This window comes from Oryctolagus cuniculus, chromosome 12, assembly GCF_964237555.1.
Source record: "Oryctolagus cuniculus chromosome 12, mOryCun1.1, whole genome shotgun sequence".
NCBI lineage: Eukaryota > Metazoa > Chordata > Mammalia > Lagomorpha > Leporidae > Oryctolagus > Oryctolagus cuniculus.
Genome location: NC_091443.1, coordinates 51,695,719 through 51,833,210, shown reverse-complemented (window position 1 = coordinate 51,833,210; position 137,492 = coordinate 51,695,719). Strand labels below are relative to the sequence as shown.

At 48.6% G+C, this 137,492-nt stretch overlaps 5 protein-coding genes and 2 pseudogenes across 22 annotated transcripts in view; 3 read left to right on the top strand and 4 right to left on the bottom strand.

The window, feature by feature from the left end:
• Positions 1-26,213: 26,213 nt before the first annotated feature.
• RNF212B (ring finger protein 212B) lies at positions 26,214-72,245 on the top strand. 3 transcript variants are annotated; one of them, XM_051822665.2, is made up of 15 exons: positions 26,214-26,471; positions 29,731-29,831; positions 32,720-32,772; positions 33,329-33,403; positions 55,003-55,118; positions 56,053-56,113; positions 56,830-56,858; positions 61,052-61,098; positions 61,292-61,334; positions 61,481-61,541; positions 61,929-61,974; positions 67,337-67,376; positions 68,006-68,103; positions 69,050-69,111; positions 70,880-72,245. In XM_051822665.2, exons 2-15 carry the CDS (start codon positions 29,732-29,734, stop codon positions 70,928-70,930), a joined length of 882 nt encoding a protein of 293 aa, XP_051678625.2. In that variant the 5' UTR covers positions 26,214-26,471; position 29,731; the 3' UTR covers positions 70,931-72,245. The 3 variants fall into 3 exon arrangements, with proteins under 3 accessions (XP_051678625.2, XP_051678628.2, XP_017203693.2); XM_017348204.3 differs by having other exon boundaries at positions 26,215-26,471; positions 70,865-72,245; XM_051822668.2 differs by lacking the exons at positions 56,053-56,113; positions 56,830-56,858 and having other exon boundaries at positions 70,865-72,245.
• Positions 28,533-28,976, bottom strand: LOC100339018 (large ribosomal subunit protein uL15-like; annotated as a pseudogene).
• Positions 71,783-87,624, bottom strand: HOMEZ (homeobox and leucine zipper encoding). Of its 3 annotated transcripts, none has more exons than XM_017348202.3 (2): positions 87,479-87,624; positions 71,783-74,503 (listed from the first exon to the last, which is right to left on the bottom strand). In XM_017348202.3, exons 1-2 carry the CDS (start codon positions 87,501-87,503, stop codon positions 72,888-72,890), a joined length of 1,641 nt encoding a protein of 546 aa, XP_017203691.1. In that variant the 5' UTR covers positions 87,504-87,624; the 3' UTR covers positions 71,783-72,887. The 3 variants fall into 3 exon arrangements, with proteins under 3 accessions (XP_017203691.1, XP_017203692.2, XP_002718124.3); XM_017348203.3 differs by having other exon boundaries at positions 87,389-87,538; XM_002718078.5 differs by lacking the exon at positions 87,479-87,624 and adding an exon at positions 82,124-82,357.
• LOC127483860 (5S ribosomal RNA) lies at positions 75,105-75,223 on the top strand (annotated as a pseudogene).
• Positions 87,625-89,321: 1,697 nt separating the features above from the next.
• Positions 89,322-95,725, bottom strand: PPP1R3E (protein phosphatase 1 regulatory subunit 3E). 8 transcript variants are annotated; one of them, XM_070053880.1, is made up of 5 exons: positions 94,931-95,725; positions 94,198-94,662; positions 92,423-92,566; positions 89,709-90,592; positions 89,322-89,617 (listed from the first exon to the last, which is right to left on the bottom strand). In XM_070053880.1, exons 1-2 carry the CDS (start codon positions 95,345-95,347, stop codon positions 94,240-94,242), a joined length of 840 nt encoding a protein of 279 aa, XP_069909981.1. In that variant the 5' UTR covers positions 95,348-95,725; the 3' UTR covers positions 89,322-89,617; positions 89,709-90,592; positions 92,423-92,566; positions 94,198-94,239. The 8 variants fall into 8 exon arrangements, with proteins under 8 accessions (XP_069909981.1, XP_069909983.1, XP_069909978.1 ...); XM_070053882.1 differs by having other exon boundaries at positions 89,709-90,054; XM_070053877.1 differs by having other exon boundaries at positions 92,423-93,098; positions 94,144-94,662; positions 94,931-95,722.
• A 4,701-nt stretch (positions 95,726-100,426) lies between these two features.
• On the top strand, positions 100,427-120,796 carry LOC100345355 (polyadenylate-binding protein 2). 6 transcript variants are annotated; one of them, XM_070053876.1, is made up of 7 exons: positions 113,504-115,312; positions 116,218-116,332; positions 117,010-117,077; positions 117,381-117,487; positions 118,614-118,701; positions 118,789-118,940; positions 119,880-120,796. In XM_070053876.1, the coding sequence occupies exons 2-7, from the start codon at positions 116,251-116,253 to the stop codon at positions 119,917-119,919; spliced, it is 537 nt and encodes a 178-aa protein (XP_069909977.1). In that variant the 5' UTR covers positions 113,504-115,312; positions 116,218-116,250; the 3' UTR covers positions 119,920-120,796. The 6 variants fall into 6 exon arrangements, with proteins under 6 accessions (XP_008267599.1, XP_051678622.1, XP_069909977.1 ...); XM_070053874.1 differs by lacking the exon at positions 113,504-115,312 and adding an exon at positions 115,368-115,386; XM_008269611.3 differs by lacking the exon at positions 113,504-115,312 and adding an exon at positions 115,398-115,868.
• A 12,026-nt stretch (positions 120,797-132,822) lies between these two features.
• Positions 132,823-137,492, bottom strand: part of SLC22A17 (solute carrier family 22 member 17) — a 5,573-nt gene continuing 903 nt past the window's right edge. Inside the window, exons 3-9 of one of the 2 annotated variants that reach the window (XM_070053872.1) lie at positions 135,651-135,805; positions 134,908-135,073; positions 134,631-134,776; positions 134,358-134,463; positions 134,006-134,223; positions 133,591-133,702; positions 132,823-133,442 (exon numbers count right to left, since the gene is read on the bottom strand). In XM_070053872.1, the coding sequence (XP_069909973.1) occupies positions 133,154-133,442; positions 133,591-133,702; positions 134,006-134,223; positions 134,358-134,463; positions 134,631-134,776; positions 134,908-135,073; positions 135,651-135,805 (1,192 nt within the window). In that variant the 3' untranslated portion in view covers positions 132,823-133,153. Of the gene's footprint in view, positions 133,443-133,590; positions 133,703-134,005; positions 134,224-134,357; positions 134,464-134,630; positions 134,777-134,907; positions 135,074-135,650; positions 135,806-137,492 lie in introns of those variants that run through there. The other variant, XM_051822672.2, reaches the window with a different exon arrangement.

Sequence of the window (137,492 nt, the reverse complement as noted above, 5' to 3'; positions counted from 1 at the left end):
TTTTCCATCACAACACCCCAGCCCTTGCCCGCATCTGATCATCTGCTCTGTACCATCCGCTCTGTACCTCAGCTATATATACACCTCCCTTTTACAATAAAGTGAGACCCTGCTTCAACTGGGCTCCACATCACGCCTGATTGTCCCCCGGGTTTGGGGAAGGCTGAATGGCCGGTTGCGCACTTCCCCTCCTCGGTCAAGGCACGCTGCGGGCAGCCTGCCTAATTCTCCAGTGGCGAGGAACAGTCACCGCAGCAGACGCGTGGAATGCCACTAGCAGTCAGCATGTAGGGCTGGGGCTTTGGAGGGTACAAGAGAAAAGGTGCAAGGACATCCACCCTTTTCAAGTTTTTTGGGAAGCTCAGAAGAATCTCCACGTGGGGAGAAGCCAATGGAAGGAATTAAGAAAAATGGGAGAGGTTCATGGAGTGTAACTGTGAGCCATGAAGAGTAGGAAGAAAACTAAACCACCAGGAGCTAGTGGCAGCTTCGTTGTTCACAGCTGTTACCCAGGGCTGGTTGACATATTAAAAAAAAAAAAAAAAAAGATTCAGATCCTGATTCCGCAATTTACTATAAAAGTCAGCATTTGAAAAGCAGGCGGGGGAATTATCAGCACCTCCCTGATCGCGAAGCAGCCTTGCTGACGTTAAGAGATGACTAACTTAGACCATATTGTTACCTGCTTCCCTTCCCTGGAGAAACTGCCAGAAAGAAGTTAGGTCTATCATTGATTGTACTTTGGGAACAAAACAAAACAAAAAAAAACAGCGCGAAGTAATATATCGGACAACAGTATGAATCTAAAATGAAGTTATTTTGAATCTTATCACATATGCAAAATGACTTTGTTTTCAAGTGAGTCTCAAAAGTAAAGTTTCCCAAACTGGCCACTAGCTACAGGGGTTTGGCCTTGCTTTTTGGAAAATGTCCCAAAAGATTGTGCGTTGTAAGAGTTAAATAGTTAATTCCTTAAAAAATGAGGTTGTTTGAGCTTTTGTAGCAAAGGCTATTTCAAATGGGCAAAGTCCATTCCCCAGGCTTTTCTTCAGTCTGTCCCTTGATAACTCAGCAAGTATTAAGAGGTTTCAAAGGTTGGAATTTCAATCCCTTCTCTTCTCCTACCAGCTCAACATACAGCAAATTGAAAGCCTCAGCAGAAAAAAGAAAAGAAGGCAGTGTATAAAGGGTTTTCAGCCAGGCAGGGAATATATAGCACAAAACTCCACGGGAGGGGCTGAGTCATGGGAAATGAGAAATGTTTGAACTGCCTCTGGCCTTTCCTGGCAACCTTAGGAAATACGGAGGGAAAATTTGATGGATTTCATTTTTCAGCAAATCCGATTTGCAGACTTTTGTTCAGATTTCAACATCAAAGGGGAAAACAAATAATCTTTCCGCTTCTCAAACGTGAGTTCTTTCATGAGTGTTTAGTTCTCATTTAAATGATGCAGACTTAATAGGGTATAAAACATGAAAGTGATTAATTTGAGCTCTCTTGCCAAAACCAGCACCAACTGACAACATGGTAAGCCTTAGCGCCCTCCGTTTATGAGTTAGGAAGCTAAGGGGGGTTATGGGATCACACACGTTCTTGGGCTACACTGGTACTAAGTTTGCCAAACTGGAAAGGAAGTGCGGTTGAAGATTAGTATTTCTATGTTTTAGCACTTGGAATTCACAACTGATTTATGACTATTAATGACGCAATGTAAAAGCAAGAAGGGCTCTCTCCTCCTTCCAAGAGCCATTCATACAAAGTCTGGGATCTTTTTGTGATAAAAATCCTAAGTGTGTCAAAATTCTATGGGCTTATTGACCATCAGAGAGAAAGAAAAATCTTGATGCAATATGTTGAAGGAAATCTGCAAAAAATAATTACCTGAAGTCTATTAAATTTTGAGCACTGAATTTTTTAATTCATTATTCTACATTGGCCTTTAATATTTTATTTACCCTCTACATTTAAATATGGCTTTACAGTCTACAAGCTGGCTGGTGAACAATATCTTGATTTTTTTCCCTCCTCATTAAGTATCTTGTATAGATAAGGCAGTTATTTTTAAAGACTTAAAAAATTAAGCTGAGACTCACAGATGTGTCTTACCTGAGGTCAAAGACCAGACACTTAAACTATTCATGAGCAAGTAAGATAATGGTTTACACTGGAGCAGCTTGTCCCTGCCTCAAATTCTCTCGCCCAAGGAAACAAAACTTTCCATCAGGGCCATGCCTATGTAGTCTCCAAGCGGTGTCAAAACTGCCTTTTAGAGACCCACCTTGGGGCCAGCTCATAATATCTGTTCGTTGAGACCCATAACACCTAATTTAGGCCCCACCATCTGTCATCCCTTCACACCATCCTCAGCTTGGCTATCTCCCCAGTACTTAGTCAACTCTGTTTTCAACTTCTCAGTGATATTTTACATGCTTCAGATGGGAAGCAACTGGTCCCTTTAACCAGGGAAAGGGTAGGTAGAAGGGTCATTTCTTACAAATATCGTATTTGGACTTTGGAAGGCTGTGCATGGCTGACACCTACTGCACAGAGATGGAAATGGCACGCGAGTGCTACTTGGGATAGACAAGAACACTCTGACGTTCCAGTATTCTCTTTGGAAACATTAGGTTAAAAATGCCTGTTGGGCATGGAAGTTTGGCACAGTGGTTAAGATAATGCCTGGGACACCTGTATGCCATATCAGAATGCCTGGGTTCACATCCCAGCTCTGCTTCCCACTAGTGCCCTGCTGTTGCTGCTGGGAGACAGCAGATGATGACCCAAGTACCGGGGTCCCTGTCGCCCTTGTGGGAGACCAGGACTGGGTTCGCTGGCTCCCACCTTCAGCCTGGCCCAGTTCTGGCTGTTGCAGGCATTTGGGGGGTGAACCAGCAGATGCAAGATTTCTCTATCTCTGATCTTTCAAATACAATGAAAATGAATAAAGATGAAAAAAGAAAAGAAGTGTCTGTGAACACGGAGGAATAGAGCACGAAGCTGATCCCCTGCATTCCTGATTCATTTTTTCTGGATCCAACGGACAGTACATTATTGTTGCTGTTTGCGGCAGAGTGGTGAAGTCCGAGTTTACTTAGAAAGAACCCACATCTTTCCCTGGAGTCATCTCAGTGCACATGGTCTCACCCTGCTCTTCTCATACCTACATGCCCAAAGTCAGAAGGAAACCTTTCTTTTAAGTTAAAGTCAACTTTCTTCCCAGAGTCCCAGTGCCTATGGAGGCCTCCTGAGCCAGCGATTTTAGGGATCCTTTATTTCATTTAAAAATGGAAAGCAGATGAAAATGAATGAGAAAAGAGAAAGGAAATAATAAAGAAAAGGTCAAACAAAATAGGTCAGAAAAAAAAAAAAACAAAGATGAAATGAGGAGACTGAATCAATAAGCCCTTTTTAGGGTATGCTCTGCTTGCCTTTGGATATAGCCAGAAGTTCAAAGGAAGTTGTGTCTTCTAGGGTTTCTATGGTCCTGAGAATCTGGATGGCACAGTCCTTGTTTTGTTATGATGGTGAATTAATTCATGCTCTTTTGGAGGCAATGATGAATCCTTATTCTGACACTAGAGACACACATTCCAGCAGATTACTCCTCTGTCTGCTGCACTTGGCTGGATTCCGTGGAGCCAGCCCTGTACTAGTGGGAAAGAGCCACGCCCTGTGGCGGCTGTGCCTTTCACTCCTCTGCTGGGCCCAATCTGTCCTGGGGCCTTACTATTCTAGGAACTTAGGTGACTCCTGTTCTGAGCAGATGAATATGGATTATTTCCCATGTCCTAATTATTTTCATATGTTTACCAAAGATGAGGGTGTGTATCTTTTAAGATCTGGAAGATAAGTTCCTGGAATGCAGAGACCTGCCTGTTCACTGCTGTAACGTTAGTTCCTGAGTGAGTGCCCGGCACTCAATAAATAAAATTGAATGAATCAATGAATACCTGGTGATGTACACTAATGCATAATAAATAAATAAAATAATTACTGTGGATAGGGGCTGGGTTGTATAAAGAGAAGGAACACACAATCAAGGCTTTTTTTTTTCTTTAAAGTTTATTTATGTATTTGAAAAGCAGAGCAAGTGAGAGAGATATCGATTTTCTATTTGCTGGTTCACTCCCCAAATGCCTACAACAGCCAGGATTGGACCAGGCCAAAGCCAGGAGTCCAGAACTTCACCTGGGTCTCTCACACGAGTGACAGGGACCCAACTACTTGAGTCATCATCTGCTGCTCCAGTAGAGATTTAAAAACTGATGATGCAGAGAGTTACTGAGAGAGGAAGAATCCAGGGGCAAAGTGTGTGTTAGCAGGAAGATGGATCAGAAGCAGAGGTGACACTCGGTCCCAGGCACTACAGGCTGCAGGTGTCCAAAACAGCAGCTTAACCTGCTGCGGCCCAATAGCTGCTCCACAATTCAGGGTTGTTTTTTTTAAAGATTTATTTATTTATTTACCTGCTACACCACAACAATGGCCCCACACAATTCAGGTTTTGACTTAATAGATTATTTCATGTAGCGTCCAGACCTCAAAGAGACCCTCAATACTACTCAGAAATCCTACCACACACTTGCAGTCAACTGAGTTTTCCGTTTATCTTCAAACCAGGACCACTTCTCAAAGCATCACTTCCAGCTGATGTCCTCATGGGAAGACAGGAACAGTCAGAACTTCTGCTGAGTGCCCCACCCATTTAAGCCTGTCAATCTGCCTGTGGCTTTACCCATGTATGCCTTCCCTCTCCTTGAAAAGGTTCAGTCTGTGCTCCTGTTTCTCCCCCCGCTGTACTCTGGTTTCCCTGTCCTATCTCCCTGCTCAGGGACTTTGCCCCTGGATTCTTCCTCTCTCAGTAACTCTCTGCATCATTAGTTTTTAAATCTCTACTGGATTACTCCTATCAGCATACAAACGTGCTATCATAGCGCCCATCAAAGAAATGAAACAACACAACTTCCTTGCCTCCACACTCCTTTCCAGCTACCACCCAATTTCTCTGCTCCCGTTCCCACTTCCTCACCTCTGTTCATGCTGGAATCTACCACACCAAAGTGTTGCCATCGCTAAGCAGAAATCCTTCTTGTTGAGGCCACCAAATAGCCCCCCAGGGTCCAATCTGGCGATCATTTCTCTGAAGCCTGTTTCTAGTTCATGTCTCGAGGGCACCCCCTTGTCCCGGCTTTCCTCCGCCTCTCTGGCCTCTTCTCAGGTTCCCAGCTTTATTCTTTCTTCTTCCTAACTTCTCTATTCTATTCTATTCTATTCTATTCTTTTTTTTTTTTTTTTTTTTTTTTGACAGGCAGAGTGGACAGTGAGAGAGAGAGAGACAGAGAGAAAGGTCTTCCTTTGCCGTTGGTTCACCCTCCAATGGCCGCCGCGGCCGGCGCACCGCGCTGATCCGATGGCAGGAGCCAGGAGCCAGGTGCTTTTCCTGGTCTCCCATGGGGTGCAGGGCCCAAGCACCTGGGCCATCCTCCACTGCACTCCCTGGCCACAGCAGAGAGCTGGCCTGGAAGAGGGGCAACCGGGACAGAATCCGGCGCCCCGACCGGGACTAGAACCCGGTGTGCCGGCGCCGCTAGGCGGAGGATTAGCCTAGTGAGCCGCGGCGCCGGCCTCTATTCTATTCTATTCTATTCTATTCTATTCTATTCTATTCTATTCTATTCTCTATTCTATTCTCAACTAGCCTCATAGCTCTCAGTAGCATCTATATGCTGTTATTTCCCAAATGCATAAATCCAGCCCTCATCTCTCCAGTGAACTCTAGAGGTAGCTATCTGGCTAGCTGGTGTCTCTGAATGTTTAATATGCAACCCAAATTTAGTATATGCTCCTAACCTCCAGACCCCAGCTTCTCCCCGTATTTCTCTTGCTAGTAAACGGCACTAGTTGGTCAGTTCCAATGTCTTGAAATCAACCTTGACTTACCTTTATCTCACATACCCACGTCTGGTTCATAAGGCGATCCCATTAACTGTAGCTTTAAATCATATCTAAAAGTCAATCACTTCTTACCATCTCCACTGCCACCACCCTGGTTCATCACCATCTCACCATCAGTTACCACCTGAACCATTCCAATGGTCTCTTAATCGGTCTCCCTGTTAGTTGCCACACTTTCCTCCTACACATGTTCTCCTATAACATGTGTAGCTTCCAGAATGATCTTTCAAAGTCAAATCAGGAAATCAGGTCATGTCACTTCCTTACTCAAAACCCTCTAATGGCTGCCCATCACACCTAACTAGAATTGAATCTGAAGTCTTCTTTCTTTGTCATGACCCCTGGTGACCCCTTTATATTCTTTTCTTCTTCCTTTCACTTAGTCCTCCAATCTCAAAGGCCTCCTTACCATTCCCTGGACAGTGAGCTCTGCCTCAAGGCTTAGCACTGGCTGAAGCCTCAGTTAGTGCGTGGCTCCTGAAGACAGTCACTGGGGGAGTGCCTTGTTCTCTCAGTCATGCACACCCATCCTCACAGGGGACTTCTCTGACTATCCCAGAGAAAACCCATCTTGCACCTCATTCTTATAATAATACCTATCATTACCTAGCATCAGTTCTTGTTTGCTTCCTTGGTGTTCCTTGTGGGTCTCTCCTAGAAGTGTCTCTTAAAATTGTCAAAGGGCAAAATTACAACAGTTCACTTTAATGATCTCAATTGGCTTTAGTTTTGACTCTACAATTGGGTAATACTTTGTTCCATAAAGTAGAAGTGTTCCAATGAACCACACAGAGGAGGCTGGTTTTATAGATATAAAAGGGCTAAGAAAGCAGGAACAAAAACTAAAGGTGGTGCTTGCTTTGGCAGTGTGTGCAGAAGTGGGACACTTGAGATTCGCATGGCTCCTACGCAAGGTGACCCACAAATCTGTGAAGTGTTAAACACATGCACACACATTTTAAAGCAGAATGGTCATTTCAAGGTTACTTTTCTCATGAGAGGAAGACAGACAGAACAATTGGAAAATAACTGATTGACTACTTCTTTGTGTAAGGATTAAAGCTGAGGGACCTTCATTTTACCAAGTGAATTGGGGAATTTAGCTGTTATCTCTCCAATCCTGATTTCTCACAAGGCCAGATAAATAAACAACTTAGTTTCAGCTTGAAACTTTACAGTGACTGTCTCCATTCTGAGTTTTAGCCAGGTCTGTTGGGATGTCATGGAAGAATTTGATCACAACGACCTCCTGTAATTTGTATTTAATAAAAAGTAAACTCCAGATTGTTGAGGTTGTTTGTTTTTAGTTAAAGAATTTTTTTTTTTTTTTTTTTTTTTTTTGGAGAGGCGATTGCTGTTTTATTAGGGAGATCACAGGACAGGAGGCCAGGGCTCTCAACGCCACCTTTGAAGTGGGGAGAAGGAGGGTATGTACTGGCTAAGAAGGGGCTTGAGTCCATCACAGCTCCCATCCCCCAGGGCAGAAGAGGGTGGGTCTCCTTGGCATTCCCTGCCTCCAGCTGTCTCCCAGGCCAGTCAGGGCAGGGGGTCTCAGAACCAACAACCAGGGCTCAGGCCCCAGCCACTGCCTCTTAGTTAAAGAATATTTATCTCTTAAAGACATATGCCAATGTTTGCGGGTGAAATAATCTGACATCCTGAGTTTGTTTCAAAATAATGTGCGGGGAGAAAGGAAGGAGGCAGAGATTACCAGTGAAAGGCTGACTGTGCTTATATTATTTAGGTTGGGTGATGGGTAATAGAAGAATACTATCTTCTCTACTTTCGTGGATGTTTAAATTTTTTCATAATAACAAATAAAATGTTAGCTAGGAAGGTGGACAGTGGTTTATGTGTGTGAGAGGGACCCGAAGAAAAATACCAAATTCCTGCCATTGAATAAGGAAAGACACGGAGCAGCAGACCTCGGAAGCAGCCAGCTTTTACAGTCAAATGTGACAGGGTCCCAACCTCCCTTGGGGACTCCTCAGGGGAATCTTTCCAGCCCTGCTCTAGGGGGATATTAGGTCCAGAGACACATGCTGATAAAGCCCCAGGAGGAATTTTACAAATTCCACACCTGGAAAGCCCTCATCCCAGCAATATCCCAGAAAAGGCAGGAAGAAGGAGAAACACTGGCATCATATATCCATAAAAATTCCAGTCTTAGTGCAGAGCCTGGGCCCTCAGTTCTTTGCAGAGTTGTCTACCTGGCCAGCAGGTAGATTCCCTTATTAAACATCACCACCTTGCTCACTGTCTATCTTTGTCTCATGTCTGAAATTCTTTCCCTATGGGAAGATAAGGACCCCTATTCCAGTCGCCTCTAGTAACAAAAACATTTGCGTGTTTTTTCAGCACTATCTCCATAATGCCTAGAACAGTCTTGGCATATTGAAGGCATCCAATAAATACTTATTTATTCAATATTCATTATATATTGAACCAACTGGGAGGGTAAAGGTATAACTTTTAAAATAAACACCTTTATTTATTTATAAGATTTATTTGCTTATTTGAAAGGCAGAGTTACAGAGAGAGGTCTTCCATCCGCTGGTTCACTCCCCAAATGACTGCAATGGCAGGAGCTGGGCCGATCTGAAACCAGGAACCTGCAGCTTCTTCCAGGTCTCCCACATGGGTGCAGGGGCCCAAATACTTGGGCCATCTTCTGCTGCTTTCCCAGGCACATTTGCAGAGAGCTGGATTGGAGGTGGAGCAGCTGGGACTTGAACCAGTGCCCATATGTGATGCCAGCACTACAGGTGGCGGCTTTATTTTCTATGTAAGGCCACCACAAAACACACCAAATACTGGAGTTAAGGGAAAGGGTTTATTGATGAGGGAAATCTGATAGGCTGAAGGGAAGGAAAGAAGTGGGTGGGAGGGGGGAGTTGAGAGAGAGAGAGAGATCAAGGAGCAGGGAAGTAGGAACAGGGAATCCTGTTAGGGTGGGGGTGGAGCTGACACCTGTGGTAGGGCCATTTGGTCACCTGGCTTCTAGCAATGGCGGTGGGGGTCAGGGCCTAGGAGGGTGTCTAGGGCAAAGATCGCGCCGTGGATAAGACCATGCCATTTTACTAATACTCTATGCCACAGCACCGGCCCCAAATAAATAAATCTTTAAAACAAAAAAAAAAAGATACAGCAATAGAGATAGGGGAAGACAGAGAAAGAGATTTACCAACTGCTGGTTCACTCTCCAACTGGGGCTGGGCCAGGCCAAAACCACAGGAATCAGGAACTCCATCCATAACATGGGCCCCACTATCTTGTTTTAAAAAGCTTTAAGGAGGTGGGCAGGTGTTATGACACAGTGTATAAAGCTGTCCTTTGGGTGGCAGCAGGATGTCTGCGATCAGGTCCTGCCTCCCCTTCCAATCCAGTTTCCTGCTAATGTGTGTGGGAAGCAGCGGATGGTGACTCAAATAGTTGGGTTCCTGTAACCCACATGGGAGACCGTGGTAGAGTTTTGGGGTCCTGGTTCGAGCCTTGCCCAGCCCTGGCTGTCGTAGGCATTTGGGGAGTGACCCAGCAGACAGAAGATCTCTTTCTGTCTCTCTCTGTAGCTCTGCCTTGAAAATAAAAATAAAAGTGACTACTTAAACATTTTAAAAGCAGATTTGGAAAGGCTTTAAAATGAACTAAATATCTTGGTTAAATAATCACAGTAGTCAGGTCGGCATCATTAGTGCACTGGGTTAAGCTGCCACTCGGTACACAGCATCCCACATTGGAAAACCAGTTCAAGTCCCGGCGTCTCTGCTTCCCATCTTCTCGGCTTCCTGTCTGGCATTCTTGTTAATGTATCCTGGAAGCAGTATGCCCAAGTATTTGGGTTCCTGGCACTCAGGTGGGAGACCTGGATGGAGTTCCTGGATCCTGGTTCTGAAATGGCTTAGCCTTGGATGTTGTGAGTATTTGGGGAGTGACCCAGAGAATGAAAGATCTCTCTCCTCTCTCTCTCTCTCTCTCTCTCTCTCTGTGTGTGTGTGTGTGTGTGTGTGATTCTCTCCCTGCCTCTTCTCACTCTGCCTTTCAAATATAAACATTTAAAAAAAAGAGAGAGAGAGCATACTTGCAATCAGAAAATAATAACAGCAATGGAAATCATGAAACAACTAGAAGTTAACTGACAATGAAAGTACTGCACCTAAAACCCTGTGAGGTGCAGCTAGAGTAGTTATTCTGAGGTAAAAGTAAAGCCATACGTGCACTTGTTTAGGAAACATGAAAGATTTCAATGAATAAAGTAGGCCATCAGAGAAACCGACTGGAATTACAAGTGCTTGCTCCCCACCCATCTTCCCCATGTCTCCTTATCCACCCTAAGCTTTTAATCTCCTTTATTCCTAACACTTGCCACTGCTGGTGTAGAGCCAATTGTTCTGTGACTATCTCCCTTCACTGTAATCTCATTTCTATTCAGTGATCCAATGTAGTACAAATTCTCCCCTACCCTGTACAAGAGTCCCAGGAACTCAGTACCGTCTTCTGCCACTGCCTAGATCCCACAGCTTAAACGCCGAATCCCGCACCGGCAGCACCAAGGCCCTCCCAGTGCTCTTCAGGGAGAGGCAGTGCCCGTGGAAGGGACCAACACTGACTGAGCAACCACCACCTGCCAGACACTTGGGCTTTAATCCCATTTCACCTCCCAGGCAACCCTTCGAGGCAAGCGTTGTTTCCTTTTTACAAATAAAGAAATTGGGTCTGGGAGGCTGCGACTTGCCAAGGACACAACTGCAAAGCCATCATTTGATATAATTTGATTCTAGATTTTAACTGACTTCACTGCATTTGCTCTTTTCACTGTATCTTGAGAGCTCTTCTTCTTTTTTTTTAAGATGTACTTATTTATTTGAAAGGCTGAGCAACAGAGAAAGAGAGGGAGGGGCAGAGATCTTCCATCTGCAGATTCACTCCCCAAATGTCCAAGACCAGGAGCCAGGAATTCCATCCAGATCTCCCAGAATGACAGGAGTACAAGAACTTGGGCCATCTTCTACTGCCTTCCCAGGCACATTAGAAGGACTGCTAGATCAAAAGCAGAGTAGCTAGGATCGAAGCAGCACTCTGAATGGGATGTCAGTGTTGCAAGCTACATCTTAACCTGCTGTGCCACAATGCCAACCCAACCGTGAGAGGTTGTTGTTTCTTTTCTTTTTATGATTTTCTCATTTATTTGAAATGCAGAGTTACAGATAGAGATAGGGAGAAGCAGAGAGAGAGAGAGAGAGAGAGAGAGAGAGAGAGAGAGGGAGAGGGAGAGAGAGAGCCTTCCATCCCCTGGTTCATCCCTGCAATGGCCAGTACTGAGCCAGGCTGAAGCCAGGAGTTTCTTCTGGGCTTCCCACATGGGTGCAGGGACTCAAGCACTTGGGCCATCCTCTGCTGCTTTCCCAGGTACATTAACAAGGAGCTGGATCAGAAGTGGAGCTGCTGGGCCTCGAATCGGCACCCATATGGGATACTGGCACTGCAGATGGTGGCTTAACCTGCTGTGCTACAGTGCCAGCCCCTCTCAAATAAATTTTAAAAAAATCAAATCTGTGAATGACTGAATATGGGGCATGAAAGTGGTGACATGTGGTGAACAGTTGGATACATGGATCTGTAGCCTAAAAGAAAGATCTTGGTTAAAAATGAAGATGTAAGTGCTGTGGCACACAAATTAGATTAAGAATACAGGATCCAGGGGCCAGTGCTGTGGTATAGTGGGGTAAAGCCACCACCTGCAGTGTGGCATCCCATATGGGTGCCGGTTTGTGTCCCAGCTACTCCACTTCCAATCCAGCTCTATGCTATGGCCTGGGAAAGCAGTATAAGATGGCCCAAGCCTGTGGGCCCTGCACCCGTGTGGGAGACCCAGAAGAAGCTCCCGGCTCCTGGCTTCAGATTGGCACAGCTTCAGCTGTTGTGGCCGACTGGGGAGTGAACCAGCGGATGGAAGACCTCTCTCTCTCTGCCTCTCCTTCTCTACCTTCTCTATGTAATTCTGACTTTCAAGTACATAAATAATTTTTTTTTTTTTTTTTTGCCAGGCAGAGTTAGACAGTGAGAGAGACAGAGAGAAAGGTCTTCCTTCCATTGGTTCACTCCCCTAATGGCCGCTATGGCCGGCGCTGAGCCGATCCGAAGCCAGGAGCTGGGTACTTCCGCCCAGTCTCCCATGCGGGTACAGGGACCCAAGTACTTGGGCCATCCTCCGCTGCCCTCCTGGGCCACAGCAGGGAGCTGGACTAGAAGAGGAGCCACGGGGACTAGTACCCGGTGCCCCAACTGGGACTAGAACCCGGGGTGCCGGCGCCGCAGGTGGAGGATTAGCCTAGTGAGCCACGGCACTGGCGAATAAATAAATCTTAAAAAAAAAAAAAAAAAGAGGATACAGGATCCAGCCCAGAGCTCTGGACATACCAGTCATTGGGTTCAAACTCAAACTCCTAGGGCAGGCATTTTGTGCAGCAGCTAACACATTCACATTCTGTACTGGAGTTGCTGGATTTGAGTCTCACCTTAGATTCTGACCCAGTATTCCTGCCAGTGCACACCCTGGGAGGTAGTAAGTGATGGTCCAAGTACTTGGGTCCCTGTCACCCACAAGGAAGACCCCAATTAAGTTCCAGGCTCCTGCTTTTTGGCACAGACCAGCCCTAGCCCCAGCCCCAGCTGTTGTAGGCATCTGGGAAATGTGCCTTTCAGATTAATAAGCATAAATACATAAAATATTTGAAACAGAACGAAGCAAACAAGCAAGCAAAGAAACCCCACAAAACTCCTCTCAGCCCCTCGGACACAGCTATTCTACATTCTGGGTCTCCATTTGTCAGCTGTGGCCACAGCATCACACTCTCCATCACCTGGGCCCCAGATCTTCACCTTTTTTTCTTCCATCTCTTCCGTTTTCAGCCCCATGTGCAAGTGGTCACCAAGTCCTGCTGGTGCTATCTCTGAAAACTGTCTCACAGCTGTCTTCCTCCTATGCCACTGCTGCTGGCTTGTTCCACAATGACTCAAATCCCTCCCTAGGGCTGGTGCTGTGGCTCACTTGGTTAATCCTCCGCCTGCGGCGCCAGCATCCATATGGGCACCAGGTTCTAGTCCCGGTTGCCCCTCTTCCAGTCCAGCTCTCTGCTGTGACCTGGGAAGGCAGTGAAGGATGGCCCAAGTCCTTGGGCTCCTGCACCCGCATGGGAGACCAGGAAGACGCACCTGGCTCCTGGTTTCAGATTGGCGCAGCGCCGGCTGTAGCAGCCATTTTGGGGGTGAACCAAGACCAGGTCTGTCTGTCTCTCTAACTCTGCCTGTCAAAAAAAAAAAAAAAAAAAAAATCCCTCCCATCTGCAGTGGCCACTCCTCACTGTCTGTGACCTCCTTCCTTTCATTCTCTTCCCAGTTATGTCTTACAAAACGTGAGGTTGATCATGTTCAGTCCTGCTCAAAAGCTTCTGATGGCTCGCATTGCCCAGAACAGTGCAAAGTCCCTGAGGTTGGCTGAGTAAGCGTCCTAATCACTCTCGAAAACTATACCTAGCATGGAGAAAGTGCTGGATAATTTCTCAGGTACGCCTTCTCCTATGGTACCCTCTGGTGGAAACTTCATGTAATGGCCCATCTTCATTTTACCCACAAAAGTCCCTGAGTTTTGAATTCTAATGGCTGGAGGGAGGCACTTTCCAAGAGAAAATAAAAACGAAAGTCTAACCCTGTATAGGCGCTTCCATCCACCTCTGCAGTGTTGTCCCTTGCATCTTCTTCCCCCTCACCCCCTCCCGAGGGCCTGCTCACACTGCCCTCGGCCACACTGGACCACTCTGTGCGTTCCCACAGTAACGCCATTGCGGATGTGTCCCTCTGCCTGGGAGGCGGTTGCCTCTACCTCAGCAGCTTGACATTTTCACATCATTTCAGCGTCATTCTAATTCTGTTCCTTCGGGAAACCTGCCCCTGTGAACCCAGTCTCCCTTTTCTCTGTGCTGTCAGAGCCTCTGTATCTTCCCAGGGGAGCCTTCCCTGATGCTGTCTTCTAGAAAGTACTCAACAATACTGTACAGTTAGATATTTGTTTGTTAGATAAAAAACAAATTCTGTCTCTCCCACTGCACTTGAAGCGCCTCGAAGGCAACAGCCCTGGTACCATGCACAGCTGGGACAAAACACAGAAACGCAACAGCATCTGTGGACTGGGCGATGTGATGATTCTGAAGTGATCACACGTTCTGCTTTGCAGTCTGTGCAATAGCATAAACATTCAGACCTCCCATGAGATCGGGGCCTTTTGAAGGGATAGATGATGATTCTTTTTTTTTTCTTTTTCTTTTTTTTTCTTTTTTTTTTTTATTTTTTGACAGGCAGAGTGGACAGTGAGAGAGAGAGAGACAGAGAGAAAGGTCTTCCTTTGCCGTTGGTTCACCCTCCAATGGCCGCCGCGGCCGGCGCACCGCGCTGATCCGAAGGCAGGATGCTTCTCCTGGTCTCCCATGGGGTGCAGGGTCCAAGCACTTGGGCCATCCTCCACTGCACTCCCTGGCCACAGCAGAGAGCTGGCCTGGAAGAGGGGCAACCGGGACAGAATCCGGCGCCCAGACCAGGACTAGAACCCGGTGTGCCGGCGCCGCAAGGCAGAGGATTAGCCTAGTGAGCCGCGGTGCCGGCCAAGATGATGATTCTTACGTGTTTTTACACCACTGCCATCCTCAATTAGCTCAATGCCTTGGATATAATGGGAGCCTTGATAAAACTGCCTCACTGGAGCCCCAGAAGAGTGCAAACCTCACAAGTGCCAGGACTCTTTTTTGTCATCTTCTTTGCTATATCCCCTGTGGTTAGAACAGTGCTTGGTCCATGACAATTGCTCAGGATGTATTTGTTGAATGAATAACAATCGTTGGTTGCTGAATGTTTCTTCTATGGCACCTAGTGGTGGAGACTTTAAATAACCATCAATCTTCTTCATTCATATGCTTACATTTCTCTTATTGAGACATAGTCCTGTTTGGTGTGCTCAAGTGGGTTTGAAAGTAGGGCAAGAGTCTCCCTGATAATTTCTCTTTCTATTCCATCATTCACCAAATATTTACTGAACACCTGCTGTGTTATCAGACACTATGAAAAGCCTGGTAATCCCAAAACAAAAATGTAGTTCCAGTCTGGTTAGGGTGAATTAGGTGAACACTACAGCTTGGTGGCACAACAGCTATGATGGAGACAGACAGAGAATACTCTGGGAGCACCCAGTCAGAAAAGGAAGCTGGAGAAAGTGCTTCCCGAGCTGAGTCTGGAATGACAAATGAAGTTGATAGGAAGAATACACCAAACAAAGGAGACCACTTGCAAAAAAGGCATACATGAGAGAGCACATGAATTAAATTCAACGTGACTGGGGTTAGCATTGTGCCACAGTGTTGGTTAAGCCACCACTTAAGATGCCTGACCCCCTAGCAGAGTGTCTGAGTTCCAGTCCTGCCTCCACTTCCAATTTAGCTTCTTGCCAATGCACACTATGGGAAGCAGCAGATGATGGCTTAAGTACTTGGATCCCTGGCACTCATGTGGTGTTCTGGGCTCCTGGCTTCAGTCTGGTCCAGACCTGGCTGGTGCAGGCATTTGGGGGAGTAAACCAGCATATGGAATCTCTTTCTTTGCTTTTTAAATAAATAAACTAAAACAAACAAAAAACAAAAAACAAACAAACAAACAAAAACAAAGAGGTCGATATGACTGAAGTCACAGTGCCTTTGTCCAAATGCTGATAGATGCAAAAGAGAAATGTTGGGGACACTGTTGTGGTGTAGCGGACTCTTTTTTTGTCATCTTCTTTGCTATATCCCTTGTGGTTAGAACAGTGCTTGGTCCATGACAATTGCTGAGGATGTATTTGTTGAATGAATTATTGGTGTACCACCTATGACACTGGCATGCCATATGAGCACTGGTTTTGAGTCCTGGCTGCTCCACTTCCGATCTAGCTCCCTGCTAATGCTCCTGGGAAAGCAGTGGAAGATGGCCCAAGTGCTTGGGTCCCTTGCACATGTGGGAAACCTGGATGAAGCTCCTGGCTCCTGGCTTTGGCTTGGCCCAGCCCTGGTCATTGTGGCTATTTGGGTAGTGAACCAGTGAACAGAAGATCTCTGTCTCTCCCTCTTCTTTAAAAAAAAAAAGAAAGTGAGGTTAGAAATATTTTAATATGGCCGGCGCCGCGGCTCAATAGGCTAATCCTCCGCCTAGCGGCGCCGGCACACCGGGTTCTAGTCCCGGTCGGGGCGCCGGATTCTGTCCCGGTTGCCCCTCTTCCAGGCCAGCCCTCTGCTGTGGCCAGGGAGTGCAGTGGAGGATGGCCCAGGTGCTTGGGCCCTGCACCCCATGGGAGACCAGGAAAAGCACCTGGCTCCTGGCTCCTGCCATCGGATCAGCGCGGTGCGCCGGCTGCAGCGCGCCGGCCGCGGCGGCCATTGGAGGGTGAACCAACGGCAAAGGAAGACCTTTCTCTCTGTCTCTCTCTCTCACTGTCCACTCTGCCTGTCAAAAAAATAAAAAAAAAAATAAAAAAAAAATATCTAAAAAAAAAAAAAAGAAATATTTTAATATGTTCCAGGGCTGGCATTGGAGTGTAGTAAATTAAGACTCTGCCTATGGGGCCGGCACCATGGCTCACCTAGTTAATCCTCCGCCTTCGGCGCCGGCATCCCATATGGATGCCGGGTTCTAGTCCTGGTTGCTCCTCTTTCAGTCCAGCTCTCTGCTGTGGCCTGAGAAGGCAGTGGAGGATGGCCCAAGTGCTTGGGCCCCTGCACCCACATAGCAGACCAGGAGGAAGCACCTGGCTCCTGGCTTTGGATTGGTGTAGCTCCGGCCATAGCGGCCATTTGGGGGGTGAACCAACGGAAGGAAGACCTTTCTCTCTGTCTCTCTCTCTCTCACTGTCTAACTCTGTCAAATTAAAAAAAAAAAAGACTCTGCCTGTGGCACAGCAACCCTTATGGGCATCAGTTTGTGTCCTGGCTGCTCCTCTTCTGATCCAGCCCTCTGCTAACAATCTGGGAAAGCAGAAGAAAATGGCCCAAGCACCCATATGGCAGACCTGGTTCCTGGCTTCGGATGGGCCCAACTCCAGCCACTGTGGCTATTGAGGGAATGAACCAGTGAATGGAAGACCTCTTTCTCTCTGTCTGTAACTCTGCCTATCAAATAAATAAATTCATCTTAAAAAAAAAATAAGTTGAGCCGGCACCACAGCTCACAAGGCTAATCCTCCACCTTGCGGTGTTGGCACACCGGGTTCTAGTCCTGGTCAGGGCGCCGGATTCTGTCCCAGTTGCCCCTCTTCCAGGCCAGCTCTCTGCTGTGGCCAGGGAGTGCAGTGGAGGATGGCCCAAGTACTTGGGCCCTGCACCCCATGGGAGACCAGGATAAGTGCCTGGCTCCTGCCTTCGGATCAGCGCGGTGCGCCGGCCGCGGCAGCCATTGGAGGGTGAATCAACGGCAAAGGAAGACCTTTCTCTCTGTCTCTCTCTCACTGTCCACTCTGCCTGTCAAAAAAATAAAAAATAAATAAATAAATAAAAATTAAAAAAAAAAATAAGTTGAGTCTTCCTAAGAACAAGATATGCTTTCTACTTACTTGACTTTTATCTTTCAGTAATATTTAAATTTTTCTTCATATACATTTGTATATTTTTTTGTTTAAGTATTTTATCTTCTTTGTTGACACTTTAAGAGTCTTCTTGGGCCAGTGCTGTGGTGCAGCGGGTTAAAGCCCTGGCCTGCAGTGCCAGCATCCCATACAGGTGCCAGTTCAAGTCCCAGCTGCTACATTTCTTATCCAGCTCCACACTAATGTGCCTGGGAAAGCAGTGGGAGATGTTCCAAGTACACCTGCGTGGGAAACCCAGTAGAAGCTCTTGGCTCCTGGCTTCGGATTGGCTCAGCTCTGGACGTTGTGGCCATTTGGGGAGTGAACCAGCGGATGGAAGACCTCTCTCTCTGTGTGTCTCTACCTCTATCTGTAACTCTTTCAAATAAATAAAATAAAATACTAAAAAAATCTTTCCCATTATATCTTCTGATCATTATTTGACTATGGAAAGTTTACTGTATTTGTTAATTTTATAACCTGTTATTATACTAAATTTTATTATTTACAGCTTTTCATTGGTTCTCTTGGTTTATTTTCAGATTTATATCACTGTCTGCTAAAAGAGATGTTATTATCTCATCCCTTTGTATTAATATTCTAATACCACATTAAGTGGTACTAGCACACTTCTCTCACTCCTGATTGTAGCTAGAACTCCTCTGCCTTTCCTCATTAAAAAAAAAAAATGCAGGGCCAGTGCTGAGGAGCAGCAGTTAAAACCACTACCTGCGGTGCCAGTATTGTCGCTCCCCCTCTTCGTGGAGGAACGACACAGGACCCTGCACTGTTCTTTCGTCTGCTCGGCCCTTCCCGGGTTTGCTGCTGGTTCTTCCCGGGTTGGCTGCTGTCCCTCCACCTCCGTGGAGGGGCGGGACCCCCTGCTACTTTCCCCACTTCCGCTGGGGAGCGGCACACCACCAGCCGGCTCTCTCGGGGGCTGCTCAGATGTTATCCGAATGTTCCCCCTTAGATGTTCCTGGTGCATGTTGTCTCTCTCCTCCTTTATAGTCCTCTTCCACCAATCCCAACTCTGCTACCCACACGCCGAGCACGCTGCTCTCCTCCAATCAGGAGCAGCTCCTGCAGCTTGTCAAGTTGGTGAGAGGCAGCTGTGTAGAAGCTGTTTCCTCCTCTCCCAGCGCCATATTGTGGGAGAGCAGATGCATAGAATAAGTCTTAATTCCAGTAACTTAGTCTAGTCCGAGTTGCTCCCCACAAGTATCTTATATGGGTGAAGTTCGAGTCCCAGCTCCTCCCCTTCTGATCCAGCTCCCTGCTAATGCACCTGGGACAGGAGTGGAAGATGGCCCATGTAGTTGGGTCCCTGCACCCACAAGGAGATCCAGAAGAAGCTCCTGGCTCCTGCCTTTGGATCAGCCCAGCTTCAGCCATCATGGCCATTGGATCATTTGGGAAATATTGGTTTACTGAGTCATTGACACATGTTTCATACAATACTAGATACACACTTCACCATACAATATTTAAAACTTGGTTTTGTTAATATCATTGCTTGTCTTGTCAGATAAATATTCTGAGTGTTGGGAACTGTGGCATCACGTTCATCTCTTTACAGAAGAACTCAGCCCACACCCTAGAATGCAGACCTTTGGGAAAGGGGGAAGTGCTCTGTGAAACAAGCTGCAGTGCAAGGGCAGATCCTAGGAAGGGGGCAGAACTGCCAGTTCCAACCAAAGAAACAGGTTAATTAATGATGGACAGCTGAAGGAGATGGGTGGGGAAAAGGAGTCAAAGGCCTGGCAACCTGGGGATCCTGCAACCCTGAGAGCAGCACCTCCTGGGGCAAAGGTAAACTCCCCAAAGACAGATCTGTTAGGGTTTCCCCTTCCCTCCTGCAGCAGGATGTTTATCTAGTAGGGGAGTTTTAGAAGGTGAAACAGGAAAGGAAAGACAAAAAAAGGGATAATGAAAATTTCAGTTTTTGCAGTAACAGCTATTTGTCCACTGCACACACCACTGTATTATGCAAATCAACCTTTTGGAAAATTTAGACAAAGTTTCCTCCATGAGATGAAAAGCTTTTTGGCTCTCCAGTCTTTGATAAAAGGCGTGATCCTTGCATGTACTGTAGAGAATACTGCCACGAGCTGGATTTCCAAGTCCCGAGTTGCTAATGCTCTGTAATCCAGATAGGGTTCAACTGTCCATCTCACACACGAATAATCCAAGAACTTCTTACACTAACCTATATTTTTATTATTTTTTAAAGATCTATTTATTTATTTGAATGGCAGAGTTATACAGAGAAGCAGAGGCAGAGAGAGACAGAGAGAGGTCTTTCATCTGCTAGTTCACTCTCCAGACAGCTGCAACAGCCGGAGTTGCACCAATCTGAGGCCAGGAGCTTCCTCTGGGTCTCCCACATGGGTTCAGGGGCCCAAGGACTTGGGCCATCTTCTACTGCTTTTCCAGGCCATAGCATTGAGCTGAATTGGAAGTGGAGCAGCTGGGACTCAAACTGGCGCCCATATGGGATGCTGGAACCACAGGCAATGGCTCTACCTGCTACACCACAGTGGGCAGCCCCACAGGACTACAAATTGAAAGGCAGAGTTACAGAGAGACAAGGGCAAAGAGAGAGGTCTTCCATCTGCTGGTTCACTTCCCAAATGGCCACATGGTTGGAACCGGGTCAATCTGAAGCCAGGAGCTTCATCCAGGTCTCCCACTTAGGTGCAGGGGCCCAAGGACTTGGGCCATCCTCCATTGCCCTCCAGACCACAACCGAGAGCTAGATTGGAAATGGAGCAGCCAGGGCCTGAACTGGTGACCATACAGGATGCCAGCACTGCAAGTGGCAGCCTCACCCACCACACCACAGCGCCGGCCCCATAATTTATATATTTTTAATTGGCTGCATATATTTATATGTATTATAAGATTTCTTTTTTTAATAAATTTTTTAAAGATTTATTTACTTATTTGAAAGTCAGAGTTACACAGAGAGAGGAGAGGCAGAGAGAGAGAGAGAGAGAGAGAGAGGTCTTCCATCTGATGGTTCACTTCCCAGATTGTACTATAAGATTCTAAGAAGCATTACATAATAAATAGACACTGTAAAAAGATCCATGTTGGAGAGCTGGTTTCAGTCTTGATTGTCCCATTTCCAATCTGGCTCCTGCTGATGATCTTGGGACAGCAGCAGACGATGGTCCAACTACTGGGGTCTCTGCCACCTACATGGAGACTTAAATGGAGTTCCAGGCTTCTGGCTCTGTCTGGCCCAGCCCTGGCTGTTGCAGCCACTTTGAAAATGAACCAAAGGATGGAAACGCTCTTGCTCTCTGTGTGTACATGTGCGTGTATGTGTCTCCCTCTCTCTCTGTTACTCTTTCAAATAAAGAAATCTTAGAACAACAACAACAACACAACAAATTATGGCTATTCAGACAGGCATCTGGTAGACATTTTCTTAAAAATAAACAAAATGATGGGGCCGGCGCTGTGGCGTAGTGGGTAAAGTCCCTGCCTGCAGTGCTGGAATCCCATACAGGTGCTGGTTCGAGTCCCAGCTGCTCCTCTTCTAATCCAGCTCTCTGCTATGGCCTGCGAAAGCAGTGGAAGATGGCCCAAGTCCTTGGGGCCCTGCATCCTTGTGGGAGACCCGGAAGAAGCTCCTGGCTCCTGGCTTTGGAGCAGCTCAGCTCTGGCTGTTGTGGTCATCTGGGGAGTGATGACCTCCCCAGAGAGAGATGGAAGGCCTCTCTCTCCCTCTCTCTCTCTCTGCCTGTCTGTAACTTTGATTTTCAAATAAATAAATAACTCTTTAAAAAAATAAACAAAGTGAGCCTATCATTTCAAGGAAAACAAGTGACGATATTTGTGGCTAATGACAAAATTCAAGCTTTCCAGTGAAAATCAGAATTCTGGAAAGCTTGTGTCTGTGACTGCGAGCTTCACAGCTTCCCAATGCTCAAAATATTTATCTGATGAGACAGCAGTGATATTAACAAAACCATTTTTTTTTTTTTGACTGGCAGAGTGGACAGTGAGAGAGACAGAGAGAAAGTTTTTCCTTTACCGTTGGTTCACCCTCCAATGGCCACCGCGGCCGGCGCGCTGCAGCCAGCGCACTGCACTGATATCCTGGTCTTCCATGGGGTGCAGGACCCAAGTACTTGGGCCATCCTCCACTGCACTCCCTGGCCACAGCAGAGAGCTGGCCTGGAAGAGGGGCAACCGGGACAGAATCCGGCGCCCCGACCGGGATTAGAAGCTGGTGTGCGGGCGCCGCAAGGCGGAGGATTAACCTAGTGAGCTGTGGCACCGGCAACAAAACCAATTTTTAAATATTGTATATTGAAGAGGCCGGCGCCGTGGCTCAACAGGCTAATCCTCCGCTTAGTGGCGCCAGCACACTGGGTTCTAGTCCCGGTCGGGGCGCCAGATTCTTTCCCAGTTGCCCCTCTTCCAGGCCAGCTCTCTGCTGTGGCCAGGGAGTGCAGGGGAGGATGGTCCAAGTGCTTGGACCCTGCACCCCATGGGAGACCAGGAGAAGCACCTGGCTCCTGCCTTCGGATCAGCGCGGTGCACCGGCCGCAGCGCAGCGGCCACGGTGGCCATTGGAGGGTGAACCAATGGCAAAAGGAAGACCTTTCTCTCTGTCTCTCTCTCTCACAGTCCACCCTGCCTGTCAAAAAAAAAAAAAAAATATATATATATATATATATAGTATGGTGAAGTGTATATCTAACATTGCATGAAACAAATGTCAACGACTCAGTGAACCAATATTTCCCAAATGACCAATCTGGTTTAAATGTGAATGATGTTACACAAATCACATGTGGGTAAAGGATCCATTTAAAGTGCAAGCTAGCCCAGTGGATTTAATTTAATATAATAGTATAAAAATTCATTGATATGTCTTCAGATCACATATTGCAATTACCTCTTATTGAACTCCCATATCCTGAATTCTAGCATAGTCTCAAAGAAAAATGTTCACAATTATTTGAAAAGGCCATTAAAATAGCACTCTTTTCCAACGACATATTTAGGTAAGTCCAGATCTCCCTTATACACTTCAATCAAAAGAGCACATGGCAACAGTGTTAAGCAGAAGCAAATATGCAACTCCACCTGCTTTTTACTAAACTAGGTAGTAAAATATTACAAAATTGGAAAGACAATGCCACTCTTCTCACCACCCCCTTTTATTTATTTAAACTTTTTTTTTTTTTTTTTTTTTTTTTTGACAGGCAGAGTGGACAGTGAGAGAGAGAGACAGAGAGAAAGGTCTTCCTTTGCCGTTGGTTCACCCTCCAATGGCCGCCGCGGCCGGCGCGCTGCGGCTGGCGCACCGCGCTGATCCGATGGCAGGAGCCAGGAGCCAGGTACTTTTCCTGGTCTCCCATGGGGTGCAGGGCCCAAGCACCTGGGCCATCCTCCACTGCACTCCCGGGCCACAGCAGAGGGCTGGCCTGGAAGAGGGGCAACCGGGACAGAATCCGACGCCCCGACCGGGACTAGAACCCGGTGTGCCGGCGCCGCTAGGCGGAGGATTAGCCTAGTGAGCCGCGGCGCCGGCCTATTTATTTAAACTTTTATTTAATAAATATAAATTTCCAAAGTACAACTTTTGGATTATAGAGGCTTTTTCCTCCCATAACCTCCCTCCCACCCACAACCATCCCATCTCCTACTCCCTCTTCCATCCCATTCACATCAAGAGTCATTTTCAATTATCTTTACATACAGAAGATCAATTTAGTATATACTAAGTAAAGATTTCAACAGTTTGCACCCACACAGAAACACAAAGTATAAAGTACTGTTTGAGTACTAGTTATGCCATTAATTCACATAGTACAACATATTAAGGACAGAGATCCTACACGGGGAGTAAGTGCACAGTGACTCCTTTTGTTGACACTCTTGTTTATGGCGTCAGTAATCTCCCTAGGCTCTTGTCATGAATTGCCAAGGCTACAGAAGCCTTTTGAATTCGCCAACTCCAATCTTATTTAGACAAGGTCATAGTTAAAGTGGAAGTTCTCTCCTCCCTTCAGAGAAAGGTACCTCCTTCTTTGATGGCCTGTTCTTTCCACTGGGATCTCACTCTCAGAGATCTTTCATTTAGTTTTTTTTGTGTGTGTGTGTGTGTGTGCCACAGTGTCTTGGCTTTCCATTCCTGAAATACTCTCATGGGCTTTTTTTTTTTTTTTTTTTTGACAGGCAGAGTGGACAGTGAGAGAGAGAGACAGAGAGAAAGGTCTTCCTTTTGCTGTTGGTTCACCCTCCAATGGCCGCTGCAGCCAGCACACCGCGCTGATCTGAAGGCAGGAGCCAGGTGCTTCTCCCGGTCTCCCATGCGGGTGCAGGGCCCAAGGACTTGGGCCATCCTCCCCTGCACTCCCTGGCCACAGCAGAGAGCTGGCCTGGAAGAGGGGCAACTGGGAAAGAATCCGGCGCCCCGACCAGGACTAGAACCCGGTGTGCTGGCGCCGCTAGGTGGAGGATTAGCCTAGTGAGCCGCAGCACCGGCTTCTCATGGGCTTTTTAGCCAGATCTGAATGCCTTAAGGGCTGATTCTGAGGCCAGAGTGCTATTTAGGACATCTGCCATTCTATGAGTCTGCTGTGTATCCCACTTCCCATGTTGGATTGTTCTCTCCTTTTTAATTGTATCAATTAGTATTAGTAGACACTAGTCTTGTTTATGTGATCCCTTTGACTCTTAATCCTATCATTATGATCAATTATGAAGTGAAACTGATCACTTTGACTAGTGAGATGGCACTGGTACATGCCACCTTGATGGGATTGAATTGGAATCCCCTGGCACGTTTCTAACTCTACCATTAGGGTTAAGTCTGATTGAGCATGTGCCAAACTGTACATTTTTAAAAGACTGATTTATTTATTTGAAAGTCAGCGTTACACAGAGAGGGAAGGAGAGGCAGAGAGAGAGAGAGGTCTTCCATCCATTGGTTCACTCCCCAGATGGCCGTAATGGCTGGAGCTGCACCCATTCGAAGCCAGGAGGCAGGAGCTTCCTCTGGATCTACCATGTGGGTGTAGGGGAGACTTGGCCATCTTCTACTGCTTTCCCAGGCCATAGCAGAGGGTTGGATTGGAAGTGGAGCAGCCAGGACTTGAACCGGCACCCATACGAATGCCAGCACTACAGGTCGCGGCCTTACCCGTTATGCCACAACACTGGCCCCACTACACTCCTTTTTATTTGCTCTAATGGCTTTCGTCATTAGTCATGGCAATTTTGTTCTCTTTTCCTATACTGTTACCCACAGCAAAGATGTTGAAGATGTCACTGTCATCAATATGAAAAGGGTAGTGAGTGTTGTGATGCAGTGGGTTACGCTGTGTCTTGGGACACCCACGGTCCATAATAGACAGTCTAGTTCAAGTCCTAGCTTCTCCCCTTCCAACTAATGCACCCAGGAAGGCAGCACATGATGGGTCTCCGCACATGCTGAGAGTCATTAGAGGAAGCAGACACCCTGAACACAGTCTTCCCCAGTATCCTTGTATGATTTCCTTACTCTTTGTCAGACCCAGAGAGGACACTTAGTTTTCATGAAAACTTCTCTCTTGTACTCTACTTGGACCTTGGACCTGCCTGACTCATTCACCACCATGAAGCACCAGCGCTTCGTAACAGAACAGATAACAGCATCATCAAATCTATGTCTAGGCTGGCGCCGCGGCTCACTAGGCTAATCCTCCACCTAGCGGCGCCGGCACACCGGGTTCTAGTCCCGGTCAGGGCGCCGGATTCTGTCCTGGTTGCCCCTCTTCCAGGCCAGCTCTCTGCTATGGCCAGGGAGTGCAGTGGAGGATGGCCCAGGTGCTTGGGCCCTGCACCCCATGGGAGACCAGGAAAAGCACCTGGCTCCTGGCTCCTGCCATCGGATCAGCGTGGTGTGCCGGCTGCGGCGGCCATTGGAGGGTGAACCAACGGCAAAGGAAGACCTTTCTCTCTGTCTCTCTCTCTCACTGTCCACTCTGCCTGTCAAAAAAAAAAAAAAAAAAAAAAAAAAAAAAAACCATTAAAAAAAAAAAATCTATGTCTAGTCACCTGTTGTCAGAAACCATGTTTAGGGGCTGGCGTAGTGGGTTAAGCCACTGCTTGCCACAAGCTGGTTGGTGTCCCTGCTGCTCCACTTTTAATCCAGCTCTCTGCTAATGTGCCTGGGAAGGCAGCAGAAGACGTTTGGGGCCCTGCCACCCACTCGGGAGATCTGCATGAAACTCCTTAGCTACTGGCTTCTGCCTGGCCCAGCCCTGGCGGTTATGGCCACACAGGGAGTGAACCAGCGGATGGAAGCTCGCTTTCTCTCTCTCCCTCTCTAACTCTGCCTTTCAACTAATAAATCTTAAAAAAAGAAAGAAAGAAACCACGTTGGTGGGAATCGTTGCAGCCTGATTCTCAGTAAAAGCGACACAGCTTGAGGTGGTTCAGTTATGTGATAATAATGATCGGGTCCCCTGATTACCCGCAAGATTTTTTTTCCCTTTTTTTTTATTCACTTTTCCGAGACTGCACACACTTAAGGGCAGGTGGTGCCAAGATCAATGACAATTATGGGGCCTTAGATACGGTTCTTATGTATAAGTAAGGAAAACACACTAACCTCCAAAGCCACCTTCCGTCCAACTAGTTGTCTCCAACTTCAAATAATACAAACTTTCCCAGGGGTGTAATAACCTTCCCGGCTTCTCTCCCGCCCATAACACGTTGTCGGCCCCGTCCCACGCTTGCGCACGCGCACATACGCACGCCTTAGACCCCGCCCACTCCGCGCGCACGCTGCTGCCGGACACACCCAGTCTCCTCTCTTCCTGGTTCCGGGCTGGCTACTTATTTCCCGCCATTTCCAGCTCTTCGTGAGTAGAGGTGGGTGATTTCCGTAAGATCTGAGGTCTTCTGAATCAAAGCGACCTAGCGGGTAGGAAAGGGAGCTGAAAAAAGAATCTCTGGGAAATTTGAGATAGCTGAACTCGCACCACCCCCAAAAAACGGGAAAATTTTGCTTTCGGGGAGTCGGCTTATCCTGTTAATTGGCCGCCTTATATGGGATTCACCTGTCCAGCCTATTTGATTGAATTGCTGATGCTGCCCTCAGCAAACCAGGGCATTAGATAGGGGAGCCTCTTAAGTAGTTCTTTAAGCAACAGATCAAAATCTGCAGCTCGTGGCACTATGGAATGCCCTTGCATTGGGCTGCTTGTGCAGTAAGTTTTCAACGTAAATCTTGGCTAACTTGACAAAATTGTTAAACTGTGGTGCAAATCAGTTCCCATTCATTTAGCACTTAGTTCTTAAACCACTTAATATTTTTTTAAGGGAGAAGATATGGGAAAAAAGCCCCTTCTGTTTTAATTATTTTTTCAATTTAATTTTAAAGGACATCAAGCAAATAAATATTATATTCTTTTTTATACTATATTATATTCTTAAATAGCATATTCGGTAAGTTAAACATGATTTAATTAAGCATAAACTAAATTTTATGTATTTTTGATATGTCAATTTAAAAAAATTCAACAAAGTCACATTTACTTTGTATTTAACAAATTATATTAAATTGATATTGACAAAAGATGCAGGATATATGGTTACCATGGATAACACAAAGGCCATTTCACATGGAAACAAGAACTTTGCACAGAGAAATCAAGAGACTTGGTTTCCAGTCCCAGAGTAACCACTAACTAAGGGGTGGAACTTCGGACAACTTATTTAATTTCAGTGAACATTAGATACATCTTTGGGAAAATAGTAGAACTGAACAAAACATTATGTGATTTTTCCAAGCCCCTTCCATATCTATGATTCTGAGTTCCTGTAGAGTATCATGGAAAGTATACATGACTACTATCACCAACCCTGTTTTCTTTGGATAAAATGTGTCCCAAGTGGCTAATAAGTGATCTATATCTGGTTAAGAAATGAGGGGCCAGCATTGTGGCAAGCTGCCACTGCAATCCTGGCATCCCATCTGGGTGCTAGTTTGAGTCCTGGCTGCTCCCTGCTAACAAGTGTAGGAAAGTGGTGGAAGATGGCCCAAGTGCTTGGGCCCTTGCCAGCCATGTGGAAGACCTGGATGAAGTGCCTGGGTATCGGCCTGGCCCAACCCTAGAGGTTGTGGCTATCTGAGGAATGAAAATGATGAAAGAGCTCTCTGTCTTTCCCTCTTTCTCTGTAACTCTGCCTTTCAAATAAACAAACAAAAATAAATGTATATTTTAAAGATTTATTTATCTTTATTTGAAAGTCAGTTATAGTGGCTGGTGCCGTAGCTCACTTGGTTAATCCTCCGCCTGTGGCGCTGGCATCCCCTATGGGTGCCGGGTTCTAGTCCCGGCTGCCCCTCTTCCAGTCCAGATCTCTGCTGTGGCCTGGGAAGGCAGTGGAGGATGGCCCAGGTGCTTGGGCCTTGCACCCGCATGGGAGACCAGGAAGAAGCACCTGGCTCCTGGCTTTGGATCAGCGCAGCACCAGCCATGGCAGCCATTTGGGGGGTGAACCAACGGAAGGAAGACCTTTCTGTCTCTCTCTCTAACTCTGCCTGTCCAAAAAAAAAAAAAAAAAATTATAAAAAAGAGAGGCAGAGAGAGAGATCTTCCATCTGCTGCTTCCCGCCCCCCCCCCCCCAAATGGCCACAACAGCCAGAGCTGGGCCGATCCAGAACCAGGAGCTTCTTCCAGATCTCCCACATAGGTACAGGAGCCCAAACACTTGGGCCATCTTCTACTGCTTTCCCAGGCCATAGCAGAGAGCTGGATCAGAAGTGGAGCAACTGAGTCTCAAATTGGTGCCCATATGGTACCACATTGCAGGCGGTGGCTTTATCTGCTACACCACAGCGCCAGCCCATAAATATTTTTTTTAAAGAAATGAATGGTTCATTTTTTTTAAAAAGCATTTGCTAGCATTTAATGAACCATGTGGCTTCAAGCTACTAGAACACAGGCTTCCCCATGCCTTTAATCTTCTCCTTGGCTCTTCTGCTGAAGGATTTGGCCTTCACGATGACAGTCTGCTTTGGGAGTTTTCCCTTTCCCAGAACTTTGTAATAGCCCGACTGCACCACATCAATGATGGGAGCAGCTCCAGTCTTGTTCTTGGCAGCATTTACCGGTGTCTGCTCACTGACCAACGTCCACAACTTATCAAGGTTGACAGTTGGGCAGAAGTCTGCTTCTCTTTAAGTGGTAATGCCTCATACCAGCTTTCCCGAAGTAACCTGGCTGATGTTTATCAAAGTTGATCCTGTGGTGATGCATGTCGCCAGCATTACCTCGGCCTCTTGGGTGCTTCTGGTGTTTGCAGATGCGGCCATGGCCGTGGCTCATGTGGCTGCACAGTTTCTGTGTCTTCCTCAGTCTGGATGGCATATTGGCTGCCGAAACGAAAGAGCTGTTTTCATTTTTGAAGATTTTTTTTCTAATTAGAAGCTAGTGCATGAATTAATCTAGAGAAGATGGACAACAGACAAAGTATAAAGGAAAAACACACACAGATCCTCATCACTCAGGTCACTGGCCTTTTTAAAATTTTTTTTTACATTTTCTATATTACATATATATATATATAAATGGTATAACATAGTCTGCAGATTTTTTTTCTTTTTTTTCTTTTTTTGACAGGCAGAGTGGACAGTGAGAGAGAGAGAGACAGAGAGAAAGAGAAAGGTCTTCCTTTGCCGTTGGTTCACCCTCCAGTGGCTGCTGCGGCTGGCGTACCGCGCTGATCCGAAGCCAGGAGCCAGGTGCTTCTCCTGGTCTCCCATGGGGTGCAGGGCCCAAGCACTTGGGCCATCCTCCACTGCACTACTGGGCCACAGCAGAGAGCTGGCCTGGAAGAGGGGCAACCGGAACAGAATCCAGTGCCCCAACCGAGACTAGAACCCGGTGTGCTGGCGCCGCAGGTGGAGGATTAGCCTATTGAGCTGCGGTGCCAGCCTAGTCTGCAGATTTTTTTCCCCCACTTTATGGATATATGGATTTGTTACAGTCAGTTGGAATACCTACAATTATACATCCTAATGCATTATCAGAAGCTAGGCAAACATTGTTATCTAGATTTTGGAACAGCTGTAATTATATTATAGCCCAGATTATTCTTACTCTTTCTCTTTATCTGCTCTAGAATGGATTGGTTTCATTGCAACCAGTGTTTCCGAAAAGATGGGGCACATTTCTTTGTCACCAGCTGTGGCCATATTTTCTGTAAAACGTGTGTGACTCTGGGTGAGTGGCTTAACTATTTTAAAATTCAGGCAAAAATGTTTTTAGCCTAGATATAATGATTACCCATTTCTTTGTGTGACTTAAGATAAAAATAAGCCAGTAGGCCAATGGTGGTCTGTATACTTTGAGACTTGATTTTGGAAATTGGAGGAATCCATTAATAAATAATGGTGCTAAATGATTTAACAGATCTGTTACTTGAACAACAAAAGATATTAGTCAATGTTTTGAAGACTGTAGCCTGGAAAACCACAAGGAATCAAGATTGATCAGAGTAAAAAAGGAATAATAGATAGGAATTGGGGAAAATTTGGTTGATATCAGCCATTTGAAGAGAAGTGGTATGGCCTATAAAATCAATTTGGTTAGAAATGATGATGCCTTTGCAGTTTATTTTATTTATTTATTTATTTATTGACAGGCAGAGTGGACAGTGAGAGAGAGAGACAGAAAGAAAGGTCTTCCTTTGCCTTTGGTTCATCCTCCAATGGCTGCCGCGGCCGGCGCACTGCGGCCAGCGTACCACGCTGATCTGATGGCAGGAGCCAGGTACTTATCCTGGTCTCCCATGCGGGTGCAGGGCACAAGCACTTGGGCCATCCTCCACTGCACTCCCTGGCCACAACAGAGAGCTGGCCTGGAAGGGGGGCAACTGGGACAGAATCCGGTGCCCCAACCGGGACTGGAACCCAGTGTGCCAGTGCCACAAGGCGGAGGATTAGCCTGTTGAGCCGTAGCGCTGGCCTTGCCTTTGCAGTTTAAAAAGCATTTTCCCTTGTACTAATTTTACATACTCCTCACCACAATCCCAGATGGTAATTATTAGTAGGACCATTTTAGAAATGAAGAGACTGATCCAAAGAGAATAGGTGATTTTACCAGCTGCTTTTTGCTTTTTTTTTTAAACATGCCCGCCCTCCCTCCCTCCCTTGACCAGCTTCTTTTTTTTTTTGACAGGCAGAGTGGACAGTGTGAAAGAGAGACAGAGAGAAAGGTCTTCCTTTACCGTTGGTTCACCCTCCAATGGCCGCTGTGGCCGGCATGCTGCAACTGGCGCACCGCGCTGATCTGAAGCCAGGAGCCAGGTGCTTCTGGTCTCCCATGGGGTGCAGGGCCCAAGCACTTGGGCCATCCTCCCCTGCACTCCCTGGCCACAGCAGAGAGCTGGCCTGGAAGAGGGGCAACCAGGACAGAATCCGGCACCCTGACCAGGACTAGAACCCCGTGTGCCAGCGCCGCAGGCGGAGGATTAGCCTAGTGAGCCGGGGTGCCGGCCTGGACCAGCTTCTTACAGTTAGTAAATCTTAGAAGACAGTGTTGATTTCAAGGTTGATTGTTTTTCTTTAATGCAGATATAGTTAGAAGATATGTAAATGCCCAGAAGAGTGATTTAAAGTAGAGTGCTTTTAATCTCAGTAGGGTTTTGAATAATAAACTGGAGTTTACCAAGTGAATATGGCAAGTAAGATCATTCTAGTTTAAGAGAACTTGTGTGTAAAGATATATTATATTGGGCCGGTGCTGAGGCTGGCAGTGTGGTGTGGCAGGTAAAGCTGCCGCCTGCAGTGCCAGCATCCCATATGTGCACCAGTTATGGTCCTGGCTGCTCTACTTCTGATCCAGCTCTCTGCTATGGCCTGGGAAAACAGTGGAGGATGGCCCAAGTCTTTGGGCCCCTGCACCCACATGGGAGACCCAAAGGAAGCTCCTAGCTCCTGGCTTAGGATCCGCGCTGTTGCGGCCAATTGGGGAGTGAACCAGCGAATGGAAGACCTCTCTCTCTTTGCCTCTCCGTCTCTCTCTGTGTAACTCTGACTTTCAAATAAATAAAATAAATCTTTAAAAAAAAGATATATTACATCGTAAAAACCACAGTGTCAGTCTTTTTTTTTTTTTTTTAAACTAAACATAACTGGAATTGTTGGGTATAAAAATAAGGTAAGAAATGACTGGAGAAAGGCAGTGCTAGGTGATAGAAATCTCTATGCATCAGGCTAATGAACCTGAATTTTAGTCTGTAGGTGATAGACAGCTGTAGTGGTTTTGTTTTTTCTTAAATAAACCTGATATGTACTTGCTAGCTCATGTGGGAACAGTGGAAGGCAGAGTGGGAAAAAGCTGTGGTCTCCAAGGAAAGGACAGTGAGGTTAGGTAGTCTCGGGAGAAGCTTTTTTGTTCATGTAAGTCTCATGACCCTTTTAAATTGTCTGCTCGTGTAACAAAGCTGTTTACTCTGGTAGCAGCAGCTCCGTTTGGAGTGGTTTGTCTCTGTGAAGCATATGCCACTTTTGATGTTTTCTACTGACATGGCATTTATCTTAGTGACCAGCACCACTACTAAAATTTCACTTTGCAAGGAAAGAGCAAGAACTTTAATTTTTGCTTCTTTCAGGTTGAGTTAATTGGAGAATGAGAGTAGGAGAACTTCAAAGCGAAATCTAGGACCACTAGCAGTGACAACAGGGCAGGAGTGACTGGGAGATTGTTACAGTTCCCATTGTGGGCCTGCTGTCTGGAAGACAAGCTAAAAAAAGAGTAACTTAAAATTACGATCACTGATACCCTTATGAATGCACCCTAGGACTCCTGCTGAGGGTTAGAAGAGTCCCTTCTGTCCCACAGAAGAAAGCTGGGAATTTAAAATAGAGAAGGAGATGAGCGGAGGGATGGTGAGAAAGCCTTACTCCTGCTTTGACATCCTGGTCTGGAAATACTGATTAGAGAACAGAGCTTAAGTTGATGTTCTTTTATAGCATTAGTGACATTCTAAACTCAGGAAGAATCCTGTGTTTCTCACCTTGGTAGCTTGCTTGAGTGATATCATGTACTGTAGGAAAATCTAATCTTATCTCTGTGAAAACCAAACTTTTTTCCCCTTTTTCTTCTAGAAAAATGTGCTGTTTGTGGAACTGCCTGCAAGCATCTAGCTCTTTCTGATAATGTAAGTTTTTCTCTCCCTGTCACAAACCATCACATCCCAATAGTGATCTGTAGAAAGTACACACAAAGTACAGATTATCATTTTTTAAAAGATTTATTTATTTTACTTGAAAGTCAGAGTTACATAGAGAGGAGAGGCAGAGAGAGAGAGCGAGGTCTTCCATCCGATGTCTCACTCCCCAATTGGCCGCAACAGCTGGAGCTGCACCAATCTGAAGCCAGGAGCCAGGAGCCTCCTCTGGGTCTCCCACACGGATGCAGGGGCCCAAGGACCTGCGCCATCCTCCACTGCTTTCCCAGGCCACAGCAGAGAGCCAGACAGGAAGTGGAGCAGCCGGGACTAGTACCGGTGCCTGTATGGGATGCCAGCGCTGCAGGCCAGGGCATCAACCTGCTGAGCCACAGCGCTGACCCCCAGATTATCATTTTTTAAAAAAAGAAATTTGCAGATAGAAGTTGTAAAAAGATAAAATTATTACTTTATTTCCTTCAAGGATCAGTGTTTAATTTCGTTCCATTGTGGATATGCTCAACTGTGTGTTTTACTGTCTTCATAGCTGAAACCTCAGGAGAAAATGTTCTTCAGAAGCCCTGTGGAGACCGCTTTGCAGTATTTTAATCACATCTCTCAGGTATGAGAAAGAAAAAATGATTCTCCAGGGAAATTCTGATTGCATTTATTCCTTTGTCAAAAGTTCTGTTTAGACTGTATTTTTTAAAAAGATTTATTTATTTATTTGAGAGGTAGAGTTACAGAGATAGAGAGGGAGAGATGCAGAGAGAACGCTTCCATCCTCTGGTTCATTCCCCAAATGGCCACAACATTCAGAGCTGGACCAGTCCAAAGCCAGGAGCCAGGAGCCAGGAACCAGGAACCAGGAGCCAGGAAGTTCCTCTGAGTCTCACATGGGAGCAAGGACCCAAGCACCTGGGCCATCTTCCTTTGCTTTCCCAAGCGCATGAAAAGAGAGCTGGATTGGAAGAGGAGCAGCCAGGACTCGAACTGGCACCTAAATGGGATGCCAGCACTGAAAGCTGTGGCTTTATCCACTAAGCCACAGCACCGGCCCCTCCACTAAGATTATTTTATCACCTCATGGAGTTCCTATCTTGGCATGTTTCTTGAAACTTTATTATACTGTTCCCTTTCTGTACTCCTACTTCCTTTTTTAAGTGTGTATTTATTATTTTTATTTTTTGAAGGCAGAGCAACAGGCAGAGAGAGGAAGAGAGAGAGGAGCTGGTCTGCGGGTTCACTCCCCACGTGTCTGCAACAGCCAGGACTGGGCCAGGTCAAAGCCAGGAGCTAGGAACTCCATCAGGGTCTCCCTTGTGGGTGGCAGGGGCTCAAGCATTTGAGCCATCATCTGCTGCCTCCCAGGGTGTAGATTAGCAGAAACCTGAATCAGAAGTGGAGGCAGGACTCAATCCCAGGCACTCCAGTATGGGTTGTGAGTGTCCTAAGCAGTGTCTTAATCCATGACACCACAAAGCCTGCCCCTGTGTTCTTCTTGTTCTTAGAAAAACATGCCTTTCTTAAATGTGAAGATTATGTTTAGTTATTTTCTGCTTGGAGACAGAAGATTTAATTTTTCTTCATTGTCTTACCCCTTAGTTCTGGCTCTGGAGGTAGATCAAGGGGAATTAAGGCTTTGGCTGCATCCCGTCTTTAGCTGTCTGTTCAGGTCATCATATTTGAGATACTATGTTTAATATTATGAGGAGATAAAAAGCAGCTGGGACTCAAGGAGTAATGTAAGCAAGGTCACATGAACAAGAGAAAGACCAGACCTTTGGTTAATACCTAAGCCCAGGGTTAATGATCACTGGAGAAATTATACGTAGTCTGAATCCTAACCTGCCTAATCATGGGGCCAATTACACATGGTCAAATAATCAAGATAAAATAAATGGAAAGGGTCAGTTAATCATCACTTTAGTAGAGGGCCAGTTTGATGAAGTCAGCAAAGTCTGAAAATGTGTTTTCCCAATCTGTGAAGGTAAATAACAGATCCAAATAATACCTCAATTGCTTCATTCAGGCGTCTGCTCCAAACTTCCTGAGACAAACCTTTACTGCTTCTCCTATCTCAAATAGTAACCCACCATTCTCTGCTCATTGGCCTGCCTTATTTTTCATCATGGATCATATCTCTAACATTCAAATATTTGTTTATCATCTTGACTCCTACACTGGCATATAAGCTCCATGAAGACAGATGTGGATGGCTTTGTCTGTTGTTCTTTTTGAGTAATTCTTTTTTAAATTATTTATTTATTTTCACTTTATTTGAAAGGCAGAGAGATGGACAGAGAGGTCTTCTATCCACTGGCTCACTCTCCAAATGTCCACAACATCAGGGGCTGAGCCAGGCTGAAGCTAGGAGCCTGGAACTCAGTCTGGGTCTTCCACATGGCTGGCAGCGACCCAGCTACTTGAGCCATTATATGCTGCCTCCCGGGATGTGCATCAGCAGGAAGCTGGCTGAGGGCTCGAAGCAGGCACTCTGAGGGGCCGACATTATATAGCACAGTAGGTTAAGCCACTGCTTGAGATGCCAGCATCCTGTATCGGAATGCCAGTATGAGTACCGCTACTCAGCTTCCAATTTAGCTTGCTCTAATGCTCCTGGGAGGTAGCAGAAGATGGCTCAAGAACTTGAGCTCCTGCCAGGCATGTGGGAGATCAGATGGAGTTTCTGCCTGCTGGCTTTGGCCTGGCCCAGAACTAGCTGGCTGTTATGGCCATTTGAAGAGTGAACCAGTGGACAGAAGATATCTATCTTTCCCTCTGTCTCTCATCTATTTCCCTCTCTGTGTCACTCTACGTTTCAAATAAATAAATAAATAAATCCTAAAAAAAAAAAAAAAGTGGTATTGAACAGACACTCATATGGAATACAGGCATCCCAAATAGCAACTTAACTGTTGTACCACACACACCCCTATAGATAGTTCTTGATATGTAGTGGACACTCAAAGCATTGTTGAATGAATGAATGAATGGAGAGTCACTCTAAGTATCTATTTGTGCTCTAACTAGTCCTCATCCTTAATCTCTGTAATGACCTGACAGAGGCATTTTTATTCTGTATTTTATGTCAACAGTTGATCAAGCTGCTCACATCTACATAGTTTTTTTTTAAGATTTATTTATATATTTGAAAGGCAGAGTTAAAGAGAGTCAGTGGCAGAGAGAGAGGGAGAGAGGAGGGAGGGAGGGGTCTTCATTTGCTGGTCCACTCCCCAAATGGCAATGGCAAGAGCTGGGCTGATCTGAAGCCTGGAGCTTCTTCTAGATCTCCCACACAGGTTCAGGGGCCAAGAACTTGGGCCATCGTCTGCAGTTTTCCCAGGCCATAGCAGAGAGCTGGATCAGAAGCGGAGCAGCCGGGATGCGAACTGGCATGCTTATGGGGATGCTGGTGGAGGCCTTACCCTCTACGCCACAGCACTGGCCCCCTATGTTTTTTTTTTTTTTAAGATTTATTTATTTATTTATTTGAAAGTCAGAGTTACACAGAGAGAGGAGAGGCAGAGAGAGAGAGAGAGAAGTCTTCTATCTGATGGTTCACTCCCCAATTGGCCATAACAGCTGGAGCTGCGCTGATCTGAAGCCGGGAGCCAGTAGCTTCCTCAAGGTCTCCCATGTGGGTGCAGGGGCCCAAGTACTTGGGCCATCTTCCACTGCTTTCCCAGGCTACAGCAGAGAGCTGGATCGGAAGTGGAACAGCTGGGCCTAGAACCGGTGCCCATATGGGATGCTGCAGGCCAGGGCGTTAACCCGCTGTACCACAGCACTGCCCCCCGCCCCCTACAGTTTTTTTATAAGGAGTTGGAGAGTTCCATTTGGACTTACTTTCTTCTATTCCTGGGTTATATAGACTGCATCCACACCCACTACTAATCATCTTTCAAATGTATGGCAGTAATTGTTAATTCTTTGGTAATAGCCTTCCCTGATTCCCATAGGCAGAGTTTTGCTTTGCTCTTTGTACTCCTATCCCATGTTGCTTTTAACTGCAAAATACCTAACTCTGGAAAACTGATTTATTTTATTGTTCATATGGCTGTTTCTCTCACTGAGCCAGGAACCTTTCAAAAGCAGGTATCACCGGTGCCGCGGCTCACTAGGCTAATCCTCCGCCTGTGGTGCTGGCACACCGGGTTCTAGTCCCGGTCGGGGCGCCGGATTCTGTCCCGGTTGCCCCTCTTCCAGGCCAGCTCTCTGCTGTGGCCCGGGAGTGCAGTGGAGGATGGCCCAAGTGCTTGGGCCCGGCACCCCATGGGAGACCAGGCAAAGCACCTGGCTCCTGGCTTCGGATCAGCACGGTGCGCCAGCCGCAGCAGCCATTGGAGGGTGAACCAACGGCAAAGGAAGACCTTTCTCTCTGTCTCTCTCTCTCACTGTCCACTCTGCCTGTCAAAAAAAAAAAAAAAAAAAAGCCATCCAATGTCTAATTGGATATCTGGCTCAAATTAGGTATATAAGAAATGTTTGTTAAGTGAATGGCTGCATGTTAAGACTGGCTAAGAGGGAAGGTTTTCAGTGTAAGATCAGAAAAAAAAAAAAAAAAAAAAAAAAAAGAAAACCTTGATTATAAGGGTGCTAGTGGTTGTGGTAAGGAGTTTAGACTTCTTCCAAGGGCAGTGAAGCACTGTTGAAGAGTCTCACACAGGAAATAGCATTATCTGGTATTTGATTTTATAGGAGAATCTGGCTGCTGTGTGGAGAATGAACCATAGAGAGATTAAGAGAAGAAGCAAACCGGCGCCGCGGCTCGCTAGGCTAACCCTCCGCCTTGCAACGCTGGCACACCGGGTTCTAGTCCTGGTCGGGGCGCCAGATTCTGTCCCGGTTGCCCCTCTTCCAGGCCAGCTCTCTGCTATGGCCCAGGAAGGCAGTGGAGGATGGCCCAGGTGCTTGGACCCTGCACCCCATGGGAGACCAGGAGAAGCACCTGGCTCCTGGCTTCGGATCAGTGCGGTGCGCCGGCCGCATTGTGCCAGCCGCAGCGGCCATCGGAGGGTGAACCAATGGCAAAAGAAGACCTTTCTCTCTGTCTCTCTCTCTCTCTCTCTCTCTCTCTCTCACTGTCCACTCTGCCTGTCAAAAAAAAAAAAAAAAAAAAAAAAAAAGGAAGGAAGAAAGAAAAGAAGCAGAGAGCACAGTTAGGAGGCCATGGGAAAAATCTAAGCAGGATTGCCCTGGTTAAAATGGTGGCAGTAGAAATGGAGCGAGGTGGTTAAATCTGAGAGATGTTTTTCCAGGAAGAACTAGTAGCACTTTCTTTTGATTTGGATGTGGGAGATGAGAAAAAGAGAGAACTCAAGGAAGAGCCCTGGCTTTTTGTCTTGAACAACTGAGTAGAATGATTACATCCTTTACCAAGCAAGACTAGGAAGACTGTTTTGAGGGCAAATAAAATTTTGAATGTGCTGGGTTTTGGACGCCTGTTGGAGATCCAGGTGGGGAGGTCATGAAGGCAGACAGATTTACCATTCTGGAGCTCAGGGCATAGGTCAAGATTTGAGGTATAAGTGTGGAATTTGTCAGGCTATAGATAGTGTTTAAAGCCTTGTGAGTAGGTGATATCACAATATCTAGCAATTAGGTGGGGGGAAGAGAAGTTAGCAAAGAGCTGCAATCAGTGGGATAAAAGCAAAGAGAGTGGTGCTATCACAGAAGCGAGAAAGGACAATGTTTCAGAAGGAAGAACTAATCAGCGAGGTCAAACCCTGCTGAGAGTGAAGCAAGATGAGGACAAAGCAAGGTTCATTGGATTTGGCAACAGGAGGGTTGTTGCTGACCTGGAATTAGCAACGTGAGCATTGTTGCTGACCCTCAGGAGAGCACATTGAGTAAAATCTCAGAGAGGAACCTACATTGGAGTGCACTGGTGGGTATTTTTCTACACTTGATCTAATTTTTTATTTTTTATTTTTTTTTGTTTGAAAGAGCAACACAGAGAGAGGAGAGGCAGAGAGAGAGAGAGAGAGAGAGAGAGATCCTCCATCCGCTGGTTCACTCCCCAATTGGCTGCAACGGCAGGAGCTGCACCGATCTGAAGCCAGGAGCCAGGTGCTTCCTCTGGGTCTCCCACACAGGTGCAGGGGCCCAAGGACTTGGTCCATCTTCTACAGCTTTCCCAGACCATAGCAGAGAGCTGGATTGGAAGTGGAGCTGCTGGGACTAGAACCGGCGCTCACATGGGATGCCAGCACTTCAGGCCAGGGCTTTAACCTGCTGCGCCACAGCACCAGCCCCCTTGGTCTAATTCTTGACCTAAGATTTTCTTTTCTTTTTCTTTTTCTTTTCTTTTCTTTTCTTTTTCTTTTCTTTTCTTTTCTTTTTTTTTTTTTTTTTTTTTTTTTTTTTTTTTTTTTTTTTTGGACAGGCAGAGTAGACAGTGAGAGAGAGAGACAGAGAGAAAGGTTTTCCTTTACCGTTGGTTCACCCTCCAATGGCTGCTGCGGCTGGGACACCGCGCTGATCTGAAGCCAGGAGCCAGGTGCTTCTCCTGGTCTCCCATGGGGTGCAGGGCCCAAGCACCTGGGCCATCCTCCTCTGCACTCCCTGGCCACAGCAGAGAGCTGGCCTGGAAGAGGGGCAACCAGGACAGAATCCGGCGCCCCGACTGGGACTAGAACCCCGTGTGCTGGCGCCGCAGGCAGAGGATTAGCCTATTGAGCTGTGGCGCCAGCCGACCTAAGATTTTCTATAACCCTCTGCAGTCTGGCTTCAGACTGGCTCACTATAACTGCTCTTGCGAAGGACATCAATACCATTCCTGTTATCAAATCCAATGGATAATTTGTTTTGTTTTGTTTTGTTTTTAATATTTATTTATTTGAGAGGTAGAGTTACAGATGGAAAGAGAGACCTTCCATCCAATGGTTCACTCCCCAGGTGAACCATCTAATGGTTCACTCCCCAGGTGACTGCAATGGCTGGAGCTGGGCTGATCCAAAGGCAGGAACCAAGAACTTCATTTGGGTCTCCCACATAAGTACAGAGGCCCATGCACTGAGCCATCTTCTACAGCTTTCCCAGGCTATGGTCTGGGAAAGCAGTAGAGGACGGCTCAAGTCCTTGGGCTCCTGCACCTGCATGGGAGACCCTGAAGATGCTCCTGGCTCCTGGCTTTGGATAGGTATAGCTCCAGCTGTTGTGGCCATCTGGAGAGTGAACCAGCAGATGGAAGATCTCTCTCTCTCTTTCTCTGCCTCTGCCTTTCTGTAACTCTGCCTTTCAAATAAAATAAATAAATGTTAAAAAAATAAAAATAGAAGAAGAGGAACAGCTGGGATGCAAACTGATACCCATATGGGATGCCAGTGCAGCAAGTAGAGGCCTAGTCCACTACACCACAGCACCAGCCCTGATAATTTGTTTTTTGTTCTTATCATATTTGGTCTCTCAGGAACATTCCACTGTCTTGTCCTTGAAACCTTCTTTCTTTGGCTATCATAATCAACTTCAGTTTTCTTCTTGGCTCCTCTTCCTCTGTCCATCTCTTAAGTATTTACGTTTCTCAGAGTTTTATTCTGATTGCTTGTCTTTTTTCTTTTTTTAAGATTTATTTATTTGAAAGGCAGAGTTACAGAGAGGCAGATGTGAGGGGGCGGGGAGAGAGGTCTTCGTCTTCCATCTGCTGGTTTGCTGCCCAGATGGCCACAGCTGCACCGATCTGAATCCAGGAGCCAGGAGCTTCTCTGGGGTCTCCCACATAGGTGCAGGGGCCCAAGGACTTAGGCCATCTTCCACTGCTTTCCCAGGCCATAGCAGAGAGCTGGATTGGAAGTGGAACAGCTGGGACTTGAACTGGTGCCCATATAGGGTGCTGCCACTGCAGGCAGCGTTGTACCCGCTACACTTACAGGACTGGCCCCCCTGCTTGCTTTTCTTACTTTGTATACCTTCATGCATAGTCTCATCTACCCCTGTAGCTTTGGTTATCATTAACATGGATGACTTCCATCTCTTATTTCCAGTAACATCTCAGCTTACACGTGACCTCAGAGGAGCCTTCTCTAACCACTGTATCTAAGTTAAGTGTCCCTTTTATTCTCTGTCAAGAGAGGGAGAGGGAGAGGAAGAGTTAGTTCCCCCATCTGCTATTTTACTGCCCAGATGCCTACGATCTACTTATCTCATGTGGGTGGCAGAAACCCAACTACTTGAGCCATCATCTGCTGTTTCCCAGCGTGCACGTTAGCAGGAGGCTGGAACATGAGCAGAGGCAGGACTTGAACTGAGGCACTCTGATACGGGATGTAGGTGCCCAAACCACATCTTAACCAGCTAGGCCAGACATTTTCTCAATAAATACTTTTTGAAAAAATTAGTAAAATAATCCTCCCTACCGAGGTTTTCCATCAATGCATATAAAATTTTATAAAGTGGCAACTGGAATAGAAATCTCAAAACCAAATCTGTCTGCCAGTTTGTAATTTGACTTTTTTGAACTAGTTGTAATTCTCTCATATGTAATATGAAGTAGTGACACTCATCCTACTTCTTGTAAAGATCTACTGAAGTAATGTTAGTGAAACCATTCTGAAAGCTATATTTTATTAAAGAGTAATGTGGAAAACTTTTATATGAAAGATCATGTAAAAAGAAGCATGTAGTTTTTAAATTGGAAAGTATACAATACCTCATCTACTTTTAAAAAAATGGATTTATTGAAATACACGTTATTTTTGAAGTTTATTTATGGGGCCAGTGTTGTAGAATAGTGGATAAAGCTGCCCCTTGCAATGCTGGCATCCGTATATGGATGCCGGTCTGTGTCCCAGCTACTTCACTTCTGATCCGGCTCTCTGACTAATGGCCTGGGAAAAGCAATGGGAGATGGCCCAAGTGTTTGGGGCCCTGCCACCCACATGGGAGAACCTAGAAGAAGCTCCTGGGCTTCCGGCTTTGGCCACCCAATCCTGGGTGTTGTGGCCATCTAGAGAATGAACCAGTGGAACTCTGTGTCTCTCCCTCTCTCTGTAAGTCTGACTTTCAAACAAATAAATCTTTTTAAAAAAAGTATACTTTTTTTTTTTTTAATTTGAAAGGCAAAGGGACAGAGAGCAAGAGAGAAAGACAAACAGATATCCATCTTCCGTTTGCTAGGTCACTCCACAAATGCCTACAACAGCCAGAGCTGGGCCAGGCTGAAGCCAGGAGCCTGGAACACCATCAGGGTCTCCCACATGGGTGACAGGAACTCAAGTACTTGAGCCATCCTCTGCTGCCTCCCAGAGTACATGGTGCACATGAACAGAAAGCTGAAGCAGGACTTAATCCCAGGCACTCCAGTGTGTGTGTATGTCTGAAGCAGCATCTTTACTCACTGTGCCGCAATGCTTGTCCCTTAAAATGCACTTTACATACAATAAAAGACAACCTCTTGGGGCTGGCATTGTAATGTAGTGGGTAAAGCCTGCAGTGCTGGCATCACTTATGGGTGCAGGTTAAGTCCTGGTTGCTCCATTTCTGATCCAGCTCTCTGCTATGGCCTGGGAAAACAGTGGAAGATGGCCCAAGTCCATGGGCCACTGCACCTGCATGGGAGACCCAGAAGAGGCTCCTGGCTCCTGGCTTCAGATCAGCGCAGCTCCAGCCTTTGCGGCTATTTGGGGAGTAAAACAGTAGATGGAAGACCTCTCACTCTCTCTCTTTCTCTCTCTGCCTCTGCCTCTCTGCCTTGCAAATAAATAAATCTTCAAAAAATGAAAAAGAATTTGGAGGGGCCAGCACTGGGGCATAGCGGGTCAAGCCGCTGACTGCAGTGCTGGCATCCCACATGGACACTGGTTCAAGTCCCAGCTGCTCCACTTCTGATCCAGCTCTCTGTTATGGCCTGAGAAAGCAGTGGAACATGGCCCAATTGCTTGGGCCCCTGCACCCACGTGGGAGACCCGGAAGAAGCTCCTGGCTCCTGGCTTCAGATGGGCCCAGCTCTGGCTATTGCGGCCATTTGGGGAGTGAACCAGTGAATAGAAGACCTCTCTCTGTGTTTCTCGCTCTGCCTCTCTCTAACTCTGCCTTGCAAATAAATAAATAAATCTTAAAATAAATAAATACATAAAAATAAAAATTCGTGTTTAAAAAAATTGAACAACCAAGATAGTGAATGATGCCTTTTAAAAAGTTTTTTTTTTTAATTTATTTATTTGAAATACAGAGTGATAGAGGAAGAGATAGAGAAAGGTCTTTCATTTATTAGATCACTCCCCAACTGCTGCAACACCTAGGCTTGAGCCAGGCTGTAGCCAGGAGCCAGGAAGCTGGATTGGAAACAGAGGAGTCAGGACTAGAACCTACCACTCCAATATGAGATGTCGGCATTCTTTTTTTTTTTTTTTTTTTTTTTTTGACAGGCAGAGTGGACAGTGAGAGAGAGAGACAGAGAGAAAGGTCTTCCTTTTGCCGTTGGTTCACCCTCCAATGGCCGCCGGGGCCGGCGCACCGCGCTGATCCGATGGCAGGAGCCAGGATCCAGGTGCTTTTCCTGGTCTCCCATGGGGTGCAGGGCCCAAGCACCTGGGCCATCCTCCACTGCACTCCCTGGCCATAGCAGAGAGCTGGCCTGGAAGAGGGGCAACCGGGACAGAATCCGGCGCCCCGACCGGGACTAGAACCCGGTGTGCCGGCGCCGCAAGGTGGAGGATTAGCCTATTGAGCCACGGCGCCGGCCTGTGATGTCGGCATTCTAAGCAACATCTCACCTGGAACACCCAAAACTTACCCCTTAGTCCTCCTATTGCCTTTTAAAAAATTATTTTTTTAAAAAATATTTATTTTAATTGAAAGAGTTAACAGAGAGAAGGAGAGGCAGAGAGAGAGACAGAGACAGAGACAGAGAGAGGTCTTCATTCCGCTGGCTCACTCCCCAGTTGGCTGCAACGGCCAGAGCTGCGCTGACCAAAAGCCAGGAGCCAGGAGCCTCTTCTGGATCTCCTATGTGGGTGCAGGGGCCCAAGAACTTGGGCCACCTTCTACTGCTTTCGTAGGCCATAGCAGAGAGCTGGATAGGAAGTGGAGCAGCTGGGACTCAAACCAGCGCCCATATGGGATGCTGGCACTGTTGGTGACAGTTTTACCCGCTATGCCACAACATCTGCTCTGCCTTTTTTTTTTTTTTTTAAAGATTTATTTATTTATTTGAAAGAGCTGCAGAGAGAGAGAGAGAGAGGGAGAGAATTCTTTCATCCCTTGGTTCACTCCCTAAAAGACCTCAGTGACCAGGGCTGGGCCAGGCCAAAGCCCAGACCCTAGAGCTTCATCCAGGTCTCATGTTTGGCAGGGGCCCAGGCATTTGGGCCATCTTCCACTGCCTTCCCAGGTGCATCCATGGGGAACTGGCACTCAAAACCAGCACCCATATGGGATCCTGGTGCCCCAAGCGGCAGCCCGACCCACTGTGCCACAATGCTGGCCCCTAAAAACAACTTTTTCAAAACCCCTGGGTTGGGCCAGCATTGTAGTTAAGTTGCTGCTTGCAGCACTGGCATCCCTTTCAAGACCTGCTGCTCTGCTTCCAATCCAGTCCCCTGCTAATGCACCTGGGAAGGTAGCAGGAGATGTCCCAAGTGCTTGGGCCCCTGCTGCTCATGTAGAAGACCTGGATGGAGTTCCTGACTTCTGGATTCAGCCTAAGCCAGTCTTGGCTGTTGTAGCCATTTGGGGAGTGAGCCAGCTTATGAAAGATCTGTGTGTGTGTCTCTATCTCTGCCTTTCTAGAAAATAAATAAATAAATCTTTGGGGGGGGGGAACCACCTTCGATAGTTTCCCGTCACTAGGTTTCAGACTTCCTCAGGGTGACACATAGTCCCGTTTTAATGGTCTAGTTCTTCCTGACCTCACAAGCCTCAGCTACAACAGCTACCTCGTATCCCATGTACCAACACAAGTTATTAAGTGGGTTATTTATTACCTAACCTATTAGACAGATTTAAATCCTTTCAGTTCTTTTACAGACCATATAGGTTATTCTTTATTTTTAAAAAAACATCATTTATTTGAAAGGCAGAGGCACAGAAAGAGAGAGTACAAGAGAGAAAGAGTGGGCCTCCATCTGCTGGTTCACTCCCCAAGTGGCTGCAGTGGCTGGGGCAGGTCCAGGCCCAAGCCAGGACGCTGGAACTCCCTCCAGGTCTCCCACGTGAGCAGCAGGTCTCTCCTGCCATACTGTCATGAGCCACCATAGTACAGACCCCTTACTGTGGATCTTGGCATTTCTAGTTCCTGTGCCTGATACAAAATGATCAGTAAACACTTACAAAGTGAAAGAATGAATAATGCTTAAGCTATTTATTATGTCCTTTGCCCCTTGTGAGGTATTTTCTGATACCAACCAGTTCTCTTGACACCAGATAGGTGTCCAACAGTTTAATTCAATTCTGATACTCAACCCCTAGAGTTATCCTCAAATCCTACAGGTTTAAGGGTTCAATCCCACAAACTGCTCCCATTTTGGATGCCATTCCTAAATAAGGTACCAAGGCAATCCACATTCCAGGCCAGCTGACCACAGATTCAGGAGTTCCTGTGCCTCTCCCCCAGCTTTGGTAATTAGTTAGGATGACTAACTAATCATCAGAACTCAAGGAAGCACTTTAGTTACAATACTGGTTTATTATAAAGAATACAACAGCTTGGGAACAGCCAGGTGGAAGAGGTGCATAGGGCAGGCTATTGGGGGAGGGCACCTGCCATCCATACCCACTCCAGGGACACCTCCCTCCCAGCCCCTGACGTGTTCACCAGTTTAGAAACTTTCCAAACTCCTTTGTTTGGTGGGCATGATAAATTAAATAATTGGCAGTTGGTGACTGAACTTGATGTGGAAGGGAAAGAGAAATTGGAACTGAAAGTTCCAAACCTCTACTCAGTGGGTGATTTCTCTGGCTAGCCCCCATCTTGAAGCCCTCTAGAAGCCCACCAAAAAACACAAACTCAGGAGTGGTAGAAGGGGCTTGTTCTCCTCAGGGGGCTGTCTACATTCACATATGTATGTGAACTCTATCTATCAATCTCTCTCTTTTTTAAAGACTTATTTATTTATTTATTTGAGAGGCAGAGAGAGAGAGAGAAAGGTCTTCCATTTGCTGTTTTGCTCCCCAAATGGCTGCAGTGCCTGGAGCTGGACTGATCCAAAGCGAAGAGCCAGGAGCTTCTTTTGGGACTCCCACATGGGTCCAGGGGCCCAAACACCTGGGCCATCTTCCACTGCTTTCTCAGGCCATAGCAGAGAGCTGGATTGGACATGGAGCAGTCGGGCCGTGAACTGGCGTCCATATGGGATGCCAGCACTGTAGGCGGCAGCTTTACCTGCTATACCACAGTGCTGCTCCCCCTCCATCTCTTTAAATAAATTCTCCCATTCTTGCATTTTATCTATGTCTGTGCTTTGAATTCTTATGTCACGTAGAGGCAAGAATTTTGTTTGAGTTCATCTGGGGACACCGTTCTCCCCACAAGATGGGCAGAGCCAGGACTTGAATCCAGGCACTCAGTGTGGGATGAGGGCATCCCAAGCTAACATTTTATCTACTGCACCAAATGCCTGCCACTTAAATTTCTGTTAAAAATGTTTCTTATAATTTTTTAAATTATTTTTGGGAAAAAAGTATAGATTTGTTCATAGTCTGGATTTCTTTAAAAAGAATTATTTATTTATTTATTTATTTGAAAGGCAGAGTTAGAGAGAGAGAAAATCTTCATTCATTGGTTCACATCCCAAATGGCCGCAACAGCCAGGGCTGGGCCAATCTGAAGCCAGGAGCCAGGGGCTTCTTCTGGGTCTCCCACATGGATGCAGGGGCCTAGGCATTTGGGCCATCCTCTGCTGCCTTCCCAGGCACATTACAGGGAGCCATATAGAAGCGGAGCCACTGGTTCTCGAACCAGCGCTCATATGGGATACTGGTGCTGCAGGCGGTGGCTTTACTTGAGGCACCACAGTGCTGGCCCCCATAGTGTCGGTTTGGCTCGTTACACCTTTGGAGTCATTTAATATGCTCCTCTGTCCTCTACTTCCCATAAATTGGTAGGTAGATTTAAGCTTAATCATCATCATTTGGGGGCCGGCCCCGTGGCTGACTTGGCTAATCCTCCGCCTGCGGCACTGGCACCCCAGGTTCTAGTCCCAGTGGGGTACCAGATTCTGTCCTAGTTGCTCCTCTTCCAGTCCAGCTCTCTGCTGTGGCCCGGGAAGGCAGTGGAGGATGGCCCAAGTTCTTGGGTCCCTGCACCCACATGGGAGACCGGGAGGAAGCACCTGGCTCCTGGCTTCGGATCAGCGCAGTGCCGGCCATGGTGGCCATTTTGGGGGTAAACCAGTGAAAGGAAGACCTTTCTCTCTGTCTCTCACTGTCTGACTCTGCCTGTCAAATAAAAATAAATAAATAAAAATAAAAATCATCATCATTTGATGACTTAGGGGAAGGTGGGGCAGTACTACTTCATAGCAGTGTTTATTCTACCAAGAGTATATGTAATGGTCCGTTTTTCATTTTATGTGCTGGTAGCCATTGATGAACTTTGCAGAGCTCCATGAATTCATTTAGAAGTTGCAAATTTCTGATACTCTAATTCTGTAAATTTTTTTTACTTTTTAAGAGTTGGAATACTTCTAAATAGAAATTTTTCTTTTATTAAACAATAGAGCTATAGTTTAAAACCTGTAGATATTGTGGAATGAAGGAATCAGTTTCACAAAAGATGGGTGAGTCAGACTAATAAGTTTAAGTATCATAAGGAGATGTGGAATTTATCAAAATCTTTCAAGTAAGTTTCTTTTTTGAAAAATTATTTATTGGGACTGACGCTGTGACATAGCAGGTAAAGCTGCCGCCTGCAGTGCCAGCATCCCATATGGGCACTGGTTTGAGTCCCAGCTGTTCCACTTCCTATCCAGCTCTCTGCTATGGCCTGGGAAGGCAGCAGAAGATGGCCCAAGCCCTTGGGCCTCTGCACCCATGCGGGAGACATGGAAGAAGCTCTTGGCTCCTGGCTTCAGATCAGCTCAGCTCTGACTGTTGTGGCCAATTGTGGGGTGAGCCAGTGGAATGAAGACCTCTCTCTGTCTGTCTGTCTCTGTCTGTCTGTCTCTCTCTCTCTCTCTGTAACTCTGACTTTCAAATAAACAAATCTTTTAAAAATTATTTATTTGTTCAAAAGGCAGAGTGACACAGAGAGGAAAAGATCTTGTATCTGTTGGCTCACAGTTAATGCTAGACCAGCCTGAAGCCCAGGGCCAGGTGCTCTATCTGGATCTCCCAGGTGGGTGGCAGGTACGCAAGCACTTGGGCCATGACCCACCACTTTCCCAGACACATGAGCAGAAAGCTGGATCAGAAGCAGAGCAGCTAGGACTTGAACCAACACTCTGATATGGGATACTGTCATTACAAATGGTAGCTTAACCCATCATGCCACAACACTGGCTAAAGTAAATTTCTAAAATGTAGTGACTCCTTTACAAATATTCAAAACTTTTAAATTGTATGTAAAAATAAATTTTAAACTAAATAAAACTATGACATTTAAAAAATAAAAATTAGAGAAGCCATTTAGTACAAAAAGGATAAGTGTAATATTTCCAAAGCATGTATTATTTTTATTTATTTATTTCTAGCTTTTATTTATTTGAAAAGCAGAGAGACAAAATTAGAGACAGAGAGAAAGGGAGATTCTGCTAGAGAAAGATCTTTATCCAGCAGTTCACTCCCCAGATGCCTGTAATAGCCAGGACTGAGCCAGGCCAGAACCAAGAGCTAGAAACTCAATCCAGCTTTCCCTGCAAGGGTGGTAGGGACCCAAGTACGTGAGCCATCACCTGCTGCCTGCCAGGGTATATTAGCAGGAAGCTAGAATCAAAAGCAGAACTGGGACTTGAACCCTGGTACACTGATATCGGATATGGGCATCCTAAGCAGTGTCTTAACCACTGTTCCAAACTCCTGCCCTCATATTTTACTTTTATAAACAGACAAAAACCTTGTGTGTGTGTGTGTGGTTTGTTTGTTTGTTTTTTGACAGGCAGAGTTAGTGAGAGAGAGAGAGAGAGACAGAGAGAAAGGTCTTCCTTTTTCCATTGGTTCACCCCCAAAATGGCTGCTACGGCCGGCGCTGCGCTGATCCGAAGCCAGGAGCCAGGTGCTTCCTCCTGGTCTCCCATGCGGCCGCAGGGCCCAAGGACTTGGGCCATCCTCCTCTGCACTCCCGGGCCACAGCAGAGAGCTGGACTGGAAGAGGAGCAACCAGGACTAGAACCTGGGATGCCGGCGCCGCAGGCAGAGGATTAGCCCAATGAGCCATGGCGGCGACCTCCTTTTGTGTTTTTTTTAAAGATTTATTTATTTTTATTTGTAAGGCAGAGTTACAGAGAGGCAAAGAGAGAGAGGGAGAGGTCAAGAGGTCTTCCATCCGCTGGTTCATTTCCAAGATGGCCGCAGCAGCTGGAGCTGAGCTGATCTGAAGCAAAGAGCCAGGAGCTTCTTCTGGGTCTCCCATGAGGGTGCAGGGTCCCAAGGATTTGAGCCATCCTTGGTTGCTTTTCTAGCCCATAGCAGAGAGATGGACAGGAAGTGGAGCAGCAGGGATTTGAACCAGTACCCATATGGGATGCCAGCACTGCAGGCGGCGGCCTTGCCCGCTATGCCACAGTGCTGGCCCCAGCCTTTTGTTTTTAAAAACCCGTGTTGGACCAAAATGTCTTAGGTAGCTTTGGTTTGAATGTGGTTGATCCCCCGAAAGGTTCATGTGTGTGAGGCTTGATCCTCAGTGTGGCAGTGTTGAGGTGGTAGAACCTTGAGGTGGGACTTAATGCAAGATAATTAAGTCTTTGGGGGTGCTGCGCCCAGAAGGGATTGGTGTAGTTCTCCTGGGTCCCCAGTTAATTCCTGTGATTGTGGGTTGTTCTGAAAACAGCAAGCCTGACTCAGATTGTTCTGGCTTTGCCCTGTGATCCCCCCTCACATGTGCTCTCACCCGGATGCCACCCGCCATGGGATTTGGCCAAGGGGGCTTCACCAGAGGACTTTCAGCCTCCAAACCTGTGAGCTGCAAAAATCTCTTTAAGTACCCACTTCAGGTATTTCATTTGAGCAACAGGAAATGAACTGAGGCATAGGGTTCATCGTAGTAACCTTCTGAGTTCTCCCTTGGCTCCCAATACTTTGCCTTTCTCAGTATCTTTCATGGATTTCTTCAACTTCTTTTTAGACCTAATTCAGAACTGAAGTTTTAAAATACTTCAGTAAGTATGTTCTATGTGTTAAATAAAATTTATAGGAGGCCATTGGTTTGGGCTAAGGTCCTGCACTAGGCCCAACAGAGCAATCCAAAATGGTTTTTTTTTTTTTCATATTGAAATTCTATGCCACTAAGCTGTTTATCTGATCTTCCAAGAAATCAGGAGAGATATTCACCAAATCCCTAAACAGACCACTGGTAGGGGACATGATAAGGAGGTCTCCTGTGTTTTAACCTTTACTAGGAAAGTAACTTTGAAATGACTGATTTGCCTTTTGTTCTTTTTTTCTTCTTTCTTTCACCTTTTTCTGCCTATAAAACCAACTTCCTCAGCTCATATCATCAGAACATTCATTCTGTGTTTTAGAACGCAATACTGCCTGATTCTAGAACCACAAATACAGTACCTCATAAAGAATACTTTTGGAGACCCTCCCCCAGTGAATTTCTGAAACTGTGGATGGTATCAAACCCAATATATTGTTTTCTCCTATAATACATGCCTTTGATAAAGTTTATAAATGAAGCACAGAGAGAGTAGCAACATATTAGCTGCAGAACTAGCACAACTTTCTTTTACTTGTTCACAATCTCATGGAAGATTCTTTTTGTTTTTCAGTAGCTCTTAGCAACCTCAACATTTGATTCATTTTCTTTCCTTCTTGAGAGCTTCTACCTCTTCACTCAAAGGAAGCACTTACAGCTTCTCGTTGGCACATCTGAATTGCCAGCACCTCTGCACTTGCACTTTGGGGCCATCATTAAGTAAATAAGGGTTTCTCAAACGTGGCACGAGGGTGTGGGGTTGTGGTACAGTGGGTTAAGTGGCTGCACACAATGCTCAAATACCTTATGAGAGTGGGGTTCCAACCCAGCTTCCGTCTAACATGCCTGGGAAGGCAGCGGGTGATGGCCCAAGTGCTTGGGCCCCTGCTACTCATGTAGATGACCTATGGAGTTCCTGGCTCCTGGCATTAGGCTGCCAGCCCTGGCTGTTGTAGGCTGCAGATGCAAGATCTCTCCCTCTCTCTGTTCCCTGCCTTTCAAATAAATAAATCTTAAAAATAAAATAAACTCGGCCGGCGCCGCTGCTCAATAGGCTAATCCTCTGCCTTGCGGCGCCGGCACACCGGGTTCTTGTCCCAATCAGGGCGCCGGATTCTTTCCTGGTTGCCCCTCTTCCAGGCCAGCTCTCTGCTGTGGCCCGGGAAGGCAGTGGAGGATGGTCCAAGTACTTGGGCCCTGCACCCCATGGGAGACCAGGAGAAGCACCTGACTCCTGCCTTCGGATCAGCGCAGTGCGCCGGCCGCAGCGCGCCAGCCGTGGCAGCCATTGGAGGGTGAACCAACGGCAAAAGGAAGACCTTTCTCTCTCTCTCTCTCTCACTATCCACTCTGCCTGTCAAAAAATAAAATAAATAAATAAATAAATAATAAACCCACAGCACTATAGTATTGCAACAGTCAATCTGAAAATATTTTCATGCTGCTGTTGAATATGGGTGCCTGAAACTGTGGAGAAGTCAAACTGTGGATAAGGTGCTTAGGGGAGATGAGGGGGTGGGGAACCACTGTTCATAGTCAGTTAAGATTTTAAGTCTGTTGTAATTTTGTCTCTTGGCACATACACTCAATTCTGAAATGAATAGGACTCCAAAACCTAAAGATGACAATATTCTTATCTGGCCCTGGTGTGAAGATAAAGGAAGAGAATCTGGACCTAGCAATAGGTGGTTTCATATAGTGTTCCAATACAGTAAACACTATTTAACATGTTACATTGTCAAGATGATATTCAGTGTTATCAACAGAACAGCTTTTATCGTCTACTCTGAGTTGTTGTATTAAAATAATTACTCCCTCTTAAAAATGCAAGTGAGCAAAACTTATCTTTTATTTTTCTTTGGGAAAATATCAGTCAATCTTTTCCTGATGCTGAAGGATTTTAATGATTGCTAACTATTGGGATATTTTTCAAATACTGAGGTGCATTAATGAGTTAAGTTTTAGAACCTTCTCCAATGGACTTATTCGAAATAGATTAAACCTCTGAACCCTCACATCAGATAGAAATCATTTGTTCCCCTCTAACACATTTTGATGGTTCTTTTTTTTTTTTTAAAGATTTATTTATTTATTTGAAAGTCAAAGTTACACTGAGAGAGGAGAGGCAGAGAGAGAGAGAGAGAGAGAGAGGTCTTCCATCCAATGGTTCACTCCCCAAGTGGCCGCAGTGGCTGGAGCTATGCCGATCCGAAGCCAGGAACCAGGAGCTTCTTCCGGGTCTCCCACGTTGGTGCAGGGGCCCAAGGACTTGGGCCATCTTCTGCTGCTTTCCCAGGTCATAGCAGAGAGCTGGACAGGAAGTGGAGCAGCCGAGTCTCAAACCGGCGCCCATATGGGATGCGGGCGCTTCAGGCCAGGGCATTAACCCACTGTGCCACAGTGCTGGCCCTGGTGGTTATTTTCTAGATTGGTCTTTCTTATTTTAGGGGTGGTCAGATCTGAAGTTTGAGTTTCAGTGTTTTGGGGTGTGGGCAAAGTAGGCCTGATTAGGGTTAGTTGAAAGTGCCACCACTAGTCCAGTTTCCCTGGAGTTCCACAGTGGGCTCTGATCTGTGTGCACATGACCTTTGGGAGGTGTTACTAGTCTTGGGGAGAACTTGGGCTATCTTTTCTTTTAAGATGTATTTATTTATTTTAAAGCCAGGGTAACGGAGAAAGAGAGATATAGAGATCTTCCATGTGCTGGTTCACTTCCTAAATGGCCATAATAGCAGGACTGGGCCAGGTTGAAGCCAGCAGCCAGGAACTCCATCCAGGTCTCCAATATGGGTATCAAGAATTGAAGTACTTGGGCCATCATCCACTACTTCCCAGGCACATTAGCAGGGAGTAGTTAGTGGAGTAGCTGGGACTTAAACAGATACTCCAGTATGGGATATAGGCATCCCAAGTGACAGTTTAACCTGCTACGACACTGTGTCCATCCTAGAACTTGTTATCTGATAGTAAACACGTGGATCCCAAGGGTAGGATTAGGATGTTTGGGATACTGTGTCTTGGCTGTTAATCTGTTTGTAGTATCTATTGTTCCCCAACACTGCCCCCTACCTGGGATTCTGAGTGACTTTTTCTGTTTTTTTGACTGTTCAAATTTTCTAAAATAAACATGTTTCATTTTTATTAAAAATAGCTTTTTCTTGGAAAAATAGACTACAATAAATTGTTTATATAGAATTAATTTAATTTGCTTTTAAGTAGAAATGAAAGTGCCTAAAGAATATATACATTCGTAAGTACATTTGATAGTGGGGCAAAAGCAACTTATAAATTAGATGAGAACCAAAAAATTACAAAAAGGATACTGAGATCTAGGGAAGGATCCCAGTCAAAAGGTTTACAGGGTAAGCAGGGAGGAAACAGATGAGACACAAATACTGCTGTGCGCTCAGAAGTGGAGCCTGACAAAGCTAAAATACTTTCTAAATATTAACTTTGGTCGTGCTCAGCAATTTCATGATAGTCACGTTAGTGTGGCGATTGGTAAAGTGACAGGAAAGATAAAATTATGTGCCCATGCCCACAATAAAATTCAGGAATAGGTCATTTCTGTCTGTACCTCTTTGTCCTTTACTGTAGAAGCACAAGTCACCTGAGAGAAAGTAAATTGGTCACCTGTGTTCTGTAATAGCCAGGAATGTGGAAGCTGGGTCCATGAATAGACAAATTAACCAATTCTGAGCTTGAAAGATAGGTTTTTTTGGGTATCACTCTTCTTGCTCAGGATGCAAGAGTGTATGTTTAAAGGGCTGCTCGAAAGAAGGAGGCACCTTTCTCTGAAGGCAGGAAGGAGCCTCCACTGTGATATGGCCTTGACTAAACATGTTCAGAGTTGGTGAACTCAAGGGGCTTTCATAGCCTCGACAGCTCATGGCAAGAGCCTCAGGTGATTACTGACGTCATAAATAAGAGTGTCAGTTGTTAAATCAACAACGGGAGTCACTGGGCACCTGCTCCCCATGTAGGATCTCTGTCCTTAATGTGTTTTACTATGAGAGTAAAAGATAACACTACTAGTCGAACAATACTCTATACCTTGTGCGGTTGTGTGAGTGCAGTCTGTTGAAATCTTTGCTTAGTATATACTAAGTTGATCTTCTGTATATAAAGATAATTGAAAATGAAACTCGATGAAGGGTGGGATGAGGGAGGGAGTGGGAGATTGGAGGGCTGCGGGAGGGAGGGAGGTTGGGGGGAGAACCACAACAATGCAAAAGTTGCACTTTGTAAATTCACATTTATTAAATTTAAAAAATGGAAAAAATTAAAATAAAATAAATAAAGGGCTGCTCTGTAACATCAGGATACTCTCATTCACGTACTAGAAAACCTTGGGGTGGGCGTTTGGGCTAGCAGTTAAGATGCCTGCATCCCATATCAGAGTGCTGGGGTTCGGTGTCTGGCTCTAGCTCCTGACTCCCACTTCCTGCTCACACAGACCCTGGGAAGCAGTGGTGATGGCTCAGGTAATTGGATCTTTGCCAACCACGTGGGAGACCTGCATCAAGTGTCTTCCCATTCCTAGCTGTTGTGGCCATTTGGGAAATGAACCAACGGATAGGAGATCTTTATCTCTCCATGTCTCTGCCTCTCAAATAAATAAGTAAGGTATTAGAAAGCCAGTGTCCTGGAAATGAAAAGCTTCCACTTGTCTTGGTTCTGAGCGCTCTAGTGTCGGGGAGTCATGATTTAGGCCAGAGGTTCCAGAAGAAAACGAACAGTGATAAATCACAGCAAGGCTGATAGCATCCTGGTGGGAGTGTGTGAGAGAGGAGCCATATCATATGCCAAAGCCACAGCAACTCAGGGGAGCTGTTCCTGTTCATGGATTGCCCTTTGTTTCAAAAAGTGAGAGGAAAGGAAAAAGGAATTGTGGGGATGTTTGTCAAAGGATTTTTTTTCCTTAATAGGTGTGGAGTTTCCAGAAGAAACAAACAGATCTCCTCATCGCCTTTCAAAAGCATAGAATCACGAAGTTGGAAGCAGCCATGCAAGAAGCACAGCAAACAATGGCCAGCCAGGACAAGTGGGTGACCCATCACACTCCCGGAGGCTTTATTTTTCCTTTTAGAGAATCTATAGCCCTTATTTCCTTGTGGTTACAGAGTCTGAAAACCACTCCATTTTGGTTTCCTTTTTCCTCCTTCCGGAGGCCCCCCCACTTCCTAGCTGTCCTCTTATTTTCCTGCATCTAAAGCTGCTGCTACAGAGAAATCGGAGGTAACTAACTTACAGTGATAGCACTGAAAATGTTACCTCTGGGAGGGTGTTCTGCAGATTTTAAGCTAAAAAAGATGAGCTTCTTGATGGAAATTTGTAGGCATCAGCAGGCCAGGGGTAGGTGTGCAAAGGAAAGGAAATGCTGTGTAAATGTCGTGAAGTCATACAAACTTGTGACGTCATACTTATTTTGTCCACTTGATTGTTCTCACCATCAAAGCCTTACCATTGTCTTCCTGAGTCACCTCATTCTTTTTTTTTTTTTTAAGATTTTTATTTATTTGTTTGACAGAGTTACAGACAGTGAGAGAGACAGAGAGAAAGGTCTTCCTTCCGTTGGTTCACTGCCCAAATGGCTGCCACGGCCGGAGCTGCGCCGATCCGAAGCCAGGAGGCAGGTGCTTCCTCCTGGTCTCCCATGCGGGTGCAGGGCCCAAGCACTTGGGCCATCCTCCACTGCCTTCCCGGGCCACAGCAGAGAGCTAGACTGGAAGAGGAGTAACCAGGACAGAATCTGGTGCCCCAACCAGGACTAGAACCCGGTGCCCATATGGGATGCTGGCGCCGCAGGCAGAGGATTAACCTAGTGAGCCATGGCTCCGGCCCCAAGTCACCTCATTCTTGATAGAAATACCTTGCATAACTGGCAATATCCTTCAGTCAGCATTAAGTAGGGGGTGATAATAATTTTTTTTTGTCCCCTGATCTCTTGGAGCTGATTGTTGACATCTTTTGCCTAGAGAGCTGTCTATGTTAAAAAAGGAGAATGGAGAGCTGAAGAAATATCTGGCCCTTCTAAAGGTGAATGCAACAGAGTTTCCTTACTATTCTTTTCTCTCCTACTGTTCCCATCTACAAAAAAGTTCATGGGAAAATGGAATTAAAAGAGAATATGCATTTTCTGTGAACTTTTTGAAGACCCCCTCATATGTGGCTGACTATGGAGTAGTGTTTACTTACCATTTTCACATCATGGCACACACAGAAACTGACATTTGTGCAAGCACGCAGTGTCAACGCACGGGGCCATAGAAGACTGGAGGGTTGAGAGGATCAGTGCGTAGCACCCTTTTAACCCATCCTCAAACCTCAGCGAGTCCTGACATGCCATCTGGGAGGGTCTCTGATACAAGAGATGTCTCTTGCAATTTAAAATTTCTTTTCAGAGAGCCCCAAAACCTCTAGGACCTTCTTCTCTCTCACATCCTATTTCCTACTGATCCCACTCCTGAAACTATTCTAGCACATTGTGATTGTGTCATTTTTCTTTCTCTCCCCAGAGACATGTATTAGTGGTCTGCGTGATTCCTGATGGGTTCTTATGAAGAGGAACTAAATTTTTATTCCCTGAAACTAATAATTTCCAAAGGAAACACTGCATTTTTTTCTTCTCCTACTGGGAATCTCAGCAACCACAACTAGGGGGCACTACAGCTTAGTGATCTAACAAGTAAGACAGCTCCATTGTTAGGAGCCTTGATCTGCAGCCTCCTTTACTCCCATTTTTTTACCTACAGGAATCTCCAAGTCGGTACCAAGGAAGCAGGTTAGTTTTAACAGCTGCCACACTAGCTTCTCAGCCCCTTGAATTTATCTCTTTTTTTTCTTCAGTTCTTAAAAAAAGAGTTATTTTATTTATTTGAAAGAGTTACAGAGAGGAGAGGGAGAGAGACAGAGATGTTTCATCCACTGGTTCACTCCTCAAATGGCTGCAATGCCAGGGCTAGGCCAGACTGAAACCAGGAGCCAGGAGCTTCTTCTTGGTCTCCCATGTGAGTACAGGGTCCCAAGCACTTGGGCCGCCCTCCACTGCTTTCTCAGGTGCATTAGCAGGGAGCTGAATCAGAAGTGGAGCAGCCAGGACTTGAACTGATACCCATATGGGATGCCAGCATTGCAGTTGGCAGCTTTACCTGCTAGACTACAATGCCAGCCCCTTCTTTTTATTTTTTAAAAAAGATTTACTTATTTGACAGGCAGAGTTACAGAGAGAGGAGAGACATACAGAGAGATCTTCTGTCTGCTGGTTCATTCCCCAAATGGCCACAACTGGGACAGGGCCAAGCCAAAACCAGGAGCCAGGATCTCCATCCAGGTCTCCATGTGGGTTCAGGGACCCAAGTAGTTTGGCCATCCTCTACCACTTTCCCAGGCATATTAGCAGGGAACTGATTCAGAATTGGAGGAGCCAGGACTCAAATTGGTGCCCATTGGGATGCCGGCATCACAAGTAGCAGCATAACCCATGAACCACAATGCTGGCCTTTGTTCTTTCTCTTTTAAAAAAAATTATTTATTTTCATTTTATTTGAAAGACAGAGAGAGATACAGAGAGCAAATGAAGAGAGACAGACAGAAACAGGGAGAGGGAGGCATCTTCCATCTGCTGGTTCAAACCCCAATGATTACAACAGCTTGGGCTGGGCCAGGCCAAAACCTAGAGCCAGTTTGGGTCTCCCACCTGAATGGCAGGGACCCAAGTACTTGAGCCGTCATCTACTGCCTCCTTGAGTATGCGTTAGTGAGAAGCTGGATTCAGAAGCTGAGCCGGTTCTTGAACCAAGGTACTTTGACGTAGGATGAAGGCAACCCGGCTGGGGTCTTAACCACTGTGTCAAATGCCCACCCATCTGTTTCTCTCTCTCTCTCCCTCTCTCCCCTACCCTTTTAAAAATATACTCTGGGACCAGCACTGTGGCACAGCAGATTAAGCCTGCAGTGCTGGCATCCAATATGGGTGTACATTTGAGTCCTGGCTATTCCACTTCAAATCCAGCTCCCTGCTGATGTGCTTTGGAAAGCAGCGGAAGATGGCCCAAGGCCTTGGGTCCCTGCACCCACGTAGGAGACCCAGAGGAAGCTCCTGGCTCCTGACTTCGGATCAGCTCCGCTCCAATCTTTGCAGCCATTTAGGGAGTGAACCAGCGGATGGAAGACCGCTCTTTCTCTCTCTGTAATTCTGACTTTCAAATAAATAAAATAAATCTCTAAAGATTTACTTCTTTGAAAGGCAGAGTGATGGAGGGAGAGGGGGAGACAAAGAAGAGAGAACTCTGCCATCTCCTGGTTAACTCCCCAAATGCCTGCAACAGCCAAGGCTGTGTCGGCTGAAATCAGGAGCCAGGAGCTCCCTCTGGGTCTCCCACATGGCTAGCAGGAACCCAAGTACTTGAGCCATCATCCAGTGCTTCCCGGGTGTATTAGCAGGAAGCTGGATAAGAAGCGCCAAGAACCCAGGACTTGAACAAGGCACTCTGATATGGGATATGGGCATCCTAAGTGGTAGCTTAACCTGCTGAACCACGACACCCCCGCCCCATTCTTTCTTGACTCTTGGTTCTGTGAGCTTTGAGATAGAAAACAATGGTGGATGGATTTATACTTCTCTGAGAATTATTTGCTGAGAAGTGCTGAAGTGAAATCTTGATTTTGCTGCTCACTCTTGAATGTCATTTTATGAAAGCCTACTCGTCCTTCACAATTCAACTCACATCATTTTCTCTGCAAAGCATGTGTAAGTGCCTGCTATTGAACAGATACTGTGTTAGGTGCTAGGTGTACAGCATCAGTCTTTTCTAATCAGTGATAACAGTTGTGCCCTGCCAACTGTTAACTCTTTTTAATATCAGTCCTGCATTGGTGGAATAAAAAAGATACGGCATGGCGGGTGTTATGCACAGTGGGTCAAGCTGCTGCTGGGGATGCCCATGTTCTGTACTGGAGTACCTGGGATATAGTCCTGCTCCCATTCCAGACACAGCTTCCCACTAACAGGCCTGGGAGGCAGCAGCTGGTGGCTCAAACACTTGGGTCCCTACTACCCAACTGGGAGAACTGGATGAAGTTCTGGGCTCCTGGCTTTGGCCTGGCCCAGCCCTAGCTATTATGGACATTTGAGTGAACCAGCAGATGGAAGATCTCACTCTTTCCCACTCTGCCTTTCAAATAAATGAAAATAAATGATTTTTAAAATTTTTTTAAAGAAAGCCGGCGCCGTGGCTCAATAGGCTAATCCTCCACCTTGCGGCGCCGGCACACCGGGTTCTAGTCCCGGTCGGGGCGCCGGATTCTGTCCCGGTTGCCCCTCTTCCAGGCCAGCTCTCTGCTATGGCCAGGGAGTGCAGTGGAGGATGGCCCAGGTGCTTGGGCCCTGCACCCCATGGGAGACCAGGAAAAGCACCTGGATCCTGGCTCCTGCCATCGGATCAGCGCGGTGCGCCGGCTGCAGCGGCGGCCATTGGAGGGTGAACCAATGGCAAAGGAAGACCTTTCTCTCTGTCTCTCTCTCTCACTGTCCACTCTGCCTGTCAAAAAAAAAAAAAAAAAATATATATATATATATATATATATATATATATAAAAAGGATGTATGTATTTATACGAGAGTGACAGACAGGAAGGGACACAGAGAGAAATAGATCTTCCATATGCTGGTTCACTCCCCAAATGGCGTAACCACTGAGGTTAGTCTGGGTTGAAGTCAGGAGCCTGGAACTCCCTCTGGGTCCTCCACATGGGTGGTGGGGACTCAAACACTTGGGCCATCTTCCACTGCTTTCCCAGGTGCATTAGCAGGAAACTGGATTGGAAGCAGAGCAGCCAGGACTTGAACCCCATGGGATGCTGGTATTGCAAGTGGTGGCTTAACTTTATGCTGTACCACAATACTGGTCCTGAGAGGAACTTTATTCTAATTCTTTTTTTTTTTTTAAGATTTTATTTCATTTATTTGAAAGGCAGAGTTACAGAGACAAATATCTTCCATCCACTGGTTCACTACCCAAATGGCTGCAATGGGCAGGACTGGGGCAGATTAAAGCCAAGAGCAGGAGCCTCTTCCAGGTCTCCCATATGGGGACTTGGGTCATCCTCCGTTGCTTTCCCAGGCACATTAGCAGGGAGCTGGGTCAGAAGTGGAGCAGCTGGGACTTGAACCAGAACCTGTGTGGGATGTGGGCACTGCAGGTGGCGGTCTCTCTAATTCTTATTCTAAACCTCATTGTTTGTAATCTTGGGATACAGGACAAATAGACACTGAATGAATGCTTGTAGATGGAAGGATGAGAGGATGGAGGGATGAGTGAATAGATGGGCAGATGTAAAGTTGAGAGCCCTCGGTATGGCACTGACGGAGAGAATGGAGGAGTACTTCAAAGCTGTCATGGGGCTGGGCATTATAATACAGCAGGTCAAGCTGCTACAGGTTAAGCCACCACCTGAGATACCTACATCCCAAATCAGAGTGCCGGTTCAAGTCCTGGCTACTCTGCTTCTGATCCAGCTTCCTGTTCGTGCACCTGAGAGGCAACAGATGATGGCTCAAGTACTTGTGTTCCTGCCTCCCACATGGGAGACCTGGATGGAGTTCCTGACTCCTGACTTCAGCCTTGTCCAGCCCTGGCTATTTGTGACTTTTGGAAAGTGAACCAGCAGATGGAAGAGCCCTTTCTTCTCTGTCTCTCCCTCTTTCTCTGTCACTCTGCCTTCCAAATAAAGTAAGTCTTTAAAAAGAATGACCTCTATTATGGACAGCAGAATAGACCAGGTTTCATTTAGGGAGTTGGGGAGCAAAGGGGTCTCCTTTGGAAACGCTGCCTCCATGTGAAGTGATGCCTAGAATTCATGAGATTTGTGCTCAGAGAAGCCATTATTCCTGTAAATGGTGTTCTGATTGGTGCTCAGAAGTGGTACTTCTGCTCAGAGATTGGAATGCCTGACTCACGCTCCCTCTCCTTACAGGTTGACCACACCCCGACCAGTGGGCATTACTTCCCCGACACAGTCAGGTAGGGAACCGTGGGTAGATGTCCTTTCCCCGCATGGAGGATGCTCTCTTCTTGTAGATCATAACGCGCCCCTCCTAGTATTACGTGTGACGCGGAAACACCATACAACCAGATAACGAGTGCCAACCGAATGGCGAGGCTAGGAGGACACCCCATTGATGGCAGGTTTTGTCTGCACCCCATTGTCTTTCAGTGACTCCTCGGCCCAGTTGCCATCATAGTAGCCAAGTGGTCAGGTGAGTAGAAAGCCTCCACAGAAGCCTTAGAACTATCGGCAGAGGTTGGAGTACGAGAGAGAGCTGTAGGAGCGACTCAGACCGGGGCTGAGACCAGGTCCACGTAAGTGGCTAACGGCAGTTTGTTTTTGTCTCACCTTACATAGTCGATCTTCCTCAGTGGAGTCCATCCCTTACAGAGTGGCTGACTTTGGTAGCATAGGACAAGTAAGTACTAGTCACCTTTTCTGTCCAGCCTGAGGGTTCTGTGCTGAACGAAAGCAAAATTTAAGTCAAGACTCTGAAGTTTATATTGGTTTGGGCATAAATCATCTGAGGCCGTGCCAGACCCAGTTTGTCTTCTGGCAGTGGAGACCTGCTGCATATGCTGACAGAGCCTGGGTCGGGGAAGAAGGAGTGGGTTTGTTAAAGGGCTGAATTAACAGTGACAGTCCTGTTCGTTGTGGGAGTAGTAAAGCATGGATCCTTCTTAGACGAGGCTGCCCTCTGCGGGAGAACAGTGTATGCTTTAATGTGTAGGTGGAGAGAAGTAGCAGGGATTAGGGAGGCCAGAGAACCAGGGTGTCTTTATTGATATCTCTGTTTGTCCATCAGGGCAGAGGCCTGCAGGGAAGGAGCACTCCCAGAGACTCTTACACTGGTGAGTGGGGGAAGAGGCGGCAGAAGTCACCATGCTCTGCGGGGCCAGTGGGTTGGTTTCTAATGCATAATATAATGCTTTTGCACTTTGGTTTTTTTCTAGATAGTGATTCCAGGTATCCAGACATATATTACAAGTCTGCTGCTTTTCTATTTAAAGATTTATTTATTTATTTATTTATTTGGAAAGCAGAATTACAGAGAGAGAGGAAAAGACAGAGAGGGAGATCTTCCATCTGCTGGTTCACTCCCCAAATGGCCACAAAGTCAGGAGCCAGGAGCATCCTCCTGGCCTCCCATATGGATGCAGTGGCCCAAGTTCTTTTTTGCTTTTTTTGCTTTTTTCCCAGGCAAACAGCAGGGTACTAGATTGGAAGTGGAGCAGCCAGGAATTGAACTGCACCCATATAGGATTCTGGCATAACTGGCGGCGTCTTTACCTGCTTACACCACAGTGCACACCCCTACATTTAAAGAAATGCTATTTTGAGGGGCTGGTGCTGTGGCAGAATAGGTTAATCCTCCACATGCGGTGTGCCTGTTCGAGTCCCAGCTGCTTCTCTTCTGATCCAACTCTCTGCTATGGCCTGGGAAAGCGGTGGAAGATGGCCCAAGAGTTGGGCTCCTGCACCAGCATGGGAGACCCAGAAGAAGCTCCTGGCTCCTGGCTTCAGATCAGCCCAGCTCCAGCCATTGCAGCCATTTGCAGCCTTTCTTGCTCGCTCTCTCGCTCTCTCGCTCTCGCTCTCTTTTAAAGATTTGTTTTATTTATTTGACAGACAGTTACAGAGTGAGGTGGAGCCAGAGAGAGAGAGACAGAGAGAGAGGTCTTCCATCTGCTGGTTCACTCCCCAAATGACTACAACAGCCGGTGCTGCACCAATCTGAAGCCAGGAATTTCTTCCTTGGTCTCCCATGTGGTTGCAGGGGCCCGAGGACTTGGGCCATCTTCTACTGCCTTCCCAGGCCATAGCAGAGAGCTGGATCGGAAGTGGAGCAGCCGGGACTTGAACTGGCGCCCATATGGGATGCTGGCGCTGCAGGCCGCAGCTTTAACCCACTGCGCCACAGTGCCGGCCCCCGCAAGACCTTTCTCTCTATCCCTTTCACTGTCTGTAACTCTATCTCTCAAATAAATAAATAAAATATTTTTAAAATACTAATTTTGTTCTCAAACATATAGGGGGAAAATAAATTTGAACTATAGAAAACCATTGGGAACAAAAAAAAAAAAAAACTGACTTGGGGCCAGCACGGTGCCATAACAGGTAAAGCCACCGCCTGAAGTGCCGGCGTCCCATATGGGCACTGGTTCAAGACTTGGCTGCTCCTCTTCCGATCCAGCTCTCTACTATGGCCTGGGAAAGCAGTGGAAGATGGCCCAGTTCCTTGGGCCCCTGAATCCCTGTGGGAGACCCGGAGGAGGCTCCTTGCTTCGGATTGGCGCAGCTCCGGCCATTGCGGCCATCTGGGGAGTGAACCAATGAATGGAGGACCCCCCACCCCCACCCCGTGTAACTCTGACTTTCAAATAAATAAATAAATCTTAAAAAAAAAAAAAAAAAAAAAAACTGGCTGAGAGATGAAGGTGAACTTTTCAAACAATTGGCTTGGATTTTTAAAATTGCCACAAGATGGCAGCACAAGGAAGCTTAAAAAGATGCTGATTGTCTGCCTGAAGGGTATCTGGCTTCTTCACTGTCTATTGTACATAAAAATATTCTAGTGAGGAAATATTTTGGTTCTAGCCACTTCAATTTTTGTCCATATACCCTTAAAACTTTGACTGTTGTTACTGTTTCAAGGGCATTAGCCAGTCCCTAGAGAAACTATCAGAAGAATTTTCCTTTCTTTCCCAAGAGGCCAGTTAAAAATTCATCTTTTTAAGATTTATTTATTTTGGGCCCCTGCCGCGGCTCACTAGGCTAATCCTCCACCTAGCGGCGCCGGCACACCGGGTTCTAGCCCCGGTCGGGGTGCTGGATTCTTTCCCGGTTGCCCCTCTTCCAGGCCAGCTCTCTGCTGTGGCCTGGGAAGGCAGTGGAGGATGGCCCAAGTGCTTGGGCCCTGCACCCCATGGGAGACCAGAAGCACCTGGCTCCTGCCTTCAGATCAGTGCGGTGCGCCGGCTGCTGCACGCCAGCCATGGTGGCCACTGGAGGGTGAACCAGCAACAGAGGGAAGACCTTTCTCTCTGTCTCTCTCTCTCACTATCCACTCTGCCTGTCAGGAAAAAAAAAAAAAAAAAAAAAGATTTATTTATTTTGAAGGAGTTATAAAGAGAGAGAGAGAGAGAAACTTCCATCTGCTGTTTCATTCCCCCGATGGCCACAATGGCCAGGGCTGAGCCAGGCCAGAGCCAGGCCAGAGCCAGGAGCTCCATCCTGGTATCCCACAGGGGTACAGGAAGCCCATGTGCTTGGGTCATGTTCCATTGCTTTTCCCAGGCCATTAGCAGGGAACTGGATGGAAGTGTAGCTGCTGGGACCTGAAGCAGCGCCCATATGAATGCCAGTGCCTCAGGCAGTGGCTTTATCTGCTGCACCACAACACTGGCCCCAGAAATTCATTTTTTAAATTCACCAGTCTCCCTTTAATTCTCCCATGTTCACCTTTTTGAAAAATATAGAGGTTCTAGCCAACTGATTTCCATCAGGTTGGTAGAAGTTTTTCTTCTTTCATTCCTGATATTTATAAAGTGAGTCCTTCCCCTTTCTTTCTTGGCCAGTCATTTCAAAGAATGTTCTAAAGATATTTAAAATTTAATTGAAGGCCAGAGCATGAAAGAAAGAGAGAGAGGGAGAGGGAGAGGGAGAGGAAGAGAAAGAGAGATCTTCCGTCCACTGGTTCACTCATCAAATGGCTGCAACAGCCAGGTCTGGGAGAAGCTAAAGCCAAGAGCCAGGAACTCTGTCTTGGTCTCCCACAGGAGTGGCGGGGACCCCAGTGCTTGGGCCGTCCTCTGCTGCCTTCCCAGGTGCGTTAGCAGGAAGCTGCATGGGAAGCAGGACAGCCAGGACTCCAGCTGGTGTTCTGATGCGGGATGCCAGCTTCATCGCAAGCTGGGGCTTCACCTGCTGCACCCAGCACCAGCCCCAGACCAACTTTTGGTTTTGTTTATTTTCTCTATTTTTCTTTTTCTCTGTGTTAATTATTTCTAATTTAATCTCATTCTGGATGATTTAGATTTAGTTTGTTCTTTTTCTGTTTCCTTAAAGTAGAAGGTTAGATTATTGATTTCAGTTTTTATTTGCCTCATGTACTTTAGGATATGAAGTTTTACTTGATGTGCTGTAAACAACTCTGTTGTTGGGTACAAATGTATTGTATCTTCTTGAAAGACTGTTTTCTCCACTAACAGTTTTGTCTTAAAGTCTGTTTTGTGTAATATTAGTATAGCTACTCCAGTTCTCTTTTGTTCATTGTTTGCATAGAATATATTTTTTCATAGTTCTACTTTTCAATCTATAAATATCTTGAATCTAAAGCAAGTCTTTTGATAGTGTATAGTTGGACAGTTAGTTATTACCATTTAAAAAATTTTTTTTTTTTAATTTGAAAGGCAGAGTTACAGAGAGAAGGGAGATCTTCCATCCACTGGATACTCCCTCAGTGGCCGGGGCTGGGGCAAGCCAAAGCCAGGAATCTGGAACTCCCTCTGGGTTTCCCATGTGAGTGCAGGGGCCTAAGCACTTGGTCCATCCTCGTCTGCTTTCCCAGGCACATGAGGGAGCTGGATTGTAAGTGGAGCAGCTAGGACACAAACCAGGGCCCATATGGGATGTCAGTGTCACAGGCAGTGGCTTAATCCCTTGTACTACAAACCCACGCTCCTAGTTTCTGTTTCAGTTGGAGAGTTTTATCCATATACATTTACTGTCATTACTGATAGGAAAAGACTCTCTTTTGCCATTTTGGTGTTTGTTTCCTATGTCTTACGTCTTTTTTGTTCCTCAGTTTCTCACGTCACTGCCTTCCTTTGTGTGAAATATTTTCTTTTTTTAAAAAAAATTATTTATTTGAAAGGCAGAGTGTAATAGAGAAAGATCTTCCATCTACTGGTTCATTCTCCAAATGCCTGCAACCAGGGTTGGACCATACTGAAGCCAGGAACTCCATCCAGGGCTCCTACATGGGTGGCAGGAACCCAAGTACTTGGGCCATCATCTGCTGCGTCTCATGCACATTAACAGGAAGTTGGGGCAGAAACAGATTGGCCAGGACTTGAACTGGAACTCTAATATGGGATATGGGCATCCCAAGTGGTGGCTTAACCTGCCAGGCCACAACCTGTCCCAGTGTTGGAACTTAAAAAAAAAAAAAAAAAAAAAAAAAAAAAAATATATATATATATATATATATAGAGAGAGAGAGAGAGAGAGAGAGAGAGAGAGAGAGTTGAAAGGCAGAGTTACAGAGAGGCAGAGGCAGATATATAGAGAGAAAGGTCTTCCATCCACTGGTTCACTTCCCAAATGGCTGCTTCAGCTGGAGCTGGACTGATCCAAGCTGGGAGCCAGGAGCTTTTTCCGGGTCTCCCATGTGTGTGCAGGGGCCCAAGGATTTGGGCCATCTTCTACTGCTATCCCAGGCCATAGCAGAGAGCTGGATCGGAAGAGGAGCAACCGGGTCTAGGACCAGCACCCAAATGGGAAGCTGGCACCTCAGGCCAGGGCTTTAACCCACTGAGCCACACCTTTGGCCCCTACTCCAAGTCTTAGTAAATTTGAGTTCCAAGTCAAGTCAAATAATGACACCCTTGCAAGGGGGTCCACTAGCCAAGTCAAATGAGAGTCCTCTAGGAGTGGAGCTTTGAAAGAACTCTGGGGACGACTAGACTTCGTGATTGCCGTGTGTGTAGCATGCTGGTTTTCAAAGCTATCATGCAGCTGAAGGAGAATGAAGAATTTTTTTTAACCAACAGTCAGCTGTTTTTCCTAAATAAGCATTTACAGATTGCTGCAAGCCCTGAATTGACTCTCAGAGTTCTGAAAAAGTTGATTCTGGCCATTTTCTCATTTCTTACAATGGAAGAGAATTTTTGGAGGCCTTTGTTCCACCGCTTTTCCTGGCATCACTTGTTAGCCAGTTAATGGCTTTGTCTTTAGCTCTTCTTTCTGGTTATCAGTCTTCGAGGGGAAACCAAGGCAGATACATTAGGGCTCCTCAAGGCTGCTGGACTCACAAACTTATGGAGGGGGAAAGGAAAGCACCTACAGGAGGCTGCTGAGCGATTTGTGAGCCTTTTCACTTACCATTAGCCCCAAGCCTAACATAGGTACTGCTTTTGCCCTGGCGCCAGTGTACCTACATTCCCCTTCAGGCCGAGGACTGTCTCACCAGGTCGTTTTTATGCTTTTCAGAAACCCCTTCCCCAGCTTCATCTCACAGTCTTTCTTACAGGTGAGTGATGCTGTGCTTCTTTCTCGTGAGATCTGTCCCCTCTGTCCCCGCGGACATTCTGCCGGCTGCCCGCGCGGGGTGCTTCCGTCCTGGTCTGCCCCACTGATGAGAGAGAAGGGGGACCGGCATTGGGTCTACTGTGCCTATGAGTAATTTCTTTTTTTTTAATTTCTTTTTTTATTTTTTATTTTTTGTTATTTTTTGACAGGCAGAGTGGACAGTGAGAGAGAGAGAAACAGAGAGAAAGGTCTTCCTTTACCGTTGGTTCACCTTCCAATGGCTGCCGCGGCCAGCACGCTGCGGCCAGCGCACCGCGCTGATCCGAAGGCAGGAGCCAGGTACTTATCCTGGTCTCCCATGGGGTGCAGGGCCCAAGCACTTGGGCCATCCTCCACTGCACTCCCTGGCCACAGCAGAGAGCTGGCCTGGAAGAGGGGCAACCGGGACAGAATCCAGCGCCCCGACCGGGACTAGAACCCGGTGTGCCGGCACCACAAGGTGGAGGATTAGCCTAGTGAGCCGCGGTGCTGGCCGCATATGAGTAATTTCATCTTATTCGTAGCAGGGGATTTTCTTTTTCTCTCTGGCCTTTCCTTTCCTTTGCTGATGCTCTTATTTCTGCTCTTCAGGCCTTCATCTGCCTCCTCTGGACAGGGGATTTTTTCTTTCAGATCATCCCTAACTGGGGACTCAGGCTCCTTCAGAGTCCGCACTCCTAACAGTTCTGGTAAGTTAAATAATATTCTCAAAGGAGGGGCCTCAGCCGTTGAATGAAGATTCTCAAGGTGACAGGAAGTTGAGATCGACCCCTCAAAGAGTACTGTCTCCAGTTTGGTTCCTTAAAGAGTCATCCCATGTCCTTCACACTGAAGGGACGCTCTGGGTCTTTCCTTAATAGAACTCATCCTGTCACCCATTGAATCTGGTTATTTATCCAGGTTAGCCAACAGGATTAAGCTGGCTTTTTTATTTGTTTGTTTTACTGAGATTGCTATGTTGAACACACTGGGAGCTCAGTTCTGAGGACTGTAAAACCTCTGCTGCCAGTGCTCTTGATGAGCAGCTGCCACCTTCCACAGCTCACCCAGATCTTCATTTATTCTTTATTTTTATAGACTTTTTTTAAAAAAAGATATTTATTTGAAAGGCAGAGTCACAGAGAAAGATCTTCCATCTGCTAGTTTGCTCCCCAGATGGCCACAACAGCCAGAGCTGTGCTGATCTGAAGCCAGGACCAGGAACCAGGAGTTTCCTCTGGGTCTCCTAAGTGGTGCAGGGTCCCAAGCACTTGGGCCATCTTTTACTGCTTTCCCAGGCCATAGCAGAGAGCTGGATTGGAAGTGGAGCAGCCGGGACACAAACCGGTGCCCATATGGGATGCTGGCACTGCAGGTGGCAGCTTGACCTGCTACACCATGGCACCTTCTTCCACCCAGATCTTTAGATTTTTCCCTACATCTTTCCACTGATAGTTAAATCTCAGACCTCTGTCAGAGCCCCATCCTAACAGGAGAATGGACTTTATAATCCACCTCTTACATTGCTTAGCTAATAGTCTTTCCCCTTCTTAGTGTTCCTTTGGTTAAGAACTACCTAGTTACCCTGACCCATAACTAACACTGCTGAGAAGTGCCCAAGCAAGTTACCTCTTACCATTCCATTCCATTCACCAGGTCCCAGGGAGGGCAGAGCCACACAGGACAGTCTTCCTGGTCTCCAGCTACCAGCCCTGCAGGTGAGACCTGGTAGCCTAACTTGTCTGTGTATAGAAACTTGCGTGGTTCTGCTTGCCCACTAAGTTCTTCATCCTGGTCTCCTGTCAGGGTGGCAGGATGTAGCCAGCGTGGTGAGCATATGTTCACAGGTTTCCAGAATGGCCTCAGTTTCAGAGAGTACATCATACTGTCATGCTATGTTCCCAGTGAGGAGTTTTAAATTCAGTCATGGTACGGATCGGCTTTGAACTGAGAGGCCTTGGCCAGGGTGAAATAAGTGTGGGCCCACTGACCCTGACGTACTTTCAGCTGAATGTATGTTTTCAGTGGAGGTTCTGTTTGAACTAGGAAAAAACATGTGAAGTTCTTCAGAGACAGCTAGAATATTGCTTTATGAGGCTATGATTCTGATCCAAGCCAAAAAAGAAGCGAGCTTGATAATGAGGAGCTCTGTTAAGTGGAAAGTCCATTCCAGCCTCTTGGTGACTTGGGTTTTGAGGGTATGTGGGCCCTTTATTCTACTCCAAGCTCCTGGCAACCCCAGGGATAGCTCTTTTACACTAAGGTAGATATATCTGTTGCCACCTTATTCCAAAATGTCCCTTATTTTCATGCAAGCAGTTAGGTTCTAAGCCTTAAGAGGCAACACAGGGGAGAAAGCATCCCTCCCTAAGATCCTTGTAAGTGGAGGGATTGACTTAGATGGAAACAGACGTCAGAGACCTGGAGACTGTCTACAAATACATGGCCCCTAATGGTGTCTTGATTGAAACAAGCTGTAAAAATCCAAGAGCAAAACAAAACTAAAACCCCTGTAAAAAAGTTGAGGAAAATTGAGTTATCAATTGAAACATTTATTTAAAGCATTCCTAATATTGAGGTTAATTGTTAGGTATGATGATAATATTTTTGTTTTTATTTATTTTTAAAGATTTATTTGACAGAGTTACAAAGAGAGGTAGACACAGAGAGGAGAGAGGAGAGAGAGAGAGGTCTTCCATCCACTGGTTCACTCTCCAAATGGCTGCAATGGCAGGAGTAGCTAAGAGCCAGGAGCTTCTTCCAGGTCTCCCATGTGGGTACAGGGGCCCAATCACTTGGGCCATCTTCCACCGCTTTCCCAGGCCATAGCAGAGAGCTGGATCAGAAGTGGAGCAGCCGGTACTCGAACCGGTGCCCACATGGGATGCCAGCGCTGCAGACCAGGGCTTTAACCCGCTGCACCACAGTGCCGGCCCTGATAAGGTTTTTTTGTTTGTTTGTTTTTGATAGCCTTTATGTTCTGTACATACATGCTAAAATATTTATGGATGGGAAATTAAATGATTGGCCATGAGTTAATTGTTGAAGCTAGGTGATGGGTGAGTTTGTTGGAATAATCTACTTCAGTATTTTTTTTTAATTTCCATTAAAAGCTTTTAAGGATTATTAAAGAAAGTGCCACCTCCTCCAAGGTATTAGAATTCTATCTCCACGGTAATCATTCCTAGGTGTGGTAGTCATTCCAGATCTTGCAAAACAGCTTGTTTTTTTTTTTTTTTTTTAATAGCCTTATTATCCTAAACTATGAAAATGTTTGAGTTTCATAAGTACCAACAAAGCTTTTGTCACATGAAATACAGCAAATCTTAAGTTTGGAAAAGTTAGCTATCATGTAATAGAGAAAACCATGGGGAAGTAACAGTGGTGGCTTCTGTATAATGATTTGAGAGGGACTTAGTTGCCCTTTTGTTGCAATAAACACTTATGTGTGTTTTCCTGTTACCTGCTAAGACTCTCTACCAACAGAGGCAGATGGGATTAGCCAGGGGGAATGAAGCATGGAGCACTTCGAGATAGAGCATCTTCAAGATCTGGCCTGCAAGCACTACTGAAGGGTGGACTGGAGCATCCTGTACCCACTAGGGGAGATGGCCTCGGATAATGGACCCTCGCTTTGTTTCCTGGTTTCATTCTGCATCTTTTCTGTCTTTACCCTACACACCTTGTGTTACCTCCCAGGAAAGTGGCCAGGGCTTTAAGAAAAGTTTGTATCACTCCCAGAAGACATATGTAGCTCCCTTCATTTTCTGTAACTTCCAACTAAGGTTGTTAAAATATTCTTGCCATCATGCTTGAGCTGGGTGTGGGGGTAATAAACTCATCAACACCGTTTCATTTCTGTCTTTCATTTTTTAGCTTTGGATGCTTTGTTCCACTGCCAGTGTTAACAAGTAACAACTCTGGTCTTTGTCCTCACTGATCACACTTTTCTGTTTACCTGTGTTTCTTCCAGGCCTACTTACTATTAAATGTGTTGATTTTCCTTTGTCAAAGTAGCAGTTGGAGACAGGGTTTCAGCTTACTCAAGCATGTAGATAATAAAATGAAAAGGATGCCTTCTTATTGACTATTGCAACTCTATTGTTACAAGCTCTAGAATGCTGGAATGGCCACACAAGTCGTCTCCAAGACTGTCACTGCTGAAGCCTCAGACCTCCTCCTCATCACCTGGCGGCTGGGAAGCAGAGTCTGCCTGGTGACAGATGCTAACCTGCTGCCTTTGAAAGTTTTTTGTTAAATTAACCTCATTAATTAAATTCAGTTCACCTCATAAGTACACCTGCCCCTTCAAAATATAAAAACATGAATGGACTTGGTTCCATTAATTCCTAAACCATAGAAGTGGCAAAGTGGAGAAGAGAGAAACAGTTTTATTTTTGGCCTTTTTATTCTAGCAATCAGAGGCTTCCAATCTTATTTTTAGATGGTTATCTATTTGCTTTATATGTGAACCCAACCAATGAAAACCATTCTAAAACATCGATAATAAATTCCATGAGAAACAATGGTCCCTTTGTCTCCAATTCAGATCCTTTAGAGAGAAGGAAAAGCCTCTTTTCTGGACAAAAACTGACCCGATAGCAAAAAGATGAAAATCCAGTCTCTGTCAAGCTGGACAGGAGGTAGTGTCAGGTTTGTAAAACCAAACCTGGAACCTACTTCCATGGAACACCCTTTGACTAGAAAAAACCATCCCTCTTCCAACCTTATAATTCTGTTTTAAAAGGACATCTCTCCTAACTCCCACCTCAATAAATATCCAGTCAAAAGTATTCTCCACCGTTATTAAACTTTTCCACAAACTCTGTGGGGGGAAGATTTACCCTGAGACAAACAGAGAACAGAGAGGGGATTTTGGAAAGAGATAAAAAGTACAAGGCAAAGTGGTCCCAGTGTTGGAAATGAGAACATTCTGCTGCCTGTGTGATTTCACCGATGAGGCAGGTGAAAGGTAACGTCAGGTGGGTATGAGGAAGAGGAGTTATTTGTGATGAGACTGGGACATGTTGAGACTCTTAGCTGTATGTCGCATGGACCTGTACTCTGAGAGAAAAGCAGGATGCAAGGCAGCCTTGAATTCTAGGGGAAATGGTGGGGTTGGGGATGCCCTGGAACCAACTGTGTCAGGATTGCTTGCTCCTCCTTTGCAGCCCTCCTGCTGATGCGGGGCCAAGGTCAGGCCTCTAGTATACTGAGGGAAAAACCAGCAGATACAGGAAAGCAGGAGCCGGCTCCCAGCCCATCATTTGGCCAGATCCTTAGTAGTCTTTACCATGAGGCTGGAGGCCTGGGTTTCCTTTGTGTCCTCTGGTCATCCTCCCTGGCCCACCCTCACTCTATGCCCCTCACCCACCCTGAAGAACAGAGAGCTTTTCAGTTCTTTGCCACAAAGTAATTAAAAAGAGGTGGTTTCTTTGTTTAAACAGTTACTAAATTGGTTCATCTCCAATCTCCAGCCCCACCCACCCCCCCATCAGTCCTGTATGATCACATCATCATCGTCATCGTTGTCCTCCTCATCTTCCTCCTCCTCCTCTTCCTCCCCATCTTCTGGCAATTCTTCCTCCTCTTCCTCTTCGTCTTCATCTAGACAAACTACAACCTCAGCTGGCTCAGGTAATCGAGAGTCAAACCAGTCCCGAACCTGCTGGGTGCTAAGCCTTGATGCCTGACTCAGTTGAGGGATATCACTTTCCCGCAGCTGTTGGTGGGCTGCCCAGTATCTCTCCAGGGGTCGGATATCCGGTGGGGGTGGGGGGATCGGCAGAGGTGGTGTCTCAGCCCATTCATTCAAAGAGCGGGTCGATGGTGGTGGTGTAGGATTGGCCGGGTCTTGGAAACTAGGGGCACCAGGTACTGCATTGTCCCGAAACCATTTTAGTTGCCCATGCTTCAAGGCATAGCGTGTGTCACCAAACCACTGAATGATCTCAGGACGAGGTAAACCAGTGATCTGTTCTAATTTATGGTAATCCTCACGTCGTGCCCATTGGCACTGTAAAAAAAAGGATTTGAGGATAGCCAGCTGCTCTTTGGTTTTGCGTTTAGTCTTTCGCTGGCGTTGCATATCTGGGGAGAGATACTCCATGGGGCCAACCCTACCTGGTACTGAGTTATGCCTTAGCCCTTGGGGCCAGGCTGCCTCCAGATGTGGGGGTAGTGCCTGTTCACTGGGTGACAGTGACTGTGGGACACAGCCCAGTGGCTGCAAGCGTTTAGAGGTGGCAGTGGCTCCATTAGCCAGTACCTGGTAAGAGGAAGAAGAGGTAGAGGAAGGAGGAGGAGTCACACTAGATGCTGACTCCTCCTTACAACTACTGGCGAGTAATGAGACCGGTGGGGGCTTATCTCTAGCACGCGGCTGGTGGACACCTGTGGAGTGGTTCCAGGAAGCAGTGCCTACAGCACGTGACTGCTCAGGACCCCCACCTGCCTGCTCCTTACAGAGGCTACTGCTTTGAAGATCCTGCCAAAAATCAGATTGATGGGGGAATGCTCCACTGGCAGGTGTCAGCAAGGGCTCCTTTGCTTTCTGGTGACTTAGTGGCAATGGTGGTATCTGAGAGGACTCCTCAGGCTCGACCTTCAGTCCTTTCACCTGAGTGGGCGCGCTGGGAGTCAGAGGACCTATTCCAAGACCGACTTGTTCCGGGTGTGGCATTGGAGAAGGAGGCACCTCCTCTGGGGGCCGCCCTGCGTGATGAGTGAAAGAGAGAAGGGATTTGAAATGAAGTTGGTCCCGGTGATAGACCACGCGGGCCCGAGTCTCTTCTATTTCTTCAGAGGACCAGCTAATGCCACAGCGCAGGCGCTGGGCCATGAACCAGGTCTTGACCTTCTCCATCTGCAGCCCGTAACGTAGGCAAAGAAGGGCAATGTCTGCTAGACTGGGGTAGGGAAAGTAGCTGAAGGTTTGCAGCAGGTGTTCATTGCTGTCCAGCTCACTGGTCTGGGCTGCTTGGGTCCATACGAGCTGTAGCTCCTCAGAGATCGGAGGGAGGCAGATGAGACCCGCCGGTGAGCCGTTAAGACTGCTGGCCTCCTTATTAGGAGGCATGGTGCTTTCTGATGTATGCCCTTCAGAGAAAGCTGTAATAGGAAGAGAAACAGCTCAGTCACTGGGGCTCCTTTACTGGGACACGGGGCTCAATTTCTTCCAAACCATTGGACACCAAACTTTCTGTTTGTATCATGAGTTGCTTTTAAAGCGCTGCAACAAGTTCTCATTTAATTTCCACAACCTTGCAGTCATCAGGGCCTGCTATGATTTATTTCCATTTTCCAAGAAAACTGAACTCCATAGAAGTGAAACCACCTCAAGTCACATGACTAGCGAGTATTGTCACCAAAATGAAAATCTGTCTTTAGAGGTTAAGAAGGAAGTCTAGGGGCCAGCACTGTGGTGTAGCGGGTAAAGCCGCCTGCCATCCCATATGGGCACCGGTTTGAGTCCCAGCTGCTCCACTTCTGTTCCAGCTCTCTGCTGTGGCCTGGGAAAGCAGTAGAAGATGGCCCAAGTCCTTGGGCCCCTGCACCTGCATGGGAGACTCGGAAGAAGCTCCTGGCTCCTGGCTTCAGATCTGGACAGCTCTGGCCATTGTGGCCACCTGGGGAGTGAACCAGAGGATGGAAGACCTCCCCCCATCCCCAGCCCCTGCCTCTCAAATAAATAAAATATCTTTAAAAAAAATTTCATGGCCATATTACCCTGAGCATACCTGATCTTGTCTGATCTTGGAAGCTAAGCAGGGTCAGGCCTAGTTAGTACTAGCATGGGAGACTGCCTGGGAATACGGGGTGCTGTAGGGTTATTTTAAAAAAAAAGAAGGGGCCAGCACTGTGGCAGCCATTGGAGGGTGAACCAACGGCAAAGGAAGACCTTTCTCTCTGTCTCTCTCACTGTCCACTCTGCCTGTCAAAAAAAAAGAAAAAAGAAAAAGAAAGAAAGGGGATGTTTTGGCCGGCGCTGCGGCTCACTAGGCCAATCCTCCGCTTGCGGAGCCGGTACTCTGGGTTCTAGTCCCGGTTGGGGCACCGGTTCTGTACCGTTTGCCCCTCTTCCAGGCCAGCTCTCTGCTGTGGCCCGGGAGTGCAGTGGAGGATGGCCCAAGTGCTTGGACCCTGCACCCGCATGGGAGACCAGGAGGAAGCAGGAAGCACCTGGCTCCTGGCTTCGGATCGGCGCAGCACGCTGGCCATGGAGGCCATTTAGGGGGTGAACCAATGGAAGGAGACCTTTCTCTCTGTCTCTCTCTCTCTCTGTCTAACTGCCTGTCAAAAAAAATAAAAAAGAAAATGCACTCTATTAGAGCCTTTAAAATATTTTTTCTGTTACATTTTTATTAATTACTTGAGAGGCAAAGAGACAGAAAGAGAGCTTCCTTCCACTGATTTATTCCTCAAAGGCTAAGGCTGTGCTAGGTTGAAGCCAGGGGTCAGAAATTCAATCCAGGTTTCCCATGTGTGTGGCAGGAACCCAAGAACTTGAGCACCTGCTGCCTCCCAGGGTGCAGGAAGTTGGAATCGGGAGCAGAGCTGGGATTCAAACCCAGGCACTCTGTTTTGGGGTGTGGGGTGCCCCAAGCCATGACTTGACTGCTAGGCCAGATAATGGCCCCTAGAGCCTTTATCTTTCTAATTGGAACTCTGGAAGCAGTCTCCCACTGTCATGCAGCAAGAGTCACAAACGAAGAGAGAGGAGTAGGATCTCCAAACCGGCCCTAACTCCTTAGCTCCTAAAAATGTATGATCATCTCTAGAATGCGGAGAGCGAGCTGGGAATCCACTGATGGTTCTCTAGAGGTAGGACAGCACTGTCCTCTGCCCAGCCCCCCTCTCTGCTTCCCCTTCTTGGCATAGGGCTGTTGCAAGGAGAGGAATGACAGGCCTTTAGGACCCAAGCCCACACCAATGGCTTGCTTTCTTTCCATCCTGCCGTAGGATAAGAGATAGAGGTCGGAGATTTGGCATAAACGGGGCTCACTCCCCTTGGCTCAGGTCTTGCAGAGAGAGAATGTTTTCCTCCCCCAAGTCAGCCAGGGAACAAAGGTTATCCCCTCCCCCAGCCTTTGTCTCTTCCAGTAGCTCAGCCTCCCTCCAGGGAGCCGGGAGAGCTCCCTCAGACACTAACAGCCCCCCTCCACACAGGGCCAAGGCTTCCTGCTCTTATCTTTTCATTCCAGCTTTCTCCTCCAGACCAGGAGGCCAGGCTCATTAGAAATTGTAACCAGCTCCCGCAAGCTCCCCACAGCAGCACTGTGGGGAGAGCCCCTGACTGTGCGGCTTTTTCTGAAATACCTCTCAAGTTATTTCCAGACTATTCCTGTTGACAAATTTAACTCAGTTCCCTCTGCAGGCATGAGAGACCCTTTACGCGTGTTACCCTTTACCTTAGGGGAATCCCGTCTGTTGTTTATAAACAACCTGATCTGTAAAGGACAGGGCAGGATTCCTATTTGTAAATGCTACATGATGAACTGAGGAAATCTTCAAGTCCATAAACTTAAAATCGTGTGACATCAGGGATTCCATATGATGCTTTAAAAAACTCAGAAGCGTTATAACGATTGTGACCATTTCCTTTTAACAAGCAGCTCTAACAAACAGAAGGTCATACAAATCCTATCAGCAATAGAGCCCGAAGAGTGCCCTAAGAGGGTACATACAGGCAGCATGGCATGGTAGGCAGAAATATGAATTCAGACCTGTTAGTTTGAATCTCAATCAAGCCTCTTACCAGCTCTGTGATCTTGAGGAAAAGCTATTGAACTTAATGAAACTGTTTCCTTGTATGTCAAAAATGGAGACTGTGTGTATCAACAGTTATATATTCTTACAGACCACCTACTATGTGTGAGGTGTTTCCCCAAGCAGTTGGTGGAGATGAAAGTCTGGGGTGGGGCAGATTTGAGATAAACTGTAGCTGTGCCACTTTGTACAGTGCTACTTGTTCTTGGGCAAGTTATTGAACCTCTCTAAGCCTTAGTTTCTCATCAGAAAAAAAAGCATCTACCTGGTAAGTTTATGACTAAATGAAAAATGCACTTGACACTATGCCTAGAACAAAGTAAAGGCTCAGTAAAGCTTTGGTCATCACTTGAGGGCTTCATGGGATGCACCTGTATAAGGTAGTTCTGGAAGGTGCGGGGAAAGACCAAATCCTGGGGCTGGCACTCGGCACAGCAGTTAAGATACCAGCTGGGATGCCCCATCCCATGTCAGAGTGATTGGGTTTGAGTCCCAGCTCCGCTTCCAATTCTCTAGCTTTCTGCTAATGTGCACCCTGGGAGGCAGCAGGTGATGGTTCAAGTATTGGGTCCCCACCACCCATGTGGGAACCCAGATTCAGTTCCCTGTTCCTGGCTTTAGCCTGGCCTAGCCTCTAACTATTGCACACATTTGGGGGAATGAACCAGTGGATGGAAGATCTGTCTTTGTCTCTCTGCCATTCAAATAAAAAACAAAATAAGAAAAAAATGTTTAAAGAGAATCCTTTAAAATGATTTTGGAAGGCAGACATTTAGCCTAGTGGTTAAGACACCCACATCCCCTATCATCAGAGTACCTGGGTTCAAGACTCCAGCTTCCTGCGAGTGCAGATCTGCGGGGACAGTGGCAATAGCTCTAGTAATTAGGTTCTTGCCACCCACATGGGAGACCAGGATTGAGTTTCCAGCTCCCTGCTTTGGTCTGGCCCAGTCCTGGCCTTTGCAGGCATTTGGGGAGTGAACCAGCAGATGTGAAAAACTTCTCTGTCTCAAATTAAAACAATTAGGGCAGGGGGCTGTGCTGCCACCTGAAATGCAAACATCCCATGTGAGCCACAGTTGGGAGTCCCAGTTGCTCCACGCTAATGCACCTGGGAAGGCAGAGGAAGATGACCCAACTTTTTGGGTCCCTGTCGTCCACGTGGGACATCCAGATGGAGTTACCAGGCTCCTGGCTTCAGCCTGGCTCAGCCTCAGCTGTTGTGGCCATCTGGGGAGTGAACCAGCAGGTGTAAGATCTGTCTCTCCCTCTTTCTGTAACTCTGCCTTTCAAATAGTAAACAAATATAAAAAAATAATTAAAAGAAGATCATGAGTGGATACAGCTGGTTAAGCTGCCACTGGAGACTCCTGCATTCCGTATCAAGTCGTAGCTACTCCACGCTTCCCCAGGAGTCCCTGACCCCCTGCGTCAGCCTGACCTAGCCCCAGCTGTTACAGACATTTACAGACGGAACATATCTCTCTTCCTTCCCCTTTCTCACTGTCATTCTGCATTTCAAATTTATCTTAAAGAACAAATCCTGATTTTCAATGTTCTTACAGAGCCCCAATTCTAGCTAGCAGTGGAGAAAACCTGGGTATTTGTGACTTTAACAGGTTTTATAATTTGGGGTTTGGATGTAATTTCAGGGTGCACTTTGCTGCTTTATGAAAGTACGAAAACCACTACTTTCAGAGAATTGCATCCACGATTAGATCCTTTTTGATTGCGGTGGGAACTGCCAATGTGATAAGGCTCCCTTTCTCTTCAGTGCCAGCCAGGCTCACTGTGGACACAGCAACACTGTTTCCATGGCCCTGTACTAACCACCATTTAGAAATAGTGGCCCACCAGGACCACCACCAGATCCAAGCTGGAGAACATGATGGCAACGCCTGACATCCGCTTAACCTTATTTGTGTTCTGCTCTGAAAAACACTGTAACATTTCAGATTGTGGAAAACATAGCCTAAGGAATACAGCGGTCCAGTAGGAGGTTAAAGACTGCCGGATGGGAATGGGAGACAGATACAGTGCTAAGCTTCAGAGGAAACATTTTGCTTTATTCATGTGGTTTGGCAGCCTTCAGATTCTCAGCCTCAGCTTGAGATTTCAGTGTCATGTGCAGCAATGCAAATAACATATTTGCTGGACTGTGTACATCGAGTTTTCACTTACACGAAGCCCACGTTAGGGCAGACTCCCTGAAACACAGTGGTAGGGGATGGCTGGTACTTCCCTGGAAGTGGCTCTTGAGAATTATAAGTAGGGCAGACCCTGCAGTAAATCAAAACCACAGTGAAGACACTGCAGTGTTTTGTGGAAAGCTGAAGAAGGATGGACGCCTAGGGCAGGGTGGTGGCGCGGAGTATCCTGAATAATAATTAAGTTTGTATCTTAAAAAAAAAATGATTTATTTACTTGAAAGGCAGAGCAACAAGGAGAAAGAAAGGGAGCGCAGAGAGACATTCTGCAGCTGCTGATTCACTCCCTAAATGGCTGTTAACAGCCAGGTCTGGGCCAGGCCAAAGCCAGAAGCCAGGAACTCCATCCTGCTCTCCCATATTGTGGCAGGGGCCCAAGTAGCTGGGCCATCTTTCGCTGCTTTCCCAGGCACGTTATCAGGAAACTGGATCTGAAGAACAGCCGGGACCTGAACTGGTGCTCCCATACAGGCATACAGGATGCTGACCTTATAAGCAGCAGCTTAACCCGCCGTGCTACAACGCTGGCCCCAAGTTCATATCTTTATGAAATATGCCAAATACACCCTACTGCTACCCCAAGTCACTAATAAAAAATTTAGTCAGTCGGAACATAACATCTTCCCCCTTGGACTTTCTGTATCCCGGCAGGTGGCAGGAAAACGGGCTGTCTTAAAATTCGTTTCCGTGTTCACACAATCCTGGGAAAAAGGGGACTGTAAGCTTTCAGCTTGAGCGTAGGCTTATGGCTAAGGAGGAGATGGCTGAAGTTAGAGACTAGATATGATCCTGCTCAAGTCCCTAAATCTTTTTTTTTTTTTTTTTTTTTTTTTTTTTTTTTTTTACAGGCAGAGTGGACAGTGAGAGAGAGAGACAGAGAGAAAAGTCTTCCTTTGCCATTGGTTCACCCTCCAATGGCTGCCGTGGCCGGCATGCTGCGGCCGGTGCTGATCCGATGGCAGGAGCCAGGTGCTTCTCCTGGTCTCCCATGGGGTGCAGGGCCCAAATACTTGGGCCATCCTCCACTGCCCTCCCTGGCCACAGCAGAGAGCTGGCCTGGAAGAGGGGCAACTGGGACAGAATCCGGCACCCCGACCGGGACTAGAACCTGGTGTGCCGGCGCCACAAGGTGGAGGATTAGCCTAGTGAGCCATGTCCTAAAGATTGGAAGGACTACCTGAGAGGTGTTTGGGTGAGACAGATAGAATGGCTTTAAGGACTCTTTGTGACAATTAGCTTATATATGTCTTAATTTTTGGATCGTGAACCTCAGAGTCAGGTAAGTTACGGGCCCCCAAAGTTGTGATTACCCCTCTGATTGCTAAGGAGTCAAATTAAGAAGCTCTGTCTCCTGTCCTCCCAACTGGGCCAGGAATCTGGCTCACCTGACCTGCAGGTGGGTTACCCATCAATACCCACAGTGCAGTGCCATAACCGTCTGCTTCACTCCGTTGTCCTGTGTGCTTGGGCCAGTACTGTGATTCCGAAACTGCTTATGCCCATGGTTTTTCTGTATAATGATGCAATTTAACATGACACAAATCTATGAAAAATACTGCACTGAAAATTGTTCCCATGAAAACAGATGCCCTGGAGAGACATGATACAAAGGGGAGCATACATTTCTAAAACTGCTGAATTGGTGGCATTGGTCAAGACAGCAGTAAAAGTGTGGGAAATGGGACTTCAAAAGTCTCAAAAGGATTCTGCACTCAGATTGCTTCCAACCTGTCTGAACTCTCACTTCACTTTACGGAAACCAAAACTGGAAATCATAGATGATGAAAGTGTCTGAGCGACTCCTCTCAGACTGCACACGCATTGCCTGGGAACTGAAAAACCAGGCCAGCCTCTTTCCCAGCCGGGTTTAATTAGTCTGGACAGGGGCCCAAGCATCCCTAGTTTTTAAGTTTGCAAGGTGCAGCCGGGTTTGAGAATGGTAACTTAGAAATGTCAATCACCAGACTTTCACACACACACAGTCTCAGCACTACACCAAAAGATTGGTGAAATGAATGTACTTTTTAATTATGTTTCAGTTATGTATGCATCATTTTTAAAACCCCCAACTCTGGCTTTCTCAATTATTGCTCTCTACCTATCCTAATCATAGACGATTTAAAAAAAAAAAAAAAAAAAAAAAAGCTCTCCCGGTCTGATCTGGGCCCACGTTACCAAATAGGTCTCAGCTTGAATTTTCTTTCAGTTTATTCGTCCCCGACTAGGACACAACACCAGAAACCTCCGTGGAGTCTGGTGCTTGGTTTCCTGGTTGGTTTTCCGACTACCGCTGGGTAGAGAGTCAAAACCTTTCATTCCCACAGGCCACTGCTCCCCCAAAGTGCCGCCAGGTTCTGTGCGTGTGGGAGGTCGCCAGGAGGTAGTCATGGGGATGGGGGGGGGGGGCTGGGAAGGAAACGTGCCTCCTAGCCTCCATTTCACAGGCAGTCTAGAAGGCTCCAAACTGGGTCAGAGAACAAAAAGTTGCTGCACTTGGGGCGATGAGCCCCAGGAGGCAGGCGAATCTAAATCCTCCCCTCGCCAAGGACGTCCCAACCCAGCCTTCCCCTCCTCCCTACACACCCCCCTCACCCTCCCTCAGTTACAACAGGGAAAAGTCCAGAGGAGAAAGGAGAGAGAACCGGGCGACTTCCAATCCAGAATTCGCCCTCCCCCAGCGCGGGCACGGGGCTCTGGAGGTCGGAGATAGCACACGGGCTGGGAGGGGAAGTCCAAGGGGCTGGGGATCACTCACCGAGGTCCGGCCCGGGCGGCGGCTCCCAGCCTCGCACCATGGGCCGGGGGTAAGGGGGGAAAGAGGGCAGGGGGGCTCCGGGTGGGAGTGGGGTAGCTGCCCGGTGCGGCCTGCTCCGAGCCCACCCGCGCGGACGGCCGGGACCCGGACGGCATGCCCCCCGCCCCTGAGAGCGCGCCCGTCTAGCCCACCCCAGCTCCAGCGAGTTGGATGCGGGGGGGGGACGGGTGGGGCGGGCGTCCAGGGCCTGTGCCAAGGTGGCCCGAGTCCTGATTGGCGGACGCAGGAAGGCGGGCCCTGGCGGAAGGCACTAGACCATCCATTGGCTGCGTCTGTCTCGGCCCAAATCGGCTATTGGCTACGTGGGCCTCGGCAGGGGTCAGCTATTGGGTGTGTGGGGCAGGAACGATGTCCCCCGAGGCCAGGGTGCCGCGAATGGTACCTCCCCGTACCCTCGACCTATTGGCGCCGGACCTTCCGAGTACCCCGAGCCATGTTTCTCCCGAAATCCCCCAAGGAGAGGCGCAGCACTTTGCTGAACTGTCGGGACCGCCAACAACTCCGCATTAGTCGCCTCCTGGAGGAAGCCCTCCTGCAAGACCTTGTCAGCGTCCGCTCTCTGGCCTTCCACTCGCCCGGCCGCCGCCGCGCTCGCCGTGACGAAGCGCCTGCAGCGACCGGGCGCTTGTCGAGGTGCACCAGCTGTCTTGCCACCCGGAAAGACGAGGGCCTTCGACTGGTGTTCGCAAAGACGACCAGCCGGGGCGGGCACCTGCCGGGTGCCTCGCAGAGCCTCAGGCTCCCCTCCCCGCCCTGGTAATGGGGACGCAGAGCTCTGCCTCCTCTCGGGGATCCCGGCGTTCGCTGTCAAGAAAGAGATGAAGATAAAGCGAACTTTGCTGGAATGCCTGTCCTGCACCGCTGGAAGTTCACAGCCAAAATGTGTGTTTAGAATTCTCCGTCTTCTAAAACTTGAGAATACTTCGCGAAGTGACTCTTGTATATATATTTTTAAGTCTCTTCTTGACTACTTAGGTCACTTAATTAACAGCTTCTACGTGATGACAGTTTGTAATAACTTCAGACTTGTATTCTCACACCTCACCTCTCCACCTCCCTGCATCCCAAGAAAACAACCACCTGACTCCTCCGTTCCTTCTTCCTTGCTGCACCCTGAGGTCTAGATACTTTCAGGGTTGCCAGACATCAGAAACACCCCTCCTTCAGTGCTGAACCCTGTTGGATGCGTCTGGCCCTGCCGCCTTCCCCTCGTTACATTTGCTATTGACCTCAACTTTTTTTTTTTCCTTTTGACAGGCAGAGTGGACAGTGAGATAGAGAGACAGAAAGAAAGGTCTTCCTTTTCCGTTGGTTCACCCTTCAATGGCCGCTGCAGCTGGCGCGCTGCGCTGATCCGAAGCTAGGAGCCAGGAGCCAGGTGCTTCTCCTGGTCTCCCATGCGGGTGCAGGGCCCAAGGACTTGGACCATCCTCCACCGCACTCCTGGGCCACAGCAGAGAGCTGGAGTGGAAAAGGAGCAACCGGGACAGAACCGGCACCCTGACCGGGACTAGAACCCGGGGTGCTGTCGCCGCAGGCGGAGGATTAGCCTAGTGAGTCGCGGCGCCCGCCACGACCTCAACTTTTAAGAGCCAGTCCCGCGCCCTTCAAACTAACGCCCGGCAAAAACATGATAGCGGTTAGGGTTAGGGTTAGGGCTAGGGTTAGAAGCGTTTCATGCCTCAGGCTGTGAGCCAGGCTGGTGGTGTGGACAGAGCTTGTCCACAGTCAGGACCGCGGCAGTGCCGAACTGGAGTGTGTCTGCAGTGAGAGGGGGAAGAGTGGGATATTTCAGGTGTGGGCAGCCTTCAGCGACCAGTGCAGGGGTCATTCCCTCACAACCTAAGGAGAAAGGATTGACTGGGATAAATGCGAGCTTGTTTGGCTGGAAGGGAGGCCAGGCAGGAGCTGTCTGTGGGAACTAAGCCCATGAGCCTGTGGTTTGCTAAGTCACTCTGGGCAGTGCTGATCCTGGACTTGGAATTACAAAAGGTGGGTGATTCCAGCGAGTGTTGGGACACTCGCTCCCAACAGTCAGGGGTGGAGGTAGCATTCAAGTTTATGGGGGGGGGGTACTCCAAGGATGATAGAAGAAACTCCCCTGCCTTAGTTCTAAAGTACAGGCTGAACCCTCTATGTGAGTTGAACTCTATGTAGGTCTAGACGGGTGGAGAATGTCTGGCCCACAGGCCATGTACGGTCCTCAACATCATTTGGTCAGGCCCCACCAAGGCAATCGCAGTAGAGACTGGAAATTCAAACTGATAGCAGGCTAATTTTTTTTTTTTTTTTGACAGGCAGAGTGGACAGTGAGAAAGAGAGACAGAGAGAAAGGTCTTCCTTTACCGTTGGTTCACCCTCCAATGGCCGCTGCGGCTGTTACGCTGCGGCCCGCGCACTGCGCTGATCCGATGGCAGGAGCCAGGTACTTATCCTGGTCTCCCATGGGGTGCAGGACCCAAGTACTTGGGCCATCCTCCACTGCACTCCCGGGCCATAGCAGAGAGCTGGCTTGGAAGAGGGGCAACTGGGACAGAATCCGGCACCCCGACCGGGACTAGAACCTGGTGTGCCAGCGCTGCAAGGCGGAGGATTAGCCTAGTAAGCTGCGGCGCCGGCCCGCAGGCTAATTTTTAAGTTGGTACTTTTGCATGGCCCACAAATGATGTTTATATATATATATATGTATATATGTATACATGTATATGTGTGTGTGTATATATATATCTCCAAATGGCTCTTGGCAGAAAAAAAAGGTCCCTCACCACTGGTGAATGTGGAGTGGACTGGGGTGGGCCGGGGTGAGGGGGAGAAGCCTCGGCTGATGGTGAGAGTCCCATGTTTTGCAGGACAGTCCCCTGCCAGCCCTTCCAGGGACTAACACTGGAGAATGTGATGCCTGTCATCTGCCCTTTGCACGGCTCAGACATTAGCAGGGCTGACCAGAGGCACGCTCGCCCTACAGCTGGAGGCCCTGCAGGTGCAGCGTCCTCCCTGTCACAGACCTTCACCACTGGAGGAGCTGCAGCAACACGCCAACATCGTCACAGGTTTTTCTAAAACTTGGGGAAAAAAAAAACACCCCAAACTGGAATTGACTGGTATCTCCTTCTTGACTTGACCTCTGTCACATGTCCCTTTCTCAGGTGTCCACAGAGAGGTGATGGGCACTTGGAGACTGGCTGAGGGAGCTGAGGAGGGATCACGTGTACTGTGGGGTTAGTAGGTATACTTGATGGGTTTTGCAGTTACTTCTGTGAATAGAATCAATTATCCCCAGGTGGATACAGTGTTATGGATTAAACTGTGTCCTCCCAAACTTAGGGTTAATGTCCTGTCCCCCAGTACCTCAGAACGTAGCTTCGTGTGGAGTTAGGTTGTTTCTCGAGGTGATTAAGTTCAGCTGAGATGGATGAATTAGGGTGGGTCCTAACACAGTGTGACTGCTGACCTTCCACGAGGAAATCTGGGCACAGACTTGTGATGCACAGGCAGAGGGAAGACCATGAGCAGACAGCCTTCTACAATCAAGGACAGAAGCCTCAGGATGCAGTCAGCTCAGCCAGTGCCCTTGTCTTGGACCTCTAGTCTCCAGGACTGAGAAAACAAATTTAGCACACACCCAGTCTCTGCTATTTTTGTATGGCAGCCCTGAAAAATTAAATTACTTATATGTTTTAAAAATGTGTATTTACTGCCATTTTATTTGAAAGTCAGAAAGAGAGATCTTCCCTCTGCTGGAACACTCCTGAAATGCCTCAATAGCCAGCACTGGGCTAGGCCAAAGCCGGGAGCCCAGAACTCAATCTAGGCTGGCAGGCAACCAAGGACTTGAGCCATCACCCGCTGCCTCCTAGTGTGTGCATTAGCAGGAAGCTGGATCAGGGATGGAGGAGCCTAGAGGAGCTGGGACTCCAAACAAGCACTCTGATGCAAGACGGGAGTGTCTCGGCTGCTGACTTAACTTCTGAGCCAAATGCCTGCCTGTATGTTTATTTCCATTTTTTATTTGAAAGGCAGAGATCAAGCTGAGACCAGGAGCACAGAACTCAATCCAGGTTTCCCATGTGGGTGGCAAGGATCCAAGCACCTGAACCACCACTGCTGCTACCCAGAGTGTGCATCAGTGAGAAGTTGTATTGGAAGCAGAGTCAGGACTTGAACCAAGCACTCCCATACAAGTTGCAGGTGCCCCAAGCAGCATCCTAAGCACTGTGCTACAAATGTGCCTGCCCCCAAACTAATATTTATAGTTCCCATTATTCTTTTTTTTTTTTTTTTTTTTTTTGACAGGCAGAGTGGACAGTGAGAGAGAGACAGAGAGAAAGGTCTTCCTTTTGCCGTTGGTTCACCCTCCAGTGGCCGCTGCGGCCGGCGCACCACGCTGATCCAAAGCCAGGAGCCAGGTGCTTCTCCTGGTCTCCCATGGGGTGCAGGGCCCAAGCACTTGGGCCATCCTCCATTGCACTCCCTGGCCACAGCAGAGAGCTGGCCTGGAAGAGGGGCAACCGGGACAGAATCCGGCGCCCTGACCAGGACTAGAACCCAGTGTGCCGGTGCCACAGGCGGAGGATTAGCCTAGTGAGCTGCGGCGCCGGCTAGTTCCCATTATTCTTGATACTATCAATTCAGAATATATGACATTAGCCATTACAAATTCGAAAAGCTCCAAAATTTTATAGTGGTTTTACCAAGTTTGACAAAAATTCTAAACATTTATGAAAGTATCACAAGGCATGGGGGCAAAATTTTTTAAAATTAACAATACAAAAGTGATCATGTTAGAAGACTCATAGAAAACATACAATCATTATACGAAAAGGCTATCAAAGGCTGTTGGCAAAAAAAGTGGAAATATGAATAATTTTAGGCAGATATTTGGCAGCTTTTTAAAAAATTGTAATTTGTCATTCTGAAAATATCATAATTTTGTATTTAATTTTCTTAAAGGGGCTCCAAAAGTTGCATACTTCAGGTACCCAGAAGCCTGGCTCCAGCCTAGGACTACCAGATGGCCATGGTGAGTCTCTGCCTCCTTAGGGGAACTCTGCTCCAGTGCTCGTGCCCTGTCTCCTAGAAAGACCAGAGCCGCAGGCAGTGAGGCGGCCGACTACTCAGACCTGCGAGTACTGAGGCTTGGAGACAGAGTTGGGAGAGCGAAAGTTAACGCGGAAGGAGTTTGTGGCAGGAGGAGCTCAAACCTACCCCAGAAGACGTGAGGAGTCTGTGCAGGGCTTGGGGCTCCGACTCCAGGCAGGAAGCCGTGGAGAGAAGCCCTGGAAAGCCCCGCCTTACCTCTCCGTGGGTGTTTGCTCCTCATGCTGACCCTGCCCTTCAGCACTCTTAGAGCACACTGAAGAGCGGTGGGCTGGGCAGCGATGACGTCACAGGTCGGCCTTTGTGATGTAAGGAGGAGCTATCAGGCATTCCGTGCTTGGGGCTTGCCTCCTAGGAATGCTGTCACCTCATTACTTTGTGGTAATTGGATTCTCTCATCACTCAGGTGATGTGGGAGCCAATCCTGTGAGAACTTGCTCTTTCAAGGACTCCCTCTGTTATCTATTTCTATCCCTCCATTCTGGATTCCACAGAGGTCTTGCCTTCCTTTCCCCTCCGTTAGCTGTCTTACCCTTTGTTTTAGGGTAACCCCTTATTAGGGAAGGGCATTGTTCTTCCCTCCACTACTCAAGAGCAGAAAGTAACGAGATGACCCCCTAAAAGAGGAAGAATCCCCTGTGAAAAGCAGAAACAGTTTTCCCAGACTGTTCCTTTAACAACACCAACAGCTGGTGCTGGGTGCCAGGGAACTGAAGAGCCAGGCCCTGACTATGCTCCCACTACCCAAAAGGGTGGAGGGATCCTGTTGTGGTGTCTTAAACCATGGCTGCCCATCTCTCCCGTGGTCTTCTTCCATGCAACTTCCAAACAGCCAGAGGACTCCAGCAGAAAAGGAATAGGACTTTTTAAGATTTATTTATTTGAAAAGCAGAGTTACACAGAGAAGAGAAAAAAAAGAGAGAGAGATCTTCCATCTGCTGGTTCACTCTCCAAATGGCTTCAATGGCCTGGGCTGGCCCAGACTAGACAGGAATCTGGAACTCCATCCAAGTCTTCCATGGGGGTGGCACAGACCCAAACATTTGGGCCATCTTTGGCTGCTTTCCCAGGTGTATTAGCAGGGACCTGGATTAGAAGTGGAGTAGGCGGGACTCAGACTGGTGCTCATAGGGGATGATGGCATCACAGGCAGTAGATTAACCTGCTGCGATATGCCAGCAGCCCCGGAGCAGGACTTTTAGGAAATGACCAGGCTAGCATTTGTCTTAGTGGTCGACGCTGCTTGGGACGACCACATCCCATACTGGAGTGCTAGGTTCAGGTCCTGGCTTTGCTCCAGATTCCAGCTAATGAGCACTGTGGGAAACAGCAGTGGATGGCTCAAGTAGCTAGGTCCTCACCCTCCATGTGGGAGACCTGGATTAGGTTCTCAGTTCCTGGCTTCAGCCTGGGCCAACCTTGGCTATTGTGGAGATTTGAGGAGTGAACCAATGGACAGGAGCTGTCTCTCAAGGAAGGAAGGAAGGAAGGAAGGAAGGAAGGAAGGAAGGAAGGAAGGAAGGAGAAGGAAGGAAGGAAGGAAGGAAGGAAGGAAGGAAGGAAGGAAGGAAGGAAAGAAAGAAGGAAAGAAGGAAAGAGAGAGAGAGAAAGAAAGAGAAAGAGAAAGAAAGAGAGAGAGAAGGAAAGAGAGAGAGAAGGAAAGAAAGAGAAAGAGAGAAAGAAAGAAGGAAAGAAAGAGAGAGAAAGAGAGAAAGAGAGAGAAAGAGAGAAAGAGAGAGAGAGAAGGAAAGAAGGAAAGAGAAAGAGAGAAAGAAAGAAGGAAAGAAAGAGAGAGAGAGAGAGAAAGAGAAAGAGAGAGAAGAGAGAGAAGGAAAGAAGGAAAGGAAAGAGAGAAAGAAAGAAAGAAGGAAAGAAAGAGAGAAAGAGAGAGAGAGAGAAAGAGAGAGAGAGAGAGAAAGAGAGAAAGAAAGAGAAAAAGAAAGAAAGAGAGAGAGAGAAAGAGGAGTGAGGGTTTAGGAAGGGAATCTTGCATCTAGACTTCTTGCCACCCTCAGCCCCAAACAAAGAATACTTCTGAGTGTTTTATGATGTACTTTGTTTTCATATTTCAACTTTATTTCAAATATAAGGTTGAATATCCAGAAGGGAGGGCAGCTGCATGAGGAAGCTCAAGTGACACACAATAGTAGCAGTGGTCTGGGGCCCAGGGCACAGCGCTGCCCTGTGAAGGAGCTGGGGAGGCTCTGGAAGCACCTGGTGAGAAGTGGTTTTCCATGGTTCACGCAGCGCTTCCCGGGGCAGCTACTCAGTGGGTGGGCTGCTCAGTCTTTTTAGCAAGGCCATTGCTCTTCAGCAGCATCTCCAGTAGTGCCAAGACTGGAATCACAGAGAAAAATGTCAGTTCCCTTTGCTTTTCTTTATGTATGTAGGAGGAAGGAATGGAAACTAGTAGCAGGAAATGACATACGTCTGATGTTATCCTTTGTCATGAGAAGGCTTGAGCCCGACTGTACAGGGACCGCTCAGCCTGGGGATGGATGTGATCAGGAAGCCTGGGTTTGAGCCCATCTTGAGCTGCACTAAAATGTTTTGATGCTGCTGGAGTCGCTTCTCACCCCTGCACCTGTGTCTTCACTCTGCACCAGAGCCTGGCCCAGGTAATTCCTAATGACAAGCCTTTCCCGGTCTCTGACTCCATGCCATGCAAACTGTGAGGGTCCAGAGGATCTCCAGAGAAACCCAGGAATTAGAAGGCACTGAAGTCCAGATTGGAAAACTGAGCATTCGGGGTTGTTACGAAGAGAAACGATGTGCTACATTCATAAACGGGAAGAGGCAGAGGAGGCAGGCTATAGGACAGGAAGGAATAGGAAGACATCTGGGGCCTGGATGGGAGCAAAGGGTGACCATGTTCCTGCTGGGTTGCCTCAAGGAGCCCAGTCCTTGCCCATGGTAACGCTTTCTCTTATGGCACTTTCCAGACCACGGCCAACATGTTATACCCAAAATTGCTCACGTTTATAGTCACCGGCCTTTAGAGGAAGGTCTCCACCATGATGCCTAATGCATAACGATAACACTTAACAGGATCTCTACACCTCTAGCATTTCCCGTGTCAGGTCAGGCCGAACCAGCTGGGAGAAACCACTGGCTGCGCCTGTCTACAGGCTCTCTGCTTTGCCTACTGAGGCTGTAACGTGGGGAAGTTGTGGAAACAGCAGTGCAGGAAGGGCAAGGTGAACTGCCTCATCTTGGTCGACGTGCAGATGCTGGGGTTTGGGACCCGGCTGTACCAGTTCAACCCAAGGTGAGCAAAAGCCCGGGGCTTGGAGACATCTCGGTGTTCATGTCCTGGAAAAGGAGGGCACACCGATGGCATCTGGGTAGGAGTCCCTCCAGGAAATCGCAAACAGAAAATGCTCAAGAAATACTAGTTTCATCCCACTCTTGCAAGGCTTGGTGGTACTGACAGTTGGGTAAGTCCCAGTTTCAAAAAGGGAGGCACCCATGATTTGTAGTAAGAACGCAGCTCGTGGGCCAACTACGGGGGAAACTCCCAGCTTATCCCCACATCCTGCGGCAGCTCCTTTTTTTTTTTTTTTTTTTTACAGGCAGAGTGGACAGTGAGAGAGAGAAACAGAGAGAAAGGTCTTCCTTTTGCCATTGGTTCACCCTCCAATGGCCGCCACGGCCGGCGCACTGTGCTGATCCGATGGCAGGAGCCAGGTGATTCTCCTGGTCTCCCATTGGGTGCAGGGCCCAAGCACTTGGGCCATCCTCCACTGCACTCCCGGGCCACAGCAGAGAGCTGGCCTGGAAGGGGGGCAACCAGGACAGAATTCGGCGCCCCGACCGGGACTAGAACCCGGTGTGCCGGTGCCACTAGGTGGAGGATTAGCCAATTGAGCTGCGGCGCCGGCCAGCGGCAGCTCCTTAACGGGAGAATCAGAAGACTGGGGTGTTCTTTGGTAAAGCTGAGATGGGGTTAGGAGTGGACCACGTACTTCTTACAGAGGCAGAGCTTAGGGAACAGAATCACCCTCGGTTCCTGCCTGAGCATGCACTCGCCCACTCAGGAAAGCAGGGATCCTGGAGAAGGCCCAAGCACAGACCATCTAGCAACTGTCCTAGCTGGGGACGCTCACAGTGTGAATCTTAGTGAATTTGCCTCTTCAGTGATAGTGGGGACAGAGGAAGGAGATGGTACATCAACAGCTATGGAGGGTTGGCTGTGGCCAGGAGAGAAGCCCAATATATGGAAAGGCTGGAGTTTAAATAGGTCTCCAAGTTCTCTAGCAGATCCCTTGCTGATCCAGCAAGGCCAAGAGACTGGCACCGGGATAGCAGCAAGCACCTGGGAAGAAGAGGAAGCCTGGGGCCCTTGGTGCTTTGCCTTTTCCAAGCCAGTTTGGGAGACTGGGAGGATGGGAAGACAGAGCATAATCAGAGAGTGTAGCCTTTTCCTAAAGAGAAATGACATAGAGCATTATAGAATATCATGACTGCACACAGCAGCTCGAGATCTCCGGTGTTAACAATTCTAGCTCTTCCCTTTGCTAGCTGTGTGATCTTGAGCATATTACTGAGGGTCTCTGAGCTTGTTTCCTCATCTTTAAAAATAGGGACAGTGATAATGCTCAACTCACAGATGTGGTCGTTTTGAGCAAGCATGCAAAACAGATTGTAGCAGCTAAGTGGAAAGTCAAGAATGTGAGCTATTACTGCTGTTAATACCACCTAACAATGACGCACACACGTTAGGCAGTTATTGCACTGTTGAGCTGCACCCACATCTCCCTCGATTATCCTTCCTTGGGTCCTCACTGGTGACTACCCAGCACATTGCCTGCTGACTTCCAGTACAGTTTCTGTCTTCACTTTGCAGCAACTCTGACCTGAAGGTGATCCACAAGATGCACAAATTGTTTCTTTTTTCACAAGCTAAGAATTATATTTAAATAGGCATTTATTCTAGGAATGGCCCAGGGGGTCCTCTCTTTCGGCCATCTTTCTTTGAAGGGTGAAGACTGTGGACAGGAAGGGCCTGGTAACAAGCCCCACACTCGACTGTGAACGCACGTGTGGCCATGTGGGCATGCTTCCCCTTAGTGATGAGGAACAGGGGACCCAGAAATTTTCCTTTGAGAAATCAGCAACAAAGGGGTGTGGGGAGCTGGTTACCTGGGCATTCCTTGTTCATCACTAGCATCAGCAACTGCTTCTCTTCCCTCTTCTCCCTTCTAGAAGACCGGCAAGAAGGAGCCTGAGGAAGGAAGGTGGCTCAACCATGGTCTCGGAGAAAAGGAAGTAGGTTCCCCACCCCTTCTGGAGGGAGAAGGAATAGCAGAGATCAACAAGGATGAAGAGCAGGCAAACGGAAATAAAGAAAACGAAGGTAAACAGGAAATACCATTTTTGTTAAAAGAAAAAAAAGTGATGGCAAGGTAGAACAATGCAAGGTGGACAAAAGTAGAGGTTAAGAAGAGAGTAAGAGAAAGGAAAACCAGCAACCAGCAAATGAAGGACTCCCCTGTTAAGGTTAACCAGGAGGAGAGAATTAAGGCATGGATGGGAATGGATTTAAAACAAACAAACAAAAAAAGAAACAGCAAAAACAACACAGCTTTCCCATTCCCTTGGTGGGGAGTGTGGAGCAGACTGCCATCTTCTGGTGCCACTGAATTTTCAAGTTGCTCTGATTCTTGATTTGATGATTTCCATTCCTTATACAACCATAATTTTTTGTCCTTAAGAGAGGCCCCAACACTGTTTCCTTTCATCTTTGGAGCTCCCAAGCATCATTTTCCCCAACATAGCTGCACCTCCTGGAAAGTCTCAGTGCACCCCGGCTGCAAGTCTGTGAGAGCAAGAGCAAAAAGCAAGGGGCAGAAGATGAGCGGAGGCTGGGAAGAGCTCTGGTCCCACGAGGCTGCAGGCTGGCTATGGGATGCCTCCTGGGCTCTGCTACAGACTGCCAGGCCCATCCTTAGCTTCAACGAGATGCCTGAGGTGCTGTGTGTTCTGACCTGAAGCACTAGGCTGCAGAATGTGGCTTCCGGCCTACCCTCTGTCATGCACGGATCACTAAGATGTCAAACAAGGAGGAACCTTAAGGAGATGACTTAACCCGAACCCAATTTCCCAGAGAGGAAAGTGGAGCCCAAAAGTGGGAAGCAACGGTCCCAAAGTTATAGGCTAGTCAGTGACTTCCTTTTCTTCTGAGGCACAAAGAATAAGCCAGAACAGTGATTCCCTAGGCACGGTCTGTAAAGTGCTTAGAGGCGAAGAGAAGGCACCCAGAAAGGTTATGCTGGCATTTTTCTGGAAGCCCCTGAGTGTACCAGCTCCTTAGGCGCCTCATCATTGGGCTTGGTGTTGCTTTTGTCTCCATTGTAATCCTCAAAGCTGCCTGGAGGCCGAAGGAGCTCTGACAACCACTTGTCATCGCTCCCCAGCCAGCCGTGGAGACTGGCAGGGGTGACAAGGAAATCCTGTCACAATGGCAGAGACGGGGAAGCAATGGCCAATTTCCCGGGACTAAGCAAGGCAATTCTGGCGGAGTTAAAGCTAGGACGGGCAGCACTGAGGGACCTTGGAGGGGGGGGGGGGGGCAGCAGCAGTAAAGGGAGCGAGTGGGCAACCCAGATGACTTCGTCCTGGGTGGGCGACCTCGCACCAAATACCTCCTCCGTTGCAAGGAAGGTCCCTACCCTCTGACTGCCTGGGCCTCCCGGGCTTGGTCACTCTGCCGGTGCCCACCCACGGAACAGAACGCCACCATCGCCCCCGTTCTGTTGCTTTTTTCCTAATCGCTGCGGGGCCTTTTCTCCCATGCCTTGGGTTTCTTCCGTCTCACTTGCAGCAGCGCTTCCCACCCAACCCGCCCCTCCGCCCTGGCCCACTTGGCTCTCCCGGACCGCTCCCCGCCAATCTGGGTCTCTCCCGCCCCCAGGTGCCTTAGGTTTTCTCTGCCGTCGGCCGCAGGCTCCTTGTCGCTATCAGATAAAGTGGATCCAGCCCTGAGGCTCTGGGGTTCCGCCACTTCCCGGGTGCTCAGGCCCCCGCAAAGCATAGTCCCGGCCGCCGTTGTTGTCCCAGAACTCGAGACCCGTGACTCGGTAGCGCAGGGCGAAGAGCAGGGCGCCCCCAATGGGCGGCGCGGGGAGCCGGAAGGCGAAGCGGTCCGCGCGCGGCGGGGGCGGGGCCGGGCCGGCGTAGGCGGCGGGCGCCTCCCGTTGGCTCCGCCAGCCGTCGGCGCTCCAGCGCACGCTCACGCGCTTCTCGTAGGCCAGGTCCAGCACGCGCGCGCTCCCGGCCACGCCCAGCGGGCCCGCCTCGGCGCGTTCCAGGCAGATGCGTTGCGCCTGCAAGCGGGCGGCGAAGCCGGGCTCGCTGGCCGGATCCAGGGCCGCGCGCGCCTCCTGGGGACAGAGGGAGGAGAGAGAAGGGGCGGGGTTACGGCGAGCGTGCGCCAATCAGAGGCCGGCCCCGGCGTCCCTACCGGCTGCGGGGGCCCCGCCCACAGAGCAGCCGAGAACCACTCCCGCTCCGCTGGCCCCCGAGAGACGAGCGCGCGCGCACACACAGGGTTGGGGATGGAGGTGTGTGTTCCCGTTCAAATCCACTCCCACGCCCCCGCAGCGTCCGGCTGGGGAGGTCCCGCAGAGGGGGCGTGCCCTCGCCGCCTACCTGGAGGCCGCGGGCGCGGGGCTGGCACGGCGCGAAGTGGCGGAGGGCGTCCCTCTGCAGCTGGACCTGCACGTGGCGGGGCACCCGGGGCAGCTCTCCTGGGCGGAAGCGGCGCACTGCAGCCAGCTCCAGCCCCAGCGCGTCGGCAAAGCGCACTCTCTTGCGGGTGTCGGGGCTACAGCTGCGGGGTACCCGGACCCCGCCTCCTCCGGCGGGCGCCGAACGGGCCCGGCGGCCCCGGCTTGGAGCGTGAGCGCGGGATCGGGCCCCGAGCCGCGTCCCGCTCTCGCCCTGCTCTTCCACGGGCTCCTCCTCGAGGCTGGGCCGTTGACTGCGGTAATAGGCTCGCTCTGTCAGCGCAGCAATGAAGCTCAGGTTGCGGGGAATGTCGGTGCGGGGCGGCCGCTCGCGGGACATGGCATCTCCGCCCCGCAGGGCCAGCCCGCCCCGGACGCCTCGGTGGCCCTTCGCCGTTGCGTCCTCTCCTTGCTGTCACCTCCAGGGCTCTGCACCTCGCGTGGCTCTGCCCCGCCTGCGTGACCCCCTTTCCTTCCCAGGGTCCTACACTATCCCATCCTGCAGCCGGCGAGCGTCTGCTCTGAGCCTGCGCTCGCGGACGTGCAGCCCGGGTCCCGCGGCCCTCGCCGCCCTGGCCCCCGCCCACAGCCCTCTGACAGGTGGCTCCGCATCTGTCTTCGCTGCCGCACCAGGGGGCGGGCCCTCCACCCTTTAAACCCCGAGTGAAGCCACCAGCCTTCTTTAATGTCCTCAAATTCTCCGGCACAGGAAGGGGGGACGCGGGGAGGAACCGACTAACCTTGCATTTTCTTTCAAGTGGAGCTTCAAAATACCCAGTGTGTGACTTTATTAGGGGTCTCCGTTGCCTTTTCTTAAACGCAAACTCCAGGTTTGGGAGGGGGTTGGCAACGAGTAGTCTGAAGAACGATCCTGAAAGGTAGATAAGAGTCCCTTCAAGCGGGGCTTCAGAGGGTCGGGGGCGACCGCCTCCCGGGAACAGTGGCCTTCGCGGAGCGTTTTGGGAGGACGGGTCTCTAGGCCCAGGTGCTGTGCTATTTAGCCGAGTGACCTTGGGCAAGGCACTTCTCTGGCCCTCAGGCTTGTCCTCTGTAAAAAAAAAAAAAAAAAGTGTGTTGAGGGCAGGGGCTGGGCCTGATTGGTGGTCAGTTTTAGTAGGAGGCAGGCCTTCGAATGAATGAATGAACACACACAGCTTTCTTGCCTTGGAGGCTGCAGGGTTCCAGTTCTGGTGGAAGCTTCCAGGAGGGCATAGAGCCAGCATTTTCCCCTTTCATTTTTATCTACATTCATGAAAATAAGAGAGAGATGTGTTCACTTTTTTCTAACATTCCTGCTGACCTTACACATCAATGACAATGTGCTATTCTTTTCTGAATACTAACTTAGGTAATATTCCAACATCACAGGAATAGAGAGGAGTAACATGCCTGTTTTACACATGAGAGCATTGGGGGAAAGAGGGTAATTAATTGGGGAGCTGGGATTAGGACCTCACAAGTCCAGCTTTAAAGCCCACCCTTAGCCACTTGGTTATATGAGACTAAAACGTTTAATAATCAGGGTCAGTGCTGTGGTGGGGTAGGCTAAGCCTCCGCCTGTGGCACTGGCATACCGTATGGGCACCAGTTTGCATCCCAGCTGCTCCTCTTCTGATCCAGCTCTCTGCTGTGGCCTGAGAAAGCAGTGGAAGATGCCCCAGTGCTTGGGCCCCTGCACCCACATGGGAGACCTGGAAGAAGCTCCTGGCTCCTGGCTTCGGATCGGTGCAGCTCCGGCCTTTTCGGCCATTTAGGGAGTGAACCAGCAGATGGAAGACCTCTCTCTCTGTCTCTCCCTCTCTGTCTGCAACTCTACCTCTCAAATAAACAAAAATATTTTAAAAGACATTCAATAATCAAATTTAACATCTCCAGAGTATTAAAATGGATAACTTTAGAGATGAAAATTCAGAAGTTAAAGCAGCAGGATAAATTATAAAGTCACAAGTGACTAAATTGAAAACAGTGAGACATACACCATCCCATTTATTATTGTACATTTCACTCCTGCCTGCATTTTTACACCAGGAATGCTGTTTAACCAGTAGTTATCTTTAAAGTGACATTGAGTTTTGTATTTTAAACATATAAAAATCCATGAACATATTATCCTAACTTACATATAAAATAATCATATACTAGTTTATGGGGCTGGTATTGTGGTGTAGTGGGTAAAGTGGGTGCAGGTTCCAGTCCAGGCTGCTCCACTCCTTACCCAACTCCCTGCTAATGTACCTGGGAAAGCACTGGAGATGGCCCAGTGCCTAGACCCCTGCACTCACATGGGAGACCTGGAGGGAGCTTTGGACTCTTGGCCCAGCCCCGGCAGTTATGGCCATTTGGATAGTGAACCAGTGGATACAAGGTCTCTCTGCCTCTCCCTCTGTGTAGCTCTACTTTATCAAATAAATATTTTACAAAATCATATGTTAGTTTATGTTATAGTCAAGCAGTTTAAAATGTTCTCTGATAACAAAGATGTGTCATTGAAGTAAAATGGATCGGGTTCAAGGCTGGGTTCTCAGGTTTTCCAAAAAGGCCCTGTTGCCTTGTCCACAGGTTAAGGTGCCATCTCTTAGCTCTGTGGTGTAGTGAGAGACAATCCTTGAGGTAAGTAGCTTTGGTGTAAGTTGCATTGGTCCCACAGCTGTGTTCTCCCGACTGCTCAAATACACACCAAACTTTAATTCCAAACCAGTCATTTCTTCTTAAACAGCCGCTGCAGTAATCTTCAAATGTCTGGTTGAACCTGCTCAATAACTGGCCAGAGACATTGACTGAGTCATTACATCAACATTTACAAAGAGCCTATTGGGCCATGAGGACATAAAAGTGAATAAAATTCAGCTCGTGCTCTTAAGGAGCTTAGAAATAAATGCTGGGACCAGCACTGTGGTGTAGTGGGTAAAACCGCCGCCTGCAGTGCCCGCATCCCATATGGGCGCTGGTTTGAGTTCTGGCTGCTCCTCTACCGATCCAGCTCTCTGCTATGGCCTGGGAAAGCAGTGGAGTATGACCCAAGGTCCTTGGGCCCCTGCACCCACTTGGGAGACCTGGAAGAAGCTCCTGGCTCCTAGCTTTGAATCGGCACAGCTCCGGTCATTGTGGCCAACTGGGGAGTAAACCAGCGGATGGGAGACCTCTCTCTCTCTCTCTCTCTCTCTCTCTTTGACTTCCAAGTAAATAAATAAATCTTTATTTAAAAAAAAAAGGGGGGGGGACCAGCGCTGTGGTGCACTAGGTTAATCCTCTGCCTGCGGCACCGGCATTCCATATGGGCGCTGGTTTTAGTCCTCGTTGCTCCTCTTCCAGTCCAGCTCTCTGCTGTGGCCTGGGAAGGCAGTGGAGGATGGCCCAAGTGCTTGGGCCCCTGTGCCCACACGGGAGACCGGGAGGAAGCACCTGGCTCCTGGCTTCAGATCGGTGCAGCTCCTGCCGTAGCAGCCATTTGGGGAGTGAACCAACGGAAGGAAGACCTTTCTCTCTGTCTCTCACTATCTGTAACTCTGCCTGTCAAATAAATAAATCTTTAAAAAAAAAAAGAAGTAGATGTACATGTTTGCATCTTTTAGGATATTTACTTGAAATAACAAAATGGTTTTTTGGTTCAAGTAAATTTCTTGGAAAAAGCTAGGTTTGAAATAAAAGCCTAGACTAGGTCTTTCTTTAAAGAAGGCGGCAACCTTGCCAGAATGATTGGCCCAAGAGCAAAGAGGAAATGAGGGTGGTTGAAAAGAGACAGCTGTAAAGGAGTAGAGAAGCTGTGCCTTTGGAACAGAGGCAGCAGCTGAGGGTGGACTCATAAAGGTTGTGGATTCAGACTACGAGAACCTGGCAACCTGAAGGGAAGAGGTGATCTTAAAGTAACACAGACAGACTTTCAGGTCAGACAGAATTAGCTTGAATACCAGGTTTGCTGAGCGGTTTGCAGCTCTGGGCAAATTAACCTCTCTAAGCCTCTGTTTCCTTACCCATACACTGGGCGTGCAGCTGCATATGGACTGGGGTGAGGATAAAATGCTATACATGTAAGGAAAGCACTTAGCACCTAATAAGTTCTCAAAATGTGTTGTTACCACTATGGCTACAGAAAAAAATTTGCTTCTCTAGTGACCATAAAGGCAGATGGGAATACCAAGGCTTGGACTGGAAGTAGAAGCAAAAGGAATAGAAAAAGAGAGGAACTGACCAACGCCGCGGCTCAATAGGCTAATCCTCCACCTGTGGCGCCAGCACCCCGGGTTCTAGTCCTGGTCGAGGCGCCGGATTCTGTCCCAGTTGCCCCTCTTCCAGTCCACCTCTCTGCTGTGGCCAGGGAGTGCAGTGGAGGATGGCCCAAGTGCTTGGGCCCTGCACCCGCATGGGAGATCAGGAGAAACACCTGGCTCCCGCCTTCGGATCAGCGCGGTGCGCCGGTTGCAGCCCGCCGGCCGCAGCGGCCATTGGAGGGTGAACCAATGGCAAAGGAAGACCTTTCTCTCTGTCTCTCACTGTCCACTCTGCCTGTCAAAAAAATAAAAAAAATTAAAAAAAAGGGAGAGGAACTGAGTTGCCTCTTTCTGGCCTTTGGTCAGGGCTCTCAGCAAGCACAAGAAGAGTTCAAGGAATTGTCAGCTCCAAGGAGACCAAGGAAGGGCTGGGTCAAGGTGCGTATGGTGCCTTTATGATGGCTTCAGGTTCTATATACACACATGGGCATGTGTAAGACACACACACACACACACACACGAGATCTGGAATGATAAACATGCCTTTTAGCATTGTCAGCCTGCAAGGAGAGAGGTGGACTTGTGTGGTGGGTGTGCGTGTGTCTATATTCACATAGTTGAGAACTCGTGTTTTAATACTCTACTTCTTTATTGTGTGATGTTTCTCATAGTGAAGAACGTGAGCTCATGTGTTGGGTAAAAAAAATAATAATAATAATCGACAAAAAAATCCATCGGAGTACAGAAGGAGAAGATGTAGAGAGAGTACCTGCAGGAACCACTGGCTATCCGTGTCCAGGCTCCCGGAAGCCCCAGCCCTCAAAGAGAGAGCACTGGTTCAAGGTCGTGGGGCTGGAGAGGAGTGGGAAAGGTCTGGTGTCCCTGTGATGTCTGCAAGCTCACCAAGGTGAGGCACACCACAGCCAGGCAGTTCCCAGCGTGGTGGGGGCTGCTCTTCCTTCCCAGGCACACAGTGCAGGCTGGAAAAGTTCCACAAGTACCTGGAACGGCACAGACCTTCTGCAAATGCTGGATTCGCTCTGCGATGTCCCCAGGCGCAGGGCACTGCATTGGGCAGTTCACGGGGCTCAGAAGCCCAGCTAGGCCCACGGTGCCTGCTCTGTCCGGCCCCTTTCTGCCTTTCAGCGGCCCTCTCTCTTCCCTAGCTGTGGCCCTTCCCAGGCCTGCGTCCCGGCCCCGCCCCTCTCTCTGGACGCATCTCTGGGCCCCATCATCACCCGGCGCCGGGCCCTCCTTCCTGCCACCCCCCTTTCTCCTCCCTCCTTCCTTCCCTCCCTTCCTCCCTCTCTCCCTCCCTCCCAGCTCCTGCACCAGGAAACGGCCCGGATCCCGGCCGCGGCCTGACCCGTGAGATCCCCAACCTGGCAGGCAGGCGGGCGGGGTTGGAGACAGGCTGAGGGTGGGGGTAAGGGAGGAGCTGGGCCTTTGGGCTGCCCTCGGGGGAGCCAGGACTGGAGCTGGTGTCGGCAGGAAGCCCTTGGCCCTGGGTTTCCCGGAGGACAGTCATTAAACATGGACTCGGCCACACAGCTGGCGAGCTGGAGGCCGGGGCCCAGTCCCAGGAGCTGCAGCACCTGCCCTTCCCAGGCCAGACCGCGGTCCCTGGCCTTCCCTGCCGGCTTCTGATCTCCCCCTCCCCTTTCCAGGGCGCCACGCTGGCCGGGAGGATGAAAGGCCCCAGCTGGGGGCTCCTTGCCACCGGTGCTGGGTCCTAAGCGCTGCCATCCAGGCTGGGTGAGTTTCCCTTTCCGTGCCCTGTCCCGGGCAGCCCTTTGCCTCTCCTGCCTTCCTCTTCAGCCCCTGCCTCCTCCCCATCTTCTGCCTCTGCCAACATCCTCACATCTTGCTTCTGGGGAGGTCCTGAGCCCCTTACCCTAGCCAGGAAGGTTTGTACTGGCGGGCCGTGTGTGTGTTGGGGGGTGATGTTGCGGGGGTGACATAGAACTGGTGTTGTCTTATGAAAAGAATCTAAAGTATTTTTGAAGTCGGATAGACTTGCTTTATGTATAATTTGGCCCTTATGAATGTACTGGCCAGCAGTCCCTGGAGCCCTGGCCCAGCACCATGACTTAATGCCCCTTGCTCTCATCTCTCCCTACCCGCCCCCCCACAGTGGTCTCTGAACATTTGCTTCGTCCCCGTCCTGGGCTCACTGAGTTGGCCAGGCCCGAGATGTCCCTCTGAGCCTCTGTCTACATATTCCCGATATTCATGCCGGTCTTTCATCCTTGCCTCTTACAGCCGCCCGGATGGCGACCCCAGCCTCAGCCCCAGACACACGGGCTCTGGTGGCCGACTTTGTAGGCTACAAGCTGAGGCAGAAGGGTTATGTCTGTGGGGCTGGCCCTGGAGAGGGCCCGGCAGCTAACCCGCTGCACCAAGCCATGCGGGCAGCCGGAGATGAGTTCGAGACCCGCTTCCGGCAAAACTTCTCCGACCTGGCCGCTCAGTTGCATGTGACCCCAGGCTCAGCACAGCAGAGCTTCACCCAGGTCTGCGATGAACTTTTCCAAAGGGGTCCCAACTGGGGCCGCGTGGTGGCCTTCTTTGCCTTTGGGGCCGCACTGTGTGCTGAGAGCGTCAACAAGGAGATGGAGCCCCTGGTGGGACAAGTGCAGGAGTGGATGGTGACCTACCTGGAGACGCAGCTGGCCGGCTGGATCCACAGCACCGGGGGCTGGGTAAGGAGCTTCTCCATTGCTATTGTACACACTCCTTGGCAAAGCTGTTCTCCCGGGGGGCAGATGGGGGCTCCCACTGGAGGCTGGGGCAGCTGGGCCGGGAAGGAGGCATGGGGGCTGAGTCTCCACGCGTGGGTGGGATCAGACCGAGAGACGCCCTCACGGTGGACATTACGCTTCTATACTCCAGGGCTGCTGTGCAGTAATCACTGGGCGGGGGTGGCTCTGGGTCCCCAGCAGAGAACGGAACGTACAGTACCCAAGGAGTGCCTGCAGGGAGGAGGTGTCAGGACCCGAATCCACGTCGTGTGGGAGGCGGGGAGGGTCCGGGACGGACAGTCAGGCAAGCTTTGGCACAGGATGCCAGGTCCAAGCAGAATTTTTCACCAAGGAAAAGATGGGGTTTGCTTGAGGCAGCGAAGGCGAATGAGCCGGGCGCTCTGGGCTGGGCTGGAGTGGGGGTGGGGGTGGGGTGCTCTTGGGTGGATCAGAGAGGCTTGCAGTCGGCAGAGCTTTGGCCGGAGAGGAGCTGGGTGTGGGGGAGTGCTCCCAGTGGATGGAACTGGAACCCTTCCTCTCTTTTTCTCTCTATTCTTTCCTCTCCTGACACCCCTTTCTCCTTCTTTCTCTTCTACTTCCCTTCTCTCCCACAGGCGGAGTTCACAGCTCTGTACGGGGATCGGGCCCTGGAGGAGGCGCGGCGTCTGCGGGAGGGGACCTGGGCGTCAGTGAGGACAGTGCTGACGGGGGCCGTGGCACTGGGGGCCCTGGTAACTGTAGGGGCCTTTTTTGCTAGCAAATGAGAATGTCCGGGGCCAGGTGGGGCCAGGTGTGGCTGGGGGCCAAGAGAGCAGGAACAGGACCGAGAAACACCCTTGGAGGAAGTGGGGTGAATGGATCGACGTGGGATGGGCAGGGGCAGGATGGTGCGTGAGGGAGCTGAGGAGGCTGGGCAGATGGAAGCGTGGGCTGGAGACAGTGGGGAAGGTTTGGGGATGGTCGTGGGCCAGGAGATGGAGTGATTCCAGGGTAGGGGAGCTGGGAGGGATTATACTGGAGGTGTGCACACAGGCAGCTACCTGGAGCTTGGCTTGCAGCCCTGAGCAAAGTAGACTCGTCTAAGGAGTTGTGTCTCCATTGGATGAGTGGCATTTGGGGAACATAGCAGGCACATCCCTTTGGAATGGAAGCTTCGGGTTCTCAGGTGTCCGGTAGAGGTGGCTGGGATCCCGGGCTGCTTGGACATGTGTGTGCATGTGCACGTGTGCGCATGTGCACGCTGGGCTTGCTTGTGTCCTCTGATGGTGGTGGGATTCTTCAAGAAGAAAACATTCCCTCTTGCAAGAAAGGGGCAGGCGGAGGGGAAGCAATTCTCAGTCCCTCCTCTGGTCCTCCTTTCCGCCCTCCTCTTGTTCTGATGTCTCAAGGCCAAGGGAGAAGAAACACTGTATCCAGAGGGAAGGCTCTGACTGGTCTCTGCAGAAAGTCCTTGGCCGGGCTGGGCAGGAGAGAGCAGCTCTGCAGCCGACCTTGTTCTTTCATCATCCCCCTTGGTTGTGCATCGCACTGGGCTCTGAGCAAAGGGCAGGGCTGTGGAGCCTGGGGGAGGGGAGGGTTTCAGTAGCTGGACCTGCCTGCTACTGTCCCCTCTCTCTGGGGCACAGTAGTGCCTGTAGTGGTCTCTGTCTCTGGGACCCCGAACCCAAATTTCAACTCCAAATTGGGGCTCTGATTTTTCTTTCTGAGGATTTGGACAGAAATGCTGATCTGGAATACAGTCTGGGTCCCATGCTGTGTCTCACCAGGACTGCTGACGCCTCAAGGGGGCCATTCCAGCTCTGAACCCCGTGGGTAGGAGGGTGACAGGGACTCGGTGACTGGCCTCGTCTGTGTGGTGGGCTCTGTGGCTGCTGCTTGAGCAGGGCCAGGTGTGTGGGTTCTAGGGCAGCCACCAGGACCGAGAAGCGTTTGTTTTCCTGGAAGCCAGGCTATTTGCATGGGTGTTCCTTGTCTGAAGCTCAGATCTGAGGATGCTCACTTCAGAAGTCCCAGTCCTCGGGAACAGATTCAGATTATAGGGGTTTTGTTTGTTTGTTTTTGTTTTTGTTTTTTATTTTTTTATTTTTGGCTTTTTGAGAAAGGAACTATTCACTCCAGCTGCATGCCCTGAGCCAGACCTCACTGCTGCACTTTCGGTGGTGCTAGAATCGCTGCTCTCCAATGCTGGCTTCAGACACAGTGTATCAGAGCCCTGCCCGTGACCCTGAGCTCTGAGGGGCTTAGCTAGACCACGGTTGACTCATCTTGGAGAGTCTCACTTGGTCCCAGAATGTGGCGACAGAGTTGTACCCGCTAGAATGTGGGACCAAATCGGCCTCAGGTGTTTACTCCAGACTTTTGATTCTGAGGGCTGCACTTTCAATGGTGTTTCTAGGGGAGGTGGTCGACTGCACGTGCCACTTGATCTGTTGTGAGTCTGCTGGTCCCAGAAGCTCAGAGCTGGTCTGTGGCGAGCAGGTGGGGTGGGGTGGGGGTGGGGTCTCTGACTTGCTCAGGACAGACTAGGCCAGTGGTTTTCAAACTGCTTGGCAGAGTCTTGAAGTGTCCTAGGGGTTGCCTCAGGAGTCCGTGAGGAGAGCAAGGAGGTGGGGGGGCTGAGCAGGCTGTGCAATTTGCCCTCAAACAGAACAGCTCCCCTTGTAGCTGTCTTACGTATCGGGGTTCAGGGTAAGATTTTATTTGCATTAAGGGGTTTGCTGCTGAAAGAAAAGAAGAAAGTTGGAAAACCACTGGCTAGACCATGGGTTCCAAATCAGAGTCTGTGCTCCCCCAGGTTTGGGGCAGACCCTCCTGCCCCACTGCAGGACGCCTAGCCCCTTCGCATCGCTGGGGACCTTGTAGCAAGCAGCAGCAGCAGGGACCACAGTCAGGTTACCCAAAATGCCCTGCTCCGAGGCCCTCGTGTGCGGGTGGATGGAGTGGCCGAGGGCTCGGTCTGGATTCCCAGAAGCAGGGGCCGAGCGGGGCCACAGCGGGCAGTTTTGACCCGTCCTGCCCGTCCTAGCGTGAGGGCAATGGGAACCCCAGAGACTTCTGTCAGGGAAAACCAGGGACTCGTCTAGAGCCATATCGTTGCTTGGGATTCGCTCTTGGCCAAGAAGGCTGAGTATGGCTCCCCATTTTTAAATCCATTTTTTTTTTTTAATAAGGGAAATCAATGTAATTGCCATTTTTTCAAAGATGAAAAAGATAAAGGGGGTTTTTCTTGCTCTCCAGAGCCCGGAGGGACAAATAGGGATTTTGCGTAGGCCAGGGAAGGAACGCGAGCAGGGCGCTGGGTGCTGCGATGACTGATCCCACTCTCCACTTACTCTAGGGCACACACACACTATTTTACTTTTTTAAATCATCAGACGGCAGGAGAACAGATTTGGTTAGTTTAGAAGAAGAGAAAAAGCTCTATAAATATAAAGATATATTCCTGTATTTTTATTTAATAATTTATAAATACCAAGTTCATTTGACTTTTATTTTTGTGTAATATGTAATGATCGTATTAAAAAAATAAATAAATAAAGCCCAGAAGTTTAATGAGAAAAGGACTGAACAGGGTTTGTGACTTCTAACGACACAGCCTGGGGCCTGAACATTCCTGAATCCAGTCATCTCCTCCTGACCCTGGAAGGGCAAGAACTAAAGTAACTGGGCATTGGGAAAGTGTTGAGAAAATTTAAAGAAAAAAAAAAAAAGCAACAAATCAGAGTTGAGTCCCCATCCTCCTCACCCCACCCCTACCCTGGCCAAATGCCCAGACAAGAGCTCTGTCTGTCCCAACCCAAGCATGCTTCGGGGGTGGGGGCTGTGTAGATGGTGCTTCGGGCCTGCCACAAGCACAAAGCAAAACAAAGAAAGCCTACCCAGAATCTTTGTGTGATAACAATCAAGTCCCCAGTTGTGGTTCAACCTCAGACATGTGTGTGGGAATGGCCAGTTTTCCCTGATCTCATGATGCCTACTCTAGACTTCAAAAATGGAGTCCCTGCTGCCTTTCCTGGTTGCCTAAGAAATGGCTCCAGCCATTTTGATGCAAACTGCTAAATCGGATGGAATCTCCAAGAACATTCCATCCGTCCCTGTAACTCTAAGGACCATATACAAATCATGTCTGACAGGAATAGTGATCCTAATTTTAAATTTCAAGTGGGAACTCTTTCTACAATGTAGTACAATAAATCAGTATATTTGGGTTTATGTGTTACATTGTGAGAAATATAGTTGCCTTTCTATTCCTCCCTGTAGAAAAATCTACAGAGGAAGATGTATTTCTTTTTAAAAGATTTATTTATTTATTTGAGAGGGAGAGTTACAGAGGGAGAGACAGAGAAAGAGAGAAATCTTCCATCCGCTGGTTCACTCCCCAAATGGCCACAACAGCCGGAGCTGCACCAATTTGAAGCCAGGAGCCAGGAGATTCTTCCGGGTCTCCCATGTGGGTGCAGGGGCCCAAGGACTGGGCCATCTTACACCACTTTCCCAGGCCACAGCAGAGAGCTGGATCGGAAGTGGAACAGCCGAGACTCGAACTGTTGCTCACATGGGATGCCAGTGCCGCAGGCGGACGCTCAGCCTATGGCACCACAGTGCCAGCCCCAGGAAGCCATGTTTCAGAGAGTGGTTTGCTGAACTTCTAGGGAAGGGGGATTAGAGGGCAGTAGTTAAGATCTTCAGGAATGATGGGCATTTATCTCCACCACAGTAAGGTTAAGTTAATGATTGATTGCTTTTTGCTTATTTCCAACAAGCATTTGCATTACCTTACAGTACTACACAAAAAACAAAAACAGCAGCCAGTCGAGGGGAAATTGGATTGTTAATAGTTGATGACAGTAAAAGGAAAATTAGTGCACTCTAAAGCATTCTATGTGTAGGATCCCCAGATACTAAAGCAAGGCTATGGTTTCAGCTCTGAGCTTCTTGGCAGCAAAAGCAGAGGGGAGAACACTGTGCGAGTCACGCTGCTCTTGGGCTTTATAAGAGCCTGTCTGTTACTCACGAGGGGCGCAGAGTGTGGCAGCTTTGCTGAGACACCGAGTGGTGCGATGGGCGACCCCTCCGTAGCACTGGATAGCAAGGTGAGGCTGAGATCTGCACCGCCCTGGGATTGAGGGTCCTCGCCTGTTCCTTGGGGTGCTTCACGTGTAGCTCAAGTATGCTGCCCTGAGCTCCTCTCTCTGCATGAACGCGGGACTGGTCTTTACCCTGTCTAAAGGGACGGGGGTTTTGTTTCCCGCAGACCATTCTGCACCAAGGCTGTTTCTCCAAATGACACTTTTGAGAAAGTTGGGCAACAGGTAGTTAGAACTGCTAGCAAATGGATGGATTGTAGGTATCCTGTATTTTTACTTAATAACAGTTCCTTTGAAAACTTGAAGGCTGCCTTAAATATGGACACAGGAAAGATTTTATTTTAATTTTTTAAAGATGTATTTATTTTACTTGAAAGTCAGAGTTACACACAGAGAGAAGGAGAGGCAGAGAGAGAGTGGTCTTCTATCCGCTGGTTCACTCTCCAGTTGGCCACAACAGCCGCAGCTGTGCCAATCCAAAGCCAGGAGCAAAGAACTGCTTCCAGGTTTCCCACGTAGGTGCAGGGGCCCAAGGCCTTGGGCCATCTTCCACTGCTTTCCCAGGCCATAGCAGAGAGCTGGATTGGAAGTGGAGCAGCTGGGACACAAACCGGCACCCATATGGGGATGCTGGCACTACAGGTGGTGGCTTTACCTCTGTGCCACAGCGCCAGCCCCTATTTTAATTTTTTTTTTTTTTTTTTTTTTGGACAGGTAGAGTGGACAGTGAGAGAGAGAGACAGAGAGAAAGGTCTTCCTTTGCTGTTAGTTCACCCTCCAATGGCCGTCGCGGCCAGCGCACCGCGCTGATCCAATGGCAGGAGCCAGGTGCTTCTCCTGGTCTCCCATGGGGTGCAGGGCCCAAGTACTTGGGCCATCCTCCACTGCACTCCCTGGCCACAGCAGAGAGCTGGCCTGGAAGAGGGGCAACCAGGACAGAATCCGGCGCCCCGACCGGGACTAGAACCCGGTGTGCCGGCGCCGCAAGGCGGAGGATTAGCCTAGTGAGCCGCGGCGCTGGCTCTATTTTAATTTTTTAAAGATTTATTTATTGGGGCCAGCACTGTGACACAGCGGGTTAACACCTTGGCCTGAAGCACCGGCATCCCATATCCCTCTCTGCTATGGCCTGGGAAAGCAGTGGAAGATGGCCCAAGGCCTTGGGCCCCTGCACCCGCGTGGGAGACCTGGAGGAGGCTTCTGGCTCCTGGCTTCAGATCAGCAAAGCTCCGGCTATTGTGGTCAATTGGGGAGTGAACCAGTGGATGGAAGGCCTCTCTCTCTCTGCCTCTCCTCTCTATGTGTAACTCTGACTTTCAAATAAATAAATAAATAAATCTTTTTTTTAAAAAAAAGATTTATTTATTTATTTGAGAGGTAGAGCTGCAGAGAGAGAAGTCTTCCATCCACTGGTTCATTCTCCAAATGGCTGCAATTGCCAGTGCTGGGCCAGGCTGAAACCAAGAGCTTCTTCTGGGTCTCCCACGCAGGTGCAGCGGCCTGAGCACTTGGGCCATCATCCACTGCCTTCCCAGGCCATAGCAGAGAGCTGGATCAGAAGAGGAGCAGCCAGGACTTGATCCATATGAGATGCTGGCATCCTAGTTGGTGGCTTTACCCTCTGTGCTAAAGCCAGGAGCAGGAGCTCCATCCCCGTCTCTCATGTGAATGTCAGGGACCTAAATACTTGGGTCAGTATCTGCTGCCTCCCAAGCACCTTAGCAGGAAGCTGGATCAGAAGCGGGGGCAGAGGTGGGCTTGATCCCAGGCATTCCAATATGAGATGCAGCCACCCCGAGCAACAGCTTAACCTGCTGGGCCACAACATCCACCCATTCGGGTCACTTTTGAGTAAAACTGTGAAAAATAAAATAGGAAAAATATTGACACAAAGTGATATTTTTGTATTTTATTGCGTAAAAAAATAATTCAAGCCCATTTTGCTAAAATATATGTTTCTCTGTGCCTTTCTCTATATTTGCAATTCAAAATTTCAGGAATGCTGTATGCTCACGTATCATCAGGGATTATTTCCGGGTGGTAGATTTTAAGGGAGATTTGATTTTGTTCTTCTTTTGTCAATATCTTCTGATTTTTTTGGATCATGAATACATATTTCTGGTACAATTTGTTAAAACAAGTGTTTCAGGAATAAAGCTTTTAAAAAGTTACTCAAGCAGATTGGCAATGAAGCAACCCAGCTGAGCCTCCTTTGCATTTAAATGGCTACCCCACTGCCATGCCAGGGCAGACTGAGGGAGCTACAGTGGAAGATAATTGGGATCTGCTCCAAAACTGAGGTAAGTAAATAGAAAAGGCTCGAACAGAAATGTACTGCAAGCCGCCATGAAGCTTTCCGTTTCCTAGTTAACTCCATTAAAAAAGCAAAAAGAATAGGGAAAACTAATCCTATATTATTTTTAATTGTGTTGAGAGACAGAAACAGAAAGAGAAAGCTCATATGCTGTTCACGCCCCAAATGCCTGCAGTGGCTGGGGTTAGGCCTGGCAAACTCCATCTAGATCTCACACATCAGTGGCAGGAACCCAACGGCCTGAGCCATCACAGCTGCCTCCCAGGCTCTGCAGTGGCGGGAAGCTGGGGTCAGGGGCCAGGAATTGAACCTGGACACTTGATGTGGGCCACAGGTGAAACTATTCTTAATCACTAAACCCCCATTCCAAAATTAATGTTAATAATATTTACTTAGTCCATTATATAAAAAACTCTATTTCAAAATTTAATTAATATTAAACAGTTACTAATATGTTATTTCACATTCTCTTTCTCCTTCTGAGTCTTCAAAATTTGATGTGTATTTTATACTTCCAGCATGTCTCAGACTGGACTGGTCACATTTCCAGTGCTCAACAGCCATTTATAACCAATGACTACCATGTTACATGGTGTAGGTCTAGATCAGAGAATTATTGCAGTCTATAAACATTGCAAAGCAGGAGTTATAAAGAACCCAACTATGTCTGTTGTCTACTGAGAAAATGTCCCTCTGGACAGAACTGGAGGTGCCTCAGACATTTCTACTGCTTAATTTTCCTTTTCTCAACTTTGCATTTTGCCCACTTCTGGGGTGCAGTATCATAGGAGTTTCAGCTTTTCTCAAACTCCATGGTTCTCTATTTATACTTGTAATGGTGAAGCTCAGACAATCCCACACTAATTTGTTTCTCAGGTGCCATTGTTGTGCACTGGGGTTGGTAATAAGTCACTGCTTGGCACACCCACATCACATATGGGAGTAACAGTTGGAGTCCTGGCTGCTCTGCTGGTGATCCAGCTTCCTGCTGATGCACCCTGGGAGGCAACAGATGATGGCTCAGTACTTGGGTCCCTGCCAGCCGCTTGAGAGACCTGGATATAGTTCTAGGCTCCTAGCTTTGGCCTCACTAGGGCCTGGCTCAGACCTCACTGCTTGTGGGCATTTGGGAAATGGATCAGCTGCTGGAAGTGCTCTCTGTCGCCCTGCCTTTCAAGTGGACAAAGAAATGATTTAAAAAGTTTGTTCTCAGAGGAGAAATCTTCTCTTTTGTATTGTCTACAAAATAGGCAAGATATTAAATAAGACCATTCAAGGGCCGGCTCTGTGGTATATTGGGTAAAGCCGCCACCTGCAGTACTGGGAGCCCATATGGGCACCGGTTCAAATCCTGGATGCTCCAGTTCTGATCCAGCTCTCTGCTATGGCCTGGGAAACAGTAGAAGATGGCTCAAGTCCTTGGGCCCCTGCACCTGCGTGGGAGGCCTGGAAGAAGCTCCAGGCTCCTGGCTTTGGATCAGCTCAGCTCTGGCTGTTCTGGCCAACTGGGGAGTGAATCAGCAGATGGAAGACCTCTCTCTGCCTCTGCCTTGCCTCTGTAACTTTGCCTTTCAAGTAAATAAATAAATAAATCTTAAAAAAAAAAAAAACCATTCAGTTAGTGTTTATGGAGTGATAAGTTAAGAGAATACAAATATAATTAAGATGATATCCCTGCCTTTTACCATGTAGTAGGATCTGACTTTATTTATTTTTTTTTAACTTTTATTTAGTAAATATAAATTTCCAAAGTACAGTTTATGGATTACAATGGCTTTTTCCCCCCCATAACTTCCCTCCCACCCACAACCCTCCCATCTCCCGCTCCCTCTCCCCTTCCATTCACATCAAGATTCATTTTCAATTATGTTTATATACAGAAAGGCTCTGACTTTATAAAACACCATTCAAACATCCTTTTAAGCATGTTTGCTTCTTTGATAAAAGTAATCATGACTGCTAAGTTCAAACTGAAAGTTTGAAAACTGGAATGATTTTTTAACATAAGTGTAGAAAAGAAAACCATAACCCTACTACACAGAAAGAACTCCTGTTAACAGCTTGGCATATTTCTTTCCAGTGTTTTATGTATGCTTTTATTTTATGGTCATATTGTATATAGAATTTTGTATGCCACCAATTATGCTTACCATTATATTGCAAGCATTTTTTGTCTTTAAAACATTTTGAAAGCGTAACTGCATAAAATTTCACATGTATAATAATTTGAAAGCCCACTTGTACATTTAAGTTGTTTATTTTTTTCACTTTAAAAAACATCTTTAACAAAAATGTTTATTCACTTTTTATTTTTTAAGTTTTTTTTAAAGATTTATTTATTTGAAAGAGTTACACAGAGAGAGGAGAGGCAAAGAGAGAGAGAGAGAGAGAGAGAGAAAGAGAGGTCTTCCATCTGATAGTTCACTCCCCAATTGGCTGCGATGGCTGGAGCTGTGCTGATCAGAAGCCAGGAGCCAGGAGCCTCCTCTGGTCTCCCACGAGGGAGCAGGGGTCCAAAGACTTGGGCCATCTACTACTGGTTTCCCAGGCATAGCAGAGAACTGGATCAGAAGTGGAGCAGCCGGGTCTCAAACCGGCGCCCATATGGGATGCCAGCGCTTCAGGCCAGGGCATTAACCCACTGCACCACAACGCCAGCCCATATTCACTTTTTAGATTACTATTTTATTTTATTGGTTGTTTATTTGAAAGGCAGAGCAACAGACAGAGACAGAGTAAGGGAAATCTTCCATCTGCTGGTTTCTCTGCAAATGGATGCAAACAGCCAGAGCTGGGACAGACTGAAGCCAGAAGCCAGAACCTCGATCCAGGTCTCCCAAATGGATGGCAGGGGCCCAGGGCCATCTTCTACTGTCTTCCCAGGCACATTAGCAGAAAGTTGGGTTGGAGACAGAGTAGCCAGTCCTTTACTTTTTTTTTTTTAAGATTTATTTTTTATTTGAAAGAGTTACACAAAGAGAGAAGTAGAGGTAAAGGGGTCTTCCATCTACTGGTTCACTTCCCAGATGACCGCAATAGCTGGAGCAGTGTGGATCTGAAGCCAGGAGCCAAAAGCTTCTTCTGGGTCTTTACGGGGTGCAGGGGCACAAAGACTTGGGCCATCTTCTACTGCTTTCCCAGGCCATAGCAGAGAGCTGGATGGGAAGTGGGGCAGCCAAGACTCGAACCAGCGCCCCAGGAGGCAGCTTCACCCGCTACAACACAGCGCTGGCCCCTCCCCTTACTTATTTAGAATAGATTATTTAGAAGGGATTATAACAAATAGGATTATTGGGTTAAGAATCCCAACATTTTAAATGCTTTTGGCACATATTACCAAAAAATAAAATAGATTGCATTGTTTTATTTTTTTTGTCTCCCCATGCTCCAGTTGTTCTTTTTAAAAATCAGATGTGCATACTTGTAGTAATACTTTGTATATAATTTTACATTCTATTTCTTTGGCCTGACAAGTTATTTTTGTATGTTTATCACACACTATAAACCTTTCAATAGGTTATGATCTTTGCATATAGGACACTTAAACTTTTGTCTCTTGTTGGAATTTAGTCTTATTCCAGTAGTCAGTGTCATACATACATAATTTGTGTAATTTTGGTGTGTTAAAGCAGACCTTAATTTTGATCTAACTTTGACAACTGCCCTTGAATTCCCTGCATACTTCTAGTTAGCTCAATGACTTGGGCAAATTATTTTACTTCTTTAAACCCTTTTCTTCTTCCCTCAAAAAGGTTATGGTTGTAAATATTTACTTGATCATGTTTTATGAGATTCAGTGAGATATAATGAACAGTGCCTGTTAGAAAATCAAGTGCTCAACAAAAGTCAGATTCAAAGACATTTTTTAAAATCACATTTCCTTTAGCTGCCTTGATGAAATTAGCTACAAAGGAAACACTCAAATATGGTTAAGTTAGGATCCATATAGAAGACCTTTCTTCCAGGGATCTGACTCATTTATTTTATTTTTTAAAAGATTTACTTATTTGAAAGACAGAGTTCCAGGGAGAGAGGGAGAGACAGAGAATCATCTTCTATCCGCTGGTTCACACTTCAAATGGCCACAACAGCCAGGACCGGGCTGGGCTGAAACCAGGAACCAGGAACTCCACCTGGGTCTCCCATGTGAGTGCAGGGGCCCAAGCACTTAGGCCATCCTCTGCTGCTTTCCCAGGCACATTAATAGGGAGCTGGATTGGTAGTGGAGCAGCCAGGACTTGAACTGGCACATACATAAGATGTTGGCATTGCAGGAGGCACTTTAATCTGCTATACCAGTCCTAGATCTGAATTATTTAGAGCTTGCTTTCAATACTCAACTTTAGTTCTCCCAGATCACTGAAGCTGAAATGGATTATGAATTTGCTGAAAAAAATTTTCAACTATGACTCTGCTCCAGCTTCCCCGGTATCTGAGGTAAGGAATTGCAAGATAAAGTGGGAGTGATGGGAAGACTTGGGTATAATGAGGCACCTTTGACTGGTTTGTCAATAGGATCTCTTTTTTAAATCTCCTTGCCTTAACTGTGCTTGTTTTACTTATTGGTTGGGCTCCTGTGAATCTGGCTCTCAAACCTAGTTTGGTGTGTCTACAAAAATGTTCTCTTGCAAGTTTAGCACTGCCATTCCTTTCTTAATAAATGTGTAGGGTCGCCGCTAACACGTGTCAGTCGTGTCTTCCAGGACCAAGTCTCATTTATGTTACGGGGGCAGCGGTTGCGGTGGAAACCTGGAAGAGAGGGGACTCCTTTAGGGTCTGAAGGAGAGCTAGAGGGTGGAAAGTGCTGAAGATGGTGATAACAGGATATCCAATCAATGCATCTATCAGTCAACAAACACACCATGTGACACTATGTGCTAAGCATACACGGTGGAGGTGTGAAGATAAATAAGATCCAGTGACTCATCAGCAGGCGTTCACATCATAGTTAGGTCCTGGGCCGCCTTAGGCCATGCTAAAGAGTTTTTGAGACTATCTGGCCAACACACGCAGATCACTGTGCTGGCAGTACAGACAACAGAGGAGTCTCACATCATAGTTAGAACAGAAAGCCGTAGGCTCACAGTGAGGAAGGCCTGCTTGTCTTGACAGGGAAAGGAAAGCTTGGCGGTGTGGTTGAAGAGGGACTGCAGGTACGCAGGCAAGCTAGATGCAGGCACACGCACTGGAATGAGGAAAGTGGAGACAACATTCACAAAGGAGTCAAGTCCTGGGCCGCCTTAGGCCAGGCTGAAGAGTTTTTGAGACTATCCGGCCAACACACCCAGACCACTGTGCGGGTGGTGCAGATAACAGAGGAGTGACCCTGGAAGCCAATAGAGCCTGTAGGCAACGGGGCTAACAGTTGAGGCAAGGGAAGAAACGGGTCAAGCAAGAACTACTCGTGACTGGTAGCTGTGGAGTGAAAATTCTTCCCTAATTTCTGGTTTAGGGCATCTGGTGGAGAGTGGTGCTAATACTATGGATGACAAAAGTCAGCTCCCTCGTGGAGCGCTCTACTCAGAACCTCCGTTTCCGCAGCAACATCCTTCCTGGCGTTTTTCTGGTCAGGAGACCAGTTTCCAGAAATCGCCGCCGTTTCAGCCCCCAGCTTTCCATCAGCTCATCAGCTGGGCAGCAGTATCAAGATGGCGGCCCCCTAAGGACAGATTAGTCATGTGACCCCGGGTTTCCTTAGCTTTAAGCCCATCAATACGTTTCAGGGCAAGGTTCATCTGTCACGGAACGGGCGTCTGCCCTTCGAATCTCGCGAGTCAATCGGTATCTGAGACTGGGCCAATGCAGTAAGGCGATTAAAAGATTGGTCCTTTCAAGTCGCCTAGCCAGGGGCCAATCACAGAGCGTCCTATACTTCGTGGGCCCGCCCGTAGGCGGGGGAGAAGCAGGAATGTCGTCACAGCTTGATGGTATTGTTACCTAAGGACTCCAGAGGAGGTGGGACGTGTGTTGATTGACGGACATTTCTCCTACCAGGATTTGAAGATTTGGCGCAGGGCCCCGCCTTGGAGGTGGGGTCTTATTTGATTGTCAAGTAATCTTCCCCAATGGAGTCCTAGCTCGTGGTGACGGGCAGGATGCTTGACTAATGAACCCTCGGCGTGGCCGGCGCAGTTCTCCAATCGCCGGGCGGCGGGCCCCAGTCTGAGCGGCGATGGCGGCGGCGGCGGCGGCGGCAGCAGCAGCGGGGGCTGCGGGCGGTCGGGGCTCCGGGCCGGGGCGGCGGCGCCATCTTGTGCCCGGGGCCGGTGGGGAGGCCGGGGAGGGGGCCCCGGGGGGCGCAGGGGACTACGGGAACGGCCTGGAGTCTGAGGAACTGGAGCCTGGGGAGCTGCTGCCAGAGCCCGAGCCCGAAGAGGAGCCGCCCCGGCCCCGCGCACCCCCGGGAACTCCGGGCCCTGGGCCTGGCTCGGGAGCCCCCGGCAACCAGGAGGAGGAGGAGGAGCCGGGACTGGTCGAGGGTGACCCGGGGGACAGCGCCATTGAGGACCCGGTGAGGGAAGGAGGGCGAGCGAGCAGGCCGGCGGGCCGGATCGCGGGAGGCCCAGAGCTCCGGCGAGCGGGAGGCAGGCGGGGGGTGGGGTTGGGCGGGGAATAACGTGGCTGGGGCTGGCCCGGGGACGGGTCCTCGGTCGTGTCAAAGGACCGGGCCGGGTCGATTCGGGCGTCATGGGTGCCTGGTGTTCCTAGAGAAGGTAGTTTGGTTTTCTTCGTCGTGATCCTCGCGTGAGGCAGAGGAAATGGCCGAGTACGGCTGAAGCCACGCGCCGAGCGAGCGCCGGGCACAGCCCCTGCGGTAATTCCCCTTAAGGTCTTCTGCATACCTTCCCCACTCGTTGTAGGAGCTGGAAGCGATCAAAGCCCGAGTCAGGGAGATGGAGGAGGAAGCTGAGAAGCTAAAAGAGCTGCAGAACGAGGTAGAGAAGCAGATGAATATGAGTCCACCTCCAGGCAATGGTGAGTCATCTGGCGAGTGCACGTGCAGCCTGGGGTCGCCGGGTTGGGGGGGTCGTGGGGAGCACGGAGAACGCGGCTTCACAGGCGCGGGACCCTGAAGCTGCCTGGCTGAGCAGTTTCTAGGCAGGTGCTGCGGTCATAGTCCATTGTGTTCTCTTGACCTTTGGGAGACGAAACCTGTGTTTTGGTGGTGGTAGTCTGTGCCTCCCTTTGTCCTCACTGTAAATGTGGTGTTCTTTGTTCTTAGTCTGCCCCTGTCTTTCTGGAGGTTTCCAGCTGGCATTTGACCTTCAGACCTACCTTTTCAGTTAGCCCCTCTCAGAAACTGCTCAGCTCAGGGGTCTTCCGCTTTTCAATGGAAAAGTCAAGTCTCTGCCCATTTGATTTGTTGCTGTGCAAGGCGTTTCAACGGCAGCTGTTCACTAGGGACTTGACTTGGTGGGGAGACTCCTATCCTGTTATCTAAGATTCTTAAGGTTGTATTAAATTCTTAATTTGTCAAATCTTTAATGCACACCTACTGTGTGGTAGATAATGAGAGCTGCAGGGAACCAAACAGACCGAAACCTTTGTCTTCACTGTTGGGCTTCTATTTAGTGGTGGTGCCCGTGGTGGAAGTGTGTGTGTTAGACCAGTGAGGACGCACGGTTTAGACTTTCTCACTTTCTTCCTCACAGCTGGCCCAGTGATCATGTCTATTGAGGAGAGGATGGAGGCTGACGCCCGTTCCATCTATGTTGGCAATGTATGCGTTGGGGCTCTGATTGGAGATGGGGCATAGTTTCTTTGGGGAGTTATTTAATCTGGAAAGGCACATCTCTGGGATAAGTGGTGGTCTGGGGTGTGGGAGTAGATTGGGAAGGATGTAGAAGGTAATGGATGGAGCCTTCAGCAAAGGCCGTGGGGTTGGGAGGAAGAAGCATTAGTTTCTTACAGGACCAGATGTAATGTGCCTTGGTGTATATAGATGACCGAGGTCAGTATGAGTGGGGTACCTGTGGAGACAGGAGTTTGCCCAGTACCTGTGAAATGTGCCCCCTTCCCTCAGGTGGACTATGGTGCAACCGCAGAAGAGCTGGAAGCTCACTTTCATGGCTGTGGTTCAGTCAACCGTGTGACGATACTCTGTGACAAGTTCAGTGGCCATCCCAAAGGGTAAGTAGGGGGAGGAGGAGGTTGTCATAGTTTAGAAGCCAATTAGGGGTCAGTGTTGTAGTGCTTTAGGTTAAGCGGCAGCTTGTGACGCCACCAGCATCCCATATTGAAGTGTCCATTCCAATCCTGGCTGCTCCACTTCCGATCCAGCTTCCTGCTAAGGTGCCTAGGAAGACAATGGAAGATGGCCCAAGTGCTTGGGCTGCTGCCACCCATGTGGGAAACCCAAATGGGTTCAAGCTCCTGGCTTTGGCCTGACTCAGCCTTGGCTGTTGTGGTCATTTGGAGAGTGAACCAGCAGATGGAAGCGCTGTCTCGCTCTGCCTTTCAGATAAGTCTTTAGGTGGAGAAAAAGAGACCCTCTTAACAACAAGAAATTTTACTGCTCAATACAGAGCACAATTTATTGTTTTTTGAAAATGTTCTGTGACTTTTTAAAAAAAATACATTTATTTATTTGAAAGGCAGTGACAGGAAGACACACACATACACACACAGACTGGTCCATCTGCCATCTGCTGGTTCATTCCTCAGTGGCTGTAGTGGCTGGGGCGGGGTGAAGCCAAAGCTAGGATCAAGGAATTGCATCTGGGTTTCCCACATGTGTGGCAGGGACTAAAGTTCTTGAGCCATCATTTGCTGAGATGTTGTCAGGTGCATTAGTAGGGAGTTGGATTGGAAGTGGAGTAGCGAAGACTTGAACTAACATTCTGGTATGGGATGCTGGCATCCCAAGTGGTGTTTAACCTACTGGGCCACAATGCCTACCCCAGAATAGGTAGCCTTTGATTTGTGAGATAGGCGCAAGTGTTGGTGTGTCAGGGGTTTCCCGTAAATGCCTTCAGAGAGTAGACAGATGAAGGTGAAGGCCCGTGTGGGTGGGATCTCAAAAACTAGAGGGGGAGGGGCAGCTTTTCCTTGGTTACAGCCACATGTAAATCCAGACCTTATCTGGCCTATTTCCCAAGAGTAGCTGGGAACTTTTGATTAAAATATTCCATTTAAAAATTGACATAACTTAAATGTAAATACAGTGTACCCAAACAAAGCATGTCTGAAGGGTGGGTTTGACCTAGGAGCTGTTTGCAACCTAGAGAAGAAAATAAAGTGACATCACTTTTTTCAGGTTTGCGTATATAGAGTTCTCAGACAAAGAGTCAGTGAGAACTTCCCTGGCCTTAGATGAGTCCCTATTTAGAGGAAGACAAATCAAGGTAAGCCCCATGCTCTTGCTATTGTCATTCTGTGTAAACTCGCCACGTAGATTCTGAGGCTTTCTGTTGCATATCCCTTACTCTCAGGTGATTCCAAAACGAACCAACAGACCAGGCATCAGCACAACAGACCGGGGTTTCCCACGTGCCCGCTACCGTGCCAGGACCACCAACTACAACAGTTCCCGCTCTAGATTCTACAGTGGTTTTAACAGCAGGCCCCGGGGTCGCATCTACAGGTCAGGATAGATGGGCTGCTCCTCTCCCCCGCCTCCCATGAGCCCTGTATGCTTCCTTCTCTCCTGATCTGAGGAACCTCCCTCCCGTCCCCTGCCCTTGGTCTCCAGAGACTTGGTCTCCTGCCTGTGCAGGGTGAGGAAGGTAGTTGCAGGCCAGGCCAGGAGGCCAGTCTTGTCATCTTTTTCTGGAGTGGGAGTGACAAGGGCTGGATCTCTCCACCTGTTCTGAGAGATGCTACCTCTCCCAGCCCTTTTTTTCTCCTGAGTTGGTGGCAGTGAAATGTTTGCACAGAAAGTCAAGAGGAACAGGGCCTCAGGGCAGTGAGAGCCCTGTGAGGAGATTGCTACTTTTCCCACAATTAGGGGCGGGATTGAAGCTTGGACCTCCCTTGGAAGAATATCAGAGGCTCTTGATCCTCCCTGATGGCCATGGAGGATTTTGGGATATTTACTCTAATTGAGCCACTCCGAAGTTTTAACTTTCTCTCGGGGCCTGGCGTGGTGCCCATGTTGCTTTGCTTTACTTTCTGTCTCATAATGTTTAAATAGGCAGGTAAGGCACATGATATAACCTTGGCTTTTCATAAGATCTACCTATTATCTGCTCCTAGGAGTTTGGGAGGATCTGTTGGTGAGGGCCTAGGGTTAAGAGCTGTTGGAGAGCTGGAACCTGGATAAACAGCAGGTCCTTTTCCTATCCTAGCTTCCGTATCTCAGGTGCACTTCTGCATTGCCACTGTTGGCAGAGAACTCTGAATCCCCTGCCCCTCCCCCCTCACTAGGTGGAACTGTCTCTGTTATATGGGGTCAGTTGTAGGACACTGGAAGCTGCTTTTCCCCCTTCCCTTCACAATAACTGGGGCACGGGCCTGTGGGGAGGGACTTGCACTGAGCTGTCTAGTGGTCATGTTAACACCTAACTCTCCTTCTTTCTTCCAGGGGCCGGGCTAGAGCGACATCATGGTATTCCCCTTACTAAAAAAAGTGTGTATTAGGAGGAGAGAGAGGAAAAAAAGAGGAAAGAAGGAAAAAAAAAAGAATTAAAAAAAAAAAAAGAAAAACAGAAGATGACCTTGATGGAAAAAAAAATATTTTTAAAAAAAAAAGATATACTGTGGAAGGGGGGAGAATCCTATAACTAACTGCTGAGGAGGGCCTGCTTTGGGGAGTAGGGGAAGGCCCAGGGAGTGGGGCAGGGGCTGCTCATTCACTCTGGGGATTCGCCATGGACACGTCTCAACTGCGCAAGCTGCTCCCCGTGTTTCCCTGCCCCACTCCACCCCCTTGGGGGCTGCTCAAGGGTAGGTGGGCAAGGGTGGTGGGAGGGTCTTTTTACCCAGGGCTCTGGAAGGACACCAAACTGTTCCGCTTGTGACCTTCCCTCCATCTCCTCCTGCCTCTCACAGTCCCCTCCTGCCTGCTCCTGTCCTGCCAGATCTGCCGCCCACCCCACCCTTCTTTTTCCGGCTCCCTGCCCCTGCAGATTGCCTGGTGATCTATTTTGTTTCCTTTTGTGTTTCTTTTTCTGTTTTGAGTGTCTTTCTTTGCAGGTTTCTGTAGCCGGAAGATCTCCGTTCCGCTCCCAGCGGCTCCAGTGTAAATTCCCCTCTCCCCTGGGGAAATGCACTACCTTGTTTTGGGGGGGTTTGGGGTGTTTTTTTGTTTTTCTGTTTTTTTGTTTTGTTTTGTTTTGTTTTTCCTTTGCCTTTTTTTCCCTTTTATTTGGAGGGAATGGGAGGAAGTGGGAACAGGGAGGTGGGAGGTGGATTTTTGTTTATTTTTTTAGCTCATTTCCAGGGGGTGGGAATTTTTTTTTAATATGTGTCATGAATAAAGTTGTTTTTGAAAATAAAAAATTGTTTGGCATTTTAGGTGTAAAGATTATTTATCTTCCTATCGGCTTAGATTGCACATGGCTGTGAATTGTACTTTGTGGAGGTACTGGTGTTAGGGAGGGTAAGTTCCCACTTGTAAAAATTCAGGAGTAGGAGTTCAGTTACAACATACAAGAACATTATGTGTGTAGTTGAGGAGGATGGGTTTTCTGCATAGTAAATAATAGCCTGATTAGAATAAACTCATGGTGCTTCTGTTTGTGCTCCTGGCCTCACAACTGGCTTTAAGGTTCTGTTTGAAAGGCAGTTACAGAGAGGGAAGGATCATCCGCTGGTTCACTCCCCAAATGGCTGCAACTCTAGGGGTGGGCCAGGCAGAAGGCAGGAGTTTCTTCCAGGTCTCAGATGTAGATGGCAGGGGCCCAAGGACCTGGGCCACCATCTGCTGCTTTCCCGGGTGCATTAGCAGGGAGGGAGTAGAGCAACAGGCATCACAACAGGTAGGGGCTTAACCTGCCGTGCCATGTCAACCTCACAACTGGCTTTCGGTGCTTTTGGGTCTGTAGGTTTTGTTGTCAATTTGGCCATCTTAGTAGCCTGATTTTTTTTTTTTTTTGAAGATTTATTTGAGAGGTAGAGTTATAGACAGATTTTCCATCCACTGCTTCACTCACCAAATGGCCACAATGGCCAGAGCTGCGCCAATCAGGATCCAGGAGCTTCCTCCGGGTCTCCCACTTGGGTGCAGGGGCCCAAACACTTAGGCCATTCTCCACCGCTATCCCAGGCTGTAGCAGAGAGCTGGATCGGAAAAGGAGCAGCCAGGACTAGAACCCTTGCCCATATGGGATGTCTGCACTGCAGGAGGCTTAGCCCACTATACAACAGCGCTGGCCCCATAGTTGCATACTGTTTGAAAAAAAGTCTTTGAGGGACTATCACTATGGTACAGTGGGTAAAGCCGCCGCCTGCCGTGCTAGCGTCCCATATGGATGCCAATTTGAGTCTCCACTTCCATTCCAGCTCTCTACTATGGCCCAGAAAAACAGTAGAAGGGCTCAAGCACTTATGGGAGACCCGGAGGAAACTCCTGGCTTCTGGCTGGCGCAGCTCCAGCTATTGCGGCCATCTGGGGAGTGAACCAGCAGGTGGAGACTCTTGCTCTCTATCCCTCTGCCACTTGTAACTCTGCTTTTCAAGTAAATATTAAAAAAATTATTGAAAAAATTGAAAGACTAGGACTGGGCCAGGCTGAAGCCAGGAGCTGGGAACTCAATGCAGTTCCCTTACGTAGACGGTTAAAGAAATGGCTTGACTATCTAGGAAGCTTTAGCACATTTTCCAAGCTGCATTGTATTCTGAATTCTCTTAGCAGTGCTAAGCACTTGATATTTATTATGATGTGATTGGTTAAGCATTTGAGGTCAATCTCTTCCTAACGGTACAACTAGAATAACAAGTGATCTCTATGGAGTGGCTAAATGCTGGTAAAATCCACCAGGGGGCACTAAATGGCTAGCTCTAAAAGATCCTTGTTGCCACGTAGCCAATAAGGCCCCTCCTGCCATGCAGGTATATCATATGGGTGTGGGTTTGTGTCCCAGCAGCTCCATTTAAACGATGGAAAATGGCCCAAATGCTGAGGTCCCTGCCACCCATGTAGGAGACCCAGAAAAAGCCTCTGGGTTTTATCTTCGACCTGGTGCAGCACTAGCTATTGTGGCCATCTGGGGAGTGAACCAGTGGATGGAAGATCTTTGTAACGCATCCAAATAAATAAATCTTAAAAAAAAAAAAAGAATGAAAGATTTGTGGCACAGCGGGTTAAAGCTCTGGCCTGAAGCACCAGCATCCCATATGGAAGCCGGTTCTAGTCCCGGCTGCTCCTCTTCTGATCCAGCTCTCTGCTGTCACCTGGGATAGCAGTAGAAGGTGACCCAAGTCCTTGGGCCCCTGCACCCACCCACATGGGAGATCTTGAAGAAGCTCCTGGCTCCTGGCTTTGTATCGGTGCAGCTCAGGCCGTTGCGGCCATCTGGGGAGTGAACCATCAGATGGAAGACCTCTCTCTCTCTCTCTCTCTCTCTCTCTAACTCTGTCTTTCAAATAAATAAAATAAATCTTCTAAAAAAAAAATGATGGATGTTGGAAGGTGAATTTTTGGGGGGCCTTGCTTTGGTTTTATTTATTTTAGATTTATTTGAAAGTTACAAAGAGATTTTCCATCTTCTGGTCCACTCTCCAGAGGGCCAGGCTGAAACCAGGAACCAGGAGCTTTGTCTGGGTCTCCCACGTGGGTGCAGGGGCCCAAGCAATTGGACTATCCTCCACTGCTTTCCTAGGCCATTAGTGGGGAGCTGGATCAGAAGCGGAGCAGCCAGGACTCAACCCAGCGTCAATATGGGATGCTGGCTTCGGCTTTGCAGGTGGCAGCCCCAACCACCACTCCACGACTCTGGCCCTGTTGCTCTGGTTTTAATTTCTGTGTTCAGTCAGTTCTACTCTAGTCCATTCTCTCCACTCCTACTTTTGTTGCTTGAGCAACTCCCCATCTGTTTTTGTTACCAAAAATTTCCCCATGTTGCTACCAGTGAGCCGGTAGTACAGATTCAGAAGTGGATCCAAAACCCTGCTGTACCGTTTGATCCTGATTATGTTTCCCATCTGATGTACTGTGCATTCCAGTCCAGTTACTGTGTGCTCGCGCTGTTCCCACCCCAGCCTCTCCGTCAAAATCATGCACATCCTCCAGGGTGTGAGCCGAGCACTATAGCCTTGAAGCCTTCCTTGATTCCCTAGTCAGAATTACTCGTTCACGCACTCAGAGTGTTCCTTCCACGGGTCAGCACTTCTGGGTAGAGTGGCAGTCACTACATCCCTGTCTCCTCACAGCCGCTGGCCTGCGGGACAAGGCAGTGACAACACTGTCCCTTGTATCCTGGACCTGCCAGGGCCTGTCCCTCAGGGCTCAGGCTACATTCTGTACCTAGTCCCTGCCTTTTTCCTTTATCTTCCTCAGGGGCTTTGTTTTATTTCTTTGAAAGGCAGAGAGAGATGGAGAAATCTCCCATCCACTGGTTCACTCCCCAAACTCCCGTATTGGAACTCCCATATTGGGGGCAGGGAGTCACCATCTGCTGTCTTCCCAGGTGCATCAGCAGCAAGCTGGATTGGAAGTGGAGGAGATACTGTCTTGAACCAGCAGGCTGAAAGGGATGCACACATCCCATGAAATGGCTTAACCCGCTGCACCACACAGCCCCAGCCCCCTCCTCAGGGGTTTCCTTGGGAGTGCATGCTGTGTTGTTTTTGATGGCTCGTCCCTGCCCATTGCTCTGTGGGCTTCCTGTTGGCTGGGGGAGAGTTAAGCACCAAGTCTCACTGGGGTTCTCTGAAGGGGAAGTGTATTTAAGGGGCAGATTTGGGGCCACCTACTTAGAAGCTTGCTCCTCTCGGGTGGGTGGGAGTCAGAATCTCAGAGGGCCCCCACAGTGATGTCTTTTTGGCAGGGTTTCACCAGCTGATGTCAGCAACAGAGATGAGAAGCAATTGCTGGGTTTTTACAATAACGTAACAGCTTCTCCTGCTATGTGAAAGCAGAGTTAAAAAGAGTAGTCTGTGGCAGGCACGATCAAAATTTAAAATGTCTGCCAATCCTGCTCTTTCCATGCCCCTTTTCCCTTTGTGCTGACTGATAGTTGTTTCTTCAACTGACATGTATTGCGTACTGAGTCCTGGCACTGTTACAGGTGCTAGAACTCGTTATAGAAGAAGGGGTCCCTTGGGCCGGCGCCATGGCTCACTTGGTTAATCCTCCGCCTGCGGCGCCGGCATCCCATATGGGCGCTGGATTCTGTCCCGGTTGACCCTCTTCCAGTCCAGCTCTCTGCTGTGGCCCAGGAAGGCAGTGGAGGATGGCCCAAGTGCTTGGGCCCCTGCACCTGCATGGGAGGCCAGGAGGAAGCAGCTGGCTCCTGGCTTCAGATTGGCGGATCGGCACAGTGCCGGCTGCAGCGGCCATTTGGGGAGTGAACCTATGAAGGAAGACCTTTCTCTCTCTTTCTCTCTCACTGTCTAACTCTATCTGTCAAATAAAAAATAAATAAATAAAAAAGAAGAAGGAGTCCCTCAACAAAACAATGTTAATGTTATTTGAAGAAAGGCATCAGTTTGCCACATCTGATTTGCATCCTAACTAAAAAACAAACAAAACAAAAACAAAAACAAAACACTTTTTGAAGACTTGAGATACAATTAGCACACTATAACATTCACCTTCTGATTATGCAATCCAGTGATTTTTTTTTTAGTATATTCTATTTAGGTATTGGATATTTCTATTATTAGTGAATATATAGTAACCATTACCAATGTTTAATTTTAGGGCATTTTCATCATCCCTAAAAGAAATTAGCAAATATTCCTGATTTTGCCTCTCTCTAACTGCTGCTGGCATCTGCTAGTCTAACTTTGCGTAGTTTGGATATTTCATATAAAAGGCATCATGCAAAATGTGACTTTCTTTCTCCACTTAGTGTAAGTTTTCAAGCTTCATCCATGCAGTGGTATATAGCAGTATTGATTTAAAAAAAAGATTTACCTATATGAAAGAGTTATAGAGAGAGAGAGGGAGAGACAGAGAGGTCTTCCATCCATTAGTTGACTCTGCAAATGGCCGCAACAGCTAGGCTGGGCCAGGCTGAGGCCAGGAGCCTGGAATTCCATCTGAGTCTTCCACATAGGTGCAGGGACTTAGGCACTTGGGCCATCCTCTGCTGCTTTCCCAGGCCATAGCAGAGCTGCATCAGAAGAAGAACAGCCAAGACTTAAACCTGAGCCCATACGGCATGGCAGGAGGTGGCTTTACCAACTATGCTACAATGCCAACCCCAGTAAGCCTTTTTTATATATTCTGAATAATAGACCCTTATGAAATATGATTTGCAAATATTTTATTGCATTTTGGTGTTGTTTTTTTCACTTCCTTCTTGATGTCCTTCTAAGCATAAAAACCATGAAGATATATGTTTGTGTTTTGTTGAAAAACTTTTTAAAAAAAGATTTTATTTATTTATTTGAGAGATAGAGTTACAAACAGAGAGAAGGAGAGACAGAGAGAGAGGTCTTCCATCCGTTGGTTCACTCCCCTGATGACCCTAATGGCCAGAGCAGAGCTGATCCGAAGCCAGGAGCCAGGAGCTTTTTCCAGGTCTCCCATGCGGGTGTAGGGGCCCAAGCACTTGGGCCATCTCCTACTGCTTTCTCAGGCCGTAGCAGAAAGCTGGATGGGAAGTGAAGTAGCCAGAACTTGAACTGTTGTCCATATGGGATGCTGACCCCACAGGCGGAGGTTTAACCTGCTGCACCACGGCGCTGGCCCCTTGAATGTTTTGGTGTATGGTATATGAGGCATGGGTCCAACTTCCTTTGCATGTGGATATTTAGTTGTTCCACCATCAATTGTTAAAAAGATGATTTTTTTTTTTTGCCATTGAATAGTCTTGGCCTTTAGAAAGTCAATCAGTCGGGGCCAGAGCTGTGGCACAATGGGTTGGGGCCCTGGCCTGAAGTGCCAGCTTCCCATATGGGTGCCGGTTCTGGTCCTGGCTGCTCCTCTTCTGATCCAGCTCTCTGCTATGGCCTGGGAGAGCAGTAGAAGATGGCCCAAGTCCTTGGGCCCCTGCACCCATGTTGGGGGGCCTGAAGGAGGCTCCTGGCTCCTGGCTTCAGATCAGTGCAGCTCCGGCCATTGTGGCCATCGGGGGAGTGAACCATCAGAGGACCTCTCTCTCTGTCTCTACCTCTCTCTGTAACTCTGTCTTTCAAATAAATAAAATAAAACTTAAAGAAAAAAGGAAAGAAAATCAATCAATCAATCTGTGCTCTATTCCATTGGTCTGTATGTCTGTCCTTATGGCAGTACCACACCAACATTGTTTTTATAGTATTAGTCATGAGTTTTGAAAGTATGGAAGAGTGAGTCCTCTCAGGATTATTTGGCGTTTCTGACTTGCATTTCTATGTTAATTTCTGCAAAAAAGATGTTTAGGATTTTAATAGAGATTACAGTGACTCCATAGATCGATCTGGGGAGGACTGTCATCTTACTATTGTTAAGCGCCAATCCGTGAACACAGATGACTTTCATTTAGGTCTTTAATTTTGTTCAGGGTACTTCATAATTTTTAGTGTACAATCTTGTACTTTTTTTGTTAAATGTATTCATAAGTATTTTTTTTTTGGCCATGGAATTTACATGTTTTATTGTACATGGAATTTAAAAAAAAAAATTTGAAAGGCAAAGTGACAGAGAGAGACACACACAAAAAGAAAGATCTTCCATCTCTTGTTTTCACTCCCCAACTGCCTGCAGCAGCCAGAATTGGGCAAGGCCAAAGCCAGGAACTGGGGGCTCCATCCAGGTCTCCCATGGGGGTGGCAGGAACCCAAGTCCTGGGGCAGTCATCTGCTGCATCCCAGGGCATTAGCAAAAGCTGGACTGGAAGTGCAGCATAGCTGAGACTCCACCTGGCACTCTGATATAGGATGCACCATCCCAGGTGGCAGCTTAGCTCACTAAGCCACAGTGTCCACCCTTGCAATTATTTTCCTAATTTCGTTTTCAGATTGTTTATTGCTACTGTGTACAAGTGCAATTACTTTTTATACTGATCTTGGATCCTGAATGTTCAGTAACCTTGCAGAACTTATTTTTAATGGTTCTTTTGTGGACTCCCTAGGATTTTCTCTATAGAAGACCATGTCGGGGCTGGCATTGCAGTGTGGTGAGCTTAGCTGCAGCCTGTGACACAGGCATCCCATAAGAAGGACGGGTCAAGTCCTGGCTGCTCCACTTCCAATCCAGCTGTCTGCTAAGGTGCCTGGGAAAGCTGCAGGTGGCTCAAGTATTTGGGGCCCTGCCATTCACATGGGAAACCAGGATGTAGTTCCGGGCTTTAGCCTGGACCGGTTCTGGCTGTTGCAGCCATTTGGCAAGTAAACCAGTAGATGAAAGATCAATTTCTCTCTATCTCCCTTCAAATAAATAAATAAATAAATAAATTTTCCTATTTATTTATTTGAAAGAGTTACAGAGAGAGGTAGAGACAGAGAGAGAGAGTTCTTCCATCCTCTGGTTCACTCCCCAGATGGCCACAACGGCTGAAACTGCGCTGATCTGAAGCTAGGAGCTAGGAGCCAGGAGCCTCCTCCTGGTCTCCCATGCGAGTTCAGGGGCCCAAGGACTTGGGCCATCTTCTACTGCTTTCCCAGGACAAAGCAGAGAGCTGGATTGGAAGAGGAGCAGCCGGGACTAGAACTGGCGACCACATAGGATGCCGGCACCTCAGGCCAGGGTCCCAACCAGCTGCACCACAGCGCCAGCCCCCTAAATTAATAATTTTTTAAAAAATTAAAATTATTTTTAAAAATGAAAAAAAAGACCACACTGATCTGTAAACATAGAGTGTATCTTTTATTTCATTTATTTTTTAAAAAGATTTACTTTTTTTTAAAAAAAGATTTACTTATTTATTTGAAAGGCAGAGTTACATAGAAAGACTGAGGGGAGGAGACACAGAGAAATCTTCCATCCACTGGCTCACTCCCTGAATGGCTGCAATGGCCTGAGCAGGGCTAATTCAAAGCCAGGAGCCAGGAGCTTCTTTCAGGTCTCCCAGGTCGGTGCAGGGGCCCAAGGATTTGGGCCATCTTCCACTGCTTTTCCAGGCACATTAACAGGGAGCTAGATTGGAAGTGGAGCAGCCGGGACTCCAACCAGTGCCCATATGGGAAGAAGATGGGATGCCAGTGCTGCAGGCAGTGGCTTTACCTGCCATACCACAGTGCCGGCCCTCTGAAATAAATCTTTTTTTTTTTTTTTTTTTTTTTTTGACAGGCAGAGTGGACAGTGAGAGAGAGAGACAGAGAGAAAGGTCTTCCTTTGCCATCGGTTCACCCTCCAATGGCCGCTGCGCTGTGGCCGGCGCACCGCGCTGATCCGAAGCCAGGAGCCAGGTACTTATCCTGGTCTCCCATGGGGTGTAGGGCCCAAGTACTTGGGCCATCCTCCACTGCACTCCCAGGCCACAGCAGAGAGCTGGCTTGGAAGAGGGGCAACCGGGACTAGAACCCGGTGTGCTGGCGCCGCAAGGCGGAGGATTAGCCTAGTGAGCCGCGGCGCCAGCCTGAAATAAATCTTTAAAAAAAAAAAAAAAAAGTGCTGGCGCTGTGACACAGCGGGTTAACGCCCTGGCCTGAAGCGCTGCCATCCTATATGGACACTGGTTCAAGTCCCAGCTGCTCCTCTTCCGATCCTGCTCTCTGCTCTGGCCTGGGAAAGCAGTAGAAGATGGCCCAAGCCATTGGGCCCCTGTACCAACATGAGAGATTTGGAGGAGGCTCCTGGCTTCAAATCGGTGCAGCTCCTGGAGAGTGAACCATCAGATGGAAGACCTCTCTCTCTCGCTCACTCTTCCTCCACTCTCTTTGTGTAACTCTGACTTTCAAATAAAATGAATAAATCTTTAAAAGGAAGACCTTTCTCTCTGTCTCTCTCTCTCACTGTCCACTCCGCCTGTAAAAAAAAAAAAATTATTTCTGCCCTTTTTGTTTCATCTTATTTCTTCATTTCCCTTGCTGGCACCACCAGGACAACCTTAAATAGAGAGAGGTGGTAAAAGGGGCTGGCGCTGCGGCGCAGAGGGTTAAGCTGCCACTGTGATGCCAGCATCTCATATTAGAGTGCCGGTTTGAGTCCTGGCTCCTCTGCTTCCAATCCAGCTTCCTGCTAATGCACCTGGGACGGCAGTGGGTGCTGGCTGAAGTACTTGGGCCCCTGCAACCCATATGAGGGATCTGGATGGAGAGTCTGGCTCCTGGCACCAGCCTGACTCAGTCCAGGCTGCTGAAAGAGCGGCAAGGGCAGACAGCTGGACATCCTCATCTTGTTTCTGATCTCCAGGGAAAAGCTTCAGTCTTTCACTAAGTCTGTTAGCAATAGGCTTTTCATAGGTGTTCTTTATCCCATGGACGTTTAAAATAAACATGAGCTGTTCTCCACACCATGTTCCGCCATGCTTTGCACTGATTTCTCCTTCTGGCCCTGGCAAACTTGAGATTTTTCTTTCCTTCTTTAAAAAAAAAAGTTTTAAATTTACTTTTTATTTATTTGAAAGGCAGACAGTGAAGAGCAGACAGAGACAAACAGATTTTTCCATTTGCTTGTTTACTCCTCAAATGCCTACAATAGCTAGGGCTGAGCCAGGCCAAGCCAACAGCCTGAAACTCAGTCCTGGTCTCCCATGCGAACAGCAGGGGACCCATGTACAGGAACTGTTACCCACTGCCTCTCAGGATGTACGTTAGCAGGAAGCTAGAATCGGAAGGGAAGCCAGGACTCAAGCCCAGGCACTCTGAACATCCCCAGTGTGTCTTAACTAGTGTGCCTAATACAGCCCGCTTCCTGTAACTTTTTACAGTTAGAAATACACTCTGGGGGGCCAGCACTATGGCACAGTGGGTTAAAGCCCTGGTCTGCAATGCCAGCGTCCCATATGTGCACCGGTTCAAGTCCTGGCTGCTCCACTTTTTTTTTTTTTTTTTTTTTTTTGACAGGCAGAGTGGACAGTGAGAGAGAGAGACTGAAAAGAAAGGTCTTCCTTTGCCGTTGGTTCACCCTCCAATGGCTGCCGCGGCCAGTGCGCTGCAGCCGGCGCACCGCGCTGATCCGATGGCAGGAGCCAGGTGCTTCTCCTGGTCTCCCATGCGGGTGCAGGGCCCAAGCACTTGGGCCATCCTCCACTGCCTTCCCAGGCCACAGCAGAGAGATGGCTTGGAAGAGGGGCAACTGGGACAGAATCCGGCGCCCCAACCGGGACTAGAACCTGGTGTGCCGGCACCACAGGTGGAGGATTAGCCTAGTGAGCCACAGTGCCAGCCACCCACTTCTGATCCAGCTCTCTACTATGGCCTGGGAAAGCAGTGGAGGATGGCCCAAGTGCTTGGGCCCTTGCACCCACGTGGGAGACCCTGAAGAAGCTCCTGGCTCCTGGCTCCTGGCTTTGGATTGGTGCAGCTCTGGCCATTGCGGCCAATTAGGGAGTGAACCAGTAGATGGAAGACTTCTCCCTCTCTGCCTCTGCCTCTCTGAAACCCTGCCTCTCAAATAAATAAATAAATCTTAAAGAAGAAGGAGGAGAAGAAGAAATACACTCTGTGTGGGCTTATTTATTTATCTGAAAGGCAGAGAGACAGCTCCCATCTACTGGTTCACTCTCTGACTACCCACAACATTCTGGCTACAGTTGCGAACTGGGAGTATAGTCCCAGGGTCCCAAGTGGGTGGTGGGAATCCAGTGACATGAGCCATCACTGCTCTCTCCTGTGGTCTGCAGTAGTAGGAAGTTGGAGCTGGGAGCTGGAGCCAGGAATCAAACCCAGGCATTCCAGGGTGGGACATGTGCTTTTTTTTTTTTTTTTTTTTTTTTTAAATTTATATATTGGGGCTGGCACTGTGGTGTAGCACAGCTCCAGCTGTTGTGGCCGTCTGGGGAGTGAACCAGAGGATGGAAGACCTCTCTCTCTCTCTGCCCCTGCCTCTCTGTAACTCTTTCAAATAAATAAATACATCTTATTTATCAAATAAATAAATACATCTTTATTTATTTGAAAGCCAGAGATGTGTAGACAAGAAGAGAGAGAGAGGGAGAAAGAGAGAGAGAATCTTGCATCTGTTTGTTGACTCCCTAAATGGCTGCAATGGCCAGAGCTAAGCCAATCTGAAGCCTGGAGCCAGGAGCTTCTTCTGGGTGTCCCACATGGGTGTAGGTGCCTAAAGATTTGGGCCATCCTCCACTGCTTTCCTAGGCGCATTAGCAGGAAGTTGGATCAGAAGTGGAGCAGTGGGAACTTGAACTGGCGCCCATATGGGATGCCAGTGCTGTAGACAGAGGCTTAACCTTCTATGCTACAGTGCTGGCCCCAAGGGACATGGACATCTTAACCAGCATCTTGACCACTAGGCGAAAGCACCAAATCCCCTGTTCACACCCTATGTGCTTTTAATTTCTCTCCCAATAATCCATCATGGCTCTTAGTTGCGACTAAAACCCACGTTTCAGAGCAGTCTCTCGGTCTCAGTACCATTCCTCTTATCTGCCTGAGAATTACCTGCCTCGTGTTCCCGAGGCGCTTTCGGAACTGAAATATCACGGGGTGAGCAATAATTCCTTTTGTGTTTAGAAACTTTTTTTTTTATCTGGTGTGCAGCAGAAAGAAGATTGCAGGCTCTGAGTTCTCAGGATCTGGCTCCCCAGCAGTCACGGCACTAAGCACTGGAGCGTGACGTTTTGCATCTACTACTGATGCTTTGTCAATGACTCCATTACCCCCCCCCCCTTTTTTTTTATTTGACAGGAAGAGTTAGACAGTGAGAGGGAGAGACAGAGAGAAAGATCTTCCTTCTTTTGGTTCACCCCCCAAATGGCCGCTACGGCCGGTGCTGCACCGATCCGAAGCCAGGAGCCAGGTGCTTCCTCCTGGTCTCCCATGCACCCCCTCTCTTTTTAAAAAAAAATTTATTTATTTGAAAGGCAGAGTGACAGAGAGGGAGAGATCAAAAAAAAAAAAAAAAAGATCTTCCATCCACTGGTTCACTCCCCAAATGACAGCAAAGGCCAGGGCTGGGCTAGGCCAAAGAACCATCTGGGTTCTCCACATGGGTGGCAGAGGCCCAAGCACCTGGGCCGTCTTCTGTGCCTCCCCAGGTGCCCTAGCTGGGACCTGGATCAGAAGCAGAGCAGTGGGCACGGAATGAGCGCTCCAAGACAGGGTGCTGACTTTGGAGCAGGGGCTTCACCCACTGTGCCGCAGCACTACCCTTCCATTCCTGTGCCCTTTACCTCTTTGGATGGAATCCGAGTGTTGCTGTCACCTGCCTTCTGTACAGGAGCTGATTTAGCTTTCTGATGATTTTGTCATCAGCATATAGATCACTCTTTGTCTTTACAGATGCTCTTTGAGACAACAGAAGGGAAGGCAGTCCAGGCTATGATTTGCTTGTTTATTCAAAATGTCTTTATTGAAACAGAATGATAGAGCAAGAGAGAATGAGGTCTGGGTGGATGTCTTTGGGCACAGGATGGAGCCCAGACCCAGTGTTACAGCATGGAGCTCGCTCCCTGACCCGTGACCCCTGACCCCTGCCCAGGAAGTGAACATAAAGCAGCAGGGAGGAGGCGGAGTGGAGACAGCCCTCTGAGCGCTGCTCCTCTGTGGCTGGCGGGAGGCGGGGCGGCCCTGCCTCACTCAGTCTTCCCGATCTCCTCGAGGCCACCTCCCTGCAGGGGCCAGCCTCCCAGCAGGCTGCACAGAGGCTGCTCAGAGGGCAGGGTTGGGGGTGGCAAGCAGCGGGACGTGGTCGCAGCGGTGCGGCGGGGGCTGCCGCAGCAGGGATGGCCGGCGGCACAGCTCCCCGTCCCGCAGCGCCTCGGGCAGGAGCTTGCGCTTGGTCTCGGGCAGCAGCATGATGCTGAGGATGCAGAGCAGGGCACAGGCCGCCAGCACCACGTGCTGCAGGAAGGCTCCATGGCCCATGTGGAGGCGCTGGGCCGGGCCGCTCAGCCCCCCGAGCGCCCCCAGAGCCATGATCAGGCCCAGGCCGCGGCCCCTGGGAGAAAGGGGGCGGCACTCAGCCCGGGGGTGCGGTCTTCTCCCCAACCTTTCCCCAGCATCCTCCCCTCCTCCATCCTCCCGGCCGCGTCCTCAGCGAGAAGCCCCGGGGCCTGGCCCTGCCTGGGCAGCACCACTGCTCTCACCGGACAGTGGTCGGGATGACTTCGGCAGCAAGGAGGGTGCTGAGGATGGCAGCAGCTTGGGAGGAGAAGAGCCCCAGGACAGAGAAGGTGGTGACGGCCGCCTCGTTCAGATCTGGAGGACCAAGAGGGGGATGGGTGGGTAGAGGGGGCGAGACCAGGCCTGGCGCACTACCCCGGTCACTCCTTGGCCTAGGGACCCTATGGTTCCAGTTGGGTGGACTCTCAGTAGTCGCTAGGTGACTGGAAGGACACACAGGCTTGGTCATGTGGCCAGCTGGAGGCTTACGGAAGCCGGAGGCAGGGTCTGGACCTAGTCTTGGGAGGCCTGGGCCGGAAGCTGTGGCTGAGCCCGGCTGGGCACCTCGGCTGGGGTTCCCTTGTGGAGCCCACCCCGTGGGGCAGGGAGGATGCTCACAGTCCCACAGGCCCAGCAGGACCAGGGATGCGATGCCAGTCAGAGTCATCGAGAGGAGCAGGATGCCCCGGCGGCCAAATCGGTCCACGGTGACCCCCAGGAAGACGCAGGCCAGGGCCGCCGTGCCGCTGGCCAGCAGGGAGCACAGGTAGAAATCCGATGGGCTCCCTCCTCCTCCCACTGGCTGGTAGCAGTGACGAATGGCGTGGGCGATGAAACTGTGGGCAGGGGCAGGGAAGCAAAGAACCAGTGTCTGCACCTGCAGCCTACCACCTCCCTGGCTGGCCCCCTAACCCAGCCAGCCCCCATTCCGGCGACTGGCCTGGCCCACAGCTCAGACACGCAGGCTCACTTGGTGAAGCCCAGGATAAGCAGATTTTTCCAGATGTTGCGGTAGTTGAGGAGGGAAGCGAAGGAAAAGGAAGATGTTGCAGGGAGAGGGCAGGTGTTCTCCAGGTCTTTGGGGGAGACAGAGAGGAGCTGTCTGTTAGAAGAAACAGTCACGCCCCTGGGATCCTCCCACGTGAGTGGTGGGGTCCTGGGAGGAGGAGGCACGGCTCGAACTCTGCAGAGGGCCCCGTCATGCACACGTGGGCCATCACCTGCAGGGCCCCTGGTCTCTTACCCTGCAGGGCTTCTTGGGCTTCCTCCCCCAGCATCTGCCCATGCGGCCGGTTCCGCTCAGCCAGGATCCTCAGCACAGACTGGGCCTCCTCGATCTGCCGCTTCACTATCAGCCACCGCGCAGACTCCAGAAACAGACCCGGCCAGCTGGGGACAGGTCAGCGGGAGCGCACCATGAGGCCTCCCCTTTCCTGATCCAGGGAAGGGACCTTCCCCCATCTTGGGGGCTAGAGGCAGAGATGGGACTGGCCAGATGACCGGCGAAAGGCAATACTGACCCATAAAACAGGAAGAGGATGCAGGGAGCGGTGATCATTCGCTGCAGAAACCGCCAGTCCTTAGAGACAAGGGCCAGGCCCAGGAACAGGAAGTGCCCCCCCACCCCCACCAACTCCCCTGCCAGGGCCACCCGAAGCCTCTGTGTTGGGTCGCACAGCTCCAGGCCTGGAGACACAGCAGGAACGGAGGGAGGAGAGGCCAGGGAAGGAGAAGGTAGGAGAGAGGAGAGGAGAGGAGGGAGGAGGACAGAGAGCAAGGTCAGACCCTCAGTGGAGGCTGCAGCCGTCACCTCCCACAGACTAACCGCTGGGTGGCAAGGGGCAGAGAGACCATCCAGCCGTCTCTCCTCTCCTGCAAACCTAGGGGGACCTCGGGTTAGAGGCCCTGCGAAAGGCGTTCAGCATTCCCAGTTTACAGCCCTTCCTTAGGGGTCTCTTATTTGACCTTCACATCAACCCTTGTCCAAGGCCACAAGCTAGTCAGGATTTCATTTTGTAAACCAGAGTCCCTGATGCAGTAAGTTCAGGGCAAGGGAGGCACTCCAGATCATGGCAGGGAGACAGGTGGGAGAGACCCAGGAGCCTTCAAAGGCCTGGGCAGAAAAACAGCCAGGATTCTGGGCAGCTGAAGTAAGGGGCTGCAGAAGCGACTGAGGGAACCCCAGGGGGCAGTGGGAATGGCCTGGGGCCACAGACAGGCAGGTGTGGGATCCCAGGAGGGACCTCTGCGAGGTGCCACTTACGCATCAGGTAGACACCAAGGTCAATGCCGGCAAGCAAGAAGCCCAGGAGGAACCGGAGAGCCATGACACCTGTGGAGGAGCCAGCAGCAGCCCCTCCCACTCCACAGGGGCCCACCAGCCCCAAGGTCAGCAGGACAATCCCACGACGGCCAAACCTGGACAGCAAACAGCGGAGAGGGCTGCTGGTTATCTAGAGTCCCTGGGGGAAGAGTTGCTGGGTGGGGCCCAGCTGTCCACTTCAAGGCTGGAGGTATGATGAGCCTCTGGGAGCCAGAGGTTGGCCTGAAGGGATGGGACGGACCATGGGCAGGTGGTTGCTGGCTCCTGGACACTGGGGGAAGTTGTGGTTCTGTGGGGGAGGGGCAGCCACTGGCTCTTGGGGATACACTGTTGATCAGATTGGGGCATTTAGCCAGGGATGTGAGATCACCCATCAGAGGGGACACATCTTGCTTAGGGAATTTGGGATCATTAATCCTTGGGAACAGAGCCATTGGTCAATGGGGATGGAGCTTGTCTTGCTCAGACTAACCAGAGGAGAGGGAGTCATTGATATATGGGGTTGGAGCTGCTGCTCTGTAGAGATGAGACCATTAGCCACTTGTCCACAGGGACAGTACTGGTCAGTGACCTGGGGGTATGAGGACACTGTCTACAGAGTTGGGACAAGTCTACAAACACTTAAGAATGGCCGGGGGGATTGGCCAGTGGCCAGGAGATGGAGCTGCTTGCTGGTCCATGGTGCTGGGTCTACTATGTTAATCCAGGCTCAGTGGGGGTGTGACTAGCAATCTCAGAAACTGCACAACTGACCTCTGGGGATGGAGCCATTGACTCGCAGGGTGAGGAGGGGGCTGCTGGTCAGTGGGGGTGAATCCATTAATCTGCGGGGTAATCAGTGAGGATGGGGTCACAGACTGGGGAGATGAGCCATAAGATGATGCTTATGACTGTGAGCCAGTGAGGTCAGGGATAGAGCTCTTTGGAGCTAAGACCACTGCTGGATGGAGACAAAGACTGGGGACAAGGCAGCAGTGATCCCTGGGAGTGAGGCTACTGGCCCAACAGGGTAGGGTCATTTTCCTATGAGGATGGGCTTATTGAGTGATGTGGTTAAGGCTACTGATTTTAGGAGACTGCATTACTGATCTTTACAGTTGCAGCCATTGTTCCATAGGAACAAGGCTACTGATCCTTAGAAATGAGGCCTCTGAAGTATGGGATGGATTACTGACCTCTGCTCCACAGGCTGTGTGACTGTTGGTAGTGAGGATGGGCATTGACCTTAAGGTACTGAACTACTGAACACAGGGATTCCTTGCCCCAAGGGGGCTGAGCTATTAACATATTTGGATAGGACCTAGATGAGTGGGGATGAGTCTAAGAGTCCACACGGATGGCCAGTGGAGCGGAGGAGCTGTCAGGTGGTGGCATTCAGAATCAGAGAGGATAGGAGTCTCCAAGTGTGAGGAGTTCCTGGTTGGGAGGGTTGGAGTGATCTCCGGAGCTGAGGCTACCGACCCATGGAAATGGGGACTGTTAATCTAAGAGGAGGCCTCAACCCAAAGGGGTGGAGTCCGTTGATGGCAGACATGGCACCATGGGGAGGGGTGTAGCTCCTCAGGTATTACCCACTGCAGTGTGGCAGGGGCTGTCGTCAGAGATGGGGTGATTTGTAAAGTTGAACACTCCCTCACTAGGAGTGCAGCTGTTGCTACTTAGGAATGAAAGTATTAGGAATGAGGCCACCAGGAGGGAGCCAACAGCTGCAGGTGGCTCTTAATGGGTGGGGCGGAGTCTACTAAAGACTAAAGCACAAGACTGGCAAGGGAGAGGGCGAAA

What these genes read in the sequence shown, in the direction of transcription:
- PPP1R3E (XM_070053880.1), bottom strand. Translation starts at nt 95,347, where the DNA reads ATGTCCCGCGAGCGGCCGCCCCGCACCGACATTCCCCGCAACCTGAGC. An exon ending in CCCGCGCCCGCGGCCTCCAG is followed by an intron (nt 94,663 to 94,930) that starts GTAGGCGGCGAG and finishes CTCTGTCCCCAG; the next exon opens with GAGGCGCGCGCGGCCCTGGA.
- HOMEZ (XM_017348203.3), bottom strand. Translation starts at nt 87,503, where the DNA reads ATGAGGAGCAAACACCCACGGAGAGGTAAGGCGGGGCTTTCCAGGGCT. An exon ending in GACTCCTCACGTCTTCTGGG is followed by an intron (nt 74,504 to 87,388) that starts GTAGGTTTGAGC and finishes TTCCTATTACAG; the next exon opens with CTTTCTCTGAAGGGCATACA.
- RNF212B (XM_017348204.3), top strand. Translation starts at nt 29,732, where the DNA reads ATGGATTGGTTTCATTGCAACCAGTGTTTCCGAAAAGATGGGGCACAT. An exon ending in AGTCGGTACCAAGGAAGCAG is followed by an intron (nt 56,859 to 61,051) that starts GTTAGTTTTAAC and finishes CTCTCCTTACAG; the next exon opens with GTTGACCACACCCCGACCAG. An exon ending in CATAGTAGCCAAGTGGTCAG is followed by an intron (nt 61,335 to 61,480) that starts GTGAGTAGAAAG and finishes CACCTTACATAG; the next exon opens with TCGATCTTCCTCAGTGGAGT.
- LOC100345355 (XM_008269611.3), top strand. Translation starts at nt 115,530, where the DNA reads ATGGCGGCGGCGGCGGCGGCGGCAGCAGCAGCGGGGGCTGCGGGCGGT. An exon ending in TTAGAGGAAGACAAATCAAG is followed by an intron (nt 118,702 to 118,788) that starts GTAAGCCCCATG and finishes CCTTACTCTCAG; the next exon opens with GTGATTCCAAAACGAACCAA. An exon ending in CCCCGGGGTCGCATCTACAG is followed by an intron (nt 118,941 to 119,879) that starts GTCAGGATAGAT and finishes TCTTTCTTCCAG; the next exon opens with GGGCCGGGCTAGAGCGACAT.